This window comes from Lampetra fluviatilis, unplaced genomic scaffold (assembly GCF_964198595.1).
Source record: "Lampetra fluviatilis unplaced genomic scaffold, kcLamFluv1.1 SCAFFOLD_228, whole genome shotgun sequence".
Taxonomy (NCBI): Eukaryota; Metazoa; Chordata; class Hyperoartia; order Petromyzontiformes; family Petromyzontidae; genus Lampetra; species Lampetra fluviatilis.
This window is the reverse complement of record NW_027620608.1, coordinates 1-107,500: the sequence shown is the minus strand read 5'-3', so window position 1 is coordinate 107,500 and position 107,500 is coordinate 1. Positions and strand designations below refer to the sequence as shown.

The window sequence follows — 107,500 nt, the reverse complement described above, 5'->3', positions numbered from 1 at the left end:
GTGAGTGAGTGGGTGGGTGGGTGAGTGAGTGGGTGGGTGAGTGGGTGGGTGGGTGGGTGGGTGGGTGGGTGAGTGGGTGAGTGGGTGAGTGAGTGGGTGAGTGGGTGGGTGGGTGGGTGAGTGGGTGAGTGAGTGAGTGGGTGGGTGAGTGGGTGAGTGGGTGGGTGAGTGAGTGGGTGAGTGAGTGAGTGGGTGGGTGGGTGGGTGAGTGGGTGAGTGAGTGAGTGAGTGGGTGGGTGGGTGAGTGGGTGGGTGAGTGAGTGGGTGGGTGAGTGAGTGGGTGGGTGAGTGAGTGGGTGGGTGAGTGGGTGGGTGGGTGGGTGAGTGGGTGAGTGGGTGGGTGAGTGGGTGAGTGGGTGAGTGAGTGGGTGGGTGGGTGAGTGGGTGGGTGAGTGGGTGAGTGAGTGGGTAGGTGGGTGAGTGGGTGAGTGGGTGGGTGAGTGGGTGAGTGGGTGAGTGAGTGGGTGGGTGGGTGAGTGGGTGAGTGGGTGGGTGGGTGGGTGAGTGGGTGAGTGGGTGGGTGAGTGGGTGAGTGGGTGAGTGAGTGGGTGGGTGAGTGGGTGGGTGGGTGGGTGAGTGGGTGAGTGGGTGAGTGAGTGGGTGAGTGAGTGGGTGGGTGGGTGAGTGGGTGAGTGAGTGGGTGGGTGGGTGGGTGAGTGGGTGAGTGGGTGGGTGAGTGGGTGAGTGGGTGAGTGGGTGGGTGAGTGGGTGAGTGAGTGGGTGGGTGAGTGAGTGAGTGAGTGGGTGGGTGGGTGAGTGGGTGAGTGGGTGAGTGGGTGGGTGAGTGGGTGAGTGAGTGGGTGGGTGGGTGAGTGGGTGAGTGAGTGGGTGGGTGGGTGAGTGGGTGGGTGGGTGGGTGGGTGAGTGGGTGAGTGAGTGGGTGGGTGAGTGGGTGAGTGAGTGGGTGGGTGAGTGAGTGATGTGAGTGGGTGGGTGAGTGGGTGGGTGAGTGAGTGAGTGGGTGGGTGAGTGGGTGGGTGAGTGGGTGGGTGAGTGAGTGAGTGAGTGGGTGAGTGGGTGAGTGAGTGGGTGGGTGAGTGGGTGAGTGGGTGGGTGAGTGGGTGAGTGGGTGGGTGAGTGAGTGAGTGAGTGAGTGGGTGGGTGGGTGAGTGAGTGGGTGAGTGGGTGGGTGGGTGAGTGGGTGAGTGGGTGAGTGGTTGGGTGAGTGAGTGGGTGATTTGGTGAGTGAGTGGGTGGGTGAGTGAACGGGTGAGTGGGTGGGTGAGTGGGTGGGTGAGTGGGTGGGTGAGTGAGTGAGTGATTGAGTGGGTGGGTGTGTGAGTGAGTGGGTGGGTGAGTGGGTGAGTGGGTGGGTGAGTGAGTGGGTGAGTGGGTGGGTGGGTGAGTGAGTGGGTGAGTGAGTGATTGATCCTTGACTGGCCGCTCCCCACGCTGCTCGGAACGCCGACGGAGGAGCAGTGGATGGGCATGAGCAAGCTGCCGGAATACAAGGTGGGTGTGTGGGGTGTGTGGTGTAGTGTGTGTGGTGTGTGGTGGGGTGTGTGTGGGGTGTGTGGGGTGTGTGTGTGTGTAGTCTAGTGTGCGGTGGGTCCTGGGTGTGTGGGGTGTGTGGTGTAGTGTGTGTGGTGGGGTGTGTGTGGGGTGTGTGTGGTGTGTGTGGGGTGTGTGGTGTGTAGTGTGTGGGGTGTGTGGTGTGTGTGGTGTGTGGTGTGTGTGGTGTGTATGGTGGGTGTGTGTGGGGTGTGTAGTGTGTGTGGGGTGGAGGGTGTGTGTGTGGTATGTGTGGGGTGTGTAGTGTGTGTGGGGTGGGGGGTGTGTGTGTGGTGTGTGTGGGAGGTCCTGGGTGTGTGTGGTGTGTGTGTGTGCTGTGTGTGTGGTGGGTCCTGGGTGTGTGGTGTGTGTGGGGGGTGTGTGTGGTGTGTGTGTGGTGGGTCCTGGGTGGTGTGTGTAGTGTGTGTGGTGTGTATGTGGTCTAGTGTGTGGTGTGTAGGGGGTGTGTGTGTGTGGTGTGTGTGGTGTGGTTTGTGTGTGGTGTGTGTGGTGTGTGTGTTGTGTGTGTGTGGTCTAGTGTGTGTGGTGTGTGGGGGGTGTGTGTGTGGGGTGTGTGGTGTTTGTGGTGTGGTTTGTGTGTGGTGTGTAGTGTGTGTGTGGTGTGTGTGGTGTGTTTGTGGTGTGTGTGGTGTGTGTGTGGTGTGTGTGTGATGTGTGTGGGGGGTGTGTGTGGTGTGTGTGTGGGGTGGGTCGTGTGTGTGTGTGGTGTGTATGGTGTGTGTGGTGTGTGTGGGGTGTGTGGTGTGTGTGGTGTGTGTGTAGTGTGTGTGGTGTGTGTGTGTGGTGTGTGTGTGATGTGTGTGGGGTGTGTGTGTGTGGTGTGTGTGTGATGTGTGTGTGGTGTGTGTGGTGTGTGTGGGGGGTGTGTGGTGTGTGTGGTGTGTGTGTGGGGGGTGTGTGTGGTGTGTGGTGTGTGTGTGTGGTGTGTGTGGTGTGTGTGTGTGGTGTGTGGGGGGTGTGTGTGTGTGTGGTGTGTGTGTGTGGTGTGTGTGTGGTGTGTGGGGGGTGTGTGTGTGTGGGGGGTGTGTGTGTGTGTGGTGTGTAGTGTGTGTGTGGTGTGTGTATGTGATGTGTGGTGAGTCTGTGGGTCTTTGTGTATCGAGTCTATGGGTCTCTGTGTGGTGAGTCAGTGGGTCTCTGTGTGAGTCTATGGGTCTCTGTGTGGTGAGTCTGTGGGTCTCTGTGTGAGTCTGTGGGTCTCTGTGTATCGAGTCTATGGGTCTCTGTGTGGTGAGTCAGTGGGTCTCTGTGTGGTGAGTCTGTGGGTCTCTGTGTGGTGAGTTCATGGGTCTCTGTGTGGTGAGTCTGTGGGTCTCTGTGTGATGAGTCTGTGGGTCTCTGTGTGGTGGTGAGTCTGTGGGTCTCTGTGTGAGTCTATGGGTCTCTGTGTGGTGAGTCTATGGGTCTGAATGATGAGTCTATGGGTCTCTGTGTGGTGAGTCTATGGGTCTGAATGATGAGTCTATGGGTCTCTGTGTGGTGAGTATATGGGTCTGAATGATGAATCTATGGGTCTCTGTGTGGTGAGTCTGTGGGTCTCTGTGTGGTGAGTCTGTGGGTCTCTGTGTGGTGAGTCTGTGGGTCTCTGTGTGATGAGTCTGTGGGTCTCTGTGTGGTGGTGAGTCTGTGGGTCTCTGTGTGAGTCTATGGGTCTCTGTGTGGTGAGTCTATGGGTCTGAATGATGAGTCTATGGGTCTCTGTGTGGTGAGTCTATGGGTCTGAATGATGAGTCTATGGGTCTCTGTGTGGTGAGTCTATGGGTCTGAATGATGAGTCTATGGGTCTCTGTGTGGTGAGTCTATGGGTCTGAATGATGAGTCTATGGGTCTCTGTGTGGTGAGTCTGTGGGTCTCTGTGTGGTGAGTCTGTGGGTCTCTGTGTGGTGAGTCTGTGGGTCTCTGTGTGATGAGTCTGTGGGTCTCTGTGTGGTGGTGAGTCTGTGGGTCTCTGTGTGAGTCTATGGGTCTCTGTGTGGTGAGTCTATGGGTCTGAATGATGAGTCTATGGGTCTCTGTGTGGTGAGTCTATGGGTCTGAATGATGAGTCTATGGGTCTCTGTGTGGTGAGTCTATGGGTCTGAATGATGAGTCTATGGGTCTCTGTGTGGTGAGTCTATGGGTCTGAATGATGAGTCTATGGGTCTCTGTGTGGTGAGTCTGTGGGTCTCTGTGTGAGTCTATGGGTCTCTGTGAGTCTGTGTGTAACCCACCTCCCCCCCCCCCCCCGTGTTGACAGCCCTTCCCCATGTATCCGGCCACCAGCTCCCTCCTCAACGTGGTCCCCAAGTTGAGCGTCACCGGCCGTGAGCTCCTGCAGGTCCGTGAAGTGGTCAACACAGAGCTACTACTGAGAACCCTGTGTCTGTGTGTGTGTCTGTGTGTCTGTGTGTGTGTGACTGTGTGTCTGTGTGTGTGTCTCTGTGTGTGTCTCTTTGTGTGTGTCTGTGTGTGTGTGTCTCTGTGTGTGTCTCTGTGTGTATGTGTGTCTGTGTGTGTGTGTCTCTGTGTCTGTGTGTGTGTCTGTGTCTGTGTGTGTAACTGTGTGTGACTGTATGTGACTGTGACACTGTGTGTGTGTGTGACTTTGTGACTGTGACACTGTGTGTGTGACTGTGTGACTGTGACACTGTGTGTGTGTGTCACTGTGACACTGTGTGTGTGACTGTGTGACTGTGACACTGTGTGTGTGTGTGTCACTGTGACACTGTGTGTGTGAGTGTGTGAGTGTGTGTGTGTATGTGTGACTCTGTGTGTGTGTGACTGTGTGACTGTGACACTGTGTGTGACTGTGTGTGTGTGTGACTGTGTGACTGTGACACTGTGTGTGACTCTGTGTGTGTGACTGTGTGACTGTGTGACTGTGACACTGTGTCTGTGTGTGACTGTGACACTGTGTCTGTGTGTGACTGTGACACTGTGTGTGTGGCTCTGTGTGTGTGTGACTGTGTGACTGTGACACTGTGTGTGACTGTGTGACTGTGACACTGTGTGTGACTCTGTGTGTGTGTGTGACTGTGTGACTGTGACACTGTCTGTGTGTGACTGTGACACTGTGTGTGTGGCTCTGTGTGTGTGTGACTGTGTGACTGTGACACTGTGTGTGACTGTGTGACTGACACTGTGTGTGACTCTGTGTGTGTGTGTGACTGTGTGACTGTGACACTGTGTGTGACTGTGTGACTGTGACACTGTGTGTGACTCTGTGTGTGTGACTGTGTGACTGTGTGACTGTGACACTGTGTCTGTGTGTGACTGTGACACTGTGTGTGTGACTCTGTGTGTGTGTGACTGTGTGACTGTGACACTGTGTGTGTGGCTCTGTGTGTGTGTGACTGTGACTGTGACACTGTGTGTGACTGTGTGTGTGTGTGACTGTGTGACTGTGACACTGTGTCTGTGTGTGACTGTGACACTGTGTGTGTGGCTCTGTGTGTGTGTGACTGTGTGACTGTGACACTGTGTGTGACTCTGTGTGTGTGTGTGTGACTGTGTGACTGTGACACTGTGTCTGTGTGTGACTGTGACACTGTGTGTGTGTGTGACACTGTGTGTGACACTGTGTGTGTGGCTCTGTGTGTGCAGAATCTGTTGAAGTGTAATCCTGCACACCGCATGTCTGCAGAAGAGGCTCTGAGTCACTCCTTCTTCCTCGACTTCTGCCTCCCCTGAGTCTTCAGCATCAGCAGCATCATCAGCAGCATCATCATCAGCAGCATCATCATCAGCAGCAGCAGAAGTAGCAGTAGCATCAGCTGAGTAGCAGAAGCATCAGCAGTAGTAGCGGTATCATCATCAGCCATGGATCCCCCCCCCCCACGTGCTGTCGTGACGTCACCCACCCTGTCCCCCCGTCGTGACGTCACCCACCCCGCCCCCCCCAGTCGTGACGTCACCTGCTCCGCCCCCACTGTCGTGACGTCACCCGCTCCCCCACCACTCCCCCCGCCCCCACCGTCGTGATGTTACAGCCCTCCCCGCGCCGTCGTGACGTCATCCCCCCCACCCCCCCTCGCGCCGTCGTGACGTCATTGGTCTAGGCGGCGTGGCATTGGTCTAGGGGGCGTGGCATTGGTCTAGGGGGCGTGTCATTGGTCTAGGGGGCGTGGTATTGGTCTAGGGGGCGTGGTATTGGTCTAGGGGGCGTCATTGGTCTAGGGGGCGTGGCATTGGTCTAGGGGGCGTGTCATTGGTCTAGGGGGCGTGGCATTGGTCTAGGGGGCGTGTCATTGGTCTAGGGGGCGTGTCATTGGTCTAGGGGGCGTCATTGGTCTAGGGGGCGTGTCAATGGCGATGGAGGCGTGGCTTTGTGATACCGGTCGTCTCAGCCAACCCATGGCACCTGCTGGGTCTGTCACGTGACCTCCTCCACCTGCACCTAGCCTGGCACAGCAGTCAACCCATGGCACCTGCAGGGTCTGTCCCGTGACCTCCTCCTCATGCACCTAGCCTGGCACAGCAGTACAACCCATGGCACCTGCAGGGTCTGTCCCGTGACCTCCTCATGCACCTAGCCTGGCACAGCAGTACAACCCATGGCACCTGCAGAGTCTGTCCCGTGACCTCTTGTCAGCAGCGAGCCTTCGACACTTCGCGTGATTGCCTCAAGGTGCACCTAGCCTGGCACAGGCGCTATGGTGACGTCACCGCCACTTTGGAGGTCTGCGGTGTGTGTAGCAAGCACTTGCCCCGACAGGGATGCTACCTGGGGGGAGCTTTGTCTTTGTGTACGTGTGGCGGTGGTCATGCACTTGCCCCAACAGCCTGGTGGAGGCTACCTGGGGGAACTTTGTTTTTGTGTAGCATTGGGAAGACAAAGGCGGCCTTCATAGGCGTTGCGTCTGCTCGCTCGGCACTTGCCCCAACAGCCTGGTGTAGGCTACCTGGGGGAACTTTGGCTTTGTCCGGATCTGTATAACTTTATTGATGTAGTGTGTAGTGTATAGCGCAGTGTGTATGGTAGTGTGTAGTGTATAGTGTATAGCAGTGTGTAGTAGTGTATAGTGTAGTGTGTGTAGTGATAGTGTACTGTAGTAGTGTATAGTGTAGTAGTGTATAGTGTAGTGTGTGTAGTGATAGTGTAGTAGTGTATAGTGTAGTGTGTGTAGTGATAGTGTAGTAGTGTATAGTGTAGTTTGTAGTAGTGTATAGCAGAGGTGGGACAAAGTCATTGTTATGCAAGTCCAAGTCGAGTCATCAAATTCATGACTCGAGTCTGACTCGAGTCCAAGTCACATGACTCGAGTCCACACCTCTGGTGTATAGTGTAGTGTATAGTAGTGTGTAGTGTATAGTGTAGTGTGTGTAGTGTATAGTGGAGTGTGTAGTGTATAGTGTAGTATATAGTAGTGTATAGTGTATAGTGTAGTTTATAGTATAGTGTAGTGTATAGTATAGTGTAGTGTATAGTATAGTGTAGTGTGTATAGTGTAGTGTATAGTTTAGTGTAGTGTGTAGTGTATAGTTTAGTGTAGTGTGTAGTAGTGTATAGTGTAGTGTATAGGGTAGTGTGTGTAGTGTATATGGTAGTGTAGTGTAGTAGTGTATAGTGTAGTGTATAGTAGTGTATAGGGTAGTGTGTGTAGTGTATATGGTAGTGTAGTGTAGTAGTGTATAGTGTAGTGTGTAGTAGTGTATAGTGTAGTGTATAGGGTAGTGTGTGTAGTGTATAGGGTAGTGTAGTGTAGTAGTGTATAGTGTAGTGTGTAGTAGTGTATAGTGTAGTGTATAGTAGTGTATAGGGTAGTGTGTGTAGTGTATAGGGTAGTGTAGTGTAGTAGTGTATAGTGTAGTGTATATAGCATCTGGATTTGCGATGATACAGTGACCACCTTTTGTCCGACGGTTCGCCACAAGTCACCACCGCCATCGCGAGGATGACTGCGAGGATGACCTACCATTAGCAGCAGCGAGGGTTGGTGGACCACACGCGGATGGGGCAAAGTGACTGCCCAGCCCCCGAAATGGCTGTGATATCGTGGTGTCTATGAGTCTCTGTGGGTCTCTGTGAGTCGGCAGAAACGCGAGTTTAGAGTCACTGGGCTGTGGCTATAAATGACTCGTCAGAGACCCACAGAGACCTACAGAGACCCACAGAGACTCAGACACCCATAGAGACCCAGAGAGACCTACAGAGACCCACAGAGACCTACAGAGACCTACAGAGACCCACAGAGACCCACAGAGATCTACAGAGACCCATAGAGATCTACAGAGACTCAGACACCCATAGCGACCCATAGAAACTCCTACTCAGAGACCCATACAGACCCACAAAGAGCCATAGAGACTCCAAGAGACCACCAGAGACCGATACAGACCAATAGAGACCCACAGCCACCCACAGATACTCAGACACCCATAGAGACTCCAATAGACTCCTAGAGCCCCACAGAGACCCATACGCACCCATAGAGAATCAGACACCCATAGAGACCCACACAGACCCATAAAGACTCAGACACCCATAGAGACCCATAGAGACCTACAGAGACCAACAGAGACCTACAGAGACCCACAGATCTACAGAGACCCACAGAGACTCAGACACCCATAGAGACCCACAGATCTACAGAGACACACAGATCTACAGAGATCTACAGAGACTCAGACACCCACAGAGACCTACAGAGACACACGGATCTACAGAGACCCACAGAGACCCACAGAGATCTACAGAGACCCACAGAGACTCAGACACCCATAGAGACCCACAGATCTACAGAGACACACAGATCTACAGAGATCTACAGAGACTCGGACACCCACAGAGACCTACAGAGACACACGGATCTACAGAGACCCACAGAGATCTACAGAGACCCACAGAGACTCAGACACCCATAGAGACCCCTTTGTCTCCCCGCCATAACCACCCCGCGCTTGTCACTGCCTCTGTGCACGTCATAATGGATGCCACGCCCCCCCGCCCTTTGTGACGTCACCCCACCTCCCCCACCCACCACGTGACACCCTTTGTGTAAGTATTGAATAAATTATTGCTCCCTCATGTCTAAGCGAGGTGGGCTGGATGAATGGGGTGTGGAGTGACCTGGTTGCCGTGGTGATGTTGACACTGTAGTGCAATGGTGGTTATTGTTCTAATAATTGCCGTTTGTTAATGATGAGTAGCCATTTGGGTTTCTGAAGTGGCGAGTTGCGAATGCACAGAAAGCTGCAGGGTACACGGGAAGAACTCACCCACCCACTCACCCACCCAGTCACTCAGCTACTCGCTCACCCACTCAATCACCCTCCTCCCCACTCACCCACCCAGTCACTCAGCTACTCACCTACTCGCTCTCCCACCCACTCACCCTCCTCCCCACTCACCCACCCAGTCACTCAGCTACTCACCTACTCGCTCTCCCACCCACTCACCCTCCTTCCCACTCACCCACCCAGTCACTCAGCTACTCACCTACTCGCTCTCCCACCCACTCACCCTCCTCCCCACTCACCCACCCAGTCACTCAGCTACTCACCTACTCGCTCACCCATTCAATCACCTCTTCGCTCAATCACCCACTCGCTCAAACACTCACTCACCCTCCTACCCACTCACCCACCCAGTCACTCAGCTACTCGCTCACTCACCCACCTGCTCAATCACCCACTCACTCACCCTCCTACCCAACCAGTCACTCATCTACTCACCCACCCACTATCTCACCCACTCACCCTCCTACCCACTCACCCACCCAGTCACTCATCTACTCACCTACTCGCTCACTCACCCACCCGCTCAATCACCCACTCACTAACCTACTCGCTCAATCACTCACCTACTCGCTCACCTACTCGCTCATTCACCAAACTGCTCACTCATCCACTCACTCTCCCAGTCACTCAGCTACTCACCTACCTATTCACTCACCCACCAACTCGCTCACCCACTCACTCATCCACTCATTCACTCACCCACCCACTCACTTGTTCACCAACTCACCCACCTGCTCACCCACCCAGACTCCAAATCTACAGCAGCAGCAGCAGGCATCGTCCGGGATGGAACCCACGAGCTCCTGCAAACCAGGCGAGGTAGTTAACATCTCCTAGCCACCGTGATGATGAGAGAGATGCAGACTCCAAATAAACAGCAGACAGGCGTGGTCAAGGTCCGGGATCGAACCCACGACCTCCTGCACACCAGGCGAGGTAGTCAACATCTCCTAGCCACCGTAGCGTCTAAAGTCGGGATCGAACCCACGACCTCCTGCACACCAGGCGAGGTAGTCAACATCTCCCAGACTCTGTGTGTGGATCAAAACTTGAGATGTAGTGCATCTCGAAAAGCAGCAGTTTCATGTTGACGTGTGAACAGATTGACAAAAAGATGCATCAATACGATGCCGACACACACGACTTTATTATAGATGCCTCAGTACTATTGTATATGCCCTCAGTACTATTATAGATGCCCCAGTACTATTATAGATGCCTTAGTACTAATATAGATGCGTCAGTAGTATAGAAGCCTCAGTACTAATATAGATGCCTAAGTATTATTATAGATGCCCCAGTACTATTATAGATGCCCCAGTACTATTATAGATGCCCCAGTACTATTATAGATGCCTTAGTACTATTATAGATGCGTCAGTACTATTATACGTGTTACACAGTATGATTATAGTTGCCTCAGTAGTACCGTAGATGCCTCTACCACAGGATGTTTACAACAAGATGGACCCGATTTGAAATCGCGAAATCTCTGCAGCCACGAACCGCCCTTGAATGAAACTCTTACCACTCTAGAGGGCGGGGCATAGAGTGGGAGGGGCATAGAGTGGGAGGGGCATAGAGTGGGAGGGGCGTAGAGAGGGCGGGGCATAGAGTGGGAGGGGCATAGAGTGGGAGGGGCGTAGAGAGGGCGGGGCATAGAGTGGGAGGGGCATAGAGTGGGAGGGGCATAGAGTGGGAGGGGCATAGAGTGGGAGGGGCATAGAGTGGGAGGGGCATAGAGAGGGCGGGGCATAGAGTGGGAGGGGCATAGAGTGGGAGGGGCATAGAGAGGGCGGGGCATAGAGTGGGAGGGGCATAGAGTGGGAGGGGCATAGAGGGGGAGGGGCATAGAGTGGGAGGGGCATAGAGTGGGAGGGGCGTAGAGAGGGCGGGGCATAGAGTGGGAGGGGCATAGAGTGGGAGGGGCGTAGAGAGGGCGGGGCATAGAGTGGGAGGGGCATAGAGTGGGAGGGGCGTAGAGAGGGCGGGGCATAGAGAGGGAGGGGCGTAGAGAGGGCGGGGCATAGAGAGGGCGGGGCATAGAGAGGGCGGGGCATAGAGAGGGAGGGGCATAGAGTGGGAGGGGCATAGAGAGGGCGGGGCATAGAGAGGGCGGGGCATAGAGTGGGAGGGGCATAGAGGGGGCGGGGCATAGAGAGGGCGGGGCATAGAGTGGGAGGGGCATAGAGAGGGCGGGGCATAGAGAGGGCGGGGCATAGAGAGGGCGGGGCATAGAGAGGGCGGGGCATAGAGAGGGAGGGGCTAAGAGAGGGCGGGGCATAGAGGGGGAGGGGCATAGAGAGGGCGGGGCATAGAGAGGGCGGGGCATAGAGAGGGCGGGGCATAGAGGGGGCGGGGCATAGAGAGGGCGGGGCATAGAGGGGGCGAAGCATAGAGTGGGAGGGGCATAGAGTGGGAGGGGCATAGAGTGGGAGGGGCATAGAGAGGGCGGGGCATAGAGTGGGAGGGGCATAGAGTGGGAGGGGCATAGAGAGGGCGGGGCATAGAGTGGGAGGGGCATAGAGTGGGAGGGGCATAGAGGGGGAGGGGCATAGAGTGGGAGGGGCATAGAGGAGGAGGGGCATAGAGTGGGAGGGGCATAGAGGGGGAGGGGCATAGAGTGGGCGGGGCATAGAGGGGGAGGGGCATAGAGAGGGCGGGGCATAGAGAGGGCGGGGCATAGAGAGGGCGGGGCATAGAGAGGGCGGGGCATAGAGGGGGCGGGGCATAGAGAGGGCGGGGAATAGAGGGGGCGGGGCATAGAGGGGGCGGGGCATAGAGTGGGAGGGGCATAGAGTGGGAGGGGCATAGAGAGGGCGGGGCATAGAGTGGGAGGGGCATAGAGTGGGAGGGGCATAGAGAGGGCGGGGCATAGAGTGGGAGGGGCATAGAGTGGGAGGGGCATAGAGGGGGAGGGGCATAGAGTGGGAGGGGCATAGAGGGGGAGGGGCATAGAGTGGGCGGGGCATAGAGAGGGCGGGGCATAGAGAGGGAGGGGCATAGAGGGGCATAGAGTGGGAGGGGCATAGAGTGGGAGGGGCATAGAGAGGGCGGGGCATAGAGTGGGAGGGGCATAGAGTGGGAGGGGCATAGAGAGGGCGTGGCATAGAGGGGGAGGGGCATAGAGTGGGAGGGGCATAGAGAGGGAGGGGCATAGAGAGGGCGGGGCATAGAGAGGGCGGGGCATAGAGTGGGAGGGGCATAGAGTGGGAGGGGCATAGAGAGGGCGGGGCATAGAGGGGGAGGGGCATAGAGTGGGAGGGGCATAGAGTGGGAGGGGCATAGAGTGGGAGGGGCATAGAGAGGGAGGGGCATAGAGAGGGCGGGGCATAGAGAGGGCGGGGCATAGAGGGGGAGGGGCATAGAGTGGGAGGGGCATAGAGTGGGAGGGGCATAGAGTGGGAGGGGCATAGAGAGGGAGGGGCATAGAGAGGGCGGGGCATAGAGTGGGAGGGGCATAGAGAGGGAGGGGCATAGAGGGGGAGGGGCATAGAGTGGGAGGGGCATAGAGTGGGAGGGGCATAGAGGGGGAGGGGCATAGAGAGGGAGGGGCATAGAGGGGGAGGGGCATAGAGTGGGAGGGGCATAGAGTGGGAGGGGCATAGAGAGGGAGGGGCATAGAGGGGGAGGGGCATAGAGTGGGAGGGGCATAGAGAGGGCGGGGCATAGAGGGGGAGGGGCATAGAGAGGGAGGGGCATAGAGGGGGAGGGGCATAGAGTGGGAGGGGCATAGAGTGGGAGGGGCATAGAGTGGGAGGGGCATAGAGAGGGAGGGGCATAGAGTGGGAGGGGCATAGAGTGGGAGGGGCATAGAGGGGGAGGGGCATAGAGTGGGAGGGGCATAGAGGGGGAGGGGCATAGAGAGGGAGGGGCATAGAGGGGGAGGGGCATAGAGAGGGAGGGGCATAGAGAGGGAGGGGCATAGAGAGGGCGGGGCATAGAGTGGGCGGGGCATAGAGAGGGCGGGGCATAGAGAGGGAGGGGCATAGAGAGGGCGGGGCATAGAGGGGGAGGGGCATAGAGAGGGCGGGGCATAGAGTGGGCGGGGCATAGAGAGGGAGGGGCATAGAGAGGGCGGGGCATAGAGGGGGAGGGGCATAGAGAGGGCGGGGCATAGAGTGGGCGGGGCATAGAGGGGGAGGGGCATAGAGAGGGCGGGGCATAGAGAGGGAGGGGCATAGAGGGGGAGGGGCATAGAGGGGGAGGGGCATAGAGAGGGAGGGGCATAGAGTGGGAGGGGCATAGAGAGGGCGGGGCATAGAGTGGGCGGGGCATAGAGAGGGCGGGGCATAGAGGGGGAGGGGCATAGAGAGGGCGGGGCATAGAGAGGGAGGGGCATAGAGAGGGAGGGGCATAGAGAGGGAGGGGCATAGAGAGGGAGGGGCATAGAGAGGGAGGGGCATAGAGAGGGAGGGGCATAGAGAGGGAGGGGCATAGAGAGAGAGGGAGGGGCATAGAGGGGGAGGGGCATAGAGAGGGAGGGGCATAGAGGGGGAGGGGCATAGAGAGCGAGGGGCATAGAGGGAAGGGGCATAGAGAGGGAGGGCGGGGCATAGAGAGGGAGGGGCATAGAGAGGGAGGGGCATAGAGGGGGAGGGGCATAGAGAGAGAGGGCGGGGCATAGAGAGGGAGGGGCATAGAGAGGGAGGGGCATAGAGGGGGAGGGGCATAGAGAGGGAGGGGCATAGAGAGGGAGGGGCATAGAGAGGGAGGGGCATAGAGGGGGAGGGGCATAGAGAGGGAGGGGCATAGAGAGGGAGGGGCATAGAGAGAGAGGGCGGGGCATAGAGAGGGAGGGGCATAGAGAGGGAGGGGCATAGAGGGGGAGGGGCATAGAGAGAGAGGGCGGGGCATAGAGAGGGAGGGGCATAGAGAGGGAGGGGCATAGAGGGGGAGGGGCATAGAGAGGGAGGGGCATAGAGAGGGAGGGGCATAGAGGGGGAGGGGCATAGAGAGGGAGGGCGGGGCATAGAGAGGGAGGGGCATAGAGAGGGAGGGGCATAGAGGGGGAGGGGCATAGAGAGGGAGGGCGGGGCATAGAGAGGGAGGGGCATAGAGAGGGAGGGGCATAGAGAGAGAGGGCGGGGCATAGAGAGGGAGGGGCATAGAGAGGGAGGGGCATAGAGGGGGAGGGGCATAGAGAGAGAGGGCGGGGCATAGAGAGGGAGGGGCATAGAGAGGGAGGGGCATAGAGGGGGAGGGGCATAGAGAGGGAGGGGCATAGAGAGGGAGGGGCATAGAGGGGGAGGGGCATAGAGAGGGAGGGCGGGGCATAGAGAGGGAGGGGCATAGAGAGGGAGGGGCATAGAGGGGGAGGGGCATAGAGAGGGAGGGCGGGGCATAGAGAGGGAGGGGCATAGAGAGGGAGGGGCATAGAGAGAGAGGGCGGGGCATAGAGAGGGAGGGGCATAGAGAGGGAGGGGCATAGAGAGGGAGGGGCATAGAGGGGGAGGGGCATAGAGAGAGAGGGCGGGGCATAGAGAGGGAGGGGCATAGAGAGGGAGGGGCATAGAGAGGGAGGGGCATAGAGGGGGAGGGGCATAGAGAGGGAGGGCGGGGCATAGAGAGGGAGGGGCATAGAGAGGGAGGGGCATAGAGAGAGAGGGCGGGGCATAGAGAGGGAGGGGCATAGAGAGGGAGGGGCATAGAGGGGGAGGGGCATAGAGAGAGAGGGCGGGGCATAGAGAGGGAGGGGCATAGAGAGGGAGGGGCATAGAGGGGGAGGGGCATAGAGAGGGAGGGGCATAGAGAGGGAGGGGCATAGAGGGGGAGGGGCATAGAGAGGGAGGGGCATAGAGGGGGAGGGGCATAGAGAGGGAGGGGCATAGAGAGGGAGGGGCATAGAGGGGGAGGGGCATAGAGAGGGAGGGGCATAGAGAGAGAGGGAGGGGCATAGAGTGGGAGGGGCATAGAGAGGGAGGGCGGGGCATAGAGTGGGAGGGGCATAGAGAGAGAGGGCGGGGCATAGAGGGGGAGGGGCATAGAGAGGGAGGGGCACAGAGAGGGAGGGGCATAGAGTGGGAGGGGCATAGAGAGGGAGGGGCATAGAGAGGGAGGGGCATAGAGTGGGAGGGGCATAGAGTGGGAGGGGCATAGAGAGGGAGGGGCATAGAGTGGGAGGGGCATAGAGTGGGAGGGGCATAGAGTGGGAGGGGCATAGAGAGGGAGGGGCATAGAGAGGGAGGGGCATAGAGAGGGAGGGGCATAGAGTGGGAGGGGCATAGAGGGGAGGGGCATAGAGTGGGAGGGGCATACAGAGAGGGAGGGGCATAGAGAGGGAGGGGCATAGAGTGGGAGGGGCATAGAGAGGGAAGGGCATAGAGAGGGAGGGGCATAGAGTGGGAGGGGCATAGAGAGGGAGGGGCATAGAGTGGGAGGGGCATAGAGAGTGAGGGGCATAGAGTGGGAGGGGCATAGAGTGGGAGGGGCATAGAGAGGGAGGGGCATAGAGTGGGAGGGGCATAGAGAGGGAGGGGCATAGAGTGGGAGGGGCATTGAGAGGGAGGGGCATAGAGTGAGAGGGGCATAGAGTGGGAGGGGCATAGAGAGGGAGGGGCATAGAGTGGGAGGGGCATAGAGTGGGAGGGGCATAGAGTGGGAGGGGCATAGAGTGGGAGGGGCATTGAGAGGGCGGGGCATAGAGTGGGAGGGGCATTGAGAGGGCGGGGCATAGAGAGGGAGGGGCACGACGGACGGACACAATAATCCCCTGTGGGCTGGTGTAACCAGGAGGTTCCTATCATTAAAACGTGATAACTCATTAAACCGTTTGTAACGTTTTGTGTAATTGTAACATGTAGCCATCGTGAAATATACTGCTTTGAAATTGGGTCCATATTTTAAAACAACCTGTATTATAGATGCCTCAATACTATTATAGATGACTCAGTACTATTATACGTGTTAAGCAGTATTATGATAGTTGCCGCAGTAGTAGCATAGATGTCTCTACTCGTATCAATACCTCAATACTATTATAAATGCCTCAGTCGCAGCATATATATATAATATAGATACCTCCTGCACACCAGGCGAGCTAGCCACCGTGGTGCGAATATTCGGGATCGAACCCACGACCTCCTGCACACCAGGTGAGGCAGTCTATTCTTGGGTTTTATCGGTAAAGTCACCATGTAGGTAAAAAATTAAAATTAAAAATCACGACGTTTCGGAGGCAACACAAGCCTCCGTCTTCAGGTGGAACCTTTGTTACATAACAAAGGTTCAGTCCTTTGTGATGTAGATTAGCCGTAGCCTCAGCCGCACCAACCTTACCATAATATAAAAAAAAACTCCTATCCAGGGGCCTACCCTGGCTCCTCTCCCCCCTCAACCAGTATATATACACGGGGTCGGATCTTTTGGAATTTCTCATTTACTTGATGCAGCGAGCATGCTGTGACGGTTCCACCTCATCCAACCCACAGCACAATTGCTGTATCAAGTAAGAGGGCGAGTGGGTGAGTGAGTGGGCGAGTGGGTGAGTGAGTGGGCGAGTGGGTGAGTGGGCGAGTGAGTGGGTGAGTTAGTGAATGGGTGAGTGGGTGAGTGAGTGGGCGAGTGGGTGAGTGAGTGGGCGAGTGGGTGAATGAGTGGGTGAGTGAATGAGTGGGTGAGTGGGTGAGTGTGTGAGTGGGTGAGTGGGTGAGTGAGTGGGTGAGTGAGTGGTGGTTGGGTTAGTGGGTCAAGTAAGTTACTTGATACAGCTATCGTGCTGTGACGGTTCCACCTGAAGACGGAGGCTTGTGTTGCCTCTGAAACGTCGTGATTTTTATTTTAATTTTAAATTTTTACCTACGTGACTTTACCGATAAAACCCAAGCATATGAATCCTTGCAGTCACGAAAGCTTCAAATCTAGAGGCAGTCTATAGCTCCCTAGCCACCCGACTAAGCTCGGATGTGGGAGTAGTGGACTTTTTCTCCGGAAGATCGGATGGCACCACCCTCGTTCCCATCCATGACCAGTTCCACGTACTGCAGCCCCTGGTCACGTGGCCGAGCCACCTCCAGCTGTTGGTACCCACACAGACACACACAGAGAGAGACACACACAGAGATTCACACACATAGACATAGAGAGAGAGACACACACACACACACAGACACACAGAGAGAGACACACAGAGATTCACACACATAGACACAGAGAGAGACACACACACAGAGATTCACACACATAGACACAGATTCACACATACACAGACACACACACAGAGAGAGACACACAGAGATTCACACACATAGACACAGATTCACACATACACAGACACACACAGACACACAGAGAGAGACACACACACACAGAGATACACACACACACATAGACACAGACACACACAGATACACATGAATAAAAAGTGTGCTGTACTTGGCCCTTCCCCCCTCTCCAACCATTGCATAAACGGAGTGGTAGCTCCTGCCATCTCTCATTTACTTGATACAGCAGCTGTCGTGGCTGTGACGGTTCCACCTGAAGACGGAAGCTTGTGTTGCCTCCGAAACGTCGTGATTTTTATTTTTTATTTAATGTTACTTTTATTAATTTTAATGTTTTACCTACGTGACTTTACCGGAAAAAACCTAAGAACACAGAGATTCACACACATAGACACAGATTCACACACAGATTCACACAGATACACAGACACACAGAGATTCACACAGACACACACAGACACACAGAGAGAGACACACATACAGAGAGATTCACACACACACAGATTCACACACACACACACACGGGCAAAGATTCACACACATAGACACACACACAGATTCACACAGATACACAGACACACAGACAGAGATTCACACACATAGACACAGAGATTCACACAGATACACAGAGACACATACAGAGATTCACACAGACACACATAGGCACAGATTCACACATATACAGACACAGATATTCACACAGACACACATAGATACACACAGAGAGACACACACATAGATTAACGCACACAGATACACAGATTCACACAGACACACAGAGATTCACACAGACACACAGACAGAGAGACACACAGAGATTCACACACACACATAGGCACATAATCACACAGACGCACACAGACACACACAGAGATTCACACAGACACAGACACAAAGAGAGACACACAGACAGAGATTCACACACACTCACACATAGGCACAGATTCACACAGATACACAGAGGCACAGGTTCACACAGATACACAGACACACACAGATTCACACAGACACACAGAGATTCACAGACATACACAGACACACACAGACAGAGAGAAAGAGAGACACACACAGAGATATTCACACAGACACACATAGGCACAGGTTCACACAGATACACAGACACACACACACACAGATTCACACAGACACAGAGATTCATACAGACACACACAGATTCACACAGACACACATACAGAGATTCACACAGACACACAGAGATTCACACAGGCACACAGAGAGACAGAGAGAGACACAGAGATACAGACACACAGATAAAAACAGACAGTTACACAGCCACACACAGATACACACAGACACAGTCACACAGACGCAGATATTCATACAGATACAAACACACAGACACACACAGAGATATACACAGCCACACAGACACAGGCAAAGCCCCCCCGCATAGCCTCAACAGAGTGTTAGGGCAAGTGCTGTCAGTGGCGAGTAGCAGCACCTACAGCGTACACACACAATCACCACACTCACCATCCTCACACTCACCACACCACACTCACCACACCAGGCTCACCACAGACACAGACAAAGGTCCCCCGTGTAGCCTCAACAGTGTTAGGGCAAGTGCTGTCAGTAGCAAGTAGCAGCACCTACAGTGTACACACACACACCACACACTCACCACACTCACCACACACACACCACACACTCACCACACTCACCACCCCACACTCACCACACTCACCACACTCACCACAGACACAGGCAAAGGTCCCCCGTGTAGCCTCAACAGTGTTAGGGCAAGTGCTGTCAGTGGCGAGTAGCAGAACCTACAGTGTACACACACACTCACCACACCACACTCACCATCTTCACCACACTCACCACACCACACTCACCACACTCACCACACCACGCTCACCACAGACACAGACAAAGGTCCCCCGTGTAGCCTCAACAGTGTTAGGGCAAGTGCTGTCAGTAGCAAGTAGCAGCACCTACAGTGTACACACACACACCACACACTCACCACACTCACCACACACACACCACACACTCACCACACTCACCACCCCACACTCACCACACTCACCACACTCACCACAGACACAGGCAAAGGTCCCCCGTGTAGCCTCAACAGTGTTAGGGCAAGTGCTGTCAGTGGCGAGTAGCAGAACCTACAGTGTACACACACACTCACCACACCACACTCACCATCTTCACCACACTCACCACACTCACCACACCACGCTCACCACAGACACAGACAAAGGTCCCCCGTGTAGCCTCAACAGTGTTAGGGCAAGTGCTGTCAGTAGCAAGTAGCAGCACCTACAGTGTACACACACACACCACACACTCACCACACTCACCACACACACACCACACACTCACCACACTCACCACCCCACACTCACCACACTCACCACACTCACCACAGACACAGGCAAAGGTCCCCCGTGTAGCCTCAACAGTGTTAGGGCAAGTGCTGTCAGTGGCGAGTAGCAGAACCTACAGTGTACACACACACTCACCACACCACACTCACCATCTTCACCACACTCACCACACCACACTCACCACACTCACCACACCACGCTCACCACAGACACAGACAAAGGTCCCCCGTGTAGCCTCAACAGTGTTAGGGCAAGTGCTGTCAGTGGCACGTAGCAGAACCTACAGTGTACACACACACTCACCACACCACACTCACCACACCAGGCTCACCACAGACACAGACAAAGGTCCCCCGTGTAGCCTCCCCACCCACCGCTTTGGCTGAGGCCACGCCCCCATTGGGCGGCATCAGCGGAGCTCGGCCTCGCAGCTCCGTGACGCTGCTGCTGCCGGCGATGACGTCATATGTTGGGGGCGGCAACGGGTGACGCAGCGTCTAGTGGGCGGGGCGATGGGGAGTGGGCGGGGCGATGGGGAGTGGGCGGGGCGGAGTTCAGAGGTTGAGGTGCGCGCGCGAGCGAGGCAACTTCGCGACGGTTGGTGCGACGGTTGGGACGACGGTTGGTGCGACGGTTGAGGCGACGGTTGGTGCGACGGTTGAGGCGACGGTTGGGGCGACGGTTGGGGCGACGGTTGGGACGACGGTTGGGACGACGGTTGGGACGAGGTTGGGGCGACGTTGGGGCGACGTTATTACAATGTTTGGGCGACGTTGGGACGAGGTTGGGGCGACGTTGAGGCGACGTTGGGGCAAAGCTGGTACGATGTTGGGGCGACATTACAACGTTGGGGCGATGTTGAGGCGACGTTGGAGCAAAGTTGGTACGATGTTGGCGCAACGTTATTACAACGTTGGGGCGACGTTGAGGCAATGTTGGGGCAAAGTTGGGGCGACGTTATTACAACGTTGCGTCGACGTTGGAGTGACATTGGGGCGATGTTTGGATAACGTTGTGTCAACGTTGAGTCGACGTTGGGGCGATGTTGGGGCAACATTGGGGTGACGTTGGGGCAACATTGGGACGATGTTGGTGCAATGTTGCAGCTACGTTGGGGCGACGTTGGGATAACCACATGCCAACGTTGTGGGCGAGTGTGTGTTGAACGTGTTTGGCACTGCACGTAGCCAACTGCGCTAATCGGAGGTGCGGTGTATTGTGTAGTGTAGTGTAAAGTAGTGTGTAGTAGTGTAGTGTATAGTGTATTGTGTAGTGTATAGTGTAGTGTGTAGTTTATAGTGTAGTGTGTAGTGTACAGTATAGTGTACAGTGTAGTGTATAGTGTAATGTATAGAGTAGTGTGTAGTGTAGTGTGTTGTGTAGTGTATAGTGTGTAGTGTATAGTAGTGTATAGAGTGTAGTGTATAGTGTAGTGTATAGTGAAGTGTAGTGTGTAGTGTGTAGTAGTGTAGTGTATAGTGTCGTGTGTAGTGTACAGTGTAGTGTATAGTGTAATGTATAGAGTAGTGTACAGTGTCGTGTGTAGTGTATAGTAGTGTATAGAGTGTAGTGCATAGTGTAGTGTATAGTGAAGTGTAGTGTGTAGTGTGTAGTAGTGTAGTGTATAGTGTCGTGTGTAGTGTACAGTGTAGTGTATAGTGTAATGTATAGAGTAGTGTACAGTGTCGTGTGTAGTGTATAGTAGTGTATAGAGTGTAGTGCATAGTGTGGTGTATAGTGAAGTGTATAGTGTAGTGTACAGTGTAGTGTATAGTGTAATGTATAGAGTAGTGTACAGTGTAGTGTGTAGTGTATAGTAGTGTATAGAGTGTAGTGCATAGTGTAGTGTATAGTGAAGTGTATAGTGTAGTGTATAGTGTAATGTGAAGTGTATAGTGAAGTGTATATGGTAGTATATAGTAGTGCAGTGTATTTTGTAGTGTATAGTTGAGTTTACTGAAAGAACCAAGAAGATGAATCCCTGCAGTCACGAAAGCTTTAAATCGAAATTTAACCGCCACTACGGGGCGGGATTCCACAAAACTCTAAGATCTTTCAACAAACTCCGTGATAAGAAGGCTCAGCTAATCGAGTCTCTCACCTTTCTGAAGAGATGCCGCGACTCTAAGGTAATACCAATCGCATTTACACTAACCTCTGCTGCTGTAACTTCTTCTAATGCTAAACGAATTCTGCCTAGAACTAGCTTAGCTCTTATCTCAGAGAAAATCAGACTTACACGCACCCAACTAGATCAGTTAGACAAGACACTCTACAAATCACACTTATCTTTGACTGCAACAATGTCCACATCGGATTGGGAACATGTACACAATATGACTGCCTCTTCAGCTGCCATTCTACGTGACTTTACCGAAAGAACCAAGAAGATTAGTTTATAGTGTTTAGTATAGGGTAGTGTATAGTGTAGTGTATAGTGCAATGCAGTATGTAGTGTATAGTTTAGTGTATATTGGTGTAGTGTATAGTAGTGTAGTGTGTAGTGTAGTCTATAGTGTAGTGTATAGGGTAGTGTATAGTTGTGTAGTGTATATATGGGGAGCAGTAGTGTAGTGGTTAGCGCTACGCTGCGCTACGAACCCAGCCGCTCACGGCCAACACCGGTGACGATTATCTGAACCGGTCCTGGGCCTCCCCTAGGTCGGCTCAGCCTCAAAGTGAGTACCTGGTGCGGTGTGTAGTAAACATCGCCAGCACTTGGGAGACAAAGGCGGCCGGGCGTGGTGCTGGCTACCCACCCCCTCGTGTGCCGTGCCGGCCTTCATAGGTGCTGCTCGCTAACAGCACTTGCCCCTACAGTCTGTTAAGGCTACACGGGGGATCTTTGTTTTTGTCTGCCTGTGTGTGTCACTGTGTGTGTCACTGTGTGTCACTTTGATTGTCACTGTGTCACTGTGTGTGACACTGTTTGTGTATCACTGTGTGTCACTGTGTGTGCACCACTGTGTGTGTCACTGTGTGCGTGTCACTGTGTGCGTCACTGTGTGTCACTGTGTGTCACTGTGTGTGTCACTGTGTCATTGTATGTGTCACTGTGTGCATGTCACTGTGTGCGTGTCACTGTGTGCGTGTCACTGTGTGTGTATCACTATATGTGTGTCACTGTGTGTGTCACTGTGTGTGTGTCACTGTGTGTGTGTGTCACTGTGTGTGTGTCACTGTGTGTGTCACTGTGTGTGTGTCACTGTGTGTGTGTCACTGTGTGTGTGTCACTGTGTGTGTCACTGTGTGTGTGTCAATGTGTGTGTCACTGTGTGTGTGTGTGTGTCACTGTGTGTGTCACTGTGTGTGTGTCACTGTGTGTGTCACTGTGTGTGTGTCACTGTGTGTGTGTCACTGTGTGTGTCACTGTGTGTGTGTCACTGTGTGTGTCACTGTGTGTGTGTCACTGTGTGTCCGTACCATGTACACGGCGCACTGTTGGCAGTCCTCGTGTGCAGGCTCAGCGCAGCCTGCACACACACAGATACACACACAGACAGACACAGACAAACACAGACAGACACACAGACACAGACACACACAGACACACACAGACAGACCCACAGACACAGACAGACACACACAGACAGACACACACACACACAGACACACACAGACAGACACACACACATAGACAGACACAGACCCACACAGACACACACAGACATACAGACACACACACAGACACACACAGACACACACAGACACACACAACAACAACAACCGCTTGTGCCAGGCCATGTGCACCTTGAGGCCACGTGAAGTGTCGAACGCCCGCTGGCACAAAAATCTAGCAGCCTCCTACCATTGTTATTGCGCTGATTCTGGCCCATGCCTTCCAATCACTCCAGACCAGGTGCCAGCATCATGACCAACTCGGGCATTGAAGTCACCCAACAAGATGACTCTGTTCCGAGTGGCCACTTTAGCCAGCACCTGTGACAGGAGGTCATAGAAGGCATCTGACCCATCGGCTTTGCCTGCATCCCTCCACGGATGTTCGTCTTCGGTGGGGGCATAAGTAACCACGACCACCATTCCTCGCCTCCGGTTGATGGGAAGGCGAGCCCAAAGTATCCTGGGGCTTACAGCTTCCCACACCTCACCGCCACACTCCCACGCCCCCTTCATTCTTTTGTTCAGAAGAAGAGCCACTCCCTGTTGTTTGGCAGTCTCCTGCCCCGAGTAGAGGACTGTCCACCCCTCATGGTGACAGGAGCCAGAGCCGGTCCACCGGACCTCCTGAATGCCACAGAGATCCAGGTGGTACTGGTCCAGCTCCCGACAGAGGAGTGGCAGCCTCTCCTCCGCAGTGAGCGTTCAAACATTCCCCATGGCCATCCGTAGTGGCTTGTCGTTGTTTCTGGAGGAGCCCCGAGGGTGAAGATTCAAACAACACCACCACCACCACTCCCACCACCACCACTCCCACCACCACCACTCCCACCACCACCACCACCACTCCCACCACCACCACTCCCACCACCACCACTCCCACCACCACCACCACTCACACCACCACCACTCCCACCACCACCATTCCCACCACCACGACGACATTACCTGGACTCCCCATTCTCATCATCATCATCCTCCTCCTCTGCCTCCTCCTCATCACCGCCACCGCAGCGACGACGGCGATGACGGCGAGGGTGATGAGGGTGATGAGGATCACGATGAGCAACAGGGATCCGTCCTGCTTCACGCTCGGCACCAGAGCCTCTCCGGGGTCGCTCGCTGGAGGCTCAGGGTCTGGTCGGTAGGGCAAGGCCGCAGACATGGAATCAACGTTTTCAGTTTAATTTATTCGGTCCTAGCTTTACTACCCGGCTTCGCCCGAGACTTGGATTATTGTCTTGGATTAATACACGGCCTACGCGGAAGGTGGGATGCGTGACGTCAGCAGGCACACTGCGTGACGCTGCCGCATGCGAGTGACATCACAGATGTGACGTCTCCGCTCATTTGCCGTGCAATATATTATATCCATTATTGCGCCTCCGTCCCCAAAATACAAAATTTTACCATTTGAACCTCATTTGCCAGTAAAAATATGATAATTGGTTTTTTACCCTTCTATCTGGCTCCAAGGAAAGCTGTCTCGGGTGTGGACCAATCAACTTCAAGGACAGTGCACATTATCAGAATTATGTTTTTTGTTTTCATTATGACTGCAGGTATTGTGGTCTATGTAAACATGACTGCTTGTAAAAACAAGGTGTCAGTTTTGTAGCCAGATAGAAGGGTAAAAAACCAATTATCATACAAAAGTCTAGTTTTATACGTTTTGCTTTGTGTACGGTCTGGAAGCTTAAAACAAACAAGACAACAACAAAAGTCCACCTTGCCAGACGAGTCGGATGGCGTGCGACGTTCCCAGCGACACGCTGAAGTCTTCGCAGTTGACAAAGGGGTGGCAGTAGTAGCTGGTGGCCACGTTGCCCTCCGTCACGCCCGCGATGACCAGCGACACCTCGGCCGGTCCACCGCCGTCGATGTAGCCACTCGCAACGACTCGCAGGCGGCTGCCGTTCCCCCGGCGGTCGTCGCCGCCCACGCGGCGGCCGTCGTAGATGACGTCGCCGTTCTCGCCGCCGACCGTCCACTTGGCGGTGACGGTGGGCCGGGGGCACGGGGCGAAGTGGGCGGGGCGTGCGAGCGACGCGACTGTGCAGGGGAGCGTCGCGACGGAGCCCAGGCGCACAGTCACGCGGACCTCGACGCAGACGAGGAAAGCTCCGTCGTTCTTCTCCACCATCTTGCAGTAGCCCGGCTTGGACGCCGCGGCTCCTGGCGAGAGGGCGGGCGGGTGGGGGGCAGAGGGAGGAGAGACAAGGGAGAGACGTGGGACAGAGACACACACCGAGAGAGAGAGAGGAGAGAGACAGAGAGAGACAGAGGAGAGAGATACACAGAGAGACAGAGGAAAGAGAGAGACGAGAGAGAGAGCCAGAGAGAGACGCAGAGAGAGCCAGAGAGACACACAGAGAGAAAGACAAGAGAGAGAGTCAGAGAGAGACGCAGAGAGAGAGAGACACACAGAGAGAGAGACGAGAGAGAGAGACACAGAGAGAGAGACAGAGGAGAGAGACACAGAGACAAGAGAGAGAGACACACAGAGAGACGAGAGAGAGAGACACACAGAGAGAGACACAGAGAGAGACAAAGAGAGAGACAAGAGAGAGACACAGAGAGAGACAGAGGAGAGAGAGACAGAGGAGAGAGAGACACAAAGAGACAGAGAGAGAGACAGAGAGAGAGACAGAGGAGAGGGACACAGAGAGAGACAGAGGAGAGAGAGACAAGGGAGAGAGACACAGAGAGAGAGAGAGACAGAGGAAAGAGAGAGACAGAGATAGAGACACACAGAGACAGAGGAGAGAGACAACAGGTACAGACAGGGCAAAAGGTTCACCACCACCCACTTCATTGGAACCTCATTTGCCAGTAAAAAATATGCTAATTGGTTTTTTACCCTTCTATCTGGCAACAAAACTGACACCTTTTTTTTTTATAAGGAGTCATGTTTGTGTAATGTGAGCGTAAATGGGGTTGCTGCTGGGCTCTGGCCCAATCACACGGCCCGGGGTATTGGGGGGCGGAGCCTGGTCTGCGGGGCGTGTGGGAGGGGCCGCCGTTCACCTCGGCAGCTCCAATGGGAAGCGAGGTGGATGGGGGTGGAGCCAGCAGGGCAGTTTGGGAAGGCCGGATGTGACGATCCGGAAGGGGAGGAGTCAGGGTCACGTGGGAGAGAGGATATAGAGGGGAGCCCGGAAGAGATCGGGTCAGTTGTCGGAGTGGCCGCCGCGCCATCAGCCACGTGGCTGATGAGGCTTCGGCGGCACACCGTCGGCCAGCGGTGTGCGGAGCGGGGAGGAGCGGAGCGACTGACGGGAGAGCGCGTGCGGGGCGCGCGAGAGGAGGAGCTGACGGAGGAGCGTGCGGGGCACACGAGAGGAGACGCTGGTCCCTTGTCAGGACCAGCGGGGTGTGAGGACGAGTGGAGGAGCTAACGGAGGAGCGTGCGGGGCGCGCGAGAGGGAGCGTGCGCGGGGCGCGCGCGAGATGACGCTGGTCCGTGGAGGAGACCAGTGGGGGGGTGCGGAGAAGAACCTGAATTAAAGACAAGCGGAGACCAGCATCGCCTGACGGAGTCTTTTATTACATTTGCATAGACCACAATACTTGCAGTCATAATGCAAACAAAAAACACAACTCTGATCATTTGTGCGCCTTTTGGCGTCATCTGGTCCAACACCATGTGAGACTAGGCTCTAAGGAAAGCTGTCTCGGGTGTGGACCAATCAACTTCAAGAACAGTGCACATACATTATCAGAGTTGTGTTTTTTGTTTGCATTGTGACTGCAGGTATTGTGGTCTATGCAAACATGACTCCTTGTAAAAAAGGTGTCAGTTTTGTTGCCAGATAGAAGGGCACAAAACCACCCACTTGTGTAAAGCACCACGGTGGCTAGGAGATGTTAACCACCTCACCTGGTGTTCAGAAGGTCGTGGGTTCGATCCCGACCCTGACGATGTCTGCTGCTGTATATTTGGAGTTTGCTGCGTCTCTCTCTGTCTCTCTCCCCATGGTCGTGTGTAGGTGTGTGTGTGTGTAGGTGTGTGTGTGTAGGTGTGTGTGTGTGTAGGTGTGTGTGTTAGTGTGTGTGTGTAGGTGTGTGTGTAGTTGTAGTGGAGAGCGGTAGTGTAGCGGGTAGCGCTACGCTGCGCTACGAACCCGGCGACCCGAGTTCGATTCCTGCTCATGGTCAACATCAGTGACGATAATCTGAACCGATCGTAGGCCTCCCCTATGTCGACTCAGCCTCCTGTACCACATCACTCCATCTCTTCCCTAGCCCGTGCCACGGCCCGTTTCGCCCCCTCTATCCGGCCGACCTAAAGCTGTTTAGGCATGCGGTGGCTGGGCATGCGGGTTACATGGCCCAGCCAACGCAGCCTTGCCTGCCGGAGGAGCTCACAGATGGGACTTTGCCCAGAACCTGTTCCTGGGGGTCAGAGATTGGATCATCGTTTTTTCCCCTAATGATGGTAATAGGTGTGGTGCTGCAGGTTACTTTTTTGATGGAGTTAAATAGTGATTTGTGATCGCGGGCCACTGAGGCAGACTCCATCTCCTCAGAAACCCGCGACCACCACCCATCCTTGCAGCGTCTTACGGCTCTCCGAACCTCCGAGCGAAGGCTGCGGTAAACCTCATTCTCTGACGTGGGATGCTGTAGACGATTAGAGTGGACCTGTCGCTTTTCCCAACCATCCTGAACACCTCCTCTGTCAGCCAGGGTCTCTGGGGAGATCTGGACCGCGTACCCAAAGCAGCCATTGCAGCTGCATGAGCCACAGTCCTAAATCTTGCCCATTTACCCTCGACATCTGGAGGAGTGGGGGACGATGCCAACCCCAGCCGCAAGCGATGATGAAATTCTCGCTTGCAACTTCCATCAGCTAGCTGAGACCAGGCCACCTTAGGTTGCAATGGGGTCCTGGGTGTACACCCATCACCGGAGTGGAAGAATGGCAGACGCATCTTACAGATGACTAGTCGATGGTCAGAGGGCAGATCAGCTCCACGGTAGGTCCTGGTGTCAAGGACATGGGCTCGCATCCGCTGGTCTGTCACTATGTAGTCCAGCAGATGTTCTTGCTTGGACCCGGCATGCATCCATGATGTGTGGATGCGCCGATGCCAGAACAGCGTGTTGGTAATTACAAGCCCATGGGCTGCACAAAAATCTAGCAGCCTCCTACTGTTGTTATTGAGCTGATCTGGCCCATGCCTTCCAATCACTCCAGACCAAGTGCCAGCATCATGACCAACTCGGGCATTGAAGTCACCCAACAAGATGACTCTATCCCGAGGGGCCACTTTAGCCAGCACCTGTGACAGGAGGTCATAGAAGGCATCTGACTCATCGGCCTTGCCTGCATCCCTCCACTGATGTTCATCTTCGATGGGGGCGTAAGAAACCACGACCACCACTCCTCGCCTCCGGTTGATTGGATGGCGAGCCCAAAGTAGCCTGGGGTTTTACAGCTTCCAAAACCTCACCGCCACGCTCCCACGCCCCCTTCATTCCTTTGTTCAGAAGAAGAGCCACACCCTGTTGTTTGGCAGTCTCCTGCCCCGAGTAGAGAACTGTCCACCCCTCATGGTGGCAGGAGCCAGAGCCGGGCCACTGTACCTCCTGAATGCCACAGAGATCCAGGCGGTACCGGTCCAGCTCCCGACAGAGGAGTGGCAGCCTCTCTTCTGCAGTGAGCGATCGAACATTCCACGTGGCCATCCGTAGTGGCTCATTGTTGTTTCTGGAGGAGCCCCGAGGGTAAAGATTCAATCTTCTGGCTCTGCCAAATGGGGTTTGGCCAGGAGACGTCATAGACGCCTGTCCCCCCGGGGCCTTCGGCACAAGCTTATTTGTTACAGATTCATGTTTAATTCGTAGTTTCGTGGTAATGAATTGAAGGTGGAGGGGTTACCAGCCCCTCGCACCCGTCCAGAGCCCCCATTGTGCCACTGTGGTGGTCACAGACGCCATGAGGGGAGAGGGCCAATGAGGCATTGGCCCTCTCCCCCCATAGCATTGTCCACGACAGTGTTGCCCGTCCGGCACCGCGAAGAGGTAGGAGGTTGTTTTGCTGGACACACTCACACACACACACTCACAAATATGAAGATCCCCCATATAGCCTTAGACTGTAGGGGAAAGTGCTGTTAGCGAGCACCTATGAAGCCCGAAACGGTACACGAGGGGGTAGGTGGCCAGCACCACACACTCATTCACACACTCACACACTCACACACACACTTACACACTCACACACTTACACACGCACTTACACACACACAATCTGCTCACCAGGCCAGACGTCGCAGGAGACGAGGCAGAGGAACTTGAACGTAAATCCCACCAGGACCCACATCGTGGTCGCGTAGCGGTCTCCACCTCTCTCTCTCACCACGTCTCTCAAGGTATCTCTCTCGTCTCCCTCTCCCCGCCACCAACCACGTGGCCGAGGATTCTCGAGGTGAAATGAACGAAACGAGGAGTGGAGAGACACGAGGAGGAGTGGAGAGACACGAGGTGAAATGAACGACACGACGAGTGGAGTGGAGAGAAACGAGCTGCCTCCACTTCCCTTTCCGCCGTCGTGGTGGTGGTGGTGTTGTTGGTGGTGGAGATGGTGGTGGTGTTGGGAAAATTATTTAAATAATTGACGCAGTTATGACCCAATTAATTTATTAACTCGTTCGATAAACACCACCAACATCACCATTATCACTACCATCAACATCATCAACATCACCATCATCACCACCATCATCATCACCACCATCACCACCACCATCACCACCATCTACATCACCACCATTACCATCACCACCATCATCACCAACACCAAAATAAAGATCCCCGTGTAGCCTTAACTGACTAGGGGCAAGTGCTGTTAGTGGCGAATAGCACCACCTAGCAGCACTTGCCCCTGCAGCCCTGCTAGAGGCTACCTGGGGGAGCTTTGTCTGTGTGTACATCATAGGCGCTGCTACTTGCTACTAGCAGCACTTGCCCCTACAGCCCTGCTAGAGGCTACCTGGGGGAGCTTTGTCTTTGCCTTTCCCCACCACCGCTGAGCCAGCGAGGATTCTGACCGCACCCCCCACTAGCCCCGCCCCCCTCTCCCACGCGAGTTTCCAGGAAGGAAAACCCCCCTAGCCCCTCCCCCCTACTCGTCACACTCCCCCCCCCCACCTGAGGTGACCCCTCCACTTAGCCCCTCCCCCTTCTTTGCCTCTCCCTACTTTAGCCCCTCCCCCTACATTACCAACTCCACTTAGCCCCTCCCCCTCCACTTAGCCCCTCCCCCTACCTTGACAACTCCACTTAGCCCCTCCCTCTCTTAGCCCATCCCCTTAGCCCCTCCCCCTTCTCTCCTTAGCCCCTCCCACTTCCTTAACCCCTCCCCCTTCTCTCCTTAGCCCCTCCCACCCTTTACACCCTCACCTCCTAGCCCCTCCCTCCCTAAGCCTCGGAGATGTTGACTACTGCTGCTGCTCTATATTTGTGTGTGGCTAGGAGATGTTGACTACCTCGCCTGGTCTACAGGAGGTCGTGGGTTCTATCCCGACCCTGACGATGCCTGCTGCTGCTGCTGCTCTATATTTGTGTGTGGCTAGGAGATGTTGACTACCTCGCCTGGTCTACAGGAGGTCGTGGGTTCTATCCCGACCCTGACGATGCCTGCTGCTGCTGCTGTATATTTGTGTGTGGCTAGGAGATGTTGACTACCTCGCCTGGTCTACAGGAGGTCGTGGGTTCTATCCCGACCCTGACGATGCCTGCTGCTGCTGCTGCTCTATATTTGTGTGTGGCTAGGAGATGTTGACTACCTCGCCTGGTCTACAGGAGGTCGTGGGTTCTATCCCGACCCTGACGATGCCTGCTGCTGCTGCTGTATATTTGTGTGTGGCTAGGAGATGTTGACTACCTCGCCTGGTCTACAGGAGGTCGTGGGTTCTATCCCGACCCTGACGATGCCTGCTGCTGTATATTTGTGTGTGGCTAGGAGATGTTGACCACCTCGCCTGGTCTACAGGAGGCCGTGGGTTCTATCCCAGACCCTGACGATGCTGCTGCAGCTGCTGCTGTAGATGTTGGAGTCTGCGTCTCTCTCCCCGTGGTGGTGACTCTGTCTGCTGCTGTCAATGTCCACGTGATGATGGTGATGATGATGGTGATGATGATGGTGATGATGGTGGTGATGATGGTGGTGATGGTGATGATGGTGGTGATGATGGTGATGATGGTGATGATGATGATGTAATGATGATGATGTAATGATGATGATGGTGATGATGGTGAAGACAAAGCTCTCCCGAGCCGTGCGGATAGCCTCGATCGTTACGGGGTCAAGTGGTGAAGCGAGGCAAGCGCCCCGGGTACAGGGGGGAGTGGGTGAGTGGGTGGGTGGTTGAGTGGGTGGGGGGGTGTGTGGGTGGTTGAGTGGGTGGGTGGTTGAGTGAGTGGGTGAGTGGATGGTTGAGTGGGTGGGTGAGTGTGTGGGTGGTTGAGTGTGTGGGTGAGTGTGTGGGTGTGTGGATGGGCGAGTGGGTGGGCGAGTGTGGGTGGGCGAGTGGGTGGGTGAGTGGATGAGTGTGTGGGTGGGCGAGTGAGTGGATGAGTGTGTGGGTGGATGGGTGAGTGAACGGGTGAGTGAGTGGGTGAGCGGCATTCCGAAATCATCTCGAACACGTCCATTTTTTGCTGTTGTTAATTTCCCGACATCTCCTATCCGCTGTGCGATTTTCAATCCACCGCCCCTATCCGTTCTACGCTTTTTGACAACGCCCCCGTGTTTGTCCATTTGCAATTGTTCGCTTTGTGCCGGAAAGTAAGACGCAGCCCCCACCCCTCCACCCCCCCAATCTCCCCCCAACCCCCGCCCCCCCACACCGAAACCACGGCGTGACGTAGTTCAAGGTGCACCAAAGCCAAAGGTTCCCCGTGTAGCCCACGTGGTTCCGCAGGGGCAAGTGCTGTGTGTGTACTGTGCGTATTGTGTGTGCTGTGTGTGTGTACTGTGTATGTGTACTGTGTGTATTATGTGTGTGTACTGTGTGTGTACTGTGTGTGTGTACTGTGTGTACTGTGTACTGTGTGTATTATGTGTGTGTACTGTGTGTACTGTGTGTGTGTACTGTGTGTACTGTGTACTGTGTGTACACTGTGTATATTGTGTATACTGTGTACTGTGTGTACACTGTGTATATTGTGTATACTGTGTAGTGTGTATAGTGTGTACTGTGTGTACTGTGTGTACTGTGCTGTCTACCCAACATCCCCGTCTACCCAGCTACCCCTCCACCATGCTGAAGCTCTGTAAGTCCACCACCCCCTCCACCACCACCCCCTTCACCACCACCACCACTCCCTCCACCACCACCACCTTTACCACCAGCACCTCCATCACCATATCCACTACCACCATCACCACCACCAACAACCACCATTCGCCACTAAGTGGCGGTGACGTCACCATGACGCTTGTGCCAGGCTATGTGCACCTTGAGGCCACGTGAAGTGTCAAAACGCCCGCTGGCAGGTCACGGGGCAAACCCAGCAGGTGCCACGGGTCAACTGAGACGACTGGCTGATGCATCACCTGTGCCAACTTGCTGTGCTTTAGCCACCTGGCGCTGCACTCGTTGTTGTGAGCGTCGCTCCTCCAAAACCTGTGCTGTAAAACCAGAGCTGGTCATGAGCACACTGCCCAGGTATGGGAAGCACTCAACTGCCCCATCACCAAATAGGAGTTGTGGGGGTGGAGTGTCCGATGGTACAAAATACCCAGGCAGGTGCTTAGTTTTGGTGGGGCTGATGGTAAGGCCCCACCCTCTTAGTGGCAAGCTCCAGGTTCCTAAGTCCGCTTTAGAACATTCCACGTGGCCACACGGAGTGGTTGTTGTTTCTGGAGGAGCTCCGAGGGTAAAGATTCAATCTCCAGGCTCCACCAAATGGGGTTTGGCCAGGAGACGTTATAGACGCCTGTCCCCCAGGGGCCTCCGTCACAAGGTTAATCAAAGTTTGCCCTCGTGGTTTAGTTAATTGAAGGTGGAGAGGTTACAAGCCCCTCTCACCCATCCAGAGCCCCCATTTTGCCGCTGTGGTTACAAATGCCATGAGGGGAATTGTCAATCTAAATTGGCCCTCCCCCCACATGGCACTGCCCACCAAAGCGTTGCCGTCCGGCACGACGAGGTGGTAGGGGGGTTCAAACTTTATTTGAATCTTTCGTGACTCCAGGAATTACGTTTTGGAACTTTTGATGAAGTCATGTAAAAAGAAAATAAATATTAGACGTTTCGATTGCACGACAAGCCATCGTCATCAGGTAGAAAACAAACCTAGTGAATCCATCTTCTGGGTTCTTTCGGTAAAATCACGTAGAATAGAAATAATAAAAATTAAGTAACAAATTAAAGTAACGTAGAAGGGAAATAATAAAACACATGAGATAAAAAATAAAAGTTACGTAGAAGGGAAATAATAAAATAAAAGTAACACATGAGATAACAATTTACAGTCACGTAGAAGGGAAATAATAAAATAATAAAACATAAATAATTCTCACGTTTCGGCCACAACGCAAGCAGCCGTCCTCAGGTGAAGAACAGGTCTGTCGGATAGACAGCATATGAATGAGCTTTAAATCGAAATTTAAACCTTAAAAATACAATGCAATCCAACAGTCGGCAAACACAAAAGTCAGCACCTTATCTCTGGTTGATTACGTTCTTCCAAAGATGGCTAAATTTGAGACAAAACAGGCACAGAGACACACAAGCAGAGACAAGAGACAGATTTCTGTTATTTTTTATTTCTCCCGCAACGCAAGAGGGCCTCTGGTGAACCACCACCACCAATTCCACCATCATTACCACCAAATCCACCACCATTACCACCACCACCACACCCTCCACCACAACCACCACACCCCTCCACCACGACAGCAGTCTGACGAACACACGGGGAGGAGGAACCTCGTTACTTCAGCATTTGACGAATTCGTAAATTGTCGACACTGAGGGGGAATTACCGGGCGGGCTGAACCCCATCGGAGAACCTCCCCCCCCTCCACTCGATGTCAATCTGGTGCCACCGATCGCTCAACTCGCCAGCCTCCAAAGGGGGGAGGCAACACGATCCAACGGGGCGGCGGGGAAGGGGGGTCCGGCCTCAAAGTGGTGGGATGGGGCGCGGCATTTTCTAAAACGTGAAACCCTCGAGGGTGGTGCGTGTATGTGGTGGCCGCTGGTTGTTGCGCGAAATCTCGAGAGGGACACGTGGAGGGGGGGGGGGGACAATGCGAGCCAATGGGGGGTCAGGGTCGGCCTCAACATCGTGGAGGGGTGGTGGGCACAACTTTTTAAAAACGTGGGAGAAACCCCCAAGGGGAGGGGGGGGTTTGCCGCTGCATAAAACCGCCCGGAGCGATCAACTCCGCGGGGGGGGGGGGAGGGCTCCGATGCGTTTCACGGTGGGTGGTTTGTGGTGGTGCTTGTGGTGCTGCTGCTGGTGGTGTTGCTTGTGGTATTGCTTGTGGTGTGGTGGTGTGTTGCTGGTGCTGTTGCCAGTGTGGTGGTGGTGTGTTGCTGGTGGTGTGTTGCTGGTGGTGTTGTTGCTGTTGCCAGTGTGGTGGTGGTGTTGTTGCTGTTGCCAGTGTGGTGGTGGTGTGTTGCTGGTGCCAGTGTGGTGGTGGTGTGTTGCTGGTGGTGTGTTGCTGGTGGTGTGTTGCTGGTGCCAGTGTGGTGGTGGTGTGTTGCTGGTGGTGTGTTGCTGGTGGTGTGGTGTTGCTGGTGGTGTTGTTGCTGTTGCCAGTGTGGTGGTGGTGTGTTGCTGGTGGTGTTGTGTTGCTGCTGGTGATGTTGCTGGTGATGTTGCTGGTGGTGGTGCGGTGGTGGTGGGTGATGTTGCTGGTGGTGTGGTACTGCTGGTGGTGCTAGTGACCAGCGGACATATGCCGAGCTTGCTTGCGGTGTTCGAGGGCGAGCGGGCGGAGGGGACAAGACTCACGACGCCCAAATGTGGGAGTCTGCGCGGGACAACGACCACTCACTCTGAAGGCGGCTCCCCCACCACCCACATCGGTCACGAGGGATGGCGACGATAATGACGATAACGATGATGTTGACGATAATGATGACAAAGACGACGACGATAATGATGATGAAGATGACGACGACAATGATAATGACAATGATGATAATGACGACAATGATGACAACGATGACGACGATAATGATGACTACGATGACGATGATAATGACGATAAAAAAAGAATAGCGGGCTCCAGACGGCATCTCTTCTACGCCATGCCTGGCTCGGCGAGTATCCGAGCAGAGGAGGAGGAGGAGGGGTGTTTTATGTTCGACAAAAAAAAAACTTAAAAAAAGATCCAAACCCTGGCAGACGTGGAAACAGCTCACGTCCTGGGAGCCATCTCACCCCACCCCCTCATCACAAGTCCCTCTCATCCCACATCTCTCTATCCCAATCTACCCCCTACCCATCCACCTAATTCATCTCCCAACACCCATCCACCTACCCCATCTCCCAATCTACCCCCTACCCCATCTCCCTACCCCATCCCCCCCCTACCCATCTCCCCACCACCATCTCCCCCCCCCCCCCATCATCTCCCCCCCTATCTCCCCCCCACTACCCCTCTAGCTGCGGGAGCGTGAGCGGCCGTTGTCGGCGCGTGCCGAGGAAGAGGAGGGACCCCCCCCGACGGAGGTTCCGGCCCCCCTCTTGGCGGGGCCCGGGGAGCGAGAACCGGTGCGGCTCACACGGCGCGGGCTCCTACACACACGGGGGGAGGAGAGACACGGGGGGTGGAGAGACACGGGGGGAAACACAGAAAGACACGGGGGGAGACACAAGGAGAGAGACACGGGGGGTGGAGAGACACAGGGGGAAGACGCAGAAAGACACGGGGGGAGACACAGAAAGACACAAGGGAGAGACACGGGGGGAGACACAAGGAGAGAGACATGGGGGGTGGAGAGACAGGACGGGGAGACATGGGGGGAAGATACAGAAAGACACGGGGGGAGACACAGAACGACACGAGGGAGAGACACGGGGGGGTGTAGAGACACGGGGGGGGAAGACACAGAAAGACACAAGGAGAGACACGGGGAGAGACACACGGAGAGAGACACCGGCAGAGAGAGATGCCCCAACGCAGACACACAAGACGGCACACGAGAAACAGAGAGAGGGCGGAGAGAGTGGAGTCAGTCGCTGCTGTTCACACCACAAGGCATCAACAACCACAACAACCGCCACACAATTACACATCCGGTTCAAGTAATAAACATCGGGTACCCGGTCAAATGTCTTAACCAACTCGGTTTAATTATCTTCTTGGTTCTTTCGGTAAAGTCACGTAGATTGGAAATAATACAAATAAAACATAATAAAATAATTCTCGACAGACGGCTGCTTGCGTTGTGGCCGAAACGTCGTGAGAATAATTAAATGTTTTATTTTTATTATTTCCATTCTACGTGACTTTACCGAAAGAACCAAGAAGATGAATCCCTGCAGTCACGAAAGCTTTACATCGGCTCAATTAGTTCGTTAAAACGATTCATTTTTTTCGTGTTGTTCAATCGGGCAAGGGCTCAACTCAAGACAAGCTACCCGGCCGCACCCATTGGTGGCAAGCAGCTCAAGCCAAAGACGCAGAGAAGCCGATTAAACTCTCCCTCTAAAAACGCGTCGGGGCCGACGTAGATTCTAAAACGTTGGAGGAGGAACGGGAGGAGGGGGGGAATTAGAAAATAACAAAACCCACACGGTGATCACCACAGGGAAACTCCGAATACGGGGTCAGGATGGAACCCACGACCTCCTGTACACCGGGCGAGGAAGCTAACGTCTCCTGCCCATCGAAAGCACGTCGCAAGGCTACGTGTGTGGGGGGGGGGGGAGGCGATCTTTGTCTTTGCACGACATTAAAACGACACGACACTCAGGGTCAACGCCAACGCCGCCACCCCCCCCCCCACCCTGCCCCCAAGTGCGCGTGCCGACGTTTCGGGCGACGACCCTCCTTCACAGTCACACGCCCAAGTAGGCTCACAGGGCTCGGCCGCTTCCCTCGGATATCCGAGGTTTCGCACGCACAAGTGCCTGTCTCTCTCACCCACCCACCTCAGATGATCAATAACCTCAGATGATCAATCAGCCACTCACCTCAGATGATCAATAACCTCAGATGATCAATCAGCCACTCACTCAGCCACCCACCTCAGATGATCAATCAGCCACTCACTCAGCCGATCAATCAGCCACTCACTCAGCCGATCAATCAGCCACTCACCTCAGCCGATCAATCAGCCACTCACTCAGCCACCCACTCACCTCAGATGATCACTCAGCCACCCACTCACTCAGATGATCAATCAACCACTCACCTCAGATGATCACTCAGCCACTCACATCAGATGATCAATCAGCCACTCACAATTCGCTCACTCAATCACCCACCCACTCTCTCTGGCCCCACCCACCCCGCCACCAGTAACCTAGATTAACTCCAGCTGCCCGTTACCTTGGCACGGACAGTCGTAAGGGCGGAGTGAGGTGGTGGTTGATGGGCGGGTGTGTAGGTAGGTAGGTAGTAGGTAGCAAGGTAGGTGTAGCAAGGTAGGTTGCGGTCGAATTGACGACTGGTCAGTCGAGTGGTAGGCCGGGTGGTAGACTGGGTAGCTGTGTGACTGGATGACAGGCTGGGTGGTGGCTGGCCGAGTGGCTAGTTGTGGCAGGGTAGCCGAGTCGGTAGCTGGGTGGCTGGTGAGTCGGTCGGCCATGATGGCTGCAAAGCTGAACAGCCCAGGTGGTTGGATGACTTAGGTGGATTGGTGTGCAGACCGGCAGTCAAACTGTTGACTTGATGATGCCTGGGGTAGGTGGCTGGATGGTTGACTGTGTAGGTAGGCGAGCCGAAGATTGCGTGGGTCAGCCGCTAGCTGCGAGTCTGGAAGGACGGCCGAGTGGCTGAGCAGCTGAACAGCAGGATCGCTAAATAGCTGATGAGCTGAACAAGCTGGACATAGCTAAATAGCCGAGTGGCTGATGAGCTGAACATAGCTAAATAGCCGAGTGGCTGAGCAGCTGAACAAGCTGGACATAGCTAAATAGCCGAGTAGCTGATGAGCTGAACAAGCTGCATAGATGAACAGCTTGGCAGCTGAATAGCTTGAAAGATTAATATCTGGATAAGCTAGATAAAGTGGGTATCTGAACATACGGATAGCCGAACAGCTGGAAAGATGCTTAGCTGAACAGCTGGATAAGCTCGATATCTGCGTAGCTGAACGGCTGGATAGACGAATAGTTGGGTAGCTGGATAGGTGATCAGCCGGGCGACTGAACAGCTGGTAGCTGGGTGGGTGACCGGATAGCCGAACAGCTGGCAGATGGCCTTGGCGACGCTCAGGCGAGCCAGGTGCGGAGGCCGAGTTGTTGACACCGCGGGCGGCCTTGGCTGGTTAGCAAGCCGGCGATTAGCTAGCCGGTGAGACGGTGAGCCGCTTAGCTGGCAAGCCACGCTTGGCTAGCGCGAGACGGCTAGACGGGGGACAAGGCGGCCGGCCGGGATAGGCGTCTACGGTGGCTGGAAAGCCGAGAGAAGCCAGACACCATTTCTGGTGAAACGACATCGAACACAGAGACAAGGGTCACGCACACGCCCCACAGCACCGGGTGAGTGGGTGGGTGAGTGGGTGGGCGAGTGAGTGGGCGAGTAAGTGGGCGAGTAAGTGGGCGGGCGAGTGGGTGGGTAGGCGAGCAGATGGGTGGGCGAGTGACCGGGTGGGCGAGTGAGTGGGCGAGTAAGTGGGCGGGCGAGTAAGTGGGCGGGCGAGTGAGTGGGCGGGCGAGTGAGTGGGCGGGCGAGCGGGTGAGTGAGCGAGAGTGGGTGGGCGAGTGGGTGGGCGAGTGGGTGGGCGAGTGGGTGGGCGAGTGGGTGGGCGAGTGGGTGGGCGAGTGGGTGGGCGAGTGGGTGGGCGAGTGGGTGGGCGAGTGGGTGGGCGAGTGGGTGGGCGAGTGGGTGGGCGAGTGGGTGGGCGAGTGGGTGGGCGAGTGGGTGGGCGAGTGGGTGGGCGAGTGGGTGGGCGAGTGGGTGGGCGAGTGGGTGGGCGAGTGGGTGGGCGAGTGGGTGGGCGAGTGGGTGGGCGAGTGGGTGGGCGAGTGGGTGGGCGAGTGGGTGGGCGAGTGGGTGGGCGAGTGGGTGGGCGAGTGGGTGGGCGAGTGGGTGGGCGAGTGGGTGGGCGAGTGGGTGGGCGAGTGGGTGGGCGAGTGGGTGGGCGAGCGAGTGAGCAGGTGAGTGAGTGAATCTGCGTGCGAGTGTACAAGTCAGTGATCACACACAAGACGCGCGCTCGCTCACTATGAACACATCTGACCTGAGTTCAACTCCTGGGGTTACCGCCAGAGTTCAGACGTTTCAAGCAATGCACCTGAACCAGTTGATGGGTACCATTCATGCATCGTACAGTAGTTATCTTAGCGTCTGTGTGTCCCCGTGTCTCTGCGTGTCCCAGGGTGTCTCCAAAGGTCTGTCCATGCCTCCGTATCTATGAAATTGTCTCCCGAGTGTCTACGAATCTCTGTGCGAGTCTCTAAAGGGATCTCCGCATGCGTCTGTACAGGCCGCACCTACGACCTAACTGGCCCCTGGGTGACAGTCGTAAGTCGAGCGAATGTCAGTCGTAACCCCTCATCTGTCATTGGGCGCAACGTTGTAAAATCGGGAGCTCTTGATTTTATATACTCGACACTACCATACTAGTATACCCTACCCTACCTTACAACTATACACTACCCTACCATACTAGTATACACTACCCTAGCATACTAGTATACACTACCCTATCATACTATACACTACCCTACCATACTAGTATACACTACACTATCGAACTACTATACACTACACTACCATATACTACTAAACACTAGCATACCACTATACACTACTACAACACCATAAGACTATACATACCGTAAAACATACCAAAACTCACCGTAAAAATTAATTTAAAATAACCACCACACCCCCATCTCGGACGCGGTTTGACATGGAAAGTGTTTCAACGTTTGAAGGCATATTCTTTCGCTCTTTCGGTAAAGCCACGTAGACAGAAAAATTAAAATAATAACAAGATCCATCCACGCGGCTTTCCCGACAGACCCAAAGCATATTAATTCCTGCAGTCACGAAAGCTTTAAGTTTAAAGGCAATCGACTAACAAGTGAGGGGACGGTGTGAGCAAAAACGCCATCGCCTGCACACGGCACTAAACATTACTGTACACTACACTAGACACTTGAACCTATCTACGCGACTTTACCGAAAGACCCAAGAACATACATTACACTACGAGATGTTACACTTAGACTATAAAATTAACTACAATACACACTACTGTACACTACACGCTACTGTAAACCACAAACTACTGTACACTACACACTACTGTAAAGCAGAAACTATTGTACACTCACTACACACTACTGTATGCCACATGCTAATGTACACTATGACTGTACACTATACACTACTACACACTATACCAGAGGTGTGGACTCGAGTCATGTGACTTGGATTCGAGTCAGACTCGAGTCATGAATTTGATGACTTGCGACTCGACTTGGACTTGCATAACAATGACTTTGTCCCACCTCTGCACTATACTATATACACTACTATACACTACAAGTCTGTGTATGTTGTGTCGATGTCTTTGTGGGTCTCCATATGTCTATGTCTCCATGTGGGGTCTCCATGGATCCATGCACGTGTCTGTCTGTGCACGTGTCTGTATGCACGTGCCTGTCTATGCCTGTGCCTGTCTATGCCTGTGCCTGTCTATGCCTGTGCCTGTCTATGCCTGTGCCTGTCTATGCCTGTGCCTGTCTATGCCTATGCCTGTGCCTGTCTATGCCTGTGCCTGTCTATGCCTGTGCCTGTCTATGCCTGTGTCTGTCTATGCCTGTGTCTGTCTATGCACGCGTCTTGTCTATGCACGCGTCTGTCTGCGCGTGTTTCTGACTATGCATGCGTCTGTCTCAGGGTGTCTATCTGCGAGCGTCTCACCGGCTGCGGCTGAGGCTGCGGCGTCTCCGTGACGGGGAGACGGGGGAGCGTCGCCGTGGCGACACCGAGGAGCGTCGCCGTGGAGACGGAGAGCGGCGCGGGGAGCGGCGCGGAGACGGAGAGCGGCGACGGCCCCCATAGTCAGAGCTGGGGGGAGAGGGGGGTGGGGGCAGAGGTGGGGGAAGGGAGAAAGCGAGGGGAGAGGGGAAAGAGACATGATTAGAAGGTTTAGAGGGCAAGGGGCGAGTGGCTGGCTGGCTGAATGGGTAACACAGCACCAACCACTCACTGCTGTCACACAATCCCACACACACACAGACCCACAACCCCACACAGACCCACAACCCCACACACACACACGGACCCACAACCACACACACACACCACACGCACCCCACGCAATTCCCGCTCGGCTCGCCGGCCGCCGTGCAATAGTTACGTTTTACGCGAGTCTTGCGCGGCGGGTGGCGAGTGCGATGATACTGACCGCTGCCAGGGGGGGGCCGGGCCCCCAAACCTCTTCTGCCTCCGCTCCCCCGTGGACATCTCGACGCTGGCGCGCGACCCGCAGATGAGCCGCCCGTCCAGCTCCCGGCAGGCGTCGCGAGCATCGCGCGTGTCCTCAAACTGGACGAAGGCAAAGCCGGGCGGGTTGCGAGCCACCCACACGGAGCGCAGGGGACCGTAGTGGCTGAACACCTGCGGAGTGAGACGGGAGGGTGAACAAAGCTACTCATATGGGGTGCAGAAGTGGAGGTCTGACACTGCCACACAGGGTCAACGTTGACCGCTGACTTAACCGTGCACCATAGACTTAACATTGTCGTAGATTGACACTGCACCATAGACTTAACATTGTCGTAGATTGACACTGCACCATAGATTCAGCACTGAACCAGACTTAACACTTCCGTAGATTGACACTGCACCATAGATTCAGCACTGAACCAGACTTAACATTATCGTAGATTGACACTGCACCATAGATTCAGCACTGAACCAGACTTAACATTGTCGTAGATTGACACTGCACCATAGATTCAGCACTGAACCAGACTTAACATTGTCGTAGATTGACACTGCACCAGACTTAACATTGTCGTAGATTGACACTGCACCAGACTTAACATTGTCGTAGATTGACACTGCACCATAGATTCAGCACTGCACCAGACTTAACATTGTCGTAGATTGACACTGCACCATAGAATTAACATTACCGTAGACTAACACGACACTGCCCCATAGACTTACCATTTGCCGCCAACACTGCACCACTCACATGTGCCACACCACTCACATTACAAGGGTTAAGAGTGAAAGAATGATAATGGGATGTATTAATTATTTTATGATGGTTTTAATATCCTGAAAGCCTCAAAGTTAAACGCCGCTAAGTATTTAACAATCTTCCTTTAACATCGTCAACGCTGCAACAATGTAGACGCACAACATAATACAATGCCTAACTACTTTATCATCTTTCCCAACCCCAATGTATTTATAATCGAATTCGCATTTTAAATATCATGAAGCATCGGGCCTAAAACGCTAAAAGGTGTAGATTGTTATTAGAATTATTTGACCAATTTTTTTTTTACCAAATCCTCCTCCCCCTGTATTTTAACTACCGCATCAAAACATACAAACTTGTTAAATTTAACGCGTTGTAGAGTTTAGCAAACAAATTAACCTCGAGCGTGCATGCGCAGCTATTTATTTATAACTAAAGCAGCAATGGGGCCGGGCCGTGTACACAGGAAAAATGTTAATGTCTTAAGTTGACCAAATGTTTACTACTTATCTCCAAATTTAACGCTACAACCAAAACACACTAAATTTCGATTTAAAGCTTTCGTGACTGCAGGGATTCATCTTCTTGGTTCTTTTGGTAAAGTCACGTAGAAGGGAAATAATAAAATAATAAAAATAAAACTGAATAAAAATATTCTCAGTGAGAATTGTTTAATAATGTTTAATTGTATTTTTATTATTTTATTATTTCCCTTCTACGTGACTTTACCGAACGAACCAAGAAAACAAAACACACTAATCACCAACCATTGCCGTGTTATTAAAATAAACTAACTTTAATAAAATGTATTTTACGTAAGCGAATTCTTTTGTTAAACTGAAGCCTCGGCCTAGGCGCGTTGAGATAACAATTTAAACTCATAAGTCGATTAAATAGTTACCATTTCTCTCCAAATTTAACACCACAACAAACACACTAATAACCAATCATCGCCGTGTTATAAAAATGTACAACCTTTACAAAATTAATCTTATATAAGCGAATATGTTCGTTAACCTTGAAGCCTCGGCCTAGCCACGCAGATTATTTTATTAAGTTGACCAAATATTTACTTTCTCCAAAGTTAACGCTACTACAAAACACTAATCACTACTCATTGTCACGTTATTAAAATTTACAAACTTTACATTTATTTTATACAAGGGAAATCGTTTATTAAATGTAAGCATCGGCCTAGTCGCGTCAACAATTTAAACTTATACAAGTTGATAAAATATTTAATATTTATATCCTAATCCAACGCCACAACCAAAACCCACTAATCATCACCACTCACTGATGGGTTATTAAAATGTAAACCTTACTAAATTAATCATATATAAGCGAATTAGTTTATTCAACTGAAGCCTCAGGCCTAGCCACGCAGCCGAAAATATTTAACCTCATTAACTTGACCAAATATTTACTACTGATATCCTAATTTAACGCTACAACAACAAAATAAAATCTATAATCATTTCCACGACATTAAAATGTACAAACTTTAATAAATTAATCTTATGTAAGCGAATTCTTTATTCAGCTGAAGCCTCGGCCTAGCCACGCAGTGGAAACATTTTAATCTCCCAAGTTGACCAAACATTCACTATTAATCTCCTAATTTAACGCCACAACAAAAACACACTAATCACCACTCATCCCCATGTTATTAAAATGTTAAAACTTTACCATGTTAATCTAATACAAGCAAATTCGCTTATTAAATCGAAGCCTCGGCCTAGCCGCGCCCACGCAAATGCTCAACTAAAACAGACCCCCTCAATTATAAATAAATTCCCGCCTTTTCATTTAACCCCGCAGCAAGAACTCACGAGCACAACATTGGCGCGTTATATAATCTGTACCAAACGCGTGGACAACAATCCATCCACGTGTTTGCCAAGATTTTATTTTGAGAAACTTAAGCCTGAGGCCTAAGCCAAGCGGAAGTATTAAAACAAAACCCATCAAACTTGGTATTTAAAATATCTTCCCCTAGCCTTTTGCTTTCGCACCATTATTCAAGCAACACAAATCTACCGACAAACGCCGCACACTCCGATACTAAATGCGCATTTTTAAAGACATTAAGCGTTACTTACCACTTGGGCATGTTTATATAATTATATTTTTTGATACGCTACGCAGAGGTTAACCTCGTTAAAGAATCATCTTTAAATACTTCTCAACGTGTACCCCTTTTAATTGCAACACAATAACTGACATTTTATGTCGGCAGTAGGGGTAATGAATCGTATATATATATAAAAAAAAAGTATTTAATTCTAGGGCTAAGCTTCAGAAAATGGACCCATGGTCGCCTATTCATATACTTGGCATTTTTAAATTAAATAAAACATTTCTAATATATTTATTCTTTTTCTTTAAGTACCAAGCGCGGTGTTAATTCTACATTTTAAGCTTTCGTGACTGCAAGGATTCACACTCTAAGGTTTTTTCGGTAAAGTCACGTAGGTAAAAAATTAAATAATAAGAAATGAAATAAAGCAATTAAATCACGACGTTTCGGAGGCAACACAAGCATCCTTCATCAGTTATTTTGCGATGCCTTTTTACACCTGATGAAGGAAGCTTGTGTTGCCTTCGAAACGTCGTGATTTAATTGATTTCATTATTATTTATTAGTATTTTTTTTACCTACGTGACTTTACTGAAAAAACCCTAAGAGCGGTGTTGTCTATTAATTACGCACGGAATGTGCCCGACTTTATATTAAAGGATAGAAACACAGCGATATACACACACACAAACATTATCCGTAAATATTAATAAATCTCTAAGATATTCTGCTCGTAAACATTATTGCTATCCGTAAATAATAATACAACTAAGATATTTTTCTCGTTTCTTTGTTTGCATCAAAACACCACGTGGCGTCACTATTTGCCTACTGGATCTTCACACACATTAATAGTAAACGACACCACACAGTATGCACCAGCACCTTTGCTAAAGTCATTATTACTCTTATAGTAATTATCTTTTGTTTAAATATTTAACAATATTTCAACACGTGGAGTATAACACGGCCCACTCATCTATCTTCAACAAAGCATCGATACTAAATCACACACAAAGTGTGCACTATCCTTGCTACATATCTAAACAATAATTCTAAAATACATCTTAGTTATATTTGTAACAAAATATAAACATTGCGGTCACATTATCTACGTAGGCCTGAGGGCCCTATTGTACAACACGGTCCACTCCTCCATCTTCAACAAAGCATCGATACTAAAACACACACAAAGTGTGCACTATCCTTGCTACATATATTAACATTAATTCTAGAATGTATCTAAGTTACATTAACAAAATATAAACACAATTGTCGCGATATTGTCTTAAGCCTGAGAGCCCTTATCGTATAACGTGGCCCCCCTCCATCTTCAACAACGCATCAACACTAAACCACAACCAACCAACACACGAACGTCTACATCGTCGTGAATAGTGAACCACCACTACCACCATCATCATCGTCGTCGTCGTGTTCGTCACCTTCTCGAGCTCGTACTCGCTGGCGTTGGAGCCGAGGTTCCCCACGTAGACCTTGCACTCCACGGGGCCATTGTCGCGTCCGAACGACATCGCGACCGCCAAATCGTCTTCCTCCTCCTGCTGCTGCCGCTGCTCTTATCTCCTCTCCTTAGACCCGCTGCTAAACTCACTCGAGTCGTAGCTGGCTAGCTGAGCTACAGCTACAGGCTACGACTGCCGTAGAAGAAGAAGAATGAGAAGAAGTTCGTCTCTTCGTGAGCTGCTGAGGGGAGGCGCACGGAGAGAGCGCTGAGGCGATAATGGCGGCCGCGAGCTCCACAAAGACGACAAAGCGAGGAGGAGGGGGGCGGGGCGAGGGGGGGTGAAATAAATAAATAAATCGCGAAATGGCGGGAAAGCGGAGAAGTCCAAGTGAGTTATGCCCCCGGGGCGGTGCGTAGCGCGCAGAGGATGCGGTGATGCTGCGCGCGAAGTGCCCCCAGGGCGTTTGGCGTTTGCGGTGCTGTTGTTGCGGTGGCGGTTGGGGGTGGGGTTGGGTGGGGGTGGGTCACGTGGCGGTTGGAATGGGGGAGAGGTGGGGGGGATTTGGAGTGGGCGGGGAGGGGGCGGAGCGAGGGGAGGGGTTGGGGAGTGGGGGGAGGGGTGGAGAGGGAAAGGGGGGAGGGAGTGGGGGTGGAGTGGGGGGAGGAGGGGTGGGGGGGAGTGGGGGGAGGAGGGGTGGGGGGGAGTGGAGAGGGAGTGGGGGAAGAGGGGTGGAGAGGGAGTGGGGGGAGTGGAGAGGGAGTGGGGGGAGGAGGGGTGGAGGGGAGTGGGGGGAGGAGGGGTGGGGGGGAGTGGAGAGGGAGTGGGGGAAGAGGGGTGGAGAGGGAGTGGGGGGAGTGGAGAGGGAGTGGGGGGAGGAGGGGTGGGGGGGAGTGGGGGGAGGAGGGGTGGAGAGGGAGTGGGGGGAGTGGAGAGGGAGTGGGGGGAGGAGGGGTGGAGGGGAGTGGGGGGTGGAGTGGGGGGAGGAGGGGTGGGGGGGGTGGAGAGGGAGTGGGGGGAGGAGGGGTGGGGGGGAGTGGGGGGAGGAGAAGTGGGGGGGGGAGAGGGAGTGGGGGGAGGAGGGGGGGGAGAGGGAGTGGGGGATGAGGGGGAGGGAGTAGGGGGGTAGGGGGAGGAGGGGGAGGGGGGAGGGGTGGAGAGTGGGTGGGGGGAGTGGAGAGGGAGTGGGGGGAGGAGGGGTGGGGGGGGGTGGAGAGGGAGTGGGGGGAGGAGGAGTGGAGAGGGAGTGGGGGGAGGAGAAGGGGGTGGAGTGGGAGAAGGAGGGGTGTGGGGGGAGAGGGAGTGGGGGGGAGTGGAGAGGGAGTGGAAGGAGGAGGAGTGGAGAGGGAATGGGGGGAGGAGGGGTGGAGGGGAGTGGGGGGAGGAGGGGTGGGGGGGAGTGGAGAGGGAGTGGGGGGAGAGGGGTGGAGAGGGAGTGGGGGGAGTGGAGAGGGAGTGGGGGAGGAGGGGTGGAGGGGAGTGGGGGGAGGAGGGGTGGGGGGGAGTGGAGAGGGAGTGGGGGAAGAGGGGTGGAGAGGGAGTGGGGGGAGTGGAGAGGGAGTGGGGGGAGGAGGGGTGGGGGGGAGTGGGGGGAGGAGGGGTGGAGAGGGAGTGGGGGGAGTGGAGAGGGAGTGGGGGGAGGAGGGGTGGAGGGGAGTGGGGGGTGGAGTGGGGGGAGGAGGGGTGGGGGGGTGGAGAGGGAGTGGGGGGAGGAGGGGTGGGGGGGAGTGGGGGGAGGAGGGGTGGGGGGGGGGAGAGGGAGTGGGGGGAGGAGGGGGGGGAGAGGGAGTGGGGGATGAGGGGGAGGGAGTAGGGGGGTAGGGGGAGGAGGGGGAGGGGTGGAGAGTGGGTGGGGGGAGTGGAGAGGGAGTGGAGAGGGAGTGGGGGGAGGAGGGGTGGGGGGGGGTGGAGAGGGAGTGGGGGGAGTGGAGAGGGAGTGGGGGGAGAAGGGGTGGGGGGGGGGAGTGGGGGGAGGGGTGGAGAGGGAGTGGGGGGAGTGGAGAGGGAGTGGGGGGAGGAGAAGGGGGTGGAGTGGGAGAAGGAGGGGTGTGGGGGGAGAGGGAGTGGGGGGGGAGTGGAGAGGGAGTGGGGGGAGGAGGAGTGGAGAGGGAATGGGGGGAGGAGGGGGCGGGGTGGAGAGGGAGTGGGGGGAGGAGGGGGCGGGGTTGGGGAGTGGGGGGAGGGGTGGAGAGGGAAAGGGGGGAGGAGGGGGAGGGGTGAAGAGGGAGTGGGGGGAGGGATATTCACCGTCTCTAGCGACTCACTTCCTTTATTTTCCCACTGGCGTTACTTTTATTAATTTTTATTTTTTTTATCTACGTGACTTTACCGAAAAAACCTATTCATTTTAATTTTTTATCTACGTGACTTTACCGAAAAAACCTATTAATTATAATTTTTATCTACGTGACTTTACCGAAAAAACCTATTCATTTTAATTTTTATCTACGTGACTTTACCTAAAAAACCTATTCATTTTAACTTTTTTATCTACGTGACTTTACCGAAAAAACCTATTAATTATAATTTTTATCTACGTGACCTTTACCGAAAAAAACCTATTAATTATAATTTTTATCTACGTGACTTTACCGAAAAAACCTATTCATTTTAATTTTTTATCTACGTGACTTTACCGAAAAAACCTATTAATTATAATTTTTTTATCTACGTGACTTTACCGAAAAAACCTATTAATTATAATTTTTTATCTACGTGACTTTACCGAAAAAACCTATTAATTTTTATCTACGTGACTTTACCGAAAAAACCTATTAATTATAATTTTTATCTACGTGACTTTACCGAAAAACCTATTAATTTTTATTTTTTATCTACGTGACTTTACCGAAAAAACCTATTAATTATAATTTTTTATCTACGTGACTTTACCGAAAAAACCTATTAATTTTTAATCTACGTGACTTTACCGAAAAAACCTATTAATTATAATTTTTATCTACGTGACTTTACCGAAAAAACCTATTAATTTTTATTTTTTATCTACGTGACTTTACCGAAAAAACCTATTAATTATATTTTTTATCTACGTGACTTCACCGAAAAAACCTATTAATTATAATTTTTATCTACGTGACTTTACCGAAAAAACCTATTAATTTTTTATCTACGTGACTTTACCGAAAAAACCTATTAATTATAATTTTTATCTACGTGACTTTACCGAAAAAACCTATTAATTTTTATTTTTTATCTACGTGACTTTACCGAAAAAACCTATTAATTATAATTTTTTATCTACGTGACTTTACCGAAAAAACCTATTAATTATAATTTTTTATCTACGTGACTTCACCGAAAAAACCTATTAATTATATTTTTTTTATCTACGTGACTTTACCGAAAAAACCTATTAATTCTAATTTTTATCTACGTGACTTTACCGAAAAAACCTATTAATTTTAATTTTTATCTACGTGACTTTACCTAAAAAACCTATTCATTTTAACTTTTTTATCTACGTGACTTTACCGAAAAAACCTATTAATTATAATTTTTTTATCTACGTGACTTTACCGAAAAAACCTATTAATTTTTATCTACGTGACTTTACCGAAAAAAACCTATTAATTATAATTTTTATCTACGTGACTTTACCGAAAAACCTATTAATTTTTATTTTTTATCTACGTGACTTTACCGAAAAAACCTATTAATTATAATTTTTTATCTACGTGACTTTACCGAAAAAACCTATTAATTTTTATCTACGTGACTTTACCGAAAAAAACCTATTAATTATAATTTTTATCTACGTGACTTTACCGAAAAACCTATTAATTTTTATTTTTTATCTACGTGACTTTACCGAAAAAACCTATTAATTATAATTTTTTATCTACGTGACTTTACCGAAAAAACCTATTAATTTTTAATCTACGTGACTTTACCGAAAAAACCTATTAATTATAATTTTTATCTACGTGACTTTACCGAAAAAACCTATTAATTTTTATTTTTTATCTACGTGACTTTACCGAAAAAACCTATTAATTATAATTTTCATCTACGTGACTTTACCGAAAAAACCTATTAATTTTTTATCTACGTGACTTTACCGAAAAAACCTATTAATTATAATTTTTTATCTACGTGACTTTACCGAAAAAACCTATTAATTATATTTTTTTATCTACGTGACTTTACCGAAAAAACCTATTAATTATAATTTTTATCTACGTGACTTTACCGAAAAAACCTATTAATTTTTATTTTTTATCTACGTGACTTTACCGAAAAAACCTATTAATTATAATTTTCATCTACGTGACTTTACCGAAAAAACCTATTAATTTTTTATCTACGTGACTTTACCGAAAAAACCTATTAATTATAATTTTTATCTACGTGACTTTACCGAAAAAACCTATTAATTTTTATTTTTTATCTACGTGACTTTACCGAAAAAACCTATTAATTATAATTTTTTATCTACGTGACTTTACCGAAAAAACCTATTAATTATAATTTTTTATCTACGTGACTTCACCGAAAAAACCTATTAATTATATTTTTTTTATCTACGTGACTTTACCGAAAAAACCTATTAATTCTAATTTTTATCTACGTGACTTTACCGAAAAAACCTATTAATTTTTTATCTACGTGACTTTACCGAAAAAACCTATTAATTATAATTTTTTATCTACGTGACTTTACCGAAAAAACCTATTAATTTTTTACCTACGTGACTTTACCGAAAAAAACCTTTTAATTATAATTTTTTATCTACGTGACTTTACCGAAAAAACCTATTAATTATAATTTTTATCTACGTGACTTTACCGAAAAAACCTATTAATTTTTATTTTTTATCTACGTGACTTTACCGAAAAAACCTATTAATTATAATTTTTATCTACGTGACTTTACCGAAAAAACCTATTAATTATAATTTTTATCTACGTGACTTTACCGAAAAAACCTATTAATTTTTATTTTTTATCTACGTGACTTTACCGAAAAAACCTATTAATTTTTTTATCTACGTGACTTTACCGAAAAAACCTATTAATTATAATTTTTATCTACGTGACTTTACCGAAAAACCCTATTAATTATAATTTTTTATCTACGTGACTTTACCGAAAAAACCTATTAATTTTTTTATCTACGTGACTTTACCGAAAAAACCTTTTAATTATAATTTTTTTATCTACGTGACTTTACCGAAAAAACCTATTAATTTTTTATCTACGTGACTTTACCGAAAAAACCTATTAATTATAATTTTTATCTACGTGACTTTACCGAAAAAACCTATTAATTTTTTATCTACGTGACTTTACCGAAAAAACCTATTAATTAAAATTTTTTATCTACGTGACTTCACCGAAAAAACCTATTAATTATATTTTTTTATCTACGTGACTTTACCGAAAAAACCTATTAATTATAATTTTTATCTACGTGACTTTACCGAAAAAACCTATTAATTTTTTATCTACGTGACTTTACCGAAAAAACCTTTTAATTATAATTTTTTATCTACGTGACTTTACCGAAAAAACCTATTAATTATATTTTTTTATCTACGTGACTTTACCGAAAAAACCTATTAATTATAATTTTTATCTACGTGACTTCACCGAAAAAACCTATTAATTATATTTTTTTATCTACGTGACTTTACCGAAAAAACCTATTAATTATAATTTTTATCTACGTGACTTTACCGAAAAAACCTATTAATTTTTATTTTTTATCTACGTGACTTTACCGAAAAAACCTATTAATTATAATTTTTATCTACGTGACTTTACCGAAAAAACCTATTAATTTTTTATCTACGTGACTTTACCGAAAAAACCTATTAATTATAATTTTTTATCTACGTGACTTCACCGAAAAAACCTATTAATTATATTTTTTTATCTACGTGACTTTACCGAAAAAACCTATTAATTATAATTTTTATCTACGTGACTTTACCGAAAAAACCTATTAATTTTTTATCTACGTGACTTTACCGAAAAAACCTATTAATTATAATTTTTTATCTACGTGACTTCACCGAAAAAACCTATTAATTATATTTTTTTATCTACGTGACTTTACCGAAAAAACCTATTAATTATAATTTTTATCTACGTGACTTTACCGAAAAAACCTATTAATTTTTTATCTACGTGACTTTACCGAAAAAACCTATTAATTATAATTTTTTATCTACGTGACTTCACCGAAAAAACCTATTAATTATATTTTTTTATCTACGTGACTTTACCGAAAAAACCTATTAATTATAATTTTTATCTACGTGACTTTACCGAAAAAACCTATTAATTTTTTATCTACGTGACTTTACCGAAAAAACCTTTTAATTATAATTTTTTATCTACGTGACTTTACCGAAAAAACCTATTAATTATATTTTTTTATCTACGTGACTTTACCGAAAAAACCTATTAATTATAATTTTTATCTACGTGACTTCACCGAAAAAACCTATTAATTATATTTTTTTATCTACGTGACTTTACCGAAAAAACCTTTTAATTATAATTTTTTATCTACGTGACTTTACCGAAAAAACCTATTAATTATATTTTTATCTACGTGACTTTACCGAAAAAACCTATTAATTATAATTTTTATCTACGTGACTTTACCGAAAAAACCTATTAATTTTTTATCTACGTGACTTTACCGAAAAAACCTTTTAATTATAATTTTTTATCTACGTGACTTTACCGAAAAAACCTATTAATTATATTTTTTTATCTACGTGACTTTACCGAAAAAACCTATTAATTATAATTTTTATCTACGTGACTTCACCGAAAAAACCTATTAATTAGAATTTTTTATCTACGTGACTTTACCGAAAAAACCTATTAATTTTAATTTTTTATCTACGTGACTTTACCGAAAAAACCTTTTAATTATAATTTTTTATCTACGTGACTTTACCGAAAAAACCTATTAATTATAATTTTTATCTACGTGACTTTACCGAAAAAACCTATTAATTTTTATTTTTTATCTACGTGACTTTACCGAAAAAACCTATTAATTATAATTTTTATCTACGTGACTTTACCGAAAAAACCTATTAATTTTTTATCTACGTGACTTTACCGAAAAAACCTATTAATTATAATTTTTTATCTACGTGACTTTACCGAAAAAACCTATTAATTATAATTTTTATCTACGTGACTTTACCGAAAAAACCTATTAATTATATTTTTATCTACGTGACTTTACCGAAAAAACCTATTAATTATATTTTTTATCTACGTGACTTCACCGAAAAAACCTATTAATTATATTTTTTTATCTACGTGACTTTACCGAAAAAACCTATTAATTATAATTTTTATCTACGTGACTTTACCGAAAAAACCTATTAATTTTTTATCTACGTGACTTTACCGAAAAAACCTATTAATTATAATTTTTTATCTACGTGACTTCACCGAAAAAACCTATTAATTATAATTTTTTATCTGTGACTTTACCGAAAAAACCTATTAATTATAATTTTTTATCTACGTGACTTTACCGAAAAAACCTATTAATTATAATTTTTATCTACGTGACTTCACCGAAAAAACCTATTAATTATAATTTTTATCTACGTGACTTTACCGAAAAAAACCTATTAATTATAATTTTTATCTACGTGACTTTACCGAAAAAAACCTATTAATTATAATTTTTTATCTACGTGACTTCACCGAAAAAACCTATTAATTATAATTTTTATCTACGTGACTTCACCGAAAAAACCTATTAATTATAATTTTTATCTACGTGACTTTACCGAAAAAACCTATTAATTATAATTTTTTATCTACGTGACTTTACCGAAAAAACCTATTAATTATAATTTTTATCTACGTGACTTTACCGAAAAAACCTATTAATTAAAATTTTTATCTACGTGACTTCACCGAAAAAACCTATTAATTATAATTTTTTATCTACGTGACTTCACCGAAAAAACCTATTAATTATAATTTTTATCTACGTGACTTTACCGAAAAAACCTATTAATTATAATTTTTATCTACGTGACTTCACCGAAAAAACCTATTAATTATATTTTTTTATCTACGTGACTTCACCGAAAAAACCTATTAATTATATTTTTTTATCTACGTGACTTCACCGAAAAAACCTATTAATTATAATTTTTATCTACGTGACTTTACCGAAAAAACGTATTAATTATAATTTTTATCTACGTGACTTTATCGAAAAAACCTATTAATTAAAATTTTTTATCTACGTGACTTTATCGAAAAAACCTATTAATTATAATTTTTTATCTACGTGACTTCACCGAAAAAACCTATTAATTATAATTTTTATCTACGTGACTTTACCGAAAAAACCTATTAATTTTAATTTTTATCTACGTGACTTTATCGAAAAAACCTATTAATTATATTTTTTTATCTACGTGACTTTACCGAAAAAACCTATTAATTATAATTTTTTATCTACGTGACTTTACCGAAAAAACCTATTAATTATAATTTTTATCTACGTGACTTTACCGAAAAAACCTATTAATTATAATTTTTATCTACGTGACTTTACCGAAAAAACCTATTAATTATAATTTTTATCTACGTGACTTTACCGAAAAAACCTATTAATTATAATTTTTATCTACGTGACTTTACCGAAAAAACCTATTAATTATAATTTTTATCTACGTGACTTTACCGAAAAAACCTATTAATTATAATTTTTATCTACGTGACTTTACCGAAAAAACCTATTAATTATAATTTTTTATCTACGTGACTTTACCGAAAAAACCTATTAATTATAATTTTTTATCTACGTGACTTTACCGAAAAAACCTATTAATTATAATTTTTATCTACGTGACTTTACCGAAAAAACCTATTAATTATAATTTTTTATCTACGTGACTTTACCGAAAAAACCTATTAATTTTTTATCTACGTGACTTTACCGAAAAAACCTATTAATTATAATTTTTATCTACGTGACTTTACCGAAAAAACCTATTAATTTTTATTTTTATCTACGTGACTTTACCGAAAAAACCTATTAATTATAATTTTTTATCTACGTGACTTTACCGAAAAAACCTATTAATTATAATTTTTTATCTACGTGACTTCACCGAAAAAACCTATTAATTATAATTTTTATCTACGTGACTTTACCGAAAAAACCTATTAATTATAATTTTTTATCTACGTGACTTTACCGAAAAAACCTATTAATTTTTTATCTACGTGACTTTACCGAAAAAACCTATTAATTATAATTTTTTATCTACGTGACTTTACCGAAAAAACCTATTAATTATAATTTTTTATCTACGTGACTTTACCGAAAAAACCTATTAATTATAATTTTTATCTACGTGACTTTACCGAAAAAACCTATTAATTATAATTTTTTATCTACGTGACTTTACCGAAAAAACCTATTAATTATAATTTTTATCTACGTGACTTTACCGAAAAAACCTATTAATTTTTATTTTTATCTACGTGACTTTACCGAAAAAACCTATTAATTATAATTTTTTATCTACGTGACTTCACCGAAAAAACCTATTAATTATAATTTTTATCTACGTGACTTTACCGAAAAAACCTATTAATTATAATTTTTTATCTACGTGACTTTACCGAAAAAACCTATTAATTTTTTATCTACGTGACTTTACCGAAAAAACCTATTAATTATAATTTTTATCTACGTGACTTTACCGAAAAAACCTATTAATTATAATTTTTATCTACGTGACTTTACCGAAAAAACCTATTAATTATAATTTTTATCTACGTGACTTTACCGAAAAAACCCTATTAATTATAATTTTTATCTACGTGACTTTATCGAAAAAACCTATTAATTATAATTTTTATCTACGTGACTTTACCGAAAAAACCTATTAATTATAATTTTTATCTACGTGACTTTATCGAAAAAACCTATTAATTATAATTTTTATCTACGTGACTTTACCGAAAAACCCTATTAATTATAATTTTTATCTACGTGACTTTACCGAAAAAACCTATTAATTATAATTTTTATCTACGTGACTTTACCGAAAAAACCTATTAATTATAATTTTTATCTACGTGACTTTACCGAAAAAACCTATTAATTATAATTTTTATCTACGTGACTTCACCGAAAAAACCTATTAATTATAATTTTTATCTACGTGACTTTACCGAAAAAACCTATTAATTATAATTTTTATCTACGTGACTTTATCGAAAAAACCTATTAATTATAATTTTTATCTACGTGACTTTATCGAAAAAACCTATTAATTATAATTTTTATCTACGTGACTTTACCGAAAAAACCTATTAATTATAATTTTTATCTACGTGACTTTACCGAAAAAACCTATTAATTATAATTTTTATCTACGTGACTTTATCGAAAAAACCTATTAATTATAATTTTTATCTACGTGACTTTACCGAAAAAACCTATTAATTTTAATTTTTTATCTACGTGACTTTACCGAAAAAACCTATTAATTATAATTTTTATCTACGTGACTTTACCGAAAAACCCTATTAATTATAATTTTTATCTACGTGACTTTACCGAAAAAACCTATTAATTATAATTTTTATCTACGTGACTTCACCGAAAAAACCTATTAATTATAATTTTTTATCTACGTGACTTTACCGAAAAAACCTATTAATTATAATTTTTTATCTACGTGACTTCACCGAAAAAACCTATTAATTATAATTTTTATCTACGTGACTTTACCGAAAAAACCTATTAATTATAATTTTTATCTACGTGACTTTACCGAAAAAACCTATTAATTATAATTTTTATCTACGTGACTTCACCGAAAAAACCTATTAATTATAATTTTTATCTACGTGACTTTACCGAAAAAACCTATTAATTATAATTTTTATCTACGTGACTTTATCGAAAAAACCTATTAATTATAATTTTTATCTACGTGACTTTATCGAAAAAACCTATTAATTATAATTTTTATCTACGTGACTTTACCGAAAAAACCTATTAATTATAATTTTTATCTACGTGACTTTACCGAAAAAACCTATTAATTATAATTTTTATCTACGTGACTTTATCGAAAAAACCTATTAATTATAATTTTTATCTACGTGACTTTACCGAAAAAACCTATTAATTATAATTTTTATCTACGTGACTTTACCGAAAAAACCTATTAATTATAATTTTTATCTACGTGACTTCACCGAAAAAACCTATTAATTATAATTTTTATCTACGTGACTTTACCGAAAAAACCTATTAATTATAATTTTTATCTACGTGACTTTACCGAAAAAACCTATTAATTATAATTTTTTATCTACGTGACTTCACCGAAAAAACCTATTAATTATAATTTTTATCTACGTGACTTTACCGAAAAAACCTATTAATTATAATTTTTATCTACGTGACTTTACCGAAAAAACCTATTAATTATAATTTTTATCTACGTGACTTTACCGAAAAAACCTAACAATATGAATCCTTGCAGTCACGAAAGCTTCAAATCTAGAATTCATACCACACACCCACCGACACCTATCAAGACTACGAGATCTCAACCCCCCGGTTGCCACGGCAACAACAACGCCGTGGCCCCGCCTCCCCCTTGCTCCCAGCCTATCCGCTCTACGCTTTACAAAACCGCCCGTTGCCACGGCAACAACAGAGCCCCGCCCCCACCCGCCCCATGCCTATCCGCTCTACGTATTCTTGGTTCATTAGGTAAAGTCACGTAGATAATATAAAATATAAAATAACTGATTGTTTCATATTTTTATTTTTTTATTATTTCCCTTCTACGTGATGACTTTACCGAAAGAACCAAGAATATGAATCAGTGCAGTCACGAAAGCTTTAATACAAATTTAACAGATAATAAATTAAATAAAATTAAATACAAAATTAAAAGTAGATTGAAGGTGGGTTTTTTGCTTTTATTCTCTTCAATTAATGATTTTTTTATTTTAAAAAAATTAGATTTAAAGCTTTCGTGACTGCAGGGATTCATCTTCTTGGTTCTTTCGGTAAAGTCACGTAGAAGGGAAATAATAAAATAATAAAAATAAAACATAATAAAACAATTCTCACGACGTTTCGGCCACAACGCAAGCAGCCGTCCTCAGGTGAAGAACAGGTCTGTCGGTGTTCATTCAGACGCTGTCTTTCAGACAGACCTGTTCTTCACCTGAGGACGGCTGCTTGCGTTGTGGCCGAAACGTCGTGAGAATTATTTAATAATGTATTATTTTTATTATTTTATTATTTCCCTTCTACGTGACTTTACCGAAAGAACCAGAAAGATACATTTAATTTATTTAATTTTATTGTCCGTTATATTTATTTTATTTTCTATCTACGTAACTTTACCGAAAGAACCAAGAATATGAATTCCTGCAGTCACGAAAGTTTTAAGTCAAAATGTATCCGCTCTCTGCTTTACGAACCCGGCCGTTGCCACGGCAACAACGAAGCCCCGCCCCCCACCCGCCCCCAGGCCTATCCGCTCTACGCTTTACGAACCCGGCCGTTGCCACGGTAACAACAGACCCCCCCCCCCGCGCCCCATGCCTATCCGTTTTACGCTTTACGAACCCGGCCGTTGCCTCGGCAACAACGGAGCCCCCCCCCCCCAACTCGCACCCAGACCTATCCTCTCTACGCTTTACGAACCCGGCCGTTGCCACGGCAACAACAGACCCCCCCCTGCCTATCCGTTCTACCCTTTACGAACCCGGCCGTTGCCACGGCAACAACAGACCCCCCCCCCGCGCCCCCATGCCTATCCGTTTTACGCTTTACGAACCCGGCCGTTGCCTCGGCAACAACGGAGCCCCGCCCCCCCCCTCAACTCGCACCCAGACCTATCCTCTCTACGCTTTACGAACCCGGCCGTTGCCACGGTAACAACAGACCCCCCCCCCGCGCCCCCATGCCTATCCGCTCTACGCTTTACGAACCCAGCCGTTGCCAGGCAACAACGGCGTCCTGCAGGCTTTTTGAAACTAGGTTAGGCCTCAACCACCCTCAGAAGTTGACACACAGCGACGCGCCTTCTCCTGCTGCTGCTCAACTTCATTTCCTAACTTCCCCGTCGCCGAGGTGAAGTTTATAAACCGTTGGTTGAGTAGTTGGGGGTGGAGGTGGGGTTTGTTTTTTGTTTTGTTTTAAATTTCGCGATAATTTTTTGGTGGGGAAAAGTTGGCCCGGGCCTCAGGATAAGCCTTTGCTTCTAGGCCCACACGGCGTGGGGGGCGGGGCTAATGGGGGCGGGGCTTGGTGAGGGGGCGGGGCGAATGGGGGCGGGGCGAGACGGGGGCGGGTCATGCACAGTCACGTGACGCGTAAAATGGTTGTAATATCTCGACGTGATTGTGATAGTTACCCACTCACTCACCCACTCGCTCACTCACCCACTCGCTCACCCACTCGCTCAATCACTCACCCACTCGCTCACCCACTCGCTCACCCACTCGCTCACCCACTCGCTCACTCACCCACTCGCTCACTCACCCACTCGCTCACTCACCCACTCGCTCACTCACCCACTCGCTCACTCACCCACTCGCTCACTCACCCACTCACTCACCCACTCGCTCAATCACTCACCTACTTACTCACCCACTCACTCACCCACTCGCTCACTCACCCACTCGCTCACTCACCCACTCGCTCACTCACCCGCTCGCTCACTCACCCGCTCGCTCACTCACCCGCTCGCTCACTCACCCGCTCGCTCACTCACCCGCTCGCTCACCCACTCGCTCACTCACCCACTCGCTCACTCACCCACTCGCTCACTCACCCACTCGCTCACTCACCCACTCGCTCACTCACCCACTCGCTCACTCACCCACTCACTCACCCACTCGCTCACCCACTCGCTCAATCACTCACCTACTTACTCACTCACTCACTCACCCACTCGCTCACTCACCCACTCGCTCACTCACCCACTCGCTCACTCACCCACTCGCTCACTCACCCACTCGCTCACTCACCCACTCGCTCAATCACTCACCTACTTACTCACCCACTCACTCACCCACTTGCTCACTCACCCACTCGCTCACTCACCCACTCGCTCACTCACCCACTCGCTCACTCACCCACTCACTCACCCACTCGCTCAATCACTCACCTACTTACTCACCCACTCACTCACCCACTCGCTCACTCACCCACTCGCTCACTCACCCACTCGCTCACTCACCCACTCGCTCACTCACCCACTCGCTCACTCACCCACTCGCTCACTCACCCACTCACTCACCCACTCGCTCACCCACTCGCTCAATCACTCACCTACTTACTCACCCACTCACTCACCCACTCGCTCACTCACCCACTCGCTCACTCACCCACTCGCTCACTCACCCACTCGCTCACTCACCCACTCACTCACCCACTCGCTCACCCACTCGCTCAATCACTCACCTACTTACTCACCCACTCACTCACCCACTCGCTCACTCACCCACTCGCTCACTCACCCACTCGCTCACTCACCCACTCGCTCACTCACCCACTCGCTCACTCACCCACTCAATCACCCACTCACTCACCCACTCACCCACTCACCCACCCACTCATTCACCTACTCACTCACCCACTTATCCACACACCCACACACTCACCCACTCACCCACCTACTCACTCACCTACCCACTCACCAACCCACTCACTCACCCACCCACTCACCTACCCACTCACCCACACACTCACTCACCCACTCACTCACCCACACACTCACCCACTCACTCACCCACTCAATCACCCACCCACTCACCCACACACTCACCCACACACTCACCCACTCACCCACCCACTCACCCACCCACTCACCTACCCACTCACCCACACACCCACACACTCACCCACTCACTCACCCACTCACTCACCCACTCACGCATCCAACCACTCACCTACCCATTCACCTACCCACTCACCCACTCACTCACCCACCCACTCACCTACCCACTCACCCACACACTCACTCACCCACTCACTCAATTACCCACTCACCCACTCACTCACCCACTCACTCACCCACCCACTCACCCACACACTCACCCACTCACCCACCCACTCACCCACCCACTCACCTACCCACTCACCCACACACCCACACACTCACCCACTCACTCACTCACTCACTCACCCACACACTCACTCACCCACCCACTCACCCACTCACTCACCCACTCACTCACTCACTCACCCACTCACTCACCCACATACTCACCCACACACTCACCCACACACTCACTCACCCACGCATCCAACCACTAACCTACCCATTCACCTACCCACTCACTCACCCACTCACTCACCTACACACTCACCCACACACTCACCCACCCACTCACCCACACACTCACTCACCCACACACTCACACACCCACACACTCACCCACTCACTCATCCACTCACCCACTCACTCACCCACACACTCACTCACCCACCCACTCACCCACTCACTCACCCACTCACTCACTCACTCACTCACCCACTCACTCACCCACATACTCACCCACACACTCACCCACACACTCACTCACCCACGCATCCAACCACTAACCTACCCATTCACCTACCCACTCACTCACCCACTCACTCACCTACCCACTCACCCACACACTCACCCACCCACTCACCCACACACTCACTCACCCACACACTCACACACCCACACACTCACCCACTCACTCACTCACCCACCCACCCAACCACTCACCCACAGACGGACCCAGTCACCCACTCACCCGGTCACTCATCTCTCTCTCTCTCTCCTTCCTCCTAGGATATTCCCAATGTTCTGGGATGAATCCCCATCGATCCCAATCCCAGCAGGAACTCTTTCCCAAGGAGGAAAACGAAGATGATGATGATGGCGATGATGATGATGATGGCGAGGATGGTGAAGATGATGATGATGGTGATGATGATAATACTGTGACGCCAAATGACAGTGTCTCCATGGAATATTGGAATTCTGCATTGGAGTTCCCAAAGGAATTCCGGCCCCAAGATTCAGAATTCCCAAATGAATCCCACCCCCAGGGTTCAGAATTCCCAAAGGAATTCCGGCCCCAGGATTCAGAATTCCCAAAAGAATCCCAATCCCAGGATTCAGAATTCCCAAAGGAATTCCGCCCCCAGGGTTCAAAATTCTCAAACAAATCCCGGCCCCAAGATTCAGAATTCCCAATTGAATTCCGGCCCCAAGATTCAGAATTCCCAAATGAATTCCGGCCCCAAGATTCAGAATTCCCAAATGAATCCCGGCCCCAAGATTCAGAATTCCCTAACAAATCCCGGTCACAGGATTCAGAATTCCCAAAGGAATTCGGACCCCAGGAATCGGATCTTCTTCGGGATTCTAAGCCTCCTTTGCCTCAGAAGCCTGGGAACCCCGGGTCAGAATTCCCGAGTGGAATGCCGGCAGAGGATGGGAGGGATGGAACGCGTGCTGAGGAGGTGAGTAGACTCATGCAGACAATACACTCACCAGGGTGGTGAGTGTGGTGAGTGTGGTGGTGAGTGAGTGTGGTGGTGAGTGTGGTGGTGAGTGAGTGTGGTGAGTGTGGTGAGTGAGTGTGGTGGTGAGTGTGGTGGTGAGTGTGGTGGTGAGTGTGGTGAGTGAGTGTAGTGGTGAGTGAGTGTGGTGAGTGTGGTGGTGAGTGTGGTGGTGAGTGTGGTGGTGAGTGAGTGTGGTGGTGAGTGTGATGAGTGTGGTGGTGAGTGTGGTGGTGAGTGTGGTGGTGAGTGTGGTGGTGAGTGAGTGTGGTGAGTGTGGTGAGTGAGTGTGGTGGTGAGTGTGGTGGTGAGTGTGGTGGTGAGTGAGTGTGGTGAGTGTGGTGAGTGAGTGTAGTGGTGAGTGTGGTGGTGAGTGAGTGTGGTGAGTGTGGTGGTGAGTGTGGTGGTGAGTGTGGTGGTGAGTGAGTGTGGTGAGTGTGGTGGTGAGTGAGTGTGGTGAGTGAGTGTGGTGAGTGTAGTGGTGAGTGAGTGTGGTGAGTGTGGTGGTGAGTGTGGTGGTGAGTGTGGTGAGTGTGGTGAGTGAGTGTAGTGGTGAGTGTGGTGGTGAGTGTGGTGGTGAGTGTGGTGGTGAGTGTGGTGGTGAGTGTGGTGAGTGTGGTGGTGAGTGTGGTGGTGAGTGTGGTGGTGAGTGTGGTGGTGAGTGTGGTGGTGAGTGTGGTGGTGAGTGAGTGTGGTGAGTGTGGTGGTGAGTGTGGTGGTGAGTGTGGTGAGTGAGTGTGGTGGTGAGTGATGGTAGTGATAGTGATGGTAGCGATGATAGTGATAGTAGTATTGAGAGTGGGTTCCGGAGACACTTGTAGAGGCAACTTCTTTATTACAATCCAACAGTCCAACAGTCCTGATACTCTGTAACAACTCCCAGGCACACAGCCTAGGCACACAGCCTAGGTACACAGCCTAGGCACGCAGCCAAGGCACACAGCCTAGATACACAGCCTAGGCACACAGCCTAGGCACACAGCCTAGGCACACAGCCTAGGCACACAGCCTAGATACACAGCCTAGGCACACAGCCTAGGCACACAGCCTAGGTACACAGCCTAGGTACACAGCCTAGGTACACAGCCTAGGCACACAGCCTAGGCACACAGCCTAGATACACAGCCTAGCGACACAGCCTAGGCACACAGCCTAGGCACACAGCCTAGGCACACAGCCTAGGCACACAGCCTAGGCACACAGCCTAGGCACACAGCATAGGCACACAGCCTAGGCACACAGCCTAGGCACACAGCCTAGGCACACAGCCTAGGCACACAGCCTAGGCACACAGCCTAGGCACACAGCCTCGGTACACAGCATAGGCACACAGCCTAGGCACACAGCCTAGGTACACAGCCTAGGCACACAGCCTAGGCACACAGCCTAGGCACACAGCCTCGGTACGCAGCATAGGCACGCAGCCTAGGCACGCAGCATAGGCACACAGCCTAGGCACACAGCCTAGGCACACAGCATAGGCACACAGCCTAGGCACACAGCCTAGGCACACAGCCTAGGCACACAGCCTAGGCACACAGCCTAGGCACACAGCCTCGGTACACAGCATAGGCACGCAGCCTAGGCACGCAGCATAGGCACGCAGCCTAGGTACGCAGCTTAGGTACGCAGCCTAGGCACGCAGCATAGGCACGCAGCCTAGGTACGCAGCCTAGGCACACAGCCTAGGCACACAGCATAGGTACACAGCCTAGGCACGCAGCCTAGGCACGCAGCCTAGGCACGCAGCCTAGGCACGCAGCATAGGCACGCAGCCTAGGCACGCAGCCTAGGCACGCAGCCTAGGCACGCAGCCTAGGTACACAGCCTAGGCACACAGCCTAGGCACACAGCCTCGGTACACAGCCTAGATACACAGCCTAGGTACACAGCCTAGGCTGTGTGCCTAGGCTGTGTACCTAGGCACACAGCCTAGGTACACAGCCTAGCGACACAGCCTAGGTAGACAACCTAGGTACACAGCCTAGGTACTCTACTCTGGCTACACTCTGGAACTCGCCCTCACAAGGTCGTAGAGTCGGGAGTTCCAGACTCCCACCACTCGCTCTCACAGCGTCCCAGGGTCCTCAGATGGCTGGTCTTGGGTCTTGAGCTACAACTGGCCCTGATCGTCTAGGGAGCTCCCCTTTTATGCCTCGTCCCCAACGAGGGCTGGGGCCGTGTGCGCCCCCAGACATCCCACAGAGCAAACACAGCCCCCCCCCCCCCCCTTTGGCGGCGCCAAGGGGCTTAAGCGCCTGGGAACCCAGCGCCTGGCACCAAGAGGCTTAAGCGCCTGGGAACCCAGCGCCTGGCACCAAGAGGCTTAAGCGCCTGGCCCGCCCAGGGTCCCAGAGCCCCCAGCAGCCCCTCCCTTCTTATGTCACTACAGTAGTATTGATAGTGATGGTAGTGATAGTGATGGTATTGATGATAGTGATGGTGATGTTAGTGATGGTGATGGTAGTGATAGTAGTATTGATAGTGATAGTGATGTTAGTGATGATAGTGATGATAGTGATGGTAGTGATGGCGGTGATTCTCGACTGTCAAGGGGACCCACCCTGTACCCCACTCTACCCCACCCTGTACCCCACTCTACCCCCTCTCTACCCCCACTCTACCCCCTCTTTACCCCCTCTCTACCCCCTCTCTACCCCACTCTACCCCACCCTGTACCCCCACTCTACCCCACTCTACCCCACCCTGTACCCCCACTCTACCCCACTCTACCCCCTCTCTACCCCCTCTCTACCCCCTCTCTACCCCACTCTACCCCACCCTGTACCCCCACTCTACCCCACTCTACCCCACCCTGTACCCCCACTCTACCCCACTCTACCCCCTCTCTACCCCCTCTCTACCCCCTCTCTACCCCACTCTACCCCACCCTGTACCCCCACTCTACCCCACTCTACCCCCTCTCTACCCCCTCTCTACCCCCACTCTACCCCACTCTACCCCACCCTGTACCCCCACTCTACCCCCTCTCTACCCCCTCTCTACCCCCCTCTCTACCCTACCCTGTACCCCACTCTACCCCACTCTACCCCCTCTCTACCCCCTCTCTACCCCCTCTCTACCCCCTCTCTACCCCCACTCTACCCCACCATGTACCCCACTCTACCCCACTCTACCCCCTCTCTACCCCCTCTCTACCCCCACTCTACCCCACCCTGTACCCCCACTCTACCCCACTCTACCCCCTCTCTACCCCCTCTCTACCCCACCCTGTACCCCCACTCTACCCCACTCTACCCCCTCTCTACCCCACCCTGTACCCCCACTCTACCCCACTCTACCCCCTCTCTACCCCCTCTCTACCCCACCCTGTACCCCCACTCTACCCCCTCTCTACCCTCACTCTACCCCCTCTCTACCCCACTCTACCCCCTCTCTACCCCCTCTCTACCCCCTCTGCAGGACCCCAAGGGGACACCTCGACCCCCTGCTGAGCCCAAACTGGGACCCCCAAACGGCAGGATTAGGGGGGCCCGCCGCCGGTGAGGGGGGTCCTTTATTTAACCATTGAAATTCACCATCTCACTTCCTTTATTTAACCATTGAAATTCACCATCTCACTTCCTTTATTTAACCATTGAAATTCACCATCTCACTTCCTTTATTTAACCATTGACATTCACCATCTCACTTCCTTTATTTAACCATTGACATTCACCATCTCACTTCCTTTATTTAACCATTGACATTCACCATCTCACTTCCTTTATTTAACCATTGACATTCATCATCTCACTTCCTTTATTTAACCATTGACATTCACCATCTCACTTCCTTTATTTAACCATTGAAATTCACCATCTCACTTCCTTTATTTAACCATTGACATTCACCATCTCACTTCCTTTATTTAACCATTGACATTCACCATCTCACTTCCTTTATTTAACCATTGACATTCACCATCTCACTTCCTTTATTTAACCATTGCCATTCACCATCTCACTTCCTTTATTTAACCATTGACATTCACCATCTCACTTTCTTTATTTAACCATCGACATTCACCATCTCACTTCCTTTATTTAACCATTGAAATTCACCATCTCACTTCCTTTATTTAACCATTGACATTCACCATCTCACTTCCTTTATTTAACCATTGACATTCACCATCTCACTTTCTTTATTTAACCATCGACATTCACCATCTCACTTCCTTTATTTAACCATTGAAATTCACCATCTCACTTCCTTTATTTAACCATTGAGATTCACCATCTCGCTTCCTTTATTTAACCATTGACATTCACCATCTCACTTCCTTTATTTAACCATTGACATTCACCATCTCACTTCCTTTATTTAACCATTGAGATTCACCATCTCGCTTCCTTTATTTAACCATTGACATTCACCATCTCACTTCCTTTATTTAACCATTGACATTCACCATCTCACTTTCTTTATTTGACCATTGACATTCACCAACTCACTTCCTTTATTTAACCATTGACATTCACCATCTCACTTCCTTTATTTAACCATTGACATTCACCAACTCACTTCCTTTATTTAACCATTGACATTCACCTTCTCACTTCCTTTATTTAACCATTGACATTCATCATCTCACTTCCTTTATTTAACCATTGAAATTCACCATCTCACTTCCTTTATTTAACCATTGACATTCACCATCTCACTTCCTTTATTTAACCATTGACATTCACCATCTCACTTCCTTTATTTAACCATTGAGATTCACCATCTCGCTTCCTTTATTTAACCATTGACATTCACCATCTCACTTCCTTTATTTGACCATTGACATTCACCAACTCACTTCCTTTATTTAACCATTCACATTCACCATCTCACTTCCTTTATTTAACCATTGACATTCACCAACTCACTTCCTTTATTTAACCATTGACATTCACCTTCTCACTTCCTTTATTTAACCATTGACATTCATCATCTCACTTCCTTTATTTAACCATTGAAATTCACCATCTCACTTCCTTTATTTAACCATTGACATTCACCACCTCACTTCCTTTATTTAACCATTGACATTCACCATCTCACTTCCTTTATTTAACCATTGAGATTCACCATCTCGCTTCCTTTATTTAACCATTGACATTCACCATCTCACTTCCTTTATTTAACCATTGAAATTCACCATCTCACTTCCTTTATTTAACCATTGACATTCACCATCTCACTTCCTTTATTTAACCATTGACATTCACCATCTCACTTTCTTTATTTAACCATCGACATTCACCATCTCACTTCCTTTATTTAACCATTGACATTCACCATCTCACTTCCTTTATTTAACCATTGAAATTCACCATCTCACTTCCTTTATTTAACCATTGACATTCACCATCTCACTTCCTTTATTTAACCATTGACATTCACCATCTCACTTCCTTTATTTAACCATTGACATTCACCATCTCACTTCCTATATTTAACCATTGACATTCACCATCTCACTTCCTTTATTTAACCATTGACATTCACCATCTCACTTTCTTTATTTAACCATCGACATTCACCATCTCACTTCCTTTATTTAACCATTGAAATTCACCATCTCACTTCCTTTATTTAACCATTGACATTCACCATCTCACTTCCTTTATTTAACCATTGACATTCACCATCTCACTTTCTTTATTTAACCATCGACATTCACCATCTCACTTCCTTTATTTAACCATTGAAATTCACCATCTCACTTCCTTTATTTAACCATTGAGATTCACCATCTCGCTTCCTTTATTTAACCATTGACATTCACCATCTCACTTCCTTTATTTAACCATTGACATTCACCATCTCACTTCCTTTATTTAACCATTGAGATTCACCATCTCGCTTCCTTTATTTAACCATTGACATTCACCATCTCACTTCCTTTATTTGACCATTGACATTCACCAACTCACTTCCTTTATTTAACCATTGACATTCACCATCTCACTTCCTTTATTTAACCATTGACATTCACCAACTCACTTCCTTTATTTAACCATTGACATTCACCTTCTCACTTCCTTTATTTAACCATTGACATTCATCATCTCACTTCCTTTATTTAACCATTGAAATTCACCATCTCACTTCCTTTATTTAACCATTGAGATTCACCATCTCGCTTCCTTTATTTAACCATTGACATTCACCATCTCACTTCCTTTATTTGACCATTGACATTCACCAATTCACTTCCTTTATTTAACCATTCACATTCACCATCTCACTTCCTTTATTTAACCATTGACATTCACCAACTCACTTCCTTTATTTAACCATTGACATTCACCTTCTCACTTCCTTTATTTAACCATTGACATTCATCATCTCACTTCCTTTATTTAACCATTGAAATTCACCATCTCACTTCCTTTATTTAACCATTGACATTCACCACCTCACTTCCTTTATTTAACCATTGACATTCACCATCTCACTTCCTTTATTTAACCATTGAGATTCACCATCTCGCTTCCTTTATTTAACCATTGACATTCACCATCTCACTTCCTTTATTTAACCATTGACATTCACCATCTCACTTCCTTTATTTAACCATTGAGATTCACCATCTCGCTTCCTTTATTTAACCATTGACATTCACCATCTCACTAACTTTATTTGACCATTGACATTCACCAACTCACTTCCTTTATTTAACCATTGACATTCACCATCTCACTTCCTTTATTTAACCATTGACATTCACCAACTCACTTCCTTTATTTAACCATTGAAATTCACCATCTCACTTCCTTTATTTAACCATTGACATTCACCATCTCACTTCCTTTATTTAACCATTGACATTCACCATCTCACTTCCTTTATTTAACCATTGACATTCATCATCTCACTTCCTTTATTTAACCATTGACATTCACCACCTCACTTCCTTTATTTGACCATTGACATTCACCAATTCACTTCCTTTATTTAACCATTCACATTCACCATCTCACTTCCTTTATTTAACCATTGACATTCACCAACTCACTTCCTTTATTTAACCATTGACATTCACCTTCTCACTTCCTTTATTTAACCATTGACATTCATCATCTCACTTCCTTTATTTAACCATTGAAATTCACCATCTCACTTCCTTTATTTAACCATTGACATTCACCACCTCACTTCCTTTATTTAACCATTGACATTCACCTTCTCACTTCCTTTATTTAACCATTGACATTCATCATCTCACTTCCTTTATTTAACCATTGAGATTCACCATCTCGCTTCCTTTATTTAACCATTGACATTCACCATCTCACTTCCTTTATTTGACCATTGACATTCACCAACTCACTTCCTTTATTTAACCATTCACATTCACCATCTCACTTCCTTTATTTAACCATTGACATTCACCAACTCACTTCCTTTATTTAACCATTGACATTCACCATCTCACTTCCTTTATTTAACCATTGACATTCACCATCTCACTTCCTTTATTTAACCATTGAGATTCACCATTTCGCTTCCTTTATTTAACCATTGACATTCACCATCTCACTTCCTTTATTTGACCATTGACATTCACCAACTCACTTCCTTTATTTAACCATTCACATTCACCATCTCACTTCCTTTATTTAACCATTGACATTCACCAACTCACTTCCTTTATTTAACCATTGACATTCACCTTCTCACTTCCTTTATTTAACCATTGACATTCATCATCTCACTTCCTTTATTTAACCATTGACATTCACCATCTCACTTCCTTTATTTAACCATTGACATTCACCACCTCACTTCCTTTATTTAACCATTGACATTCACCTTCTCACTTCCTTTATTTGACCATTGAGATTCACCATCTCGCTTCCTTTATTTAACCATTGACATTCACCATCTCACTTCCTTTATTTGACCATTGACATTCACCAACTCACTTCCTTTATTTAACCATTGACATTCACCATCTCACTTCCTTTATTTAACCATTGACATTCACCAACTCACTTCCTTTATTTAACCATTGAAATTCACCATCTCACTTCCTTTATTTAACCATTGACATTCACCATCTCACTTCCTTTATTTAACCATTGACATTCACCATCTCACTTCCTTTATTTAACCATTGACATTCATCATCTCACTTCCTTTATTTAACCATTGACATTCACCACCTCACTTCCTTTATTTGACCATTGACATTCACCAAATCACTTCCTTTATTTAACCATTCACATTCACCATCTCACTTCCTTTATTTAACCATTGACATTCACCAACTCACTTCCTTTATTTAACCATTGACATTCACCTTCTCACTTCCTTTATTTAACCATTGACATTCATCATCTCACTTCCTTTATTTAACCATTGAAATTCACCATCTCACTTCCTTTATTTAACCATTGACATTCACCACCTCACTTCCTTTATTTAACCATTGACATTCACCTTCTCACTTCCTTTATTTAACCATTGACATTCATCATCTCACTTCCTTTATTTAACCATTGAGATTCACCATCTCGCTTCCTTTATTTAACCATTGACATTCACCATCTCACTTCCTTTATTTGACCATTGACATTCACCAACTCACTTCCTTTATTTAACCATTCACATTCACCATCTCACTTCCTTTATTTAACCATTGACATTCACCAACTCACTTCCTTTATTTAACCATTGACATTCACCATCTCACTTCCTTTATTTAACCATTGACATTCACCATCTCACTTCCTTTATTTAACCATTGAGATTCACCATTTCGCTTCCTTTATTTAACCATTGACATTCACCATCTCACTTCCTTTATTTGACCATTGACATTCACCAACTCACTTCCTTTATTTAACCATTCACATTCACCATCTCACTTCCTTTATTTAACCATTGACATTCACCAACTCACTTCCTTTATTTAACCATTGACATTCACCTTCTCACTTCCTTTATTTAACCATTGACATTCATCATCTCACTTCCTTTATTTAACCATTGAGATTCACCATCTCGCTTCCTTTATTTAACCATTGACATTCACCATCTCACTTCCTTTATTTGACCATTGACATTCACCAACTCACTTCCTTTATTTAACCATTCACATTCACCATCTCACTTCCTTTATTTAACCATTGACATTCACCAACTCACTTCCTTTATTTAACCATTGACATTCACCATCTCACTTCCTTTATTTAACCATTGACATTCACCATCTCACTTCCTTTATTTGACCATTGAGATTCACCATTTCGCTTCCTTTATTTAACCATTGACATTCACCATCTCACTTCCTTTATTTGACCATTGACATTCACCAACTCACTTCCTTTATTTAACCATTCACATTCACCATCTCACTTCCTTTATTTAACCATTGACATTCACCAACTCACTTCCTTTATTTAACCATTGACATTCACCTTCTCACTTCCTTTATTTAACCATTGACATTCACCAACTCACTTCCTTTATTTAACCATTGACATTCACCATCTCACTTCCTTTATTTAACCATTGACATTCACCATCTCACTTCCTTTATTTAACCATTGACATTCACCATCTCACTTCCTTTATTTAACCATTGACATTCACCATCTCACTTCCTTTATTTAACCATTGAAAAGTCACCACCTCACTTCCTTTATTTAACCATTGACATTCACCATCTCACTTCCTTTATTTAACCATTGACATTCACCATCTCACTTCCTTTATTTAACCATTGACATTCACCATCTCACTTCCTTTATTTAACCATTGACATTCACCATCTCACTTCCTTTATTTAACCATCGACATTCACCATCTCACTTCCTTTATTTAACCACTGACATTCACCATCTCACTTCCTTTATTTAACCATTGACATTCACCATCTCACTTCCTTTATTTAACCATTGACATTCACCATCTCACTTCCTTTATTTGACCATTGATATTCACCATTTCGCTTCCTTTATTTAACCATTGACATTCACCATCTCACTTCCTTTATTTGACCATTGACATTCACCAACTCACTTCCTTTATTTAACCATTGACATTCACCATCTCACTTCCTTTATTTAACCATTGACATTCACCATCTCACTTCCTTTATTTAACCATTGACATTCATCATCTCACTTCCTTTATTTAACCATTGACATTCACCATCTCACTTCCTTTATTTAACCATTGAAATTCACCATCTCACTTCCTTTATTTAACCATTGACATTCACCATCTCACTTCCTTTATTTAACCATTTCATTGTTTCAGGAAAGTGGGAATCAACCTGGCCAGTTGCAAGTACGAGAGTGGTGAGTGGTCTACGCTGGTTTATGTGTCTCTGTGTGAGTGTCTGTGTGTGTCTGTGTGTGTGTGTCTCTGTGTGTGTGTCTGTGTGTGTCTGTGTGTGTGTGTGTCTGTGTGTCTGTGTGTGTCTGTGTGTGTGTGTCTGTGTGTGTGTCTGTGTGTGTGTGTCTGTGTCTCTGTGTGAGTGTCTGTGTGTGTGTTTCTGTGTGTGTCTCTGTCTGTGTGTGTGTTTCTGTGTGTGTGTCTGTGACTGTGGGTGTGTGTCTGTGACTGTGGGTGTGTGTCTGTGTGTGTGTCTGTGTGTGTCTGTGACTGTGTGTGTGTGTTTCTGTGTGTCTGTGTGTGTGTGTGTGTCTGTGTGTCTCTGTGTGTGTGTCTGTGTGTATCTGTGTGTGTCTGTGTGTGTCTGTGTGTGTGTGTGTCTCTGTGTCTGTAACTGTGTGTGTGTGTGTCTGTGACTGTGTGTGTGTGTATCTGTGTGTGTGTGTCTGTGTGTGTGTCTGTGTGTGTGTGTGTCTGTGTGTGTCTGTGTGTGTGTGTGTGTCTGTGACTGTGTGTGTGTCTGTGTGTCTGTGTGTCTCTGTGTGTCTGTGTGTGTCTCTGTCTGTGTGTCTGTGTGTATCTGTGTGTGTCTGTGTGTCTGTGTGTGTCTGTGTGTGTGTGTCTCTGTGTCTGTAACTGTGTGTGTGTCTGTGACTGTGTGTGTGTGTATCTGTGTGTGTGTGTGTCTGTGTGTGTGTCTGTGTGTGTCTGTGTGTATCTGTGTGTCTGTGTGTGTGTGTCTGTGTGTCTGTGTGTGTGTCTGTGTGTGTGTGTCTGTGTGTATGTGTGTGTGTGTCTGTGTGTGTGTGTGTCTCTGTGTGTGTGTCTGCGTGTGTGTGTGTGTCTGTGTGTGTGTGTCTGTGTGTGTGTCTGTGTGTGTGTCTGTGTATGTGTCTGTGTGTGTGTGTCTGTGTGTATGTGTCTGTGTCTGTGTGTGTGTGTGTCTGTGTGTGTGTAGCTCTTGACGGGTGCGAGGGGCTGGTAACCCCTCCACCTTTAATTAATTACCACTAAACCACGAATTATAATTAACAAGCTTGTGCCGGAGGCCCCGGGGGGACAGGCGTCTATGACGTCTCCTGGCCAAACCCCATTTGGCTGAGCCAGGAGACTGAATCTTCACCCTCGGGGCTCCTCCAGAAACAACGAAAAACCACTACACTTCACGTGGCCTCAAGGTGCACCTAGCCTGGCACACGCCTCGTGGTGACGTCACCGCCACTTAGTGGCGAACGGCGGTTGTTGTTGTTGTTGGTGCTGCTACTCGCGACTAACAGCACTTGCCCCTACAGCCCTGCTAGATAATTGGTTCTTTACCCTTCTATCTGGCAACAAAACTGACACCTTTTTACAAGGAGTCATGTTTGCATAGACCGCAATACCTGCAGTCATAATACAAACAAAAGAACATAACTCTGATAATGTGCACTGTCCTTGAAGTTGATTGGTCCACACCCGAGACAGCTTTCCTTAGAGCCTAGTCTCATATGGGTTGGACCAGATGACGCCAAAAGGCGCACAACTCAAAGACAATGCACCATCAGAGTATGTTGCCAGATAGAAGGGTAAAGAACCAATTATCATATTTTTTACTGGCAAATGAGGTTCCCATAGTGTAGATGCTTGCCCCGAGCTCTCATACTCTGATGGTGCATTGTCTTTGAGTTGTGCGCCTTTTGGCGTCATCTGGTCCAACCCATATGAGACTAGGCTCTAAGGAAAGCTGTCTCGGGTGTGGATCAATCAACTTCAAGGACAGTGCATACATTATCAGAGTTATGTTCTTTTGTTTGCATTATGACTGCAGGTATTGCGGTCTATGCAAACATGACTCCTTGTAAAAAGGTGTCAGTTTTGTTGCCAGATAGAAGGGTAAAGAACCAATTATCATATTTTTTACTGGCAAATGAGGTTCCCATAGCCCTGCTAGAGGCTACCTGGGGGAGCTTTGTCTGTGTGTACATCATAGGTGGTGCTACTCGCTACTAACAGCACTTGCCCCTACAGCCCTGCTAGAGGCTACCTGGGGGGAGCTTTGTCTGTGTGTCTGTGTGACAGCACTTGCCCCTACAACCCTGCTAGAGGCTACCTGGGGGATCTTTGTCTGTGTAACAGCACTTGCCCCTACAGCCCTGCTAGAGGCTACCTGGGGGGAGCTTTGTCTGTGTGTCTGTGTGACAGCACTTGCCCCTACAGCCCTGCTAGAGGCTACCTGGGGGGAGCTTTGTCTGTGTGTCTGTGTGACAGCACTTGCCCCTTCAGCCCTGCTAGAGGCTACCTGGGGTAGCTTTGTCTGTGTGTCTGTGTGACAGCACTTGCCCCTACAGCCCTGCTAGAGGCTACCTGGGGGATCTGTCTGTGTAACAGCACTTGCCCCTACAGCCCCTGCTAGAGGCTACCCAGGGTAGCTTTGTCTGTGTGTACATCATAGACCCCTAACATCACTTGCCCCTACAGCCCTGCTAGAGGCTACCTGGGGCAGCTTTGTCTGTGTGTGTCTAACACTGCACTTGCCCCTACAGCCCTGCCGGAGGCTACCCGGGGCAGCTTTGTCTCTAGCTTTGTCCCTATAGCCCTCAGCAGAGGTCGCAACCGGGTACCCGATACCCGGTACCCGTTTGCGACCCTGGTGCGGCCGGGTACGGCTAAGGAATCAAAACCCACCCGCGCCTGCAACGTGGCTTCATCCCAGAGGTCGCAATCAGGTACCCGATACCCGTACCCTACCCGTAACCCGGCCGGGGTACGGGTAGGGTACGGGTACGGCCGGGTACGGGTACGGCCGGGGTACGGGTAGGGTACGGGTACGGTATGGGTAGGGTACGGGTAGGGTACGGGTACGGCCGGGGTACGGGAAGGGTACGGGTACGGGTAGGGTATGGGTAGGGTACGGGTAGGGAACGGGTACGGCCGGGTACGGGTACGGCCGGGGTACGGGTAGGGTACGGGTACGGCCGGGTACGGGTACGGCCGGGTACGGGAAGGGTACGGGTACGACCGGGTACGGGTACGGCCGGGGTACGGGAAGGGTACGGGTACGGCCGGGGTACGGGTACGGCCGGGTACGGGAAGGGTACGGGTACGGCCGGGTACGGGTACGGCCGGGTACGGGTAGCCGGGTAAGGAATCAAAACCCGTGTGTGACCTCTGACCCTCAGTGAGGAGGGCAGCCCGGGCCCATGGCCTACACGAGGTGGCCCCCCACTCGGAGCGCTGGGCCCTCTGCTGGACCGACCTCTCCGTGGGCCTGGAGCGGGCCCTCAGCATGAAGGCCCACCAGGTGGTCGGCTGATAGAGACCCTGTGTCTCCTAGCCCCTCTCCTAGCCCCTCCTAGCCCCTCCTAGCCCCCCCTGTGTCTCCTAGCCCCCCCTGTGTCTCCTAGCCCCTGTGTCTCCTAGCCCCCCCTGTGTCTCCTAGCCCTCAGCATGAAGGCCCACCAGGTGGTCGGCTGATAGAGACCCCACCCTGTGTGTCTCCTAGCCCCTCCTGTGTCTCCTAGCCCATATCCTAGCCCCTCCTAGCACCTGACTCCTAGCCCCTGTGTCTCCTAGCCCCTCATGTGTCTCCTAGCCCCTCCTGTGTCTCCTAGCCCGTCTCCTAGCCCCCCCTGTGTCTCCTAGCCCTCAGCATGAAGGCCCACCAGGTGATCGGCTGATAGAGACCCTGTGTGTCTCCTAGCCCCTCCTGTGTCTCCTAGCCCATCTCCTAGCCCCTCCTAGCACCTGTCTCCTAGCCCCTGTGTCTCCTAGCCCCTCCTGTGTCTCCTAGCCCCTCCTGTGTCTCCTAGCCCGTCTCCTAGCCCCCCCTGTGTCTCCTAGCCCTCAGCATGAAGGCCCACCAGGTGATCGGCTGATGGAGACCCTGTGTCTCCTAGCCCCTCTCCTAGCCCCTCCTAGCCCCCCCCCCTGTGTCTCCTAGCCCCCCCCCCCTGTGTCTCCTAGCCCCCCCTGTGTCTCCTAGCCCTCAGCATGAAGGCCCACCAGGTGATCGGCTGATAGAGCCCCCACCCTGTGTCTCCTAGCCCGTCTCCTAGCCCATCTCCTAGCCCCCCCTGTGTCTCCTAGCCCATCTCCTAGCCCCCCCCTGTGTCTCCTAGCCCATCTCCTAGCCCCTCCTAGCCCCTGTGTCTCCTAGCCCTCAGCATGAAGGCCCACCAGGTGATCGGCTGATAGACCCCCTGTGTGTCTCCTAGCCCCTCTCCTAGCCCCTCCTAGCCCCTGTGTCTCCTAGCCCCTCCTAGCCCGTCTCCTAGCCCCTGTGTCTCTCTCTCTACCCCCTGTCTAGACGGTGAATCACTTCCCCGGCATGGTGCAGCTCTGCAGGAAAGACTGCCTGTGTCTCCTAGCCCCTCCTAGCCCGTCTCCTAGCCCCTCCTAGCCCCTCCTAGCCCCTCCTAGCCCCTCCTAGCCCGTCTCCTAGCCCCTGTGTCTCTCTACCCCCTGTCTAGACGGTGAATCACTTCCCCGGCATGGTGGAGCTCTGCAGAAAGGACTGCCTGTGTCTCCTAGCCCCTCCTAGCCCCTCCTAGCCCCTCCTAGCCCCTGTCTCTCTCTCTGCCCCCTGTCTAGACGGTGAATCACTTCCCAGGCATGGTGGAGCTCTGCAGAAAGGACTGCCTGTGTCTCCTAGCCCCTCCTAGCCCGTCTCTTAGCCCCTCCTAGCCCCTCCTAGCCCCTCCTAGCCCCTGTCTCTCTCTCTGCCCCCTGTGTAGACGGTGAACCACTTCCCCGGCATGGTGCAGCTCTGCAGGAAAGGACTGCCTGTGTCTCCTAGCCCCTCCTAGCCCGTCTCCTAGCCCCTCCTAGCCCCTCCTAGCCCGTCTCCTAGCCCCTGTGTGTCTCTCTCTACCCCCTGTCTAGACGGTGAATCACTTCCCCGGCATGGTGCAGCTCTGCAGGAAAGACTGCCTGTATCTCCTAGCCCCTCCTAGCCCGTCCTAGCCCATCTCCTAGCCCCTCCTAGCCCGTCTCCTAGCCCCTGTGTCTCTCTCTCTCTGCCCCCTGTGTAGACGGTGAACCACTTCCCCGGCATGGTGCAGCTCTGCAGAAAGGACTGCCTGTGTCTCCTAGCCCGTCTCTTAGCCCGTCTCTTAGCCCCTCCTAGCCACTCCTAGCCCCTCCTAGCCCTTCCTAGCCCCTGTGTGTCTCTCTCTGCCCCCTGTGTAGACGGTGAACCACTTCCCCGGCATGGTGCAGCTTTGCAGAAAGGACTGCCTGTGTCTCCTAGCCCGTCTCTTAGCCCCTCCTAGCCCCTCCTAGCCCGTCTCCTAGCCCGTCTCTTAGCCCCTCCTAGCCCGTCTCCTAGCCCCTGTGTGTCTCTCTCTGCGCCCTGTGTAGACGGTGAACCACTTCCCCGGCATGGTGCAGCTCTGCAGGAAAGACTGCCTGTGTCTCCTAGCCCGTCTCCTAGCCCGTCTCCTAGCCCCTCCTAGCCCGTCTCCTAGCCCCTGTGTGTCTCTCTCTGCCCCCTGTGTAGACGGTGAACCACTTCCCCGGCATGGTGCAGCTCTGCAGGAAAGACTGCCTGTGTCTCCTAGCCCGTCTCCTAGCCCCTCCTAGCCCCTCCTAGCCCGTCTCCTAGCCCCTGTGTGTCTCTCTCTGCCCCCTGTGTAGACGGTGAACCACTTCCCCGGCATGGTGCAGCTCTGCAGGAAAGACTGCCTGTGTCTCCTAGCCCGTCTCCTAGCCCCTCCTAGCCCCTCCTAGCCCGTCTCCTAGCCCCTGTGTGTCTCTCTCTGCCCCCTGTGTAGACGGTGAACCACTTCCCCGGCATGGTGCAGCTCTGCAGGAAAGACTGCCTGGCCAGGAACATGCAACGAATGCGTCGGCTGCTACCCAGTGTCTACTCGGAGAGCGTCCCTCGTACCTGGTGCCTGCCTCACGAGTACGCCGTGTGCAAAAGCCGATGAGCCGTGAAGCTCTTTGCACACGCCAAAGACGAAGGTCCCCCGTGTAGCCTTAACAGACTGTTAGGGGCAAGTGCTGTTAGCGAGCAGCACCTGTGAAGGCTACCGGCACTGTGGCACACGAGGGGGGTGGGTGGCCAGCACCACGCCCGGCCGCCTTTGTCTCCCCAGTGCTGGCGATGTTTACTACACACCGCTACACCAGGTACTCATTTGAGGCTGAGTCGACCTAGGGGAGGCCCGGGACCGGTTCAGATAATTGCCACTGATGTTGGCAGTGAGCGGGAATCGAACCCGTGTCGCCGGGTTCATAGCGCAGCGCGCTAACCACTACACCACCGCTCCCCACACACACACTGCACTTGGCCCTGCAGCCCTGCTAGAGGCTACCTGGGGGAGCTTTGTCTCTGTGTGTGTCTAACACTGCACTTGGCCCTGCAGCCCTGCTAGAGGCTACCTGGGGGAGCTTTGTCTGTGTGTGTGTCTAACACTGCACTTGGCCCTACAGCCCTGCTAGAGGCTACCTGGGGGAGCTTTATCTGTGTGTGTGTCTAACACTGCACTTGGCCCTACAGCCCTGCTAGAGGCTACCTGGGGGAGCTTTATCTGTGTGTGTGTCTGTGTGTGTGTCTGTGTGTGTATCTGTGTGTGTGTCTGTGTGTGTCTCTGTGTGTGTGTCTGTGTGTGTCTCTGTGTGTGTGTCTGTGTGTGTTTGTCTGTGTCTCTGTATACCTTTGTGTGTGTCTCTGCCTGTGTGTGTGTCTGTGTGTGTGTCTGTGTGTGTGTCTGTGTGTGTCTCTGTGTGCGTGTCTGTGTGTGTCTCTGTGTGTGTGTCTGTGTGTGTTTGTCTGTGTCTCTGTATACCTTTGTGTGTGTCTCTGCCTGTGTGTGTGTCTGTGTGTGTGTCTGTGTGTGTGTCTGTGTGTGTGTCTCTGTGTGCGTGTCTGTGTGTGTCTCTGTGTGTGTGTCTGTGTGTGTTTGTCTGTGTCTCTGTATACCTTTGTGTGTGTCTCTGCCTGTGTGTGTGTCTGTGTGTGTGTCTGTGTGTGTGTCTGTGTGTGTCTCTGTGTGCGTGTCTGTGTGTGTCTCTGTGTGTGTGTCTGTGTGTGTTTGTCTGTGTCTCTGTATACCTTTGTGTGTGTCTCTGCCTGTGTGTGTGTCTGTGTGTGTGTCTGTGTGTGTGTCTGTGTGTGTGTCTGTGTGCGTGTCTGTGTGTGTCTCTGTGTGTGTGTCTGTGTGTGTTTGTCTGTGTCTCTGTATACCTTTGTGTGTGTCTCTGCCTGTGTGTGTGTCTGTGTGTGTGTCTGTGTGTGTGTCTCTGTGTTGACTACCTCGCCTGGTCTACAGGAGGTCGTGGGTTCTATCCCAGACCCTGACGATACCTTCTGCTGCTGCTGCTGTATATTTGGAGTCTGCGTCTTTCTCTCTCTACCCCCTCTCTCTCTACCCCCTCTCTCTCTACCCCCTCTCTCTCTACCCCCTCTCTCTCTACCCCCTCTCTCTCTCTACCCCCCCCTCTCTACCCCCTCTCTCTCTACCCCCTCTCTCTCTACCCCCTCTCTCTCTACCCCCTCTCTTTCTACCCCCTCTCTCTCTCTACCCCCCCCCTCTCTACCCCCTCTCTCTCTACCCCCTCTCTCTCTACCCCCTCTCTCTCTACCCCCTCACTCTCTACCCCCTCTCTCTCTACCCCCTCTCTCTCTACCCCCTCTCTCTCTACCCCCCTCTCTCTCTACCCCCCTCTCTCTCTACCCCCTCTCTCTCTACCCCCTCTCGCTCTACCCCCTCTCTCTCTACCCCCTCTCTCTCTCTCTACCCCCTCTCTCTCTACCCCCTCTCTCTACCCCCTCTCTCTCTACCCCCTCTCTCTCTACCCCCTCTCTCTCTCTCTACCCCCTCTCTCTCTCTCTACCCCCTCTCTCTCTACCCCCTCTCTCTACCCCCTCTCTCTCTACCCCCTCTCTCTCTACCCCCTCTCTCTCTACCCCCTCTCTCTCTACCCCCCCCTCTCTACCCCCTCTCTCTACCCCCTCTCTCTACCCCCTCTCTCTCTACCCCCCTCTCTCTCTACCCCCTCTCTCTCTACCCCCCCCTCTCCCCCCTCTCTCTCTACCCCCTCTCTCTCTACCCCCTCTCTCTCTACCCCCTCTCTCTCTACCCCCTCTCTCTCTACCCCCTCTCTCTCTACCCCCTCTCTCTCTACCCCCTCTCTCTCTACCCCCTCTCTCTCTACCCCCTCTCTCTCTACCCCCTCTCTCTCTACCCCCCTCTCTCTCTACCCCCCTCTCTCTCTACCCCCCCTCTCTCCCCCCTCTCTCTCTACCCCCTCTCTCTCTACCCCCCTCTCTCTCTACCCCCCTCTCTCTCTACCCCCTCTCTCTCTACCCCCCTCTCTCTCTACCCCCTCTCTCTCTACCCCCTCTCTCTCTACCCCCTCTCTCTCTACCCCCTCTCTCTCTACCCCCTCTCTCTCTACCCCCCTCTCTCTCTACCCCCCTCTCTCTCTACCCCCCTCTCTCTCTACCCCCCTCTCTCTCTACCCCCCTCTCTCTCTACCCCCCTCTCTCTCTACCCCCTCTCTCTCTACCCCCTCTCTCTCTCTCTACCCCCTCTCTCTCTACCCCCTCTCTCTCTCTCTACCCCCCTCTCTCTCTACCCCCTCACTCTCTACCCCCCCCTCTCTCTACCCCCACTCTCTCTACCCCCTCTCACTCTACCCCCTCTCACTCACTCAACCCCCCACTCTCACACACTACCCCCCACTCACCTCTCTACCCCCCACTCTCTCTACCCCCCCTCACACTCTACCCCCCTCACTCACTACCCCCTCACTCTCTACCCCCCTCTCTCTCTACCCCCCTCTCTCACTCACAACCCCCTCACTCTCACTCTACCCCCCTCTCTCTCTACCCCCTCTCTCTCTACCCCCCTCTCTCTACCCCCTCTCTCTACCCCCTCTCTCTCTACCCCCTCTCTCTCTACCCCCCTCTCTCTCTACCCCCCTCTCTCACTACCCCCTCTCTCTCTACCCCCCTCTCTCTCTACCCCCTCTCTCTCTCTACCCCCCTCTCTCTCTACCCCCTCTCTCTCTACCCCCCTCTCTCTCTACCCCCTCTCTCTCTACCCCCACTCTCTCTACCCCCCCCACTCCCCCCACTCTCTCTACCCCCTCTCTCTCTCTACCCCCTCTCTCTACCCCTCACTCTCTACCCCCCCTCTCTCTACCCCCCTCTCCACCCCCCCTCTCCCCCTCTCTCTACCCCCTCTCTCTCTACCCCCTCTCTCATCTACCCCCTCTCTCTCAACCCCCCTCTCTCTCTACCCCCCCTCTCTCTCTACCCCCCCCCCCTCTCTACCCCCCTCTACCCCCCTCTCTCTCTACCCCCTCTCTCTCTACTCTACCCCCCCCCCTCTCTCTCTCTCTCTACCCCCCCCCTCTCTACCCCCTCTCTACCCCCTCTCTCTCTACCCCTTCTCTCTACCCCCTCTCTACCCTACCCCCCTCTCTCCACCCCTCTCTCTCTACCCCCCTCTCTACCCCCCCCCCCCTCTCTACCCCCTCTTTCTACCCCCCCTCTCCCCCCCTCTCTCTCTACCCCCTTTCTCTCTACCCCCCCCCTCTCTCTACCCCCCCCCCTCTCTCTACCCCCCCCCCCCCTCTCTCTCTACCCCCTTTCTCTCTACCCCCCCCCTCTCTCTACCCCCCCCCCTCTCTCTCTCTCTCTACCCCCCCCCCCTCTCTACCCCCTCTCTACCCCCTCTCTCTCTACCCCTTCTCTCTACCCCCTCTCTACCCTACCCCCTCTCTCCACCCCTCTCTCTCTACCCCCTCTCTACCCCCCCCCCCCCCCTCTCTACCCCCTCTTTCTACCCCCTCTCTCTACCCCCCTCTCTCTCTCTACCCCCTCTCTCTCCACCCCCTCTCTACCCCCCCTCTCCCCCCTCTCTCTCTACCCCCTTTCTCTCTACCCCCCCCTCTCTCTACCCCCCCCCCCTCTCTCTACCCCCCCCCCCCCTCTCTCTACCCCCTCTACCCCCCTCTCTACCCCCTCTCCACCCCCGACCCCCCCTCTCTCTCTACCCCCTCTCTCTCTACCCCTTCTCTCTACCCCCTCTCTACCCTACCCCCTCTCTCCACCCCTCTCTCTCTACCCCCTCTCTACCCCCCCCCCCTCACTACCCCCTCTTTCTACCCCCTCTCTCTACCCCCCTCTCTCTCTCTACCCCCTCTCTCTCCACCCCCTCTCTACCCCCCCTCTCCCCCCTCTCTCTCTACCCCCTTTCTCTCTACCCCCCCCTCTCTCTACCCCCCCCCCTCTCTCTACCCCCCCCCCTCTCTCTACCCCCTCTACCCCCCCTCTCTACCCCCTCTCCACCCCCGACCCCCCCTCTCTCTCTACCCCCTCTCTCTCTACCCCCCCCTCTCTCTACCCCCCCCTCTCTCTCTACCCTCTCTCTACCCCCTCTCTACCCCCTCTCTACCCCCCCCCTCTCTCTCTCTCCCCGTGAGCCAGCCGAGGCAAGTTGCTCTCCTGGTGCAGGGAGAAGGGCAGCACCACGAGTGGCTTGGGCAGTGGCCGGGTCTTCATCGTCAAGCCGCACAACGGATGTCAGGGCCGGGGGATCTTCCTGACTCGGTCACCAGGCACGGACACGCAGCCCTTGGACAGGGCCGTGTGTCAAGAGTACATCGCCAGGGTATATACCTACCCCTAGATACACACATAACCCTACATACACACACCTACATACACATACACACACCTACTGACTCGGACACCAGGCACGGACACGCAGCCCTTGGACAGGGCCGTGTGTCAAGAGTACATCGCCAGGGTATATACCTACCTCTACATACACCAGAGGTGGGACAAAGTCATTGTTATGCAAGTCCAAGTCGAGTCGCAAGTCATCAAATTCATGACTCGAGTCTGACTCGAGTCCAAGTCACATGACTCGAGTCCACACCTCTGACATACACACCCCTATACATACACACACACACACATACCTCAAGATACACACACCTATACTCCTGCATACACATACCTAGATACACACACACACATCTACATACACACACACACATACCTCTGGATACACACACCTATACTCCTGCATACACATACCTAGATACACACACACACATCTACATACACACACACACACATACCTCTACACACACACACACACATACCCCTAGATACACACACATACTCCTACATACACACACACATACTCTACACACAGCCCTTGGACAGGGCCGTGTGTCAAGAGTACATCGCCAGGGTATATACCTACCCCTAGATACACACACATACCTCTACGTACACACATAACCCTACATACACACACCTACATACACATACACACACCTACTGACTCGGACACCAGGCACGGACACGCAGCCCTTGGACAAGGCCGTGTGTCAAGAGTACATCGCCAGGGTACGCACATACCCCTAGATACACACACATACCTCTACATACACACATACCCCTACATACACACACCTACATACACATACACACACCTACTGACTCGGACACCAGGCACGGACACGCAGCCCTTGGACAGGGCCGTGTGTCAAGAGTACATCGCCAGGGTATATACCTACCCCTAGATACACACACATACCTCTACATACACACATAACCCTACATACACACACCTACATACACATACACACACCTACTGACTCGGACACCAGGCACGGACACGCAGCCCTTGGACAGGACCGTGTGTCAAGAGTACATCGCCAGGGTATGCACATACCTCTACACACACACCCCTAGATACACACACCTACCCCTACATACACACACACACACACATCTACCTACATGCACACATAACCCTAGACACACACACACCTATACATACACACACACACATACCCCTACATACACACACCTACATACACACACACACCTACATACACACACACACACCTCTACACACACACACCTACTACTGCTGCTACTACTACTAACTACTACTGCTGATGCTACTGTAGGGGTGTTAGAGAGCGAGCCGATATGCATGGCAGCTTATGCGAAACAAACACAGTGGGCGGGGCTACGTGAGTGCACCGGGGGGCGGGGTGCTCTCAACGACGTCCGCACCAGGCAGCCCGGAGCCCCACCCCTCAGCGGGGGTTGAGTATAAAGGGGGATGTGTCAGAGGGCTCGGGGCAGAATGTTAAAGCTAAACGAGTGAAGAGCGAAGATCGTCCAGCTAGAGCCCTGGACTCCCCTGGGACGCCGCCCTTGTCAGGGCCGCGCAGGACCGAGCCAGCGGCGTGGTCCCGAGAACCAGAGCCAGTGCTCTGGGACTCCGGGTACCGTAGCCCGACTTACCAGTGTCGAGCCAGACAGCCTCCCCTAGCCCGTTAGTGGAGGGCTAGGAGGTAGGTCGGAGATAGCTAGCAGTGTATTCCCAGCCCTTGTCAGGGCCGCGTAGGACCGAGCCAGCGGCGTGGTCCCGAGAACCAGAGCTAGTGCTCTGGGACTCCGGGTACCGTAGCCCGACGTACCAGTGTCGGGCCAGACAGCCTCCCCTAGCCCGTTAGTGGAGGGCTAGGAGGTAGGTCGGAGATAGCTAGCAGTGTATTCCCAGCTAGCCGGGTGAGGGGGCCGATACCCCCTCTAGTGTTGTACGTCCACAGTTGTGACTACTTGTACGGAATAAATACGTGTGCCTCACCAACGGTGTCCAAGAGTCATCAACGGTACTTCACTACTACTACTGCTGCTGCTAATGCTGATACTGCTGCTACGACTGCTACTACTGCTGCTACTTATGCTGCTGCTACTACTGCTGCTACTACTACTACTACGACTGCTACTACTGCTGCTACTACTACTACTACTGCTACAACTGCTGCTACTGCTGCTACTATTGATGCTGCCACTAATGCTGCTACTGCTGCTACTGCTGCTACTGCTGCTACTGATGTCGCTACTACTGCTACTACTGCTACTACTGCTACTACTACTGCTGCTAATACTGCTACAGCTGCTACTGATGCTGCTACTGATGTCGCTACTACTACTACTGATGCTGCTACTGCTGCTGCTACTGCTACTGATGCTGCTACTGTTGCTACTACTACTACTACTGATGCTACTACTGTTGCTGGTGCCACAGCCTCTGCTGCTGGGAGGGTACAAGTTTGATGCCCGGGTCTACGCCCTGCTCACCATGGTGGACCCACCCCGCATCTACGTGTACCGCGAGGGGCTGGCACGGCTCGCTACTCACCCCTACCGCTCACCCACCGCTCACAACATGGTGAGGGAGCCACTCGCCCACTCGCTCACCCACTCGCTCACTCACTCGCTCGCTCACCCTCTCGCTCACTCGCTCGCTCACCCTCTCGCTCACTCGCTCACCCTCTCGCTCACTCGCTCGCTCACCCTCTCGCTCACTCGCTCGCTCACTCGCTCACGCACTCGATCACCCACCCACTCGATCACTCACTCACTCACTCGCTCGCCCACCCACTCACTCAACCACCCACTCACTCACCCACTCGCTCACTCACTCACCCACCCACTCACTCACCCATTCGCTCACTCACCCACCCACTCACTCACCCACTCACTCACTCACTCACCCACCCACTCGCTCACTCGCTCACTCACTCGCTCACCCACTCACTCACCCACCCGCTCGCTCACTCACTCACCCACCCACTCGTCCACCTGCTCACCATGGTGGACCCACCCCGCATCTACATGTACCGCGAGGGGCTGGCACGGCTCGCTACTCACCCCTACCGCTCACCCACCGCTCACAACATGGTGAGGAGCCACTCACCCGCTCGCTCACTCATCCACCCACTCGCTCATCGCTCACCCACTCGCTCAATCACTCATTCGCTCGCTCACTCGCTCGCTCACTCATCCACCCACTCGCTCATCGCTCACCCACTCGCTCAATCACTCATTCGCTCGCTCACTCACTCACTCACCCGCTCATCACTCACTTGCTCGCTCACTCACTCACTCGCTCACTCACTCGCTCGCCCACCCACTCACTCACTCACTTGCTCACTCACCCACTCGCCCACTCGCTCACTCACTCACCCACTCGCTCGCTCGCCCACCCACTCGTTCACTCACTCGCTCGCTCATCCACTCGCTCACTCACTCGCTCGCTCATCCACCCACTCATTTATCTGCTCACTCACTCACTCACTCACCCACTCGCTCACCCACTCACTCACTCACTCACCCACTCGCTCACCCACCCGCTCGCTCACTCACTCGCTCACTCACTCGCTCACCTACCCACTCGCTCACTCACCCACCCACTCGCTCACTCACTCGCGCGCACACCCACTCGCTCACTCACTTGCTCACTCACCCACTCACTCACCCACTCACTCACTCACTCACCCACTCACTCACTCAGCCGCTCACTCGCTCATCGCTCACTCACTCACCCACTCGCTCACTCACTCGCTCGCCCACCCACTCGCTCACTCACTCATCCACTCGCTCGCTCGCCCACCCACTCGCTCACTCACTCGCTCACTCATCCACTCGCTCACTCACTCGCTCACCCACCCACTCGCTCGCTCACTCACCCACCCACTCATTCACCTGCTCACTCACTCACTCGCTCGCCCACTCACTCACCCACTCGCTCACCCACCCGCTCGCTCACTCACTCGCTCACTCACTCGCTCACCTACCCACTCGCTCACTCACCCACCCACTCGCTCACTCACTCGCGCGCACACCCACTCGCTCACTCACTTGCTCACTCACCCACTCACTCACCCACTCACTCACTCACCCACTCACTCACTCAGCCGCTCACTCGCTTATCGCTCACTCACTCACCCACTCGCTCACTCACTCGCTCGCCCACCCACTCGCTCACTCACTCGCTCACTCATCCACTCGCTCACTCACTCGCTTACCCACCCACTCGCTCGCTCACTCACCCACCCACCCACTCATTCACCTGCTCACTCACTCACTCGCTCGCCCACTCACTCACCCACTCGCTCACTCACTCGCTCACTCACTCGCTCACCTACCCACTCGCTCACTCACTCGCTCACCCACCCACTCGCTCACTCACTCGCTCGCCCACCCACTCGCTCACTCACTTGCTCACTCACCCACTCACTCACCCACTCACTCACTCACTCAGCCGCTCACACGCTCATCGCTCACTCACTCACCCACTCGCTCACTCACTCGCTCGCCCACCCACTCGCTCACTCACTCATCCACTCGCTCGCTCGCCCACCCACTCGCTCACTCACTCGCTCACTCATCCACTCGCTCACTCATCCACTCGCTCACTCACTCGCTCACCCACCCACTCGCTCGCTCACTCACCCACCCACTCGCTCATCACTCACTCACTCGCTCGCCCACTCACTCATCCACTCGCTCACTCACTCGCTCACCCACCCACTCGCTCGCTCACTCACCCACCCACTCGCTCATCACTCACTCACTCACTCGCTCGCCCACTCACTCACTCACTCGCTCACCCACCCACTCGCTCGCTCACTCACTCACCCACCCACTCGCTCATCACTCACTCACTCACTCACCCACTCACTCACTCACTCGCTTACTCACTCGCTCACTCATCCACTCGCTCACTCACTCGCTCACCCACCCACTCGCTCACTCACTCGCTCACCCACCCACCCACCCACCCACTCACTCATTCACTCACCCACTCGCTCACCCACTGGCTCACTCACTCGCTCACTCCATCACTCACTCGCTCACACACTCATTCGCCCACTCTGCTTGTGACTATAGCGTGTGGATGTCTATAGGTCTCTGTGGGTCTCTGTGGGTCTCTGTGGGTGTCTATGGGTCTCAATGGGTGTCTATGGGGGTCTCTGCGGGTGTCTGTGGGTGTCTATGGGTCTCTGTGGGTCTCTATGGGTCTCTGTGGGTGACTAGGATGACGCGTGGGTCTCTGTGGGTGTCTATGGGTCTCTATGGGTGTCTATGGGTCTCTGTGGGTGTTTATGGGTCTCTATGGGTGTCTATGGGTCTCTATGGGTGTCTATGGGTCTCTGTGGGTGTCTATGGGTCTCTATGGGTGTCTATGGGTCTCTGTGGGTGTCTATGGGTCTCTGTGGGTGTCTATGGGTCTCTGTGAGTGTCTATGGGTCTCTATGGGTCTTTGTAGGTGTCTATGGGTGTCTATGGGTCTCTGTGGGTGTCTATGGGTCTCTGTGGGTGTCTATGGGTCTCTGTGGGTGTCTATGGGTCTCTATGGGTGTCTGTGGGTCTCTGTGGGTATCTATGGGTCTCTATGGGTGTCTATGTGTCTCTGTGGGTGTCTATGGGTCTCTATGGGTGTCTGTGGGTCTCTGTGGGTGTCTATGGGTCTCTATGGGTGTTTATGTGTCTCTGTGGGTGTCTATGGGTCTCTGTGGATGTCTATGGGTCTCTGTGGGTGTCTATGGGTCTCTATGGGTGTTTATGGGTGTCTGTGGGTCTCTGTGGGTCTCTATGGGTCTCTATGGGTGTCTATGTGTCTCTGTGGGTGTCTATGGGTCTCTATGGGTGTCTGTGGGTCTCTGTGGGTGTCTATGGGTCTCTATGGGTGTTTATGTGTCTCTGTGGGTGTCTGGGTCTCTGTGGATGTCTATGGGTCTCTGTGGGTGTCTATGGGTCTCTATGGGTGTTTATGGGTGTCTGTGGGTCTCTGTGGGTCTCTATGGGTGTCTGTGGGTCTCTGTGGTGTCTAGGATGACGTGTGCATGTCTCTGTGTGTCTATGTGTCTCTATGGGTCTCTATGCATGTCTATGTGTGTCTAGGATGACGTGTGCATGTCTATGCGTCTCTGTGGGTCTCTATGTGTGTCTCTATGCATGTCTGTGTGTCTCTGCGGTGTCGAGGATGACGTGTGCATGTCTATGTGGGTCTCTATGCGTGTCTATGTGTCTCTGTGTGTCTCTGTGTGTCTCTATGGGTCTCAATGCATTTCTATGGGTGTCTAGAATGACGTGTGTGTCTCTGTGGTGTCTGTGTGTCTCTGTGTTGTTTAGGATGACGTGTGCATGTCTGTGTTTCTATGTGGGTCTCTATGGGTGTCTATGTGTCTCTATGCATGTCTCTGTGTCTCTGTGTTGTCTAGGATGACGTGTGCATGTCTGTGTGTCTCTGTGTTGTCTAGGATGACGTGTGCATGCACCTCACCAACTACGCCATCAACAAGCGCAGCGACGGGTTCGTGCGCGACGAGTCGACGGGCAGCAAGAGGTGACAGACGCACGGACCCAGCGACACGCACACACCTCATAGACACACGCACACACCTCATGGAGACCCTAGCACTGCCATAGAGACCCTAGCACTGTCATAGACACACACACACCTCATGGAGACCCTAGCACCCTCATAGACACGCACACACCTCATGGAGACCCTAGCACTGCCATAGAGACCCTAGCACTATCATAGACATACACACACCTCATGGAGACCCTAGCGCCCTCATAGACACGCACACACCTCATGGAGACCCTAGCGCCCTCATAGACACGCACACACCCTCATAGACACGCACACACCTCATGGAGACCCTAGCACTGTCATAGACATACACACACCCTCATAGACACGCACACACCTCATGGAGACCCTAGCACTGTCATAGACATACACACACCCTCATAGACACGCACACACCTCATGGAGACCCTAGCACTGTCATAGACATACACACACCCTCATAGACACGCACACATCTCATGGAGACCCTAGCGCCCTCATAGAGACCCTAGCACCCTCATAGACACACACACACCTCATGGAGACCCTAGCACCCTCATAGACATACACACACCTCATGGAGACCCTAGCGCCCTCATAGACACGCACACACCTCATGGAGACCCTAGCGCCCTCATAGACACGCACACACCCTCATAGACACGCACACACCTCATGGAGACCCTAGCACTGTCATAGACATACACACACCCTCATAGACACGCACACACCTCATGGAGACCCTAGCGCCCTCATAGAGACCCTAGCACCCTCATAGACACACACACACCTCATGGAGACCCTAGCACCCTCATAGACATACACACACCTCATGGAGACCCTAGCACCCTCATAGACACACACACACACCTCATGGAGACCCTAGCACCCTCATAGACACACACACACCTCATGGAGACCCTAGCACCCTCATAGACACACACACACCTCATAGAGACCCTAGCACCCTCATAGACACACACACACCTCATGGAGACCCTAGCACTGTCATAGACATACACACACCTCATGGAGACCCTAGCACCCTCATAGACACACACACACCTCATGGAGACCCTAGTGCCCTCATAGACACACACACCCTCATAGAGACCCTAGTGCCCTCATAGACACACACACACCTCATGGAGACCCTAGCACCCTCATAGACACACACACACCTCATGGAGACCCTAGCACCCTCATAGACACACACACACCTCATGGAGACCCTAGCACCCTCATAGACACACACACACCTCATGGAGACCCTAGCGCCCTCATAGACACACACACACCTCATAGAGACCCTAGTGCCCTCATAGACACACACACCCTCATAGAGACCCTAGTGCCCTCATAGACACACACACACCTCATGGAGACCCTAGCACCCTCATAGACACACACACACCTCATGGAGACCCTAGCACCCTCATAGACACACACACACACCTCATGGAGACCCTAGCACCCTCATAGACACACACACCCTCATAGAGACCCTAGTGCCCTCATAGACACACACACACCTCATGGAGACCCTAGCACCCTCATAGACACACACACACCTCATGGAGACCCTAGCGCCCTCATAGACACACACACACCTCATGGAGACCCTAGCGCCCTCATAGACACACACACCCTCATAGAGACCCTAGTGCCCTCATAGACACACACACACCTCATAGAGACCCTAGCACCATCATAGACACACACACACCTCATAGAGACCCTAGCACCATCATAGACACACACACACCCTCATAGAGACCCTAGCACCCTCATAGACACACACACACCTCATAGAGACCCTAGCACCATCATAGACACGCACACACCTCATAGAGACCCTAGCACCATCATAGACACACACACACCTCATAGAGACCCTAGCACCATCATAGACACACACACACACCTCATAGAGACCCTAGCACCATCATAGACACACACACACCTCATAGAGACCCTAGCACCATCATAGACACACACACACACCTCATAGAGACCCTAGCACCATCATAGACACACACACACCTCATAGAGACCCTAGCACCATCATAGACACACACACACCTCATAGAGACCCTAGCACCATCATAGACACACACACACCTCATAGAGACCCTAGCACCATCATAGACACACACACACCCTCATAGAGACCCTAGCACCCTCATAGACACACACACACCTCATAGAGACCCTAGCACCCTCATAGACACACACACACACCTCATAGAGACCCTAGCGCCCTCATAGACACACACACACCTCATAGAGACCCTAGCACCCTCATAGACACACACACACACCTCATAGAGACCCTAGCGCCCTCATAGACACACACACACCTCATAGAGACCCTAGCACCCTCATAGACACACACACACCTCATAGACACACACACACCTCATAGAGACCCTAGCACCCTCATAGACACACACACACACCTCATAGAGACCCTAGCGCCCTCATAGACACACACACACCTCATAGAGACCCTAGCACCCTCATAGACACACACACACACACCTCATAGAGACCCTAGCACCCTCATAGACACACACACACACCTCATAGAGACCCTAGCACTGTCATAGACACACACACACCCTCATAGACACACACACACCTCATAGAGACCCTAGCACTGTCATAGACATACACACACCCTCATAGACACACACACACCCTCATAGACACACACACACCCTCATAGAGACCCTAGCACTGTCATAGACATACACACACCCTCATAGACATACACACACCCTCATAGAGACCCTAGCACTGTCATAGACATACACACACCCTCATAGACATACACACACCCTCATAGAGACCCTAGCACTGTCATAGACATACACACACCCTCATAGACATACACACACCCTCATAGAGACCCTAGCACTGTCATAGACATACACACACCCTCATAGAGACACACACACCTCATAGACACACTCACACCCTCATAGACACACTCACACCCTCATAGAGACCCTAACACTGTCATAGACACACTCACACCCTCATAGACACACACACACACCTCATAGAGACCCTAGCACCCTCATAGACACACACACACCTCATAGACACACACACCTCATAGAGACCCTAGCACCCTCATAGACACACACACACCTCATAGAGACCCTAGCACCCTCATAGACACACACACACCTCATAGAGACCCTAGCGCCCTCATAGACACACACACACCTCATAGAGACCCTAGCACCCTCATTGACACACACACACACACCTCATAGAGACCCTAGCACCCTCATAGACACACACACACACCTCATAGAGACCCTAGCACTGTCATAGACACACACACACCCTCATAGACACACACACACCTCATAGAGACCCTAGCACTGTCATAGACATACACACACCCTCATAGACACACACACACCCTCATAGAGACCCTAGCACTGTCATAGACATACACACACCCTCATAGACATACACACACCCTCATAGAGACCCTAGCACTGTCATAGACATACACACACCCTCATAGACATACACACACCCTCATAGAGACCCTAGCACTGTCATAGACATACACACACCCTCATAGACATACACACACCCTCATAGAGACCCTAGCACTGTCATAGACATACACACACCCTCATAGAGACACACACACCTCATAGACACACTCACACCCTCATAGACACACTCACACCCTCATAGAGACCCTAACACTGTCATAGACACACTCACACCCTCATAGACATACACACACCCTCATAGAGACACACACACCCTCATAGAGACACTAGCACCCTCATAGACACACACACACCTCATAGACATACACACACCCTCATAGAGACCCTAGCACTGTCATAGACATACACACACCCTCATAGAGACCCTAGCACTGTCATAGACATACACACACCTCATAGAGACCCTAACACTATCATAGACACACACACACCTCATAGAGACCCTAGCACCCTCATAGACACACACACACCTCATAGAGACCCTAGCACCCTCATAGACATACACACACCTCATAGAGACCCTAGCACTGTCATAGACACACACACACCCTCATAGAGACCCTAGCACCCTCATAGAGACCCTAGCACCCTCATAGACACACACACACCTCATAGAGACCCTAGCACTGTCATAGACATACACACACCTCATAGAGACCCTAGCACTATCATAGACACACACACACCTCATAGAGACCCTAGCACTGTCATAGACATACACACACCCTCATAGGGACACTAGCACTATCATAGACACACACACACCCTCATAGACACACACACACCTCATAGAGACCCTAGCACTATCATAGACACACACACACCCTCATAGACACACACACACCCTCATAGAGACCCTAACACTGTCATAGACATACACACACCCTCATAGACACACACACACCCGCATAGAGACCCTAGCACTGTCATAGACATACACACACCCTCATAGAGACCCTAACACTATCATAGACACACACAAAGATCCCCCGTATAGCCTTAACAGACTGTAGGGGCAAGTGCTGTTAGCGAGCACCTATGAAGGCCGGAACGGTACACGAGGGGGTGGGTGGCCAGCACCACGCCCGACCGCCTTTGTCTCCCTAGTGGCAATGTTTACACACCGCACCAGGTACTCATTTGAGGCTGAGTCGACCTAGGGGAGGCCCGGGACCGGTTCAGATAATCGTCACTGGTGTTGGCCGTGAGCGGGAATCGAACTCGTGTCGCCGGGTTCATAGCGCAGCGCGCTAACCACTGCACTATCGCTCCCCACATAGACACACACACACCCTCATAGACACACACACACCCTCATAGAGACTCTAACACTATCATAGACACACACACACCCTCATAGACACACACACACCCTCATAGAGACTCTAACACTATCATAGACACACACACACCCTCATAGACACACACACACCCTCATAGAGACCCTAGCACTGTCATAGACATACACACACCCTCATAGAGACCCTAAAACTATCATAGACACACACACACCCTCATAGACACACACACACCCTCATAGAGACCCTAGCACCCTCATAGACATACACACACCCTCATAGGGACACTAGCACCCTCATAGACACACACACACCCTCATAGACACACACACACCCTCATAGACACACACACACCCTCATAGACACACACACACCCTCATAGACACACACACACCCTCATAGAGACCCTAACACTATCATAGACACACACACACCCTCATAGACACACACACACCCTCATAGAGACCCTAGCACCCTCATAGACATACACACACCCTCATAGGGACACTAACACTGTCATAGACACACACACACACCTCATAGAGACACTAGCACCCTCATAGACATACACACACCTCATAGAGACCCTAGCACCCTCATAGACACACACACACCCTCATAGACACACACACACCCTCATAGAGACCCTAGCACCCTCATAGACACACACACACCTCATGGAGACCCTAACACTGTCATAGACATACACACACCTCATAGAGACCCTAACACTGTCATAGACATACACACACCCTCATAGACACACACACACCTCATAGAGACCCTAGCACCCTCATAGACATACACACACCTCATAGAGACCCTAACACTGTCATAGACATACACACACCCTCATAGACACACACACACCCTCATAGACACACACATACCCTCATAGACACACACACACCCTCATAGACACACACACACCCTCATAGACACACACACACCATCATAGACACACACACACACCTCATAGAGACCCTAGCACTGTCATAGACACACACACACCCTCATAGACACACACACACCTCATAGAGACCCTAGCACTGTCATAGACACACACACACCCTCATGGAGACCCTAGCACTGTCATAGATACACACACACCCTCATAGACATACACACACCCTCATAGACACACACACACCCTCATAGAGACCCTAGCACTGTCATAGATACACACACACCCTCATAGACATACACACACCCTCATAGACACACACACACCCTCATAGAGACCCTAGCACTGTCATAGATACACACACACCCTCATAGACACACACACACCCTCATAGAGACCCTAGCACTGTCATAGACACACACACACCCTCATAGAGACCCTAGCACCCTCATAGACACACACACACCCTCATAGAGACCCTAGCACTGTCATAGACACACACACACCCTCATAGAGACCCTAGCACCCTCATAGACACACACACACCCTCATAGAGACCCTATCACCCTCATAGACACACACACACCCTCATAGAGACCCTAGCACCCTCATAGACACACACACACCCTCATAGAGACCCTAACACCCTCATAGACACACACACACCCTCATAGAGACCCTAGCAACCTCATAGACACACACACACCCTCATAGAGACCCTAGCACCCTCATAGACATACACACACCTCATAGAGACCCTAACACCCTCATAGACACACACACACACCTCATGGAGACCCTAGCACCCTCATAGACATGCACACACCTCATGGAGACCCTAGCACCCTCATAGACACACACACACCTCATGGAGACCCTAGCACCCTCATAGACACACACACCTCATGGAGACCCTAGCGCCCTCATAGACACACACACACCTCATGGAGACCCTAGCACCCTCATAGACACACACACACCTCATGGAGACCCTAGCACCCTCATAGACACACACACACACCTCATAGAGACCCTAGCACTGTCATAGACATACACACACCTCATGGAGACCCTAGCACCCTCATAGACACACACACACCTCATAGAGACCCTAGCACCCTCATAGACACACACACACCTCATAGAGACACTAGCACTGTCATAGACATACACACACCTCATGGACATACACACACCCTCATAGAGACCCTAGCACTGTCATAGACACACACACCCTCATAGACACACACACACCCTCATAGAGACCCTAGCACTGTCATGGACACACACACACACCCTCATAGACACACACACACCCTCATAGAGACCCTAGCACCATCATAGACACACACACACCCTCATAGAGACCCTAGCACTGTCATAGACATACACACACACCTCATAGAGACACTAGCACTGTCATGGACATACTAATCAATTTGTAAAAACAATTGACATGCGTTTTTCTGGATTTTGTTGTTGTTATTCTGTCTCTGATGATGATACTACTACTGATGATGATGATACTACTGATGATGATGATACTACTACTGATGATGATACTACTACTGATGATGATGATACTACTGATGATGATGATACTACTACTGATGATGATGATACTACTACTGATGATGATGATACTACTGATGATGATACTACTTCTGATGATGATGATACTACTGATGATGATGATACTACTTCTGATGATGATGATACTACTACTGATGATGATGATACTACTGATGATGATGATACTACTGATGATGATGATGATACTACTACTGATGATGATGATACTACTGATGATGATACTACTTCTGATGATGATGATACTACTGATGATGATGATACTACTTCTGATGATGATGATACTACTACTGATGATGATACTACTGATGATGATGATACTACTGATGATGATGATGATACTACTACTGATGATGATGATACTACTGATGATGATACTACTTCTGATGATGATGATACTACTACTGATGATGATACTACTACTGATGATGATGATACTACTACTGATGATGATGATACTACTGATGATGATGATACTACTACTGATGATGATGATACTACTGATGATGATACTACTTCTGATGATGATGATACTACTGATGATGATGATGATACTACTACTGATGATGATACTACTACTGATGATGATGATACTACTGATGATGATGATACTACTTCTGATGATGATGATACTACTGATGATGATGATACTACTTCTGATGATGATGATACTACTGATGATGATGATACTACTACTGATGATGATACTACTTCTGATGATGATGATACTACTGATGATGATGATACTACTACTGATGATGATGATACTACTTCTGATGATGATGATACTACTGATGATGATGATACTACTACTGATGATGATGATACTACTTTTGATGATGATGATACTACTACTGATGATGATACTACTACTGATGATGATGATACTCCTACTGATGATGATACTACTGATGATGATGATACTACTGATGATGATGATACTACTACTGATGATGATGATACTACTGATGATGATGATACTACTACTGATGATGATGATACTACTACTGATGATGATGATACTACTACTGATGATGATACTACTACTGATGATGATGATACTACTGATGATGATGATACTACTACTGATGATGATACTACTACTGATGATGATACTGCTACTGATGATGATACTACTACTGATGATGATGATACTACTACTGATGATGATGATACTACTACTGATGATGATGATACTACTGATGATGATACTACTACTGATGATGATACTACTACTGATGATGATACTGATGATGATGATACTACTACTGATGATGATACTACTACTGATGATGATGATACTACTACTGATGATGATACTACTACTGATGATGATACTGATGATGATGATACTACTGATGATGATACTACTACTGATGATGATGATACTACTACTGATGATGATGATACTACTGATGATGATGATACTACTGATGATGATACTACTACTGATGATGATGATACTACTACTGATGATGATACTGATGATGATGATACTACTACTGATGATGATGATACTACTGATGATGATGATACTACTGATGATGATGATACTACTACTGATGATGATACTGATGATGATGATGATACTACTGATGATGATACTACTACTGATGATGATACTGATGATGATGATACTACTACTGATGATGATGATACTACTGATGATACTGCTACTACTGATGATGATACTACTACTACTGATGATGATGATACTACTACTGATGATGATACTGATGATGATGATACTACTACTGATGATAATGATACTACTGATGATGATACTGCTACTGATGATGATACTACTACTGATGATGATACTGATGATGATGATACTGATGATGATACTACTACTGATGATGATGCTTCTGCTGCACTGCAGGAGGTTGTCTACAGTGGTGACTCACCTGGATTCATTAAGACGAGGCCGCAGTGGTGGTGGTGGCGGTGGTGGTGGTGTTGGCGGGGGTGGTGTTGGTGGTGTTGGTGGTGGCGGTGGCGGTGTTGGCGGGGGTGGTGTTGGTGGTGTTGGTGGCGGTGGCGGTGTTGGCGGGGGTGGTGTTGGCGGGGGTGGTGTTGGCGGGGGTGGTGTTGGTGGTGTTGGTGGCGGTGGCGGTGTTGGCGGTGGCGGTGTTGGCGGGGGTGGTGTTGGCGGGGGTGGTGTTGGCGGGGGTGGTGTTGGTGGTGTTGGTGGCGGTGGCGGTGGTGGCGGTGGCGGTGTTGGCGGGGGCGGTGTTGGCGGGGGTGGTGTTGGTGGGGGCGGTGTTGGTGGGGGTGGTGTTGGTGGGGGTGGTGTTGGTGGTGTTGGTGGTGGTGGTGGTGGCGGTGGCGGTGTTGGTGGGGGTGGTGTTGGTGGTGGTGGTGGCGGTGGTGTTGGTGGCGGTGGCGGTGGTGGCGGTGGCGGTGTTGGTGGGGGCGGTGTTGGTGGTGGCGGTGTTGGTGGCGGTGGTGGCGGTGGCGGTGTTGGCGGGGGCGGTGTTGGTGGGGGCGGTGTTGGTGGTGGCGGTGTTGGTGGCGGTGTTGGCGGGGGCGGTGTTGGCGGGGGCGGTGTTGGCGGGGGCGGTGTTGGCGGGGGCGGTGTTGGCGGTGGCGGTGGTGGCGGTGGCGGTGTTGGTGGGGGCGGTGTTGGTGGTGGCGGTGGTGGCGGTGGCGGTGTTGGCGGGGGCGGTGTTGGCGGGGGCGGTGTTGGCGGTGGCGGTGTTGGTGGCGGTGGTGGCGGTGGCGGTGTTGGCGGGGGCGGTGTTGGCGGGGGCGGTGTTGGCGGTGGCGGTGTTGGCGGGGGCGGTGTTGGCGGTGGCGGTGTTGGTGGCGGTGGTGGCGGTGGCGGTGTTGGCGGGGGCGGTGTTGGCGGGGGCGGTGTTGGCGGTGGCGGTGTTGGTGGCGGTGTTGGCGGTGGCGGTGTTGGCGGTGGCGGTGTTGGTGGCGGTGGTGGCGGTGGCGGTGTTGGCGGGGGCGGTGTTGGCGGGGGCGGTGTTGGCGGTGGCGGTGTTGGTGGCGGTGTTGGCGGTGGCGGTGTTGGTGGGGGCGGTGTTGGCGGGGGCGGTGTTGGCGGGGGCGGTGTTGGCGGTGGCGGTGTTGGTGGCGGTGTTGGCGGGGGCGGTGTTGGCGGGGGCGGTGTTGGCGGGGGCGGTGTTGGCGGTGGCGGTGTTGGTGGCGGTGTTGGCGGGGGCGGTGTTGGCGGGGGCGGTGTTGGCGGGGGCGGTGTTGGCGGTGGCGGTGTTGGTGGCGGTGGTGGCGGTGGCGGTGTTGGCGGGGGCGGTGTTGGCGGGGGCGGTGTTGGCGGTGGCGGTGTTGGTGGCGGTGTTGGCGGTGGCGGTGTTGGCGGTGGCGGTGTTGGTGGCGGTGGTGGCGGTGGCGGTGTTGGCGGGGGCGGTGTTGGCGGGGGCGGTGTTGGCGGTGGCGGTGTTGGTGGCGGTGTTGGCGGTGGCGGTGTTGGTGGGGGCGGTGTTGGCGGGGGCGGTGTTGGCGGGGGCGGTGTTGGCGGTGGCGGTGTTGGTGGCGGTGTTGGCGGGGGCGGTGTTGGCGGGGGCGGTGTTGGCGGGGGCGGTGTTGGCGGTGGCGGTGTTGGTGGCGGTGGCGGTGTTGGCGGGGGCGGTGTTGGCGGGGGCGGTGTTGGCGGTGGCGGTGTTGGTGGCGGTGGTGGCGGTGGCGGCGTTGGCGGGGGCGGCGTTGGCGGGGGCGGCGTTGGCGGGGGCGGCGTTGGCGGTGGCGGTGTTGGCGGGGGCGGTGTTGGCGGGGGCGGTGTTGGTGGGGGTGGTGTTGGTGGTGGTGTTGGTGGTGGTGTCAGTGGTGGTGGTGTTGGTGGTGTTGGTGTTGGTGGTGGTGAGTCCGTGTGGGAATCTCTGGACAAGCTGGTGGTGCAAACCATCCTAGCCGTGGTACCTGCCCTACGGCAGCAGCTACACGCCTGCTTCCACGACCCTCGCTGCTGCCTGCTGCCACCACCAGCAGCATCATCATCAGCAGCATCAGCAGCAGCATCATCATCAGCAGCAGCAGCATCATCATCAGCAGGGTGGTGCTACTGCTGTACAAGGCTGTCCGCATGCTTCGAACTGCTTGGCTTTGACATCATCTTTGACCGGAAAGTCAGGCCGTGGTTGTTGGAGGTGAGTTGTTGGTGGTGGTGGTGACGATGATGATGATGATTGTAGTGGCGATGGTGGCGGTGACGATGACGATGATGATTGTAGTGGCGATGGTGGCAGTGACGATGATGATGATGATGATTGTAGTGGCGATGGTGGCGGTGACGATGATGATGATGATTGTAGTGGCGATGGTGGCGGTGACGATGACGATGATGATTGTAGTGGCGATGGTGGCGGTGACGATGATGATGATGATGATGATTGTAGTGGCGATGGTGGTGGTGACGATGATGATGATGATTGTAGTGGCGATGGTGGTGGTGACGATGATGATGATGATTGTAGTGGCGATGGTGGTGGTGACGATGATGATGATTGTAGTGGCGATGGTGGTGGTGACGATGATGATGATGATTGTAGTGGCGATGGTGGTGGTGACGATGATGATGATGATGATTGTAGTGGCGATGGTGGCGGTGACGATGATGATGATGATGATGATTGTAGTGGCGATGGTGGCGGTGACGATGATGATGATGATTGTAGTGGCGATGGTGGCGGTGACGATGACGATGATGATTGTAGTGGCGATGGTGGCGGTGACGATGACGATGATGATTGTAGTGGCGATGGTGGCGGTGACGATGACGATGATGATTGTAGTGGCGATGGTGGTGGTGACGATGATGATGATGATTGTAGTGGCGATGGTGGCGGTGACGATGACGATGATGATTGTAGTGGCGATGGTGGTGGTGACGATGATGATGATGATTGTAGTGGCGATGGTGGCGGTGACGATGATGATGATGATTGTAGTGGCGATGGTGGCGGTGACGATGATGATGATGATTGTAGTGGCGATGGTGGCGGTGACGATGACGATGATGATTGTAGTGGCGATGGTGGCGGTGACGATGACGATGATGATTGTAGTGGCGATGGTGGCGGTGACGATGACGATGATGATTGTAGTGGCGATGGTGGTGGTGACGATGATGATGATGATTGTAGTGGCGATGGTGGCGGTGACGATGATGATGATGATTGTAGTGGCGATGGTGGCGGTGACGATGACGATGATGATTGTAGTGGCGATGGTGGCGGTGACGATGACGATGATGCGATGATGATGATGATTGTAGTGGCGATGGTGGCGGTGACGATGATGATGATGATGATTGTAGTGGCGATGGTGGTGGTGCGTGTGACGATGATGATGATTGTAGTGGCGATGGTGGGAGGTGACGATGATGATGATGATTGTAGTGGCGATGGTGGTGCGGTGACGATGATGATGATGATTGTAGTGGCGATGGTGGCGGTGACGATGATGATGATGATGTAGTGGCGATGGTGGCGGTGACGATGATGATGATGATTGTAGTGGCGATGGTGGCGGTGACGATGATGATGATGATGTAGGCGATGGTGGCGGTGACGATGATGATGATGATTGTAGTGGCGATGGTGGCGGTGACGATGATGATGATGATTGTAGTGGCGATGGGCGATGAGAGATTGTAGGGCGATGGTGGCGTGACGATGATGATGATGATTGTAGTGGCGATGGTGGCGGTGACGATGATGATGATGATTGTAGTGGCGATGGTGGCGGATGACGATGATGATGATGATTGTAGTGGCGATGGTGGCTGGTGACGATGATGATGATGATTGTAGTGGCGATGGTGGCGGTGACGATGATGATGATGATTGTAGTGGCGATGGTGGCGGTGACGATGATGATGATGATGATTGTAGTGGCGATGGTGGCGGTGACGATGATGATGATGATTGTAGTGGCGATGGTGGCGGTGACGATGATGATGATGATTGTAGTGGCGATGGTGGCGATGACGATGATGATGATGATTGTAGTGGCGATGGTGGCGGTGACGATGATGATGATGATTGTAGTGGCGATGGTGGCGGTGACGATGATGATGATTGTAGTGGCGATGGTGGTGGTGACGATGATGATGATGATTGTAGTGGCGATGGTGGCGGTGACGATGATGATGATGATTGTAGTGGCGATGGTGGCGATGATGATGATGATTGTAGTGGCGATGGTGGCGGTGACGATGATGATGATGATTGTAGTGGCGATGGTGGCGGTGACGATGATGATGATGATGATTGTAGTGGCGATGGTGGCGGTGACGATGATGATGATGATTGTAGTGGCGATGGTGGCGGTGACGATGACGATGATGATGATTGTAGTGGCGATGGTGGCGGTGACGATGATGATGATGATTGTAGTGGCGATGGTGGCGGTGACGATGATGATGATGATTGTAGTGGCGATGGTGGCGGTGACGATGATGATGATGATGATTGTAGTGGCGATGGTGGCGGTGACGATGATGATGATGATGATTGTAGTGGCGATGGTGGCGGTGACGATGATGATGATGATTGTAGTGGCGATGGTGGCGGTGACGATGATGATGATGATTGTAGTGGCGATGGTGGCGGTGACGATGATGATGATGATGATTGTAGTGGCGATGGTGGCGGTGACGATGATGATGATGATGATTGTAGTGGCGATGGTGGCGGTGACGATGATGATGATGATTGTAGTGGCGATGGTGGCGGGTGACGATGATGATGATGATTGTAGTGGCGATGGTGGCGGTGACGATGATGATGATGATGATGATGATTGTAGTGGCGATGGTGGCGGTGACGATGATGATGATGATGATTGTAGTGGCGATGGTGGCGGTGACGATGATGATGATGATGATTGTAGTGGCGATGGTGGCGGTGACGATGATGATGCTGGTGATGGCAGTGATGATGGTGCTGGCAATGATGATGGCGATGACGATGATGACGGTGATGGTCGCGACGGCGATGATGATGACGACGACGACGACGACAATGATGACGACGACGATAACGATGACGACGATAACGATGACGACGATGATGACGATGACGACGATGACGACGACGATGATGACGATGATGATGATGATGACGACGATGACGATGACGACGATAACGATGACGATGACGACGATAACGATGACGACGATAACGATGACGACGATGATGACGATGACGACGATGACGACGACGATGATGACGATGACGACGATGACGACGACGATAACGATGACGACGACGATAACGATGACGACGATGATGACGATGATGATGACGACGATGACGACGACGACGATGATAATGACGATGACGCCAATCGATCTCCCCCTCCCCCCTTCCCCACAACGAGGTGAACCACTCCCCGAGTTTCAGCACCGACTCTGCGCTGGACCGCGACGTGAAGGACGCTCTCCTGACCGACTGCCTGGCCCTGGTGGGGCCCGGGGCTCCGTACGGACCTCACTTGAGGCCACACAGGAAGGGCCAAAAGCACCGGCATCAGCATCAGCAGCAGCAGGATCAGCAGCAGCAGAAGCATCATCAGCTGAAGCAGCAGCAGCAGCAGGATCAGCAGCAGCAGCAGCAGAAGCATCATCAGCTGAAGCAGCAGCAGCAGCAGGATCAGCAGCAGCAGCAGCATCAGCGAGACAGACAGAAGAGAATTGAAGAGGAAGAGGCTTGGAGGTGAGGCTGATGGTGGTGGTGGTGGTGGGGGTGATGGTGGTGGTGGTGGTGATGGTGGTGGTGGTGGAGGTGATGGTGGTGGTGGTGGTGATGGTGATGGTGGTGGTGTGGGTGGTGGTGGTGGTGGTGGGGGTGGTGGGGGTGGTGGTGGTGGTGATGGTGGTGGTGGTGGTGGTGATGGTGGTGGTGGAGGTGATGGTGGTGGTGGAGGTGATGGTGGTGGTGGTGATTGTGGTGGTGGTGGTGATGGTGGTGGTGATGGTGGTAGTGGTGGTGGTGGAGGTGGTGGAGGTGATGGTGGTGGTGGTGGTGGTGATTGTGGTGGTGGTGGTGATGGTGGTGGTGATGGTGGTAGTGGTGGTGGTGGTGGCGGTGGTAGTGCTGGTGACGCTACTACTGATGGTGCTACTACTGATGATGATGATACTACTACTGATGATGATACTACTAATGATGATGATACTACTACTGATGATGATACTACTACTAATGATGATACTACTACTGATGATGATACTACTACTGATGATGATACTACTACTACTGATGATGATACTACTACTGATGATGATACTACTAATGATGATGATACTACTACTGATGATGATACTACTACTAATGATGATACTACTACTGATGATGATACTACTACTGATGATGATACTACTACTACTGATGATGATACTACTACTGATGATGATACTACTACTGATGATGATACTACTACTACTGATGATGATACTACTACTGATGATGATACTACTACTACTGATGATGATACTACTACTACTGATGATGATACTACTACTGATGATGATACTACTACTGATGGTGATACTACTACTGATGATGATGATACTACTGATGATGATGATACTGCTACTGATGATGATACTACTACTGATGATGATGATACTACTACTGATGATGATGATACTACTGATGATGATAATACTACTGATGATGATACTGCTACTGATGATGATACTACTGATGATGATACTACTAATGATGATGATACTACTACTACTGATGATGATACTGCTACTGATGATGATACTACTACTGATGATGATACTACTACTGATGATGATGATACTACTGATGATGATACTACTACTGATGATGATGATACTACTAATGATGATGATACTACTACTACTGATGATGATACTGCTACTGATGATGATACTACTACTGATGATGATACTACTACTGATGATGATGATGATACTACTGATGATGATACTACTACTGATGATGATGATACTACTGATGATGATACTACTACTACTGATGATGATGATACTACTGATGATGATACTACTACTGATGATGATACTACTACTACTGATGATGATGATACTACTGATGATGATACTACTACTGATGATGATGATACTACTGATGATGATACTACTACTACTGATGATGATGATACTACTGATGATGATACTACTACTGATGATGATACTACTACTACTGATGATGATACTACTACTACTGATGATGATACTACTACTGATGATGATACTACACGTTTATCTACAACAACTATAACGGCAACACCAGCTCCCTGACACAAAGCGGTGATCGGCCCCTTCCACCCGATGCCCTGGGGGGAGGTAGAGGTTCTAGATTTGAAGCTTTCGTGACTGCAAGGATTCATATTTTTAGTTTTTTTCGGTAAAGTCACGTAGATAAAACATTATAATTAATAGGTTTTTTCGGTAAAGTCACGTAGGTAAAAAATTTAAATTAATAAAAGTAAAATAAAAATAAAATAAAAATCACGACGTTTCGGAGGCAACACAAGCTTCCGATAGCTGTATCAAGTAATTGAGAAATTCCAAGAAGACAGCCCTTGTATATATACTGGTTGAGGGTGGGAGGAGCCAAGGTAGGCACTTGGATATTATTTTTGTGAGGTTCGGTGCGGCTCAAGCACGCTGCTAGGAATGAGTCTTTGTTGTGTAGACTGGTTGAACTCGGAGGTTCCAAGAGTTGTTAAATTGCGGCTGATGTAAAGCTGCGTGTAAATGGGTCTGAGCCTTTTGTTATGTAGAGGTGGTGCGGCTGAAACCGCTGCCAGGAATGAGTCTTTGTTGTGTAGACTGGTTCAACTGGGAGGTTCTAAGAGTTGTTAAGGTGAGGCTGATGTAGAGCTGCGTGTAAATGGGACTGAGCCTTTTGTTATGTAGAGGTGGTGCGGCTGAAATCGCTGTTAGGAATGAGTCTTTGTTGTGTAGACTAGTTGAACTGGGAGGTTGCAAGAGTTTGTTAAATTGCGGTTGATGTAAAGCTGCGTGTAAATGGGACTGAGCCTTTTGTTATGTAGAGGTGGTGCGGCTGAAATCGCTGCCAGGAATGAGTCTTTGTTGTGTAGACTGGTTGAACTGGGAGGTTGCAAGAGTTGTTAAGGTGAGCTTGATGTAAAGGTGTAAAAGGGACTGAGCCTTTTGTTATGTAGAGGTGGTGCGGCTGAAATCGCTGCTAGGAAATGAGTCTTTGTTGCGTAGACTGGTTGAACTGGGACGTTCCAAGAGTTGTTAAGGTGAGGTTGATGTAAAGG

General features: G+C 50.3%; 3 protein-coding genes across 5 annotated transcripts in view; 2 read left to right on the top strand and 1 right to left on the bottom strand.

Annotated features, from left to right (window-relative positions):
• Positions 1–5,387, top strand: part of LOC144954138 (cyclin-dependent kinase 5-like) — a 34,342-nt gene extending 28,955 nt beyond the window's left edge. The window contains 3 exon segments of the mRNA XM_078884700.1: positions 1,392–1,452; positions 3,749–3,829; positions 5,095–5,387. Coding sequence (XP_078740826.1) covers positions 1,392–1,452; positions 3,749–3,829; positions 5,095–5,181 — 229 coding nt within the window. The 3' untranslated portion in view covers positions 5,182–5,387.
• A 30,163-nt stretch (positions 5,388–35,550) lies between these two features.
• On the bottom strand, positions 35,551–46,156 carry LOC144954139 (serine/arginine-rich splicing factor 3-like). 3 transcript variants are annotated; one of them, XM_078884702.1, is made up of 4 exons: positions 45,826–46,156; positions 41,494–41,705; positions 41,007–41,153; positions 35,551–35,698 (listed from the first exon to the last, which is right to left on the bottom strand). In XM_078884702.1, the coding sequence occupies exons 1-4, from the start codon at positions 45,913–45,915 to the stop codon at positions 35,563–35,565; spliced, it is 585 nt and encodes a 194-aa protein (XP_078740828.1). In that variant the 5' UTR covers positions 45,916–46,156; the 3' UTR covers positions 35,551–35,562. The 3 variants fall into 3 exon arrangements, with proteins under 3 accessions (XP_078740828.1, XP_078740827.1, XP_078740829.1); XM_078884701.1 differs by having other exon boundaries at positions 41,446–41,705; positions 45,826–46,155; XM_078884703.1 differs by lacking the exon at positions 35,551–35,698 and adding an exon at positions 38,499–38,553 and having other exon boundaries at positions 41,446–41,705; positions 45,826–46,153.
• Positions 46,157–62,237: 16,081 nt separating this feature from the next.
• LOC144954137 (tubulin polyglutamylase TTLL13-like) lies at positions 62,238–104,928 on the top strand (the record flags this gene model as incomplete). Its single annotated transcript, XM_078884699.1, has 13 exons — positions 62,238–62,361; positions 65,824–65,903; positions 72,664–72,704; positions 75,900–76,021; positions 78,079–78,138; positions 78,355–78,378; positions 78,492–78,625; positions 83,162–83,345; positions 85,797–85,940; positions 89,818–89,903; positions 99,132–99,207; positions 101,041–101,358; positions 104,594–104,928. Coding segments are annotated over exons 1-13 (1,646 nt in total), but the record flags the coding sequence as incomplete, so codon positions are not given.
• Positions 104,929–107,500: the final 2,572 nt, after the last annotated feature.

Bases quoted from the DNA above. Each gene is read 5' to 3' on its own strand.
- LOC144954139 (XM_078884701.1), bottom strand. From the start codon at position 45,915: ATGTCGTTCGGACGCGACAATGGCCCCGTGGAGTGCAAGGTCTACGTG. The intron at 41,154-41,445 runs GTAACTATTGCA...CTCTCCCCCCAG, and splicing joins GCGCAAGACTCGCGTAAAAC to CTCTGACTATGGGGGCCGTC. The intron at 35,699-41,006 runs GTGAGACGCTCG...CCGTGTGTGTAG, and splicing joins CGCAGCCTCAGCCGCAGCCG to GAGCCCGCGCCGTGTGAGCC.